This window comes from Lonchura striata, chromosome 6, assembly GCF_046129695.1.
Source record: "Lonchura striata isolate bLonStr1 chromosome 6, bLonStr1.mat, whole genome shotgun sequence".
In the NCBI taxonomy this organism is placed as follows: domain Eukaryota; kingdom Metazoa; phylum Chordata; class Aves; order Passeriformes; family Estrildidae; genus Lonchura; species Lonchura striata.
In genome coordinates, this window is record NC_134608.1 from 15238009 (window position 1) to 15358336 (window position 120328).

Below are 120328 nucleotides of genomic sequence, written 5' to 3' on the forward strand. Positions count from 1 at the left end.
ATAAAAGAGTGCTTGGCTTCCCCCTCTGGGTGGAGCATCTCACAGTGGGATGGTGTAACGTTACCAGGCCTGCAGTGAGTCAGTCAATGTCCCATTAACAAACGATTACCTCTTCGGAGCAAACCATCGTTCTTGGAAGAGGTAATAAACCTACCCAACCTCCAACAAATAGAATACAAGCTTATCTTACAAAGCAGGACACTATTTCATAGCTATCCAGTTAAGAACAGGCATCAAGCTACAGCAAAGGTCACCAGGTAATTTTCCTTTGCCACACATGCTTCTCATTCCATTAAACCACGTCAAAGTAATGCAGTGAATATTACACTGGCTTGCCAAACTGCATTAACCACAGTGGTTTCTCTCCAAGACTTTAAGGTGACGTCTCTTGGAATAATAGCTGCATGAGGCTTTTGGGAAATATGACCAAGTGTTTGCATCTTTGCAAAAGTTTGAATCCTTCAGCCATCCTGAAGCAGGAAATATGAACAATATTCATACACACCCTAATATTAACATTAAATCATATTAGATATTCAAAAGGTACAAGAACAGGTTATTAAGTGAAATTCAGTATCTCACCACTAACAAGTAAGATTGAGGTTTCCTAAAAATGAAAAAAAAAAAAAAAAAATCAACATTTTGAGTATGATCTCAGACAGTCCTGGGTTTATAATCATTGCAAGGATCTGTCTCATCTATCTTTTAATTTTACATAGTGCAATGTTGTAAGGAGTAGAAACAACTCACTCTGACATTCCTGTGTAAACAACACTGGGCATTATGGGAAGACCAGAAAAGTGTGGCAGTCTCTTTCAGAGCCCCAAGAAGAAAGGCCCATTTCAGTTTATATGGAATTTCAAGGAAGCCAGCGTATTTTATGACAAGCCATGTCCTAGTTACAAATTTCTCAGTTATTTTCACTATTTGGAGCAGGGGAATTATCGCATCTTCCATTCTTTCATTTGATTTCAGCCGAATCCCTGGAAAGGTGTGTGTCACACTATCTACATTTTATGTTGACATCCTCCTGTGAAAAATGTCAGGTGTGATGGGCAGATTTTGCTGGCTTGCACAAATCTTCTTTTTATATGTAATGGAAGTTTTTCTTGATTCCTATCTGCACTGCTCTTATGTGGCGAGTTTAGAACCCTCGGGCTATTCTAGTCAAAATCTAGGAGCTCTATATCCCAGTAACAGACTCTGTACCAATACTACCATATTGTCCTGCTAAAACACCTCAATTTCAGGTGGGAAAAGAATTCAAGTGTTCACTTGGGCCAGTTGTTGAAACTTCAAGCAGTCTCCTGTTTGCTTACTGTCAATAGCAGCATCTATTGCATTGGCAGCAGCATTAAAACTGCAGTATCTTCTGCATCAACTCATTTCAGATAACCTGTGAGAGTGATGACCATCATCTCCAAGTCAAGCTGCATCTGAACCTCAGCCTGACTCTCAACATTTCTGCAGCCTGTGACCCCAGTCCCATATTCATCAACCACTGAAAGAATCAAGCAGGACCAAGCAGTAAAATCACAGCCTAACTTCAGTGAAATCTGCAGAAGGAAATATTTTTTCTTTCTGTTTCTAGAAACGAGACACATGGAACCAGCATTTTCTTAATTACAATGAAGAACTTGTGAACTTCAGTAGTTTTGCAGCTGGAATTTTTGTCCCACAAAAATCACAATACTGAGTATCTGGTAATGATAGTGGAAAAAAAAAAAAAGGCTCCAACAAGAAATTAAGTTATATGGAAAGATCTGGGCTTTTTTAATTAAACAAAAAAAAAAAAAAAAAAAAAAAGGCATTTGCAAGTAACTAGTCCAGCTTAGTCCAGCTTCTAAAGCAGATTGATTTAATTTTAAAAATATGGGTGGAGGATTGCTTTTAAAATTGACACCTGTACATGCCAGTATAATTTTCTTTTTGTTCATGTCATTTTTAAAACATGTTCTCATTATACCATTTTCCTGCTTTATATCACACTGGTATTACTGAACCTTGAAATGTAAATCTTTGGGGGCCCTTAGCAGTGATATGCTGGTTCTTTTTATATATTACATTATTACTGTTATTTATTTTCACAAATGACACAAAGAACTCTTCATTCATGTCATGATGACTCCATTCTCTGGAAGAAAATAATACCTGACACAAGTCATCATCACAGCTCCTGGCAGTTTCTTAGTTGTGACTTATTAAGGACTATTCTGTCAAAAAGCCAAGTTTCTTTTCTTTGAAAGAAAGCCCAAAATTACAGAATAAAGTAGCTTGGAGGAGCTAACAAGCATAGTACAGTAAATAAAATCAGTCTTGCTTAAATATAGTAAATAGCAGTGACTGAAAATCGTATTTTAGAATACACTTATTATAAGAAACTACTCAGATAATGAAAGTAAAACTAAAAATCTAATAATATAATTTTCATCATTTATGCAGTTTGTTTGTTTTTTACATTTAATTCTGCTTGGAATATGAAACCAGTTGGCTCTTTTTCCTTGGCTGTCATACTTCTGATTGTCAGACACTTGCCAAGGATGCAGTGACTGGGTTTTGGACACCTCTGGGGAAATGGTGAAATCCTGTTTTTTCAGCAAAGGGGTGAGCGGAGGAATTCTAGAGAACATGTGTGGAATTTGGTCAGATCAGAGCCTGCCCACACGAGTGACAGGCAGCAAAGAGCACATACCAGGTTATGCTACAGAGGTCTGGGTCACACAGTGAATCTTCAAAAGCAATTATTTTCCTGGAGCTAAAATGGAGATAAAATGAAATTGAGGCTTTGTGATGGCTGTTTATCTGAAGGCATCATCCAAAAGACTCAGCTTGTGTATGTTTGTGTGCTTAGGAAGGAAGAGGTTTTCCTTCAGATATCTTTTTGGAGTGATTTTCCAGGGTTGTGACAGCACTAATGACTAGAGCCTGTCAAAAAAGCAAATATAGCGATACCACGCTGCAATATCATTTCCTCCCTTGTCCCTCCATGGGCATCTCTGACGAAGTTCCTCAGCTCTGATCTGGGCAACACACTGGAGGTAAAGCTACCAAAGCAAAGATCATAAGGACCAAGTGCTTTAGGAACTTGTCATTTACTGCTGCTTCTCCTGTCTTTTAAGTACATTCCACAGTGGAGTCCCTGCAGCTGCAGAATTCAACATCTGCAGCAACATTCACACCTTGCATGCAGAGTTCATGGTCACCACAATAGGGAAGGCTTAGAAGAATAGTATGGTTCAGTTCTGGTGCTGCAAGGTCTTAATTATATCTTTCTAGGTAGGATTTATACTCACAGCTCCTGCCTCCCACAGGAATACCCCAATGACATGGCTGTCATCTACTTTGAGGTAGATGCTTTACCAGACAAACTCTTAGATAAGGGCTGTGCCTCCAAGGAAAAATTTCCAATTTTAGGCCAGTTTGTCACCCTCCAGGTCTGATGCAATGAAGTATGAATTATTTGAAGTGCCTTGAGTAATTCCAACAGGAAAATTGAGGAATGCTTCTGCTTTGCAATAGACTAGTTTTGTAGGTGGTGCTTTGGGTTTGAATATATCTGCCTGAGGAAATAATTTAACTTTTGGATTCCTTGACAGAGATAACCACTACTGCAGGGAGAACCACTACTGCAGAGACAACATGCAACTGCTTACTCTTTCTGTAGATGCATTTCATAGAAAACAGCAGCAGCTGCTATTGAACACACATAGCTGGTCCCTTAGTATAGGTCTCAGGTCACTTGCTAGGTTTTATCAGGACAGAACCAAGGGCTGGCTCCTGCATTTGGGCCACAAGAACCCCCTGCAGCTCCAGGCCAGTCCTTCTTTCCTGCAGGGCTCTGTGTGAGGGCTCCAGCTCCCTCCTGTGCCAGGGCCACTTGCTCCAGCTGGCGCTGCCACCAAGGCTTCACTGAGCACCACTGCCGTCTCTGGGCCTGCAGGGTGCTCCGACTGCCAAGATGGCAGAGACATCAAAGATTAAGAAGAAGCAGCCCCTTGGGATGGCCAGAAGGTTGAGCAGCAATCATGGGCCAAGCCTCTTCTCCTGCCTAGAGGCAATTTCTCATGAGGCGGTGCCTGAGCATTCTCAGAGATGGGAAGGACATGAGAGAGCAAATGCCAGCAAAGACTTTGAGCAGGGACGTGGGACGTGTGGGTTGGACAGTCGGAAGAACTTTTGCCCAGAGAGGGGCAAAATAAGATGGGAACAGGCTGCCTGGGGCAGTGGTGGGGTCCCCATTGGGGGAGGGGCTCAAGGAAAGAGCAGGCGTGGCCCTCAGGGCTCTGCTGGGGTTGCCATGTTGGGGATGGATCCTCCCAGGGCACTTGATTCCACAGTTCTGTGACATCACAGCCTCTGGGGCTGGCAGGGTGGCGTGGAACTGTCCCCAGCCTGTCGCTGCGGTGCCCAGAGAACGCCCAGTAGCCAGTGTGGAGACACAGCCAGAGTGGTGCTGAGGTGACGGCTCCCGCCACAGCAGCACCATGGCTGGTGACGGCCCCTGGTTGCCTCTGAGCATCTGCATGCTGTTCATACTGGCCCTGCCCCTCAACCCTTCCAGCTACCCTGAGGGGGACAAGGGCACCGTGGCCTCGCTCCCTGAGGAAAGGGAGCAGCCAGCCACCAGCCGTGAGACGACCCCCTGGTGGGTCCCGGTGGTGGCAGAGGCCGTGGTGGCCACCGTCGTGCAGCTGCTGCTGACGGCGATTGTGGACCGCCTCGGCAGCAGGCTGAAGAGCTGGTGGGGAGAGGTGAGGGAAGGGTGTCAGGCAGCTGGGATGGGGGCAGGGGTAAGCATGAAAGAAGGCCTTGAATCAAGCCTGCGTCGGGTGAGGCCTGAGAGCCGCCATGGAGGGGAAAAGCTGGTCAGATCCCAAGGGTCCTGGCCCTCTTGGCAGTACTTTGCCCAAGGCCCCAAGGCAGAGGGGGACTTGCAGCCCAGGGAGGGAATCAGGGCTGGGGGCTGAGCCCCAGGGACACCAAGCTGAGCTGCTCAGAGCTCTTCTCCCTGCAGCCTCAGCCCTGGGCAGCCTGGCCAGGCCAGAGTGTCTCCTGGGGCGTCCCAAGTGATGGCCAGATGGCTCATCGCCACACTCTCCCCGTTCTGTGTCTTGCAGGAGAAGAGCCAGAGCCCCCCGGTCTGCGCAGGGCAGCGCTGCTGCCAGGGACGCGGCTGCAGCAAGGAGCTGCTGCAGCTGCTGAGGCAGCACGATGCCCTGCTGCGGCTGTGCCTGCGCCTCAGCTCTCCAGAGAGGCGCCGGCAGAAGACCACAGCCAAATGGGGACTGCGGAAGAAGAGGCGGCTGCACTTCTCCCCCCAGCTCTGAGGTCCCCAGCTCTAGCTCGCCTCTCGGCTGGCAGAGCAGAGCTGGGGCATGTATGTTTTTAGGTGTAGGTTTTAGTTAGGATCCCCTTTGTTAGCTATAGCTCCCCTTAGGATAGCCATAAGTTCCCCAAAACCTTTTTCCCAAGATGAAGTTTTTCTTAGCTTTCTAGTTCTAAGATATTATCAAGTTCGTTTAGGTCTTAGGTTGTCCCCATGTAGATTTCCCACCCCATAGTTTTAGATTTTTGGAGTATTAAATTTGAATAAAGTTCATCTGTTTTTTCACTTTGTTGTTTTATTTTCTGGATATTCCATCCCCGTAGGGGCAGATTGACTGATGATCATACCCGGTAGCTCCAGCCAAGCTGGAATGGGAAGCGTGAGTGTCCCAGCAGGGATTGAGGGCATGTGGAAAGAAAAGGGGGTGGGCAGTATCCACCTGCCTACATCTCTCATGGAAGCTTTGCTTGGATCCCTGCGTGCCTTATGCTGGGGGCCCCAAAAGAGTGCCCTGGGCTAAGAAAAGAATCCCTGTTTGTAAAACAGGGATTGTACCATGTGTTTGTGATCTTCTGTACCCAGGTTCTGAAGCTTCTGAGTACTGAAGCACTTGTGTGCATCAGCAGAGGTAGGAACTAGGTACCTTTGAGATGCCGTGCATAGGGTGGAGCAGCACACTTTGGGCTCCTGGCATTCCACTGGCAGCACTGCAAGGAGAAAAGAGGCAAAGTGATTGTTGGATGCAAATGTACACAGGATGACAGGGCATGACCCAGCTGCATTTAAAGAGCAACTGAATAAAGGTTTTGAATCACAGAATGGTTGAAGTTTGGAGCAGCCTCTTGATATCATCTAGTCCAACCCCTCTGCTCAAGCAAGGTCATTTGGAACCAATTGCCCAGCACAGTGTCCAGCTGGGTTTCAAAGATCTCCATAAATGGAGTTTCATGACCTCTCTGGGCAACCTTTGCCACTGTTTGACCACCCTTACAATTAAAAAAAAAAAAAAATCCTGTTTTCCGTTTGAATTCGATGTGGCTTAACTTGTGCCCATGTTCCCCTTTTACTGAGCACTACCGAGAAGAGTCTGACTCCCTTGCCTTCATTCCTTTGCATCAGGTGTTTAGATGCACTGGTAAGATCACAGAATCACAGAAAGGGTCAGGTTGAAGGGATCACAGTGGGTCATCTGCTCCCTGCTCAAGCAAGGTTTTCCTGGAGCACATGGCACAGGATTGTTTCCAAATGGATTCCCCCTGAGCCTCTCTTTTAACAGTTCTAGCTGTCCCAGCCTTCCTTCATATGGAGGGTGCTCTAATCCCTGAATCATCTTTGTGGCCCTTGGCTTGGCTCACGGTAAGTCCATGTCTGTTGTGTACACAGAAGCCCAAAACTGGGCACAATTCTGAATGCACCATGCAGGCAAATCTAGCTCCTCTCCAGATCTGAACCTTCACACTTATTTTCTTTTTCAGTCCTCAGTCCCTTGGTACAGCTTCCAGCAAGTGTGCAAAGTGCAGCGTTTGCACACCTTTCCATCAGAAGTATGAGTGAAGCTATCAGGTTCATGATGCCAACAAGAATTCACAAGCTGATTCCTGCAACTCAAATCAATCTCATGTTCTGTGAAAGGAGCTTTGTTACCAACCTCACTTCCTTCTGAAAGCTGCCAAATGCTCCCTATTTGATTGATAATCCGTGTAAATTTCCTGTGTACTTCATGGGGAAAAAACCCATATTAATTTCTTGCTGGAGCTACTGTGTTCTTATAACAGTATTGATCAGTCATTTACACTGATTCAAATAAGCCCAGTTAATATTTTTACTAATAATTTGATTGCTATAACCAGACACAGCAAGAGCAGGTTAACTGGAGCTTAAAACTGGAGTCAGAGATGGAAGATTTGTTCACTCCTTCTTACCTGAATTCCTGTCCTGAAGGAGTGAATCAAGGTCAGTACATGGACACATTCCAGAGTTAGTGAAATCTACAAAAGAGATACTTGTACCATTTTTACAATTTCTTCTGCAAGAGTCCTGTAGAGAAATAGTCGATTTATTAAAAAAAAACCAAAAAAACAAAAAAACCAAAAAACCCGAAAAACAAAACCAAAAACAAGCAAACAAACAAACAAAAAGGTGGGGGGGGATTTTTGTGGTAATTGGGAGTGGGGCTGCAGCCAAGCCTCCTACCCAATGGGTACAGCTGTGAGAAGCAGGTGAACAGCACTGAAAGCCAAGAGCCATGGAGTGCCTCCATTGGGGGGTATGGTAGGAGGAAGGCTCGACAGAGTTCTGTTGTGTGTTTGCAATAATACTGTAGCAAATGAAAACACTAAAGCAAGCTTCTTTTGTTTTGGGGTTTATTTTTTTTTTTTTTTCTTAATAGACAAACTGATAGGAAATGAGTTTCCTATGGGACAGAGCCAGGAGGAATGGACTTCATATAAGATTTTCCACACTATTTGTCTTGGTTTGACAAGACAGGAGTCTGTGAAGGAGGGCAAAAGCCTCCTGTGCAATGGAGAAGGTAAACTCCCTCCCTCCGAATTACCAGGATTTTTAAATGAAAAGGCTCTCAGGCAAAGATATGGGAATGGGAGTAACAATTCTTTACTAGGAGAAACTAAATAACAATTTAAAAAGGCAAATGCAATTGGTACAAACAGAACTAGTGATAAAGTCCACAACCTGACACCCTGAGGAGTCGGGCTGTTGGTAGCAGTCCAGTTGAAATGACAGCTGCTCGTCTTGCAGTGGCTGATGAATTGCAGCTGAAGTGGTGATCTTTAGAAGGGTATAGTTTTCTCTGAAGATCTGGTGGCAGTTGGGCCGGTCTTCCTCTGGGAATCCAGCAAAGGGGCCACTTCACTGGGAATCCCGCCAAAGGAGCTGCTTCTCTGGGCATCCCGCAAAGAGAGAGAGAGCTGCCCTGTCTCCCCAGAAGGTACCACTTTATATCATAAAAGAGTGCTTGGCTTCCCCCTCTGGGTGGAGCATCTCACAATGGGATGGTGTAACATTACCAGGCCTGCAGTGAGTCAGTCAATGTCCCATTAACAAACGATTACCTCTTCGGAGCAAACCATCGTTCTTGGAAGAGGTAATAAACCTACCCAACCTCCAACAGATGGCAAATAGAATACAAGCTTATCCTACAAACCAGAACAGATAGTCAAAGACTTTTTGATTTCTTCAAACCCCTCTTTTCAGTACCATGTATAAACAATCTTAATCTTTTGAATATTAAATATCAATATTGAGTGTCTTAGTTTCCAGCAGTGACCATGTGTGTCAGCATCCTGGTGAGAGGAGGAAAAGGCTTGTTTGCCACTATCATTGCAAATAACCGCTGATTTTGCTGAGCACAAAAGACAGGGTCTGTGTCCATCAGGTTTTCCTTGTATTTTCTTTTGGGCCACAACCACAGCACCACAGTTTTCAGAAGAGATTCAGAGCCACACCACAGTAATGCAGCTTTGTTCAACCATATTAGATGCAAATTTCTGCCACGCAATGAGAGGATACTTGAATTTCAAATCAAACTGAATTAACCAGAAATACATATAGACTAGGAAGCAGGAAAAAAAAAGTGTCCAGTCACATGGATAGAGAACAGAAGTTCTGAAGTCACTGGGGCACCCACAGTAGATCTTTTTCATGTTTAGGGACTAGACTGCCTGACATTACAGGGCCTTCAGTTTGTAAACCCATCTTATTTTCCCATATTCTGTAATACAATGCCTACACTGGGGGTCTATTATGACCAGGATTGCTTCTAAAAGGAAAAATATTTTAAATTAATTTAAACAAACTAGAATTTAAGAAGCTAGAGTCTGTGACCCCTCTGTTGAACTCCTTAAGAGCACAAACCCCACAACTGCCCTCCAGTATGGTATCCTTGCAACAAGGATACAAATCTGGTATCCTTGATACCACACAACAGAGGGGCTGCATGCAGTTCTTAAGCCCTTCCTAGTGAAATCTTACAACTTGTAAGCAAACACTCTTATAGAAGCAATACTCATCAGCAACAAAAAGCCTTTTTTAAACTGAGTCCTGGATGCCCTAATTCTTTATGGGCTTTCAAAAATATCTACTACATCCACTTAGCCTGCATATAACATTTATTTTTTCAGTTCAGTGGAAAATTAGAGACTAGTACCCTTATCTCACATTTGAAAGCCACATTATTTTTATTTTACAATCCAAATCAAAATTAAATGTTCTATTTCATTTGGGAGTATTTTTGAAAAAAATTAGGAACACAAAGGGAAGATAGGGAATTCCATGTGTATGCTTTATCTGGAATTAGGCCAATGATCAAAACAGTGAAGCGTTTAGACCATCCCACTCTAGAGAAATTGTTGAATGAACTATTTGTCTTAAAGAATGTGCCCTGCCCAAATAATGAGGCTCAAGACACAAATCCGTTCAAGCAAGACCAACTGAAAATTCAAATTTATTAATGCCTCCCATAGCTCTGTATAACTTTTGTAGGGATATCAGCTTGGCCCACTCTGTATTTTATGGGAGAAATCCCTCAGTGGTTATCAGGCAGTTGATGTTGGCAGACTGATTTATCACCGAATACCTGGCACATTCTTCAAAGTAGGAGTGGAGCCGTGGCCTCTCCTCTCAACATGTGGCCAAATTGCAGGGCAAGGGTGTTGGTAACACCCCTACAAATGTTCTGTACCTTCTCCCTCTCTCCCTCCCTCATGCCTTGGTGAATATTGACATATTCTTTTATGTAAGGGGATAATTTAAGCAGGATTGGATACGTCTTCCACCACTGAGTAACTCAGAGCCTGCCTGAAAAATAATTCTCATGGGCTATTGGATGTGGGGGCCACATCCTGATAGGCTGCTGAAGGGCTAAATGCAAAGAATTTGTTGTTCTCTTGTTTCTCGTGAAAGACAGAACATATTTACTGGAATATAACCCTCCCTTATTATGCCATTTATAGGAAACACATATTCAGTGTTTATAAAACAGTTAATTTATAACAGACAAAACCAGATTATCAGTCTTTGGAAGAGCAAATATTTGTTCAAAAACTTCTAAATGGGACAGACATCTTAATCTCATTTTTAAACATAACTGATTGAGAAACATAACAGAAGAGCTATCTAATAGGTAAGATAAGATTTATATGAAGTATTTAGATTGTAAAGAAAATATCATAATATATTTTATATATATAATGCAATTTTATATATTTATCAATGATTCTCTAGATGTGATGTTTTAAATGGTTGTAGATCTTAATCTGTTTCTAATGGATTTTTGTCTTGCTCTAATGCTTTCAAAAGAAAAAGGCATTTGCACAAGAAGCGTCTTTCTTTGATATTGATAGAAATAAATATTTCTTAAAATGGAAATAATGTTCACTTTGCTCTGACACACATTTATTAATGAGCTCTCTGCTCTACAAATAAAGTAAGTTGTCTAAAATTAGCAATAAGCTTCACTCAGGTCTAAATACAAGTCTATACTGTACATAAATTCTACTTTATTGTTCCCAGAACTGTTTTTCCTAGTTCTAGAGGACATGCTCTGTTTCTAACTAGTAAAGGTGAATGATACAGCTGCTTTAATGTAAACTTTAAATGTTTGCAATCTCAGATTTGCAGTGATTACTTAGTGCAACTGCAAGGTTCTTATTTCCATGTTCACTGCACCCAAATCAGTAGCACATGTGTATGCGTTTGCCTGAGGATTCAGGAATCTTTCCTTGAGTGTTGAATAATTTGGGATAAACCTGTAAACAAGAGCTTCTGCATTTGTCCTGCCCTTCCCATCCAAAACCAGTCTGTGTGGGGTAGGCAGAGCCCTCTGGAAGGCAGCTCAGCACTTTGCCCAGCCAGTCCCTTCACATCTCCTGGGGATGCTGGCGGCCACTTGAGCCACGTCCTGTCCCAGAGCCCCCAGAGAGAGAGGCAGCAGTGACATCTGCCAAAGGCAACGCTGTGTGCAGGAATTGCATCGAGAAGATAACAGAAAAGATGAGGAAGGCCTTGTGCTCTGCAATACCTGGTGAGCAGTTAGGCCTGATGCTCTTTCAGAGCAAGAAACTGCTGCTGCAGGAAATCCTTTCCCTCTCATTGAATATGATCAAAAGCAAAATTTTCCAATCCCTGCCTCTTCACTAGAGCTGACTCTGCAGTGTCCAAGGATGCTTCTTCAAAGTAGGGATGACTCCCAGAGGAAAGAACCTCCTTCTTTGCTGCCAGGGCAGGTGCAGCATTGCGGCAGGAACAGGACCTCTGTGCCTGTGTTACTTCCTACAGAAGTGGGTCACTACAGCAGAAGGAATGTTCAGCAGTTCCTGCACTAACTCTGAGCTGGCTGCTTCAGCCTGCCAGGGGACAGTGAGTATCCCAGCACTCCAGATGTCCCATGCACTGCTTGGCTAGCAAGGCATGAGCTGAAGTCAAGTCATCCCCTTCCTTACTCCAGTCCTGAAAACCCAGACACTGAGAATCCCATGAAAAATAAATCAAGGGTTAATGGGAAAGAAAAATAAATTTAAAAATATTCACAACATATTTGCTGCATATTTTTCTCCGTTCTCTGTCATGCACTCAAGAGCAGGCATAACATTCATCGATTTCACTGCCTCCTGATTAAGTCATGACAGCCCATCTGTGTTGCAGCAAGTACAGAACATGACCTATTATCTCACAAGAAAATAGCACACCACCTGACTGCCAAAAGCACCTCGTGACTTGGCACCCAAATGTCTCAGTACTCACATCAACATACCTTTCCAGGACTAACTCCCACAGCCTGAATCAGCCAACTGTGAAATTCAGCTGAACTCTGAATAAACCGGATAAAACCAGCTTCCCCATATGCCAAATCACAAATTATACAATGACCATAATTTGCTGCTACAGATCCTTAGCTTAAAAGGAGTAGTTAACAATTGCCACGTGATTCTAGACTGTTGAATCACTTACTACTTTAATGACAGGCCATTAAATCCATCTTTTAATCTCATTTACCCCTTTGCCCACTGCTATACAAAAGGAATCTGTGCAGGTTTGGTGGTCTTAAACACCCCATGTAATTTACAATGGGAAAATGCATCTCCAAAGATTGTAGCCATTCAAAATTTTTCCGTAAGGTGCAATTCAACACTACTTTATGGGAGAGAATTCATATATTGCTACATGGAAAGATGGATAATAATCATATTTGCACTTTATGCTTGCAAAGTGCATTTCATTTGCAAATTTACACAATGTCTGATGCTAAGGTTTGCCTGAGGTGTCCTGCAAGATCTGCCTGGTCTTGTCTGAACATTTTGTTGGCCAGGTTTCAGTATATACCCTGAAGATGCAGAAAGACCTCTGCATCTTTGACCTTTTGCATTCTGAATTGAACAAACTAAAAGTCATTTTGTCGCCTTTATTTCTAGGAAAAACTCTAAAGAGCTCATTACTGGATGTCAACATGAAAACAGGAATCTACATACTTCTCTTAAGTGAAATATGTTTTGAATTTATCCAGGCTGATATCAAACCTAAATTTCCAAAGGAGGAAAAAGAGAGTAATTTCTTGGAAAGAAGTAACATCAGTATTTCCAAAGAGTGGTATCACCACAAAAACATCTCTAAGCCTTTTGAACACCAAGGTTTTGAAGACCAAGGTTTTGAAGACCTCACTCTTCACAACTTCACTGAAAAGACTGCAAATTTTGGATTTAACCTCTACAGAAAAATTGCAATGACACACGATAACAATGTAATCATCTCTCCCCTTTCTGTGTCAGCTCTCATGAGTGTCTATATGATGGCAGCCAAAGGAGAAACACACAGACAAATTGTAAAAGGTCTAAATCTCCATGATGTGAAGGACAGAGTGGATCACCAACATTTACCAGCTTTGTTTAAACAACTGATAGGTAACATCACAATGAATGAAGAATTTCTCCTCGTGCAAGGTATTCTTTCTTTTATTCAAAAGGACTTCAAACTCAAGGAGTCTTTCCTGAATTTATCTAAGCAGTACTTTGATATGGACTTCCTGAAAGTGGACTTTGAAAATTTAACACAGGCAAAACATTTCATCAATCAAAACATTAACAAAATGACCAAAGGAAAAATCCCAGTGTTTTTTGAAGAGCTGGACCGCCATAATAAACTGGTGCTTGTGGACTACATTTTCTTTAAAGGTAATTGCTGTTTTTATTTTGCAGAATAATTATTTATTAGGAGAATCAAGACTCTAACTTAAGCTACATTAGGGGGAGTTTAAATGAATTTATATGTCCTGTTTTCTCTATGTCTTTATCTAAGTTTATTTTTTTTTTCTATTATGCTTATTTAATAGGAAATTATTTTTCATGGCAGGGAACCATAATTCGTCTATGCTGTCTTCCATACAATAGACTCTCAAAGGGAACAAAAAGCCCTGTATCAAACTATCTCAGTCCGTCTCCAAATTATCCCTCTTTATGACAGGAAACATTGTTTTATTTTCATTCACCCATTAAAATGAAAAAGTCTCAATCACAATAGTCTTAAATGCTGAATACTGGGCATAAAATCATGGACTGCTTTAGCATAGTACACAAAATCATTCAAACAAAAATGATTTCTCTATTTCAATCAAGAATCATCTGCCCTAGAGGAACTCAAGTACCCCATTATATTGCCTTACAGGGTGAGGGAAAGAAATGGGCAGAAACCATTCCGTGGAGAAGCCAGTGAATCCCCATCCAAAATATTGTATAATTAAATTAAATACAGGACACTGAACTGCTAGTAGAGAATTTCAGAGGTTACATGTTAGGAAAGGTCAGATGCTCAACAGGTATCAACAAAACAAAGGTAACATAAATTCTGAACTTGAGTGGCAACTAACCAACCTTAGAAAAATATCTCCCTTCTTTCTGTGCAAATGAAGCAGTTTATTTTGTGGATTACTTTGGGGTTTTTTTCCTGTAAAAATATTTATATACAATAAACATAAAATATACTGAAATTGTCATCCACCAATCCCAGACACAACTTATAGCCACTTCAAATAGATTCAGACTGTATCTTTTAAACTTTTTAGAACACTTTTCTGAACAAATCTAAACACACATAATTATTTAATTTCTTTCTTTCCTCAGGCAAGTGGGTCTATCCATTTAATTCCAAATTCACAGAAATTGAGACTTTCCACATAAACAAATACAGAAGTGTACGGGTACCTATGATGTTCAAGTCAGATAAAATTAATTCAACTTTTGATGAGAACTTAAGATGCACTGTGATAAAGATACCTTACAAAGGGAATGCCCACATGCTGATTGTTATCCCAGAAAAAGAGGGAGACTACATTTCAATTGAAGACCATTTGACTACAGAGCTTGTGGAATCCTGGCTTGGAAACATGAAAACCAGGTATTGCTTTGACACCCATGGGTCCTAATGTCTTTGATGTCTACTCCAGCAAAGCAACAAAGCCCGGGAAAGATTAGCTGGTCATCCTAAGCCTTTTCCCCTGGTAGCATCTCTGTGGCAAGAGGTATCTACAGAGTAGAGGTCCTTTAATGGCCTATCCATAGCCCAAGTGGCATGTGAAGTTTTGACTCCAAGGGGACAAAACTTCAGCTCATCTCAGTTAAAAATGTCTCTCTCTGTGAGGGCATGAGTCTTTCTATATTCTCCCTTAGGTCTCTCTCCTTAAATTAGTACTGCTGAGCAAAATCCACAAAAAATCTAGACATTTATTAAACATTTCTTACCAGAGGAAACCCAGAGGAATTGATAAATTTAAATATAAAAATGTAAACCCAAATGATTCCTGTGAAATGTAGTTCCTGAAGTGAAAATTCTTTCACCAGTCAATGAAGTAGTGTGTTGCCGTGGTATCAGGACACTGTAACTGCTGATGGAAGTATTTATACAGAAAAGGAAATTATTTCTAGTATCGCTGGCAGCCAACAGGTTAGAAATTATTTTCTGCCAACCTAAATGCTAGACTCTCCAGGTTTTGTCCCTTCTTTTTCTGTGTAAAGGTTAATTCCTGAGTAGTGTGCATTTCAGCAGTCAAGTGACTGTTTGCATTTAATTTTATTTTTTTTTAACAGAAAAGTGGATATTTCATTTCCAAAGTTTAAACTAGAGCAAAAATACAAAATGAAGAAACTGCTTCAAGGTCTTGGAATTAAAAAACTCTTTACACATTCAGCAGATCTTAGTCATCTGACAGATCACAAATATGTAGCAGTTTCACAGGTAAGCCCACTAAAATTATTTGCTGTTTGGATTATAATAGTATATAAAGAGCCAGCCAAGATGGTCACATGAATGTGTAGGGACACTAATAGCAAAATACCTCATCTGCCAGGTATGTGCAATCTACACACCTTAATCAGAACCGATCCCACTTCAAGTATGAGGTGTGTAGAGGTAAGGAGAAGTGACATCTCACAGATGCTCAACACCTCCCAAATCACAGGAGAGGATTCAATCTGCCTCAAGAGAAATATGGCTGGCAGGTTATGAGCACAATTTTACAAAAACTGTGGACAAGAAAGACAATATAAATGACAGTCAAATGGCAAAAGCCAGGGCAAGGAAGGAAATTCAAGGAAAGAACTCCTCATACACAGTCCAGAGACAGGTACACTTCTCAAAATATAAAGAACCTTAGAAAGTTTAAATAATAAAGTGTCAAAAAGTTAGCAGTGAGGGAAGAGAAGTCAAAGCACTCCTACTTTTTCTTCTATATACTACAGAAGAGAGAAAACAGAATCTCACAGGAAAGAATTGGCATAATACAGTTGCACTTCAACCCATATACATCTTCCACTTTGTATGCTGAAACTTTCAAAGAACCTTTAAACATGTAAAGGCAAGGGCAGTGAACAGCCCAGAAGACAGAAACACAGCCCCACGCAGAAAGAGGAGTAGAAAGTGATATTTTGTATTGCTGCTTAAGGGAGAGCACAGGTGAATTTGAGAAGACTGATGGAAAACACAGACAGAATGAGAAGCAGCAAAGAATGGAAGACAAAGGACTTGCCAATCACATCAATATCAAGAAGGAATGTCTATGTGACCAGAGATGTCTTATGAAAAAGAAACAGCTAGTCTATAAAAAGGACAATTTGCTGATAATAGAAAATTAAAATGCATGGTCAAAGAAAGGAGATGAAAGACAAAACACACAGAGATACTTGTACCCACAAGTATCTTCCTTATAGAAGCCTTTGTGATTAGCCAATTAACAGGGTGGGATAATAAATACTTCTATACAAGTTTCAAAAACTCTCATGCTTGACCTACAGGTTTTCAAAATTGTAGTGGCTTAACAAAACAACCTTTCTGGGAAGATCTAACATCCTAAGAATAAACTGATTAAAGGGATAAAACTGCAGTGATTTTCAGTTTGGTATGAACTATTTCACTGTTGGGAAATTTAATGGCGATCTGCGACTCTTTTCTCCCTTCCTCTTGATCACATAACTTTCATGCTGATTCTCAGCTGTAGAGTTGTGTTTGCAGCAGTTAACTCTATTGTGTTATGAAAAAATCACACTTTAACAGGAGCTGCTAACTGATATTAGAAGCAATATGTGCATCAGCTACGAAGTGCCAGAAGAGCATCCTGTCCCTGGGAATTGTGAAAGACAAAAATATTATTTAAGAATATGTAGCACAAACCTCAACACTGGTGAAGCCCTTCAACTGTTTTCACCTAAGTAATTCCTAGAATTATGAGTTTAAGAGCTGTAAATCCACAAGATCACCAGGCAGTTCACCAGTACAGATACTAATACAGCAGAAGCACACACAGATATAAGCAGGCTGAAAGAACAAAATGGAAAAGATGGAAAAATGAAAAATCAGATTCTGCCAGGCTGCAATTTCAGTGGGTGTGGAAAATATTCAAACCAACCCAGGACTGTGCCTTATTGCTCTACATATTTAGTCTGTGCTACCAAATGTACAAATTAGAAATATACGGGGGAAAAAATAAAGATTGGTGCATTTCCCTCAGCTCTCACAAAGTCAGCTGTGAATGACATATCTGGCCAGTCAGTGTTTGTGACTGGTGAAAACACATTTCCTACAATTGAGAAACATCTTTGCACAGTTAGGTGTCAAATAGGAGCACTCTGCACAAATGCAATGGCTGTTTCATGCAAAACCCCTGATCTTTAAGTGAGGTCTGTGCTCAGGAATGTGAAAACGTGCAATGACTCCTGAACTGGCATCCACACTGTGAGCATTGTGGGCATAGTGGCTGTGCTGACTCCTCCACCAGTCTAACAGAGGTAGATTGCACTGAACTGTTCATTTTAATGCATAACAGAAGCTTTCTTCACCTGGAAGAATAATCTTCATGTTAGTATTTACTTCTGTCACATACTTATTTCTACCTTGCACTTCAGGTTGTCCAAAATGCAGTTATTGAAGTGGATGAAGAAGGAACTGAGGCTGCAGCAGCAAGTGCCTCAGAAATAACTGCATTCACAGTGCCTCCTGTCATCAAAGTGGACCGACCATTCCTTTTCATGATTTTTGAAGAAACTTTTAAAACATTACTGTTCATTGGCAGGGTGATTGATCCAACAGAAATGTGAATAAAGGTAATAGTTTCTATTTTTTGGTATGTAAGAGGCTTTATTTTTATTAATTTATTTTATAATAAAAAGACACTGAAATGTGAAATGTGAAAACCCGTTTTGTCTCTCCTAGTTAGATCATGCTAGCAATATTTTATTAATGCCACACAACAAGCTAACTTCATTAAGGCTCAAAGCAACAAAAATGTGACTTGTAAAATCTACCTTTGGTAAAAGAAAACCCAACAACCACAGAAGTGAAATTTAAAAAAATCAGTATTTTCGTGAAAAATCTGAATAAAAAGCCCCAGACATTCAAATGCCATAATATTCAGGAAGCTCATTCCCAAACACTGCAGATTCCTCAATGTTAGCTTCTTTACAAAGAGACTGAAGAGCCCAGTGACCTGAGTGTTAGCAGAATTTTGCCAGTTATGAAAACAGAATGAGTATCAAATCCTAAAAGTGAATTCTTAACCTTTGTCTAGAGATCTTTATTTCATAGAAAATAAGTCTATCATGAAGTCTGCCTTGTGAGTGTGACCTCTTTCAAAGCATTTATCCAGACTACCAAATCACCTCATTTTCTCAGAGTACATGATGTGCCTTAAAAATATTCTTTGCATTAAAAACAAAATAGTCCTGAAAAATAACTTAGGCATTCTGAGTTTGGAAAAACTGGCCTGTACTATTTCATAGCACAAAGCTAGCCCTCTCTTAAACCCAGACTTTCTACCTGTAATATCATCTAGACACCAAGGTGAACTATGTAACAGGGCTCTATAACTGAAATAAGGCACACTTTGGTAGGAAAAAACATACCTCTATTAAAGTACAACAAATTTATTCACAGAGCTGATCCTAAAATCCAAAAGGTAATGCCATGATGTTTCAGAAAAATATTTCAGAAATATTTTCAGAAAAATATTTCCATGATCTAACCACAATTTCCTTTATTCAAGTAGAGCAGTGCATCCAACAAAATGACTAAATCATAACATTTAATAGATTTTAATTAGCAGAGTCCTATGTATAAAGTATGAAACAATGAAAAAGCTGCTTCTAGGTTTATGTAATTAACAGATGTCAGCGTTATTCTGCTTGATCATATAACCCTCACAAAATAATTGCCCAAAAAGGAGCAGAAGCCTTTTCAAAATCATTTGACAAGGAACTTCACAGGTGTCTATCAGTAAACATAAGATACCTCTGCTAGAGAAGATAGAAAAGATACATTATAGGGTAAAGCTGGTAAATCTCTAAAAATCACCTCAGTTACCATTGCCCACGACAGCCCAGACACTGATGTACCTCACTGAAAAAAGGACTTAGGAGGCAGGCTCTGCTATTTGACTAGACTATGAATGTGCATCTAACCTAACTCCAGACTGCATTACAAATATACCCAGAAAGAGAATCACTCCTTCCTGCCACTGGTCTATAAGAAAACCAACAAATGCCACTGCACAGTTGACCTTCAGCTGTTATTCCAGAGCTACAGCTGACCAGCAGGTACAAACAGTGCCCCGAAGGGTTCAAATGCACTGGTGCTGTTTAGCAGAACTAACCCAGAAGTAAGTGGCATCTAAAAAGACTGCTTGGAAGTAGGTCTGTAGTGCAAAGGACTGATGAAAGTATGCACAAGACACCAGAGGTATTGCACAAGGAAAATGTCCAATCCACAAAATGTCTAAACAGAGCATTTAATGATTACATTGAAGGAATTTTAGGTTATTGAGTAGAGTATGTGTTATCAGCATTAAATAAATCAATAAAAGACAGACTGTTTAGAGAACTCATTACCTGCTTATTAAGGGGAGAAAGAGCTTCAATTCTCTGAACTTACTGGTTGCTCTGCAAGGCATTGAAAGGGCAAACACAGTCTTGAGTCCTGTTCTACAGCTGGCTACTGATGATCTGAGTTTGGTCCCTGCCAAAGGTCAGATTAAGAACAGCCTGAGCAGTCTCCTGTGACCCAGGTGAGCAGCTGTAGCTGGCACTTGAGTCAGCTGTGCCTGGAAAACCAGGAGTATCTGCCTGCATTAATGAACCAAAAGCAGAACCCAGGAGGAGCCAGCCAAGGTCACCTGTACACCTGTACCAATACTGAATGTTAAACATCATAAAACTCAAAAAGCTTTTAAAGAAATATGTGATTTACAAAATCCTATGCCAGGCTGCAGAACAAACTGAAAAATTAAGTATTTCCACAGAACCCAAACAATGCCTGTGACTTAAGACAAAGAATGTTGCTAAATCTACCTGAGGCGTAGGAAGCTTAAGCATTGAGACAGTGCTTAATCCAAAGAAACATTTTGTACTTCACACAAGACAGCATACATCCAGCATTATTTCTATTTTAAATAAATACCCTCCATAGGTAAGTGCTTTTATTTATTTTAATTATAAAAGATGCCCTGAGAATTATTTTTTCAAGAACATGCATGTATAGCATTGTCCTAGGCTTTATTTTGAGTAAATCATCATTCATGTTTTTACATTATAAAAAGTAACCACACACACATATGCATACACAGACCAAATCATCTTTATCATAAACCAATAGATTTAAAAAACCATATATTTCTCATATCAATATATTTATGCTGCCTCCATTTTGAAAGAGAAGCTGACAATAGCTTCATAATCCCTCTCTCAAGTATTGGCATAAATAGAACTTTTCCAAATATGATTGCATGTTTTTCCACATAAATTTTGACAGAAACATTAATGTTATTACAAACAAATGCAGATGACATCACTGAACTATGACAGCTTACAATAGCAGCTGATTAAAAACTAGATTCATTATTATAAATTATTACAGTGAAAATACAATTTGAAATACTAAAATTAAAACAAGTATTTATACAACAAAACATATTAAATAAAACTTTTTTTTTTTACATAATCCAGAAACATTTACTTTTAGATTGCTTTGAAACTTACACAGAATTTTTTATTAACTTAGTACTTGTAAAAACATTAATTCCAAATTCACAGCACAATGCTTCAAAAGTCTATGGTTTTTAATAGACTGATCAATGGTTCTGGACTTTGGTCTTAAATTAGGTGTGCAGATCTTTAAAATGTGGGATTCCTTTTCCATATTCATAACAATTCCTTCAATTTCTTCCTTAAGATATGAAAGCTAAGGGTTGCTAAGATTGTAAATAAGTCAATTAAATAATGGATATGTTCATTCTAAATCCAAGACTTCAAACTACAAAGGCATAACTGAAGAAAACAAAATCTCCTTAGCTGCAGCAGTTAAGAGCACATAGCTGAAGTTATAGCTCATATCATTTCACTACGATGTTAGAATTCGGCAACCATTACACTGTTTATCAGAACATATTTTACAGCTTGGAACTTTATTAAAAAGATTTATTTTAATTTTTTAACATTGCAGGATGCATTTTATTTAGTCCAGACATTAGAGACTCCCATCTGCTGCTCCCACCTTATTCCACCAGAACGTTGCTTCCTCCAGTCTCTGCTTCCCTGATTTTTCTGTCAGATGAGCTAGGAATTTGATTTTCTGTTTTTTCTTATACAAAAGAAGAAACACACATAATATATTGTTACTATATTATTAAACTGCATAACATATTACACTGCTATTGTGCAGAACATTTTAACTTAATTCTTAGCTGCTGTACTTTACAAATTATGAGCCGCTCTATTTCACTGAAAAAGCCAAAGGGATATATTCTGAGGGCATTCTCAAGAAGGGTGAAGTTCTCCATTCAGGTGTCTACAGAAGTTCTTGTAGAGATCCATCTGAGTGAGATGATTAAGGTGGCACAAACAGTCTACTCACGGCTACAAAAAGTGCCAAAAGTCTGGCACATTATAATTTCTACATATTCTGTTGGGTAATTTCTGGATTTTTCACGCCTGAAATTTTTAATCTTTAGAGACACTGTTTTTCAGTTTCAGAGTTGTAGCTGTTAATTAACAACTATTTGTATCAGACAGAAATATTCCTAAGAGGGGGCATAACTTTTAGAACTCTTGGAAATATTAATTTGTATCAATATTTTATAGTATCATTTACAAGTAACATGATATAGTGTTCTTTTTTACTGTTTTAAAATTGCTGAATATTTAAAAACTGCATATATTATATGATGATGTATCAGTGTCAGGATACCTACTAGCTTCCTAATAGAAATGAGACACAAAACAGAAGCCAGTCCCACTGGAAATTAGAACTTCTAGCACCTTAAATGTCATGATGAAAACATGATTAAAAGCAGTAAGAAGCCAACTGAAAGTGTAGTATATCAGTAGCAGAACTATTCCATCTTCTGCTTAACTTTCTAAGAAATTATATGACTGGATGAAAGACATTACTTGAAGATACTCATCTTAAACATACAACTGTTACATCATGGTTATGCACCAAATTGCATATCTTATAGATCAGTTGTGAACATCTTATAAAATACTGATATTTATTTATATTTATTATTGCATAAAAATTAACTTTCTAATAATAAATTGGAAATTTCTAATAATAAATTAGAAAATTAATTTTTATCCAACAATAAATATACTCCCACTTTTTGCAAAATAGAAAACCTGTACCACACATCCTTAAAGAAAGTTTTGATTCCAAGTAAAATAAAATCAGCTAATATCTGTATGGCTACAGGCAAGATGCAAAATACTTGAATGCTATCTATGAAGTGGACATATTCATTGAAGAATCTATAAAGTTTATAAACAGTTTTAAACAATTGCATGTTGAACATCTGCAGTCACACTACAGCAATATAAACTCAAGCAAAACATCTTATATCTAACAATCTCATAAAGCTGAAAACATTCAAAAGAATATAATAAAGCTACATAGCTTAATGATACAAGATCAGACTGCTTGATAGAACACAGTGTTCATGATTTATGTCAATGTCTGCACTAGGATGAATCATGATCTAACTGGCAACTCTTCAACATGAAGTCAGAAAAACTCTGCTCTGCTTATTAAGTAAGATATCTTGTGGGACAAAGTACTCAACCAGATTCTCTCAACCTTATTCCATCAGGTACTTGAAGCAGGTAGGTAGTCATCTCTTTTGTGATTCCCTCATTAAGTTATATGGGTGCTGCTTTAGCACAATTTTGGCATTTTTTTATGGCCTAAGTATTACCCAAGACCTAGCAACTGATATCTACACTAAAACAATACTTCCTTGTCACCTGCTTGTGAGCACTGGATCATGACTTACTACTTTTTTCTTGCATCTATGTTATTATCAAAAAGAGATAAAACTATAATTGGCACATACTTACGAGTTAGTTCAAACAATGTTTGAGTTCATGAGTGTGGTAAGAAAATTCTTAAGTTCTCCACCAAAGTAACTTTGAGTTTTGAAAGATTCTTGGAGCACTATCATATATGAAATCAGAAATTCCTTATCCCTGCAAACTGCACTATATTGTTGAAAGTGAACATTTGCCAATATTCTGTACAGCAATTTTATGGAAAATATTAGGCTTAAGCAATTAAACAATATTTTATCCAAACATATATCACTTCAAACTAAGAATTATTAATTTTATCTGCTTATACTTTAATTATTGTGTTAGTGCCCACAGATTTACTTAGAAAAATAAACATATTAGAAGTTACTCTACTCAAGTTGCAAAGCCAGAAAACTAAAAGTTAGGTTTTGCCAGAATTGAGATGGTCAGTGCAAATTATAACCAGCACATACATAAATCTGCATGATGATACAGTGTAAAAAAATATCCAATTATTATTTTCTCACCTTAGTGAGTTTTCTGCCTTAGTCAGGCCACCAAAGGTGATGCTCATTGATGAGCATCTATTCAATTGTACCTCTCACTGTACAATTGTCAAATTCTTCTCACAGAATGATTTTTGTCATCTGCTTATATATTTGGATATCAAATTCTTCCATCATTAAACTTAGAAAATAATGCTTCCTTGAAACTGACATTTTTGTTCTTTTATTGTTCTTTTCTTTTTAATTTAAATGTGCATATATTTAGCACCTGGCCTGACTTCCTGAGTAAAAGAAAGATAAAAAAGTAGAGCTTAACGTGTCTGTGATTGAATGCATTTAGCACCAAAAATTCCTGTATCTGTATCTCTTAATATCTCCTTATAGAGCTGCTTCAATTTCTTTTGAAAACAGTTAAGCATTGGGTCAGTTTACAAACAAAAAGTTGAACCTACAGCACAGCAGACATTAGACCAGCTTGAGAGATGTCTTTTTCCACAAGAACACAGAACACTTAAACTCTTATTCAGAACTAAATGTAGGACATGCTAAGCTTCCTCTTCTTTTCCCAGAAATGTTTTACATCCTCTCTAGCTTCTGACCCTATGTAGTTCAGGGACTTTCTGAACCAGACAAAGCATCCAGATCACTCTGTTTGATCAGATACCTACTTTCAAATATCTTCCTCTTAGGGTTTGGGAATGGTACACAGAGACAAAGCTGTGTTCCTTACTTTCCACTCTCCTGCCTGAAGACAAAAGTGCAAACTGCTCTGTGTGAGCCTTTTCCTGTCCCCTCTGTATTTCAGTTTTATTTTAAATGAAAGATAGAAAAACCTGTGAAATTCGGAAACTTTTTATGCAATTTAAAAAATAAGTCTAACTAACCTTTGCACCTCACTGCTTCATGAATATTAATCCATTCATTTTCCCCAAATCCTTGTGGGACAGCAAGTAATTGGAATTTGTACAGATTGCTAAAAATATTTACAACATTTGAACTAATTTTCTGTTTTTAAAACGAGGAAAAGAGGCATACCATCATCAGGGTGAAAGAAAACCGAGGTTTTGAGCACACCTGATTTTTTAAACTATGTAGCACTCCATTACATTTTATTTTCTCAAGATAAATGCCCCATTTACTTTATAGATAGCTGAAAATGTCAGCATGTCTAACTGCTGACTTTGAAATGGTGCACTTTGAAATAAATGATCTCCTAATGATCACCTATTAAAAGTCTGAAGTACTGTGGGTAGTATTAAGGGAAATTATTAGACACTGCAAAGACAGGGACAGAGGGCAAAGTGATTTGGCACCTCAAAGTACTATTCCTGTGAAAGCACTTACTCAACACAGTCCATCTGCATTCACAACTCACCTCCCAACCTTCTCTACAAAATAAAAGCAGTTTTAAAAACTATAGGTCACTGTGCAAGCTTGAGTTCATTCTAGAAAACAATTTATCTTGTACAGTGAAGATGGCAGAATTCCAGCAGGAAAAAAAGATCAAGTATATAAGGAGCTAAATGAGTATTATCCTGAGAATTTCTTTTTTGTTTGTTAAACTTTTGAGTGCTTTATTTTACAATTTAGTAATTTTATTAACCTAAAATCCTGACTAAAGCTGGGGAGATATTTTGGGTTGTTTTTTAAAGTAAACTGAACATGGAGGAGTTGAAAAATATGTTCATACAGATATTTAATTCACCAAAACAGACCATCACTATTGTTGCCTCTTCATACCTAGCAAACTAGTATAAGATGTTCTCTCTTTCTTATCTTAGCTCCCAGCTGTAGTTCCTGTTACATTGAAGTCTACCTTCCCAGACTCCCTTTCTCGCTGTAGCTGGCTCCTTCCCTTTCTCCATTCTGCCTTGGCTAAGAATGCAAATCTCTGCTAGCAAAGAAAAGTCTCAGTTTGAGCCCACAAAATTACAGCTAGTCCAATGACAGTAATTTAGTTATAGTGTAAAAGGAATCTGCAGGGAATTTGCTGCTAGAGTCGACAGAGATTTGAGTGAGTGTATGTCACAGTGATTTTCTATTACTTACAGTTTCAGCACAGGAGCAAAAAATACATCTTTGATTTTATTCTTGCAAAATGCTGAACAGCATTGGCTGATGTTTAAAGGAAAGCAGCCTGAGGGAGATGCCTAGTATTGAATTTTTGGTTTTTTGGTAAATGGCTTTGGTAAGACAAAGAAGGCAGCATTATTAACAAATACAAATAATAATAAAAAATACCAGTACCAGTTCATTGTAAGTCTCAAGATTCATGATGGAATTGTTACATAATGATACATAAATATATGTAAGTCCAGAAAAAAAGAAGGAATATTAGAAACTATGTAGTCTAAAAATACTTCTATTCTATTTCTCCAACTACATGCAGCTAAATCACTGTGACTGTAGTTATTACATATCAAAGGCACTAACCTTCACTTTTTCCCATTCCACCCTCTCAATTATATACCAGCTGAATGCAAATATGTGCAGGAGAAATAATGTGAAAGACAAATTAGAAGGTAATGCCATCTTAGAAACAATTACATACACCACATTTCTACCCTGCTATTTTAGTATTTCAAAATCTGTGTGCAGAAGTATAATAAATACAGGCCTAATTTTACATGGCTCTTTTGAGCTCCCTTTGAAAATGTTACCCCCTAGGCTCAGTTTAACATCTTGTCAACAACTCACATGCTCATCTTTCGGGACTGACTCTCCTTATTTCCATTGTTCTTTTGGTCAGCTGAGTTAAGTAAGTTGCGAGAAGAGCTAGAAGGGAAGGCAGCATTCCCACTATTGCCAGCAGAATGAGTCCGGAATGAATCATCTGCAACACACAGGGGGCAGCTTAGACAAAGAATTTTGATTGAAAACACTTCACAGTGTTTTCAAAAGTAAACAGAATAAGCTGTTTTTTCCTGTGACATTAGTGGCATATTTCCTATGGCACTAATCCAAAATTTTAATGGAATGGTTTCTACTTAACATTCCTTCAAATATTTTTATTAAAAAGTCCCACTAAATAACTGGAACACACATTTTCAACAAAAATATTCATACATTTAACATATGTAAAGAGTTTGATCTCTTGGGCCAATCTTTAGCTGCTTAAAATTTAGCTATTTAATGTAGTTTAATTGTCTAGTGCTTATTGGTAATGAATGAAAAGATAGTTTTCTCTAGGAAGCCATTAATCTCAATCTTATCTTTAATCATTCAAACTCTTTAAAATTTAGTGGACAGAACTGCAAACAATAGTTTCTCTCTCTTAATTCAATAGAAGTTTTACATAATATTAATTCTCCTCATGTAAAATAGGTGGGGAAAAATTCCAAACCCAATCTTTTTATGATATCTGACATTCCAACCAGAACATGACAACCTCAGTTTATTTTTTACTATTTTTAAATGTAAATTAAAACAAATGTGTAGGAAAAAAAAAAGAATCTGTAAAATCACTTCCCAGACTAGCACTTAAATGCCCAAACATACTGGATATCTATTATTCTGCTTTCTTTAGGAGAATGACATATTAGAGTATGCCTGCATAATTGGGCCCATATATTCAACACCGACACAAAAAAAAGTGAAGTAAAACACGTAAGAGTAACCTACTTACCACTAAAGGATAACATACAACTCTTTCCCATTCCTGGTACTGAAGATGTATATCCTGTAGCAGAACTTTTACTTTAAAAAAAACCCAAACAAAACAAAACCAAGTTGGTTATTTCTGAAAGTGTTCCTCTCAGTTATATCATCCTGCTCTTTAATAACATTGGAGGTTATTTCTGAGTTATTTTTTCTATTAAAAAATTAAATGCGAAAGTTGTGCTAAAATATCTTTAAAAAATGTATGAAATTAGGTTTAGCAATTCATATTGAAAATTACTTTTAATATATGATAAAATGTGACATTTATGAACTTTAAAGGAATCCATAACCATTTCTAGGCTTCAGCATGCCTTAGATGTTTCTTCCCTCAGTTAATCAATTAAACAGAGAGCTGAAAATATGTCACAATTCAGTGAGCACATCACTACGTTCAGAGATCCATGAGCATTAATTTCATAGGATCTGTCTCTTAGCAAACATCTGCCTATGAGGTAAGCAATGAAGATTATAAAGATACTTAGGACACTTGTCTATGTTGCTGTATTTTGGATGCAGTACTTGAGTACTGAAAGATTGGCTTCGAACCAGCTTGGATTTTTTTTCTTCTTTGCCTAAAATGATAGAAAACATTTTTAATATGAATATTGCATTTCCTCAATCATTAAGAACACTTTAAAATATATTTTTCTGTCAATCTATGGTAAATGAAGGAACAAGATTATTTAAATACTTCAATTTAAAAAAATAAACCTTAGGTCATTATTTATAGACTACAGAGTTAAACAAAACTAAAAACCATAGGAAATACATTCAGTTCTAGGAGAAGTATTTTTCCTCTGTGCAGTAGGTGAAACTTGGGTCCACAGATGTCAACAGGAGCTTTGCTGGGGTTTAACCTGATGATGTGAGATCAAAGTGTTCCAGGTGAGTTTTTAACAGCTCTTACCTGCTAATGTACCAGAAGAGCTTCCAGAAATAGAGAGATTGACACTTTTTGACAACACTGATGATGTTTTACTGTCTCTACCTACAAAAAAAAAAAAAAAAAAAAAAAAAAGTCCAATAAAATCCCTTCCCTCTTAAAACTTAAATTTTTATAGAAGAGAGGACATAACATATCACAGTCCTGGAGCAAAGAGTAGTAATATGTAATCCACTGCTACTACCACTTCAGAAGTACCTCACAAAAGTACTTACACTATATCCCAAAATAAAAAATAACAGAGAACTAAAATGAATGTATTTTATTAAAAAAAGCCAAAATAAAACGTATGTATACATTATATAAAATGAGGCAATTTTTCAAACCTCAGAAATATATAGAAACAATTTTAATATCCAATTTCTAGATCTCTGTTTAGTCTATAAAGTGTGTCTTTCCTGCTTCTTTCTCTACTGCCTTTGTAGAAGAGTAAAGCATGCAGAAACATGTCCAAAAATAAACAAACTTACGTTTCTTTTCAAATATTTTATCATTAATATTTGTAGATCTTCCTTCATTTTTCTGCTTCTCTTTTTCTAATTGTTCCTAAAAGAATGAATAGATTTCTTAGATATTACTCAGGTAAAAGTAAATAAATTGTGTTTCCAAATAACAGTTCATTTCTACTCTCCTGCTAGAGTAGAAGTACAATCCCTGATGAATATCCAGAGAAGCAATTAAGTAATACTGAAAGAAATCAGGGTACATATCTCACTTTAAAGCCACAGTCTGAAGAAAGCTCAGAGTTGAAGTTCACATCTAGAAATTATAATTAAAATTATGCCTGGCTTTTGGGGTTTTGTAAATTCAAAAAGATACAGACACTGGCACCTGGCAATGTAAAAATCTTCTCTAACACAGATACTCTGAAAACAGAACTTTTATTTCATACAATTCAATGAAAATGTTTTTCTTAAATTTTAAGGTGTATCACATATATTTAGACTTTATAAAGATATAAAATTAACATCTACAGTTGATAAATCTTTATGAAAAAATCAACTATGTAAAATTGTTTAGGTTCATGGAATTTATTTGCCCTTCAGTAATACTATCCTGTTTAAAAGTGTGTTCAATTTGGTGAGTAGATATTGCTCCAGCTTCAAAAAATTATACAACATTAGCTTATTTTCTATACCATTTTCACAATAAAAATCGTTAAGTAAACCACAATTGCTCTAATTTATAGTTTTCATGTAGCTCTAATTACTACTAAATCAAGAAAAGAAAGAGGTAATTAATTCAGGTCAGGGTTGCTGGAAAATAGTTTCTACAAAGTCAGCTACTAAAATTAAGGAAACTTACTGACATATTCAGTATTAAAATTTTAGCAGTCAGATACATTTAAGTGGGCTGAATGGCTCTTCATCTGTTTGGGACTGCAACATGTCCCAATTCACTGTGTCCCTCTCAGGTTCCCCAAAAGCATGCCTCTCACAGACAGTGCTAATGAAGCCTTTGTGATACAGAAGGGTGGCCCAGATCAGTGACCTATATCATAAAAATTCATGTGCTTTTCTAAAGTATAGCTGTGGGAACAGGGTAAAAATTGCTGCCATCATACAACACACAGTAGCACTGGAGGCTGTTTTGCACCATACAAACACTTTCAGTATAAAAGCATTAACAGCATCTAGCTCAAGAGTGCTGGAGCTGAGTTCAGGACTTTGAGTGTGTATGCAGGTCCTGAGAGCCCAGCTGGCTCGGGACATGGCAAGTGGCAGAAGAAATATACCTGTGGCTCAGGTATATTTGCTCACACTGACCTGCAATACCCACTGACATCAAAGTGGACCACAAAGGTAAGAAACAAGGACATTTTTGGGACACTCCTGAATCTCTCCTTGCTTACTACAAAGAAGTTTATTTACTACAAGTCACAGAAACCAACAATTTTAGGATCTTCTGAATCCTGTCAGCTGCTCAGCTTCTCCTACCTCAGGCTGGAGGGGAGGCAGCAGATGGGAGGACTGCAGTGGTCTAATCTAGGCTTTGTGGAAATGTGGTGAAGATATAAGCTGTTTGCTAAAGTGCCCACTGCACCTTTTGCATTTCTCTTTCCTGGCTAATTGGAAAGCCTGTAACACAGAGCATTCTTTGGCTTCCTTGGTACAAGAGAAGTTATGGGATTCATTTCTTTGCCTAGGGAAGCTGTATATCAATTCTGAGGTGTTTCATTGACCAGTTGTACATGGTATTTCTCAAGAAACTCAGGTTTGCCTTTCTAATTGATACAGCAAAATTTAGGCAGTAAAGAAAAAAATGTTACATGTTACTTTGAAGGATTTAACCCTATTATAGAATAAAATGAAACCACACACAGATTTTGAACCTATCAGGTCTCTCCAAAATATGCATTTCTCATACCTTAAAATTATTTTCGCATTAAGATGTAGCTACAAACTATTTAAAAATAATGACAGTGTACTGACAAAATATACAATTTCCAAAAGGAGATGTTATTTTCTCTCCTTTTCTTGATCTAATAAATCATTTTTGTAAAATCTTTTCTGAAACTTCAAAATAAAATTAATAAAAATGAAAAATCTCTGCATGAAAATGGAAACTAAGAGTAGTTGATAAGTATTACAGTTAGTAAGTACTTACAGCATCTACAGAGATCTCCATTCTGTCCAATTCTAACACCGTCTATAAAGCAAATTGAGACATTACTTGTTATTACTCAATGGCATGTCACACTATGATGTAAAAACTTGTCTTTTCTTCCTAAATATTTGAAGCCTATGCTTTAATTTTTGTGGTACAAATGCATTTTAAAAGTGTCAGAGAGTATTCTCAGAGCCCTGTTGAGACTCACAATGAACAGATTCACAGAATATCTATATGGAAATCAAAATACACTCAAGGAAGCACCACAGCAAGAATAGCTGTAGCAGAGGTAAAGGAACCAGGACTGAAAAAAGCAACTCAGGAACCTGTGTCTAACTCAGAAGGTTCCACACAGGTGTTCACCCAGTCTCTCTCCTGCAGACTGGCCCTGTAAGGAAGCCACCTTCTTGAGCAATTTCACTTCATGGTTTCTAAATTTGAGACTAAGCATGAATATTCCTCAAAGAGGTGCTTTTTTGAACATTCACATTAAAAACTCATTTGTAACATTTCAAAATCCTGCAAATGTTTTGTCCATATATCATAAAATATGCAGACTAACAAGATATCTCTGTCTCACAGACCTGATGAGTTTCACTAGAATCAAGACTTGATCTTTCTCTAGTATTTTTTTTCATAAATGGTCATTGAACCAAAATCCTGAATTTGAATCACTGCAAAATAACTGTAATATAAGTAACCAAGGAAACATCAACACTCCTAAATTTCACAGAACATACTATACTACATCATCTTTTAATTGTTCAAAATTACATAATAGAGAATGGAATTTTTTAATCTCCCGTTCTTACATTGAGAAAATCCACAAAAAGCATATCTTTAGTCGTCTTAACTTTCAGTAATAAACCCAAAAATAAATGCTGCTTAAAAAGAAAAATGCTTACTCTTTTCACAATAGTCAAGACATCTTTGTCTTTCTCTTGACACAGAAGTTTCCTTATACATAATTCCAACTGCTGAAGTAAATGTTTATCAGTGGGAATCTTCAGAGTAGATTTGACTTTTGGCAACAAACAGCACAGCTTCATTCTACCAAAAAAACCCAAATATTCACCTTTTGATGCACAATGTCTATTTAAACAGTTTCACTTAATAATAAACAGTATGTGGCAAAGCTGAGTGCACACATACATGTGCAAATTATGCTTACCTAAATCTCTGTGCAGCATTAATATTAGACATTCATATATGTTAATGATGACAACATGAATGACACACATCAGAAACAAGATTAAAAGCATAAAATCACATAAAATGTGTGACCAAAAATAAATTCTACTTTCCTAATGGTAATAACTGCCTGGTCCCTATCTGTTTAGAAAATAAAGAAAAAACAGTTACTACAAAAATAACAGGAAAAACACCTTATAAAAATGAATAATAGACCAAGTTCCCTAACATTATTGTACTGTTTTTCAATTTTCCTTAACAATGAAGCAGACACCCTTTTCCATAACATAAAACCTGCTCTAAGTTGTTTAGTTCAGACCACTTAAATAATTGCTTGAATGTTTTACTTCATATATAGTGACAGTGAAATGGATGGGAATTAATGGAGGTTGAAGCTGTGTTCTCTCCTCTACACCCATGAGACAGCATATAACTTTTTTCCCATCTATTGTTGGCTCTCCTCTCCTCGTTGTTCCCTTCAATCCCAAACCCTGGTGCTTAGAATTGATCTGCTTCTGGGATTTCCTAGCACCCTCCCCACACTCCCCTGCATCTTTAATACTGATTCTGAAGGCTCTTTATATTTTTACTCAAGTTCAAATATTTAAGCAAAACATAAAACTTATAACAGTATATCTTAATATATTATTTAAAACTTTTTTCCTGTACACTGCTTCATATTCTACATACCTGACATTTGCCACTGGGTCATGTGTAAGTTCAAGCACAGGTAAAAAGAAGTATTTACAGAAGAATGATTTTGAAAACAGTTCCATAATGAATTCACAAGTATCTAAAAAACGAAGTCTGTTCCAGTAACTTTTTCCTTGGCCAAGTTCTGAAAAATGAAAAATTGCAAATATTATCTGTGAAGTTTTCAATGTCAGACAGAAAACATTTGACAGGTTGATCTTTGACTTAAAAGATGATAATCACAGACATCAAAAGACATATTCTCAGCCTATATCAATTCTTTCTTTTAGTAAAAAATTAACATTCTGAATTCCATTAATTCTGTCAGTGAGCACTCCAAAGAGCAAAAGAGCAAGTAAACTAGCTACAGTGCTAAAGAAACTCCTGTATGTCTTTCAAACCATGTCACAGGAGTATCAAAATAACTGTGTAAACATCAAGGAATGTTAATGAGAACTGTTAAAACGTCTAAGCTATCTTCAAAACACATAGCATACACCAAAATATCAACTTTAGGTGGCTGGTTAATAAATTAATTTCTGAGATTTATTCAGCACTTCTTATGCTGAAGCCTCTAGAGAATTTTACTTCTAGAGAGGAACTCTGTTTTTTATTTTGCTGCACCCACAGCCTAGTAATTTTGGCTAAAAGAAGTAGGGTTGGAGGGGTCTTGGCATATAGTTTCTGCACTGCCTCTTCCCCAATCCCTTTATATAAACTCCAGATATATTCTTCACATATGCACAGTACATTTTGAAGATATGAGCAACTGAATGTCTTCCAAGTGTAGTCCCTCCAATGATAAAGGAAATTACACTGAATAAATGTAACTGTAAATAGATCTTCAGCCAAAACTAACTTTCATTTCTCAGTAATCGAGGAAAGATCATCTTACGTTCAATCAGTTTCTGAATAACCTCGTGTCTCTGCTCTTGTTTGCGATTGTAGCGCAAATAAACGCACAGAGTCCGAGCAGCTGCTTTTTGGACTGGCAGAACATTCTTGAAAAAAATAAAGGGAACACAGTTAAACATATCTGAAGGAGTATGGCTAAAAACATATATAGAATTTAAAAAAAAAATAGCTAAAAAGTAGACAAGTAGCCTAACTTTATAAATTTTTAAATAAATGTCATTATGGAAGAGAGAATTAGGAAGTTTGGCCAATTCATGAGACACCTGCTTCTTTATTCCTTCTGCTCAACTTGTAGATTTAAGTATTTCATAAGCACCTTAAAATATTCCATGTTTGCAAGGCACCTTCAGTATTGCAGGTGGTAGAAATAAAATTTACAGCATCTTCTCTTACAACAGTTTTATTCTTGGATTAACTCAGTAAAATTTCAGACTAGTAGCTCTAAATGATAATTTATTTTAGAAATGCAGAGTTCTTTCATAAAGAACAAAAACAATGTAATGTATGGAATCAGGAAAAAGAAGGCATATTTCAGAGGAAAAAGTTTTGATTTAACTAGAAACAAACTGATGGTGAGCACAAGGAAAATAAGAAGTCTTGGATAGGAGGAAAACCGTCAATCCAAATTTTGCTCCTCAAATGGGGAAAAGTTTTCAGTGAAAATTCTCATAGGAAAAATTACAGGACTTGATATACCATATGAAAGGGTTAGGACTTTAAGATCAATATAACACAGGAAGTACTACACATAGCAAATATCCAGTGGTCTAACTTGTGTTAACAAATAAAACCAAATCAGAAAGAGACAAGTGAGCTCACATTTGTCAAAATGATTGTCAACATCCTGTGAAGAAAACGGTAATAGATCTGATCGCTCGGTATGATATGAGGGAGACATGCGTATTTTTGTAGTAACTTCTCATGCGTTCTCCATTTTAAAGAAGTTGCTGCTCTCTGTTCTGCTGTTGTTAATGCAGGAATCAAGTCAGGAATAGAGAGCAACTAGAAACAGAAAGATAAACAATAATTTTACATTTTCAAGCTGTGTGTCTTGTCACTATGCTTAAAAAGCAAATCACAACAATATAAGAAGGGGCAACTAATCCAAAAGCTATTTCAGTACCTAGTTAAATACACTTTCATCTCCAATCCCTTCTCCTGACAAAGGAGAACTAAACACTGTTCTCTTTGTAACACCCTTTTACAGATATTAAAACCATTATGCCAACTCTCCTTAGTATTCTCTTTCTCAAACCAAATGAATCCCATTTCTCTTTTATCCTCTTAATCTTTGCAGTTATTGTTCTCAATCCCCTAATTAGTTTTAGTAGAAATTAATTTTAGTAGGAACTGTACACCTTTTCTCAGTAGAAGGCAAAGAATTTTTAGTAGCCAAGCTAAATCCCTTTTAATATTAAGAAAAATGAAACAGACTGCTACATCTGATGTTGCATTTGCTCTATTTGATATATATTTACAGCTGTAAACAACTGAAAAATTCATATTTTTAAATTACACTGTCAACTTCTTCACATACAAGAAAATAAATTTCTTCAGTTCTTAAACTGCTGCAATATCTCAATTTATCATACATTTATGAAGTATGCTCAAAAGCAGCATCCTTTCTGTTCCATCTTAGAAGTAAGGAGTCATGGAATAAACCATCATCCAGAGCTACATACAATTAAATTAGAAAAGGTGGGAGCTGAGTACAGATCTCTTAATTCACTGTCTTTACTTCAGAAAATAGATTTCAGAAATAGATTTCCTTCTAGCAGAAGCCTGAAAATGGCACCCATGAGCAATTGATACATCAATATGAAAAAAATTTAAAATAGGTATTAGCTATCAATCCCTTAACAAAAAACAAGTTTTGTTTTCACTTAAGTGTGGTTAATTAGAAAAAGAACACTCATACACTGTTCATTTTCGTATTAACTCTAGTATTTCAAAAATTTTTAATATTAAGTCTTATAACGTCAACAATCAAATTAAAAAAACAAACAGAAACTTCATATCTCTCCAAAGCAGAAACTAATCATGAAAGCCTTTTCCTACAAAATTTGTCTGAAATTTCTTACTACCTTCATTTAGAAAGAAAATATTAAAAACCTCATGAGAATACCCACCTTGCTTTCTGATCCATTGTTTTCTCCTCCATTAGTCATTAGTTCAAGGATTTCAGGAAGGTGACCTACTAGGGCATCTAACACCTATTTAAAGAAAGGCTGCATGAAAGAGATCTGTAAATTAACTTAACTCCATGTTTAACTCTCACCAACATATCCCTGCTGACACCTTTCAAGTTACTGCTCTCTCATACAGAAAAAAATGGAGATTAGTTCCATTGATTAGTTCCATTGACGGCTGATATTTAAATGCAGTAAGTAATATAAGTATTACAGGTATCAGTTCTCATTTATGTGATCAGACAAGCTTTCTAACTAGAGTAGTCTAACTTACTACTGGAGAAACCACATCAGAGGAAATGGTGATTTTTTTTCTTGAATATAAAGACGTCTCTTCTTTCCATCCTAAAAAATCTCACTGTGTTAACTGCAATATAACTGATTCATGTCCTATGCACCTTGGACAAAAACTCTTTCTGTAAATTTTCATCTTTGAACCGTACACAGCTTCTTTATTTCCTCTTCAATTGGACAATAAAAGTAAAACAAAGCAAAAGACCTTGAATCTTATCAACTATTATTTTAATAGAGTACCAAACCCAAAGCTGTTTAGAGTTTGTAAGGTAATAAATAATACAGTAATTAAAACTATTTAGAAATAGCATTTTTAAAAACTAATTCAAACACCTTCCTATTTTCCTCCTTTTTATTCACAGAAGGCTGGCATCTTTATGCAGAGTCTGTGCAACAGAAGTAAAAGCTGTTAATCATTTCAAATTGTTACTCTACTGTGTTAGTGAAGAGTTATTAAACATGAAGATAATCTGCCTCAATGTAGCAAGCAAAAAAAGATCCAATAAAAGTGTATTACCTCCAGTGACTCATCCTGTAATAGCGTAACCAGTTCTTTATGTATTGTATACACATCAGAATTTAAAAGCTTAGCAACCTAAAAAATGACAGAAAGTTAGCAGGGTGAAACATTCTTTAGTTCTATGGCACAACACTGCTTTCTTACTTTACAGCAAGCATGAAGAGACACAGAAAACAAGTGTGTAATATCAGCTTCCTAAAGTTGTGTACTTTCGCACTGATCAGATTAAAAATCTGCTTATATAAAAAACATGAGACAAGAAACAGGTCTAACTATCAAACATGCTTATAGAATTAACTCTATTTCACATTTAACAAGAAATTTTTAGGCTGCACTGCAAGGCTAGAAATTTCCTTGCAGAATATTCAAATGTTGTAAATTAGGAGAGTTAAGAGTCAGCCTGCTGTATAATTTACAGAAGATGAAACACAAAATTTTCTTATCCTGTGCTGGATTCTAAGTTTCCCCAACCTTCCACCTGAAGTCTTCACTCCTTACTCCTTTTGGGTTTTGACTGTGACTCATGTGATTCATAAGTCTCATGTAAATTTTTAAAAAACACGAGCAATCCATCTTCATGCTGTTAAAAAGGTTTTACAGCAAGCATAACATGAACTTGAGGAATGAGATTCTTTTGCCACAAGAAATATTTAGATGATGTTTTTTAGTGTTTCTTTAAGCTAAGTGAAAATAAGAGCTTACTTCCAATCAAGATGAAACTTTAAGAAAATGGCTACAAGGATTTTTTTTTTTTTTTGGGGAAGTAATACAGATAGCAGGGAATGCCATAAATTACTCATTTTTGTCTGTCACATGGTTGTCTAGTTAAGCTGTTAAAATTACATCAATGAGAACTAAATGTACATTTAGACCAACATATAATTTTACTGGATATTTTTTTAAATGAGCTAGAATACTTCCCTTATATCTAGGCAGTACCATAATAGTGCTATACAGCTAAAAAAATATTATGTAGAATTAGATGCTAATTTTACAGTTTCAACAATTATGTTGGACTATCATTCATTAAGACAAGACATCAATAGGTAATGACAACTGGAAATCCATACATCTTTCTTACAATGGTGGAAAAAAAAAACATTTTTCTCTCTACTATTCATTTAAAAGTTTTCAGCAAACTGCTTAATTTACCAATTTTCCCAGCAACAAAATGGGATCAACGCTAAGCTCAAAGACTGAAACACAAGAGTGTTATGAAACACATTTTAATTCCTGGAATTCATTCCATATAGTTAATATTACCTATTCATTTGTACATTTTTTTTTAATTTTATGAAACAACAGAGTAGAATTTTTATAAGTTGAATGGAAATATAAGAATACATATGCTGTTATAGCTGCATAAATTTCCAAGTAGCTTCATATTAAATTGAGCATTTCATTTAGATTTGTTCCACAAAAATATTCCTCACATATAACAGCAAACTACAGTTCTAAAGACTCTCAGGCACAAAAGGGGGAAGTTCCTTTCTGTTTTCTAATACTATTGAAAAACTTCAAATATTATAGTTACTACATTTGTTTATGTTTGTGGCACTAGATGTCCAAAAGTTTTTCTAGCTTTTTCTCCTTCCAATCTGATCTAGCAGTAATCTCTTGTAGAAAAATGTCACACAACTTAAATAAAATACTGTGTGTATATGGGCTATATACAGAGGCCAAACAGAACTGAACACCCTTGACAAACTAAATAATTTCAATACATTTTCTCATGTCTTTTTATTTTGGTTGAACAGCCACAAATGTAAGCCTAAAGACAAAAACAAAATAAAACCATGTGAGCAGTAAGAAAGAACCATTGCAGACTTACTTCAAAGAAACTGATGGCCATGGTATATCTGACAGGAACTTCGGGGTCATGACAAAGGCAGAAGAATATAGAATAAAGTTCTAAATGGAAGTTCTTTGGATCCACAAAAACAATCATGGCCTGTGGAAGGAAAAAAGTTATTTTTTTAACTATACAGCTAAAGGATGACACTAGCAGAGATTATCAGATGAGTTTGAGAGGTAACAGGTTGTTATTTTAGGAAGAAGTGTGAAGGTTTTGCTGGCCTTGTAAAATACAGGCACCAAGATAAAATCCAGAGTTGAGACCTAAACAGAATTTATTTATCTTCCAGACATGCTGCAGGCTGTTTTTCTGAAGATAAGGACTAAAACTATGAGATATAAAACTTCAGATTTATAAATACTGTTAATGTTTCTGTACTCTAGCAAAAACTGCAAATGGACACTTCAAAAACAAACATTTTAGCAAGCAACAAAGCAAGAAGCTGAATTTCAATATGATTGTGTTTGTATATACCTTGGTTTTGCTCAAATAAACCAACAGATGTCTACCCACATACAGTGTGTTTGCCTTTAAAAGGCAGAAAACAGCTGCCTAGGCTCTTGGTGCAAACACATTTTCATTGAATACAAATGCAGAATGTCAAAATACAAAGTAGATTTACAAAAATATGACTGGTGTATTTAAAGACCTCACATAAAATTGAAAAGACTTTCTGTACTCAGGCAGAAACATGACTAAAACATCAACCTGAGCATTCAGTTTCAATCTCTAACTCCCAAGAATGATGTGACACACAATGAATATGAAAGTGTAGATTCAAGTGGTTTGAAAATGGGGACTCTGTTTCACAGACCTTTTCCCAAACCCTTTGTGCTAAGCATTTGGAGAAAATGTGCAGGAAAGAATAAAGCCAGTACCATTTCCTCAGTCCAAATGTGCCAATAATTTTCTGAGGCTCTGCAAAGAGTAGTATTTCATGCTTACTCTTTTGCACAATCTCACTAACTGAAACTTTGCAGGAAAGAGCTAAAATCTAGCTAATAATAAACAATTTTGGAATAACTCATCTATCACTTATACAGTCCTATTCAGAGATCTGCATGCACAACACAAATTAAGATTAAACCTTAAATGAATATTACTTACTGGAAAATTGTAAGCACAATTCTTCCTCACTGAAATATACTTCTTCTCCTGTTCCAGAGTTTGCAGATGTAGTTGATTATCATTATGCCCATTTTCCTGCTGTAACCCCAGCGTGGAAAGCTTCTTATAAAATTCCAAGAACCGCAAGTGCTGTTCAGGAGTAAAAATGCCTCAAAAAAAAAAAAAACAAAAACAAAAAACCAAACAAAACAACAAACTTTCCTCATTACAAATGTTATTAATAATGTACCCAAACAAATCTTATTTTAAAATATCAAATACCTAGATTTTATTCCTCCTCTTCCTTCTACCTCCCTTGAATCTAGCAGAGTATAATCACTACAGACAAGTACTCAGAACAAACTGGAATGTAACTAGCAAGAAGAATTTAAAAACTACAAGTACTTTAGGTAATAAGAGAATAACCAAGAAAAGGCTCAATTTTCTATTCCAGAGGGCAAGGCAAAGCTATCATTGATTGGTATCAAGAACGCTGAAATGCTTAATATTTTTTTTAAATTCCACTAATATCACCAGGCTGAGTACAACTAGTAACTCTGACAAAAATTCAACCTTTAAGTAGAGAAACAACACGTCAGTGAATATTAAGAGGTTTTCAAAACACGCAGTCAGATATGCTTCATTCCAGTACTCAAAGTACTAGTTGCTGAAATCTTAAATAACAGAATAGAAAATGGCTGAAGTGGTACTTATATTTAATAGCTGGAGAGGGACAGGACAAGCCATATAATTACATAAGTCAGGTTACTTTCACGTGTTTGATAAAACTGAAACAAACAAACAAAAAAATCTACTACTAAAAACCAACACATCCACATATATCCCCTCCAAAAAATAGCAGTACTCAACATGGCAAAAGGAAAACTTGTCAAACTGATTCAATTTCCTTCTAGCATAACAGGACCTGTGAAACCAAAGAGGCAATAAGGGTCATGACTTTCACAAGAAGGGAACAGGAATGATAGATTGAAAACTATAAAAGTGCTCCAAAACTACTTGGAAAAAGAACTAAGAGAAAACTACCCATATACCAATGAGAAGATAGGCAATTGTATAAAGTAACTTTATCCCAATTGTGGTACTAGTCAGTATTTTCATTGATCTTCTGAATGCTAGACAAAAGGCTTTGCTTATTCAGCATTCTGAAAGCACCAACCAAAGATAGAGAATGTTTATTCTTCAGAAAGACAGTTTAAAATGATCTTCAGTAACTGGACATATGGTCTTAAAACTTTAGACTATTATTCCATTAGAACAGCAGTAAGATACCATGTTTAGCCTGATCTGCATCACCTGAACAAGGCCAGAAAAGAGAAAGACTAACCAGCTGCCAGACTTTTTTAAAAAGGCAATTTTTCATACTGAAAAATGTGACCAGCAATATATTTGGCAAGACATATGAAGTAACCCTTTCACTTCATTCAACTGTCCTAAGGCATAACACTTCCAAGAAAAATATGAACTTGTCAGATGGAGTTCAGAGGTGAAGAAAGAGCAGGAGTTAGTCATTCAATCTAGAGAAAAGAAGACTAGAAAAACATGATAAACACAGGATGGACTGTCCTAGCTCTCTGTTTCTGAAAATAACATTTTGACATTGTGGAACAGCCATTTCAAGTAATCTGTAGTGATGCAATGGTCACTTTGATCGTCTCTAACATAATCATGAAGGTTCATTTTAAAACACTGTAGGAAAGATCAAAGGTTTTAAGAGTCTAGGGGGAAATTAAAATGTAAAGCCATGATTCTGTGCTGATCCTCCACAGGTACTATATGGTAGGCAGATCTATCAAGGAAAATTGTGCTGCACTCAAATTAAAATTCAAGCACAGATTATGGATGTAAAGATTATGAATACAGATTTGGCTGCAGCTGGGGAATCCACATGGCATTACATCTCCTTTCTCCCCAGAAGTTCCTTATGGCCCACACTCTGCATTGTGCCTTAAAAAGGAGATCAAGCACAGAAAAGAACAAAGTTAACATCATAACGTTTTCAAACATTTCTAGTTTCAAAAATTCAAAAATTCAATCACAAGCTCCAGAATACTCAAAAATATCAGTCAAACCAATAAAGATGAAGCACCATGTTTCCATCTTTGACCCTGTCTAAACAAAAACAACAAAAAACAATAAGCAGATGGTCACTGTAAGAGGAAATTTCCAAACTATCATTTCGTTTTTCCCCCCATTACAAGGGGTTCAAATTCTCCAATCTTCCCTCATATTTAAGATTTTCTAAAAGAAATTAAATCATACCATATAATCCATTACACAGTTTCCCTAAATGGAAAGATAAAGAAACTAGGATAGATTCATCTGTTTTGAAGGATTTTTCACAGAACGATTTCACTAATGGGAGAACAGTTTGACTCCGATCATCTGGAAAACAAAAGAAATTTTTAGAGTTAGCCATTTGTCAACATTTTAAAAAGAGCACAGAGACGGACCTTCTGTAGTAAATTGAGAAAAATTTCATTTAACATTCTCAGGATTACATCTGCAGGTACTCACAGAAGGTACAAAACAGGTAGAGAGAATGATCCTAAATTTAGTACTTTTCCTTTTATATTCAGTTTTGTTTGTTCTTAGTGAAAAGGCACCCCCCAGTAAAGGATGAGGCAGAGAATAAATAAACAGTGATTACCTTCTCCATCCACCAAGAATATAGAGAATGAATACTGCATTACTCCTACAAGATTTCCTACAATAGTAGGAATAGAGGGAGATCAAGACTGAACATAATTGTGACAGTAAATAGAAAACTCAGGATATTCTGCAAGCTAATTTTTTAAACTTAATGAGAAGTGCTACAAAATCTTTTGGTATACAGTAAATTCACAGAGAAACAAAATAATTAAAGACACAGGAAAGAAATTAAATAATTTAAAAATTAAAGCCAAATCCAAACACTCTGTGTCCTTATAAAATAAACAAGCAAATGTTTGAAGAAATTTATATCTTCAGACTTATTTTAAATAAAATAATTGTATTAAAATGTTTTTTAAAGGGATAATGATTTTTTAATGGTAGATCAACAACAAAATTCAGCAAATAATTGTGATTGAACAAAGTTAAATTGGTCTTGGAGAAATATTTTGATGTTGTGGGAGAGAAACTCTAGAATGTAATTTTGGGTCATCTACCTTCAAAAGTGTTCATTTTCTTGTTCAGCCATGAAAGCAAAACCCACGCAACCCCCATTTCTAGAAAAATTCCTTAAAAACCTGCAAATAACCCCTGATTGCTTTCTCTAAGCTTCTTACAGTAACTCAAAGCATTAGTTACAGCAGGGGGTGGGGGAGGAGGAGTGAAGACTGAGAGGTGCAAAGAGACGCACAAACTTGATAGCATCAATACAGAGGCTCAAGAATTAGAAAATTAACTTACTACCATACTTACTGATATAAACACTCACTGCTAAAAAGTCATTTACAGTATTCTCCCCAAAACGATACTATTTTTTTCTTTTCCTTATCCACTCCTCTATATGGCTTAAATACAACCATATATTGCAGTAATTCATCACCAAGTTCCTGTACAGTACATTTTTGTTGAGCTAACACTTTGTATTCTGTGTACTGATAGCACTAAATTAATTAGTTAAATACTAGCAACACAACATTTCCATAATTTATGCAGTAATTTTACTCATTCTATTAAGACAGATTAAATTAAAAACTTGGAATATGTTAATTGATTTCATGGACAACTAGCTCACCTCCCTTAAAACTTTCTGCATATAAAGCACTTCAAGACATGAAATATAAGGAAATATAAAGGACAAAGCAATGAACAAAATGAAATCAGAAATGTCTGAATAATGCACTTGGAACTAGTGCATTATTAGTAAGCCTAAATTAGATTCTTACCTGCATCAAACATATCAAGCAGATTCACCAAGGTCTCAAAAGCTGCCAGGCATACACTGCTGCCCTCATCTCTTGCCAGCCCCACTAACTCAGGAAGCACCACAGTTTTTGTTAGTTCTGTCCTGCAACGTGAAGCAAGCAGTCAAAAGAAAGCTTACAATGAAACAATGCTGCCACTGCAAAACAGAATTCTGCCTTGCAATACTCATTTAGATATTTTTTGGGTAGTTAAGAAGAAAAAACAAAGTTCTAAGGAAATAAAAGTCAAATAAAAAACCTCCAGTCAATCTCAGGACTTTTCTTCTTTGTCAACCAAGGAAACATACAAACTTTAAATGCAGAACTTCATAATTAAAAAAGCATTCAAATTAGCTCAAAATAAATTACAGAAAATGTAGTCTGAAAAAAAAATCAAAGGACTACAGCTATTTTACTGTATTACTAAGAAAATTCTTATGATCAAATATGCTCAATATGATGGTCCAAAGTGAAAATTTCATAAGTATGAGCCATGTTGGACTGAAGCAACTGGAAATTTTATACATCAAAGATGAACCTTCTTTACAGAGAACTGCTCAGAGAAAATTTGATTTCCCAACTAGTCTAAACACTGACTTTTGGCCTTGGTTTAAAGTAGGAAAGAAAGGTTTCTGCTTGTCCTTTTTTGCCTTGGTACATACCAACCTACTAACATACTGCTGATACTTAACTCAGGACACTGAAATAAAAAAAATGCTTAAAATATCCCTTCCAATCAGACTAAAGCAATAACAGCTGCCCCTTTTGTAAGTCAATATAAACAATAATCCTTTCAAATGTTTATAATAAGCATCAAAGTGATTTGCACCTTACAGAGTTTATTATACCTACCAGCAAATCAAGAGGTGTTAACAGTATTCTTCCAAGCAAATGATTAAACACTCAAATAAAATTACAAGAAAATGTTAGATTATTTACTGGCAATAACACTAACTGGTAAAAATAAGTATTTGGACTGTTGTCACATTATACCTTCAATATTTACCTGAAAATTTGCTCATGTCTATTTAGTTACTTTTTTATTTACTTACTACCTATTCATCCTGAACATGACACACTGGAATAGCTTCCATATTGAAAGCACTGAATGTTCACCATTTCTCATGAGATTAAATCATCTAAAGCATTAAAAAGAAACTAAGCTAAAACTTGAGATATAGAACAGTCTATACAAATACATTAATGCTAAAAATAAAAGTTGGTGAGGAGAGAATCAAAGAAAAATACACAGGACAGATCACTAATTAATAAAAAAATATTTAGCCCCACCAAACCTACTATTCTAAGGTGGGGTAAATTGCCAGTGATGCTGTCATTTGCCACTGCATAATACCTATGATTTTTTTAAACTTACAATTCCCAGACAGAATAAATGAAATTTAGTTCATTTTAAAGACACTAAACAAAATTAAGAAAATTTCCTTTCCAGTATGGTTACTTACTAGTATAAGATCTAATCTGTCTCTGCTGTCTAGCACTGGGTAAGGAATGTTACCTTTTTTAATCTGTAAAAGAAGTTACTGCTTTTTTTCATTCCTGACAAAATAGCAGGTAGAGAGACCTCAAATTTTACAATATTTGTTCACTCAGAGACCAATCCTGTATGTAGTTAACATTTTCTTTTATTAAAGTTACATACGTTTTCAATCCTATCTGTGAATACTGAAGGCCTTCAAGCTTTGAGTAAAAGTTGATACTGAACTGAAATTTGCTTACAAAAGCCATTTAGCATTCTTTCTCAAAACACTGCACAATAATTATTAAAACTACTAATACTTGTCAGAATTTTTAAATAAGACAAATACCACCAATGCATAATTGAGACCATTTCAATATGAAGTCATTATTTAAAAAATCTGCTGGATTTATGGTTCAGCAATTTTACTATAAAAGAGAGAAAAATCTAAAAGTGGAAAAGAGACAACTGCCAACAGCCCGTTACTAAGAACACATCTGTACATTCCAGATTCATAACTGAGTATGCATAAATTGAGCTATTTTAAAAGGTGTTTTTAGGTTTACATTTTGGAGAAATATTTTGCATTTAAGATCAGTCAGGCAAATTGCACTCACCCTATTCCTCGAGCTACATGTTCCAGTTGCCGACACATGCAAGTTCTAACTTCATATTCCACATCCTGGCACAGTGATTTTACCAATGGAAGAACCTCTCTTTTAACACTAAAAATGTGAACATTTTTTATTAATATATAGAACAAGAATATATAAAATCTATTGAGTAGTTCTGAACTTTACTCACATATTATTTGTTTATCCCATATATTGCTAAATTGTCACACTCAATAAAGTATTTTCTGATAATCAGCAATTAGAAAAGAATATTGTATATTGGGTGCATATATGTGTTGCAAAGAAATAGGAAAAGGAATATTTACTGCCATTATAATTTGCTCATATTCATCTCTTATTTCTTATAAACTACAAAAATAGTAGGTAGGCTACTTTAGTAGGATGCTGTCCTCATTTAATATCTTCTAATCTTTAGTACAATTTCTGAACTGAACGAATAAAAAGATTATATAAATGGAAATGCAAATCCCAATTAAATGTCTGTAATACCTCATCTTTGATATGCAGGTATCTCCCAAGACATAATTAGGAAGAAAGGAGAAAAATAATTTAAGATTAAAAGCTTGAATATTGCAATGTTTTCAGGCAAGTAGAAAAAGTATTCATGTAAATCAATGGCAGATACAAAATAAAATTTTTGATTCCTATTTCAGTAAAAACACATATCACAACTTGGAAGAATCAGCCATTGTGTTTCCTTTCACTGCCCAAGGTTCTGTCATAAGTATTCATAAAATATCTCTATAAAAATCCTTATGTTATTGCAAAACTCAAGATAAATAATATGTAGACACTGACAAGCAAATTTTCAAGCCAGCTTGTACAGCCTCTCTTCATTTCAGTGAAAATTCATTAACTTCTTACAGAAAAAATTTAGCCTCAAGTTTCAAAAATTGTACCCTTGGAAGTTCAGCATTTTAGAATACACTAAATTAGGGGCTATGTAAAAAGAAAAAAAGACTTTTTAACTTGGAACATTGGAGGGTAGAAAAACTAATGTTCCATGACAAGGACAGGATACAAAAAACCTAGGAATAACATCAAATACAAAGTTTTTAATTATTGCATAAATTTTATTAGGAAAAACTGTGCCGCTCTGTAGAAGAAAATGAAGATATGCTTATATACTGCCTACTCCTGAGGATAGATATGTCTTCTGGGCCTGTACCAAGAGCCCTTCTGAAATGGGAATGAGATCGTGTCCTGAATTTTACTCAGTCTGCCACATTCTACACCTGAGGACCCAGCTCCCTTTTCAGGCCTCTGAACTGCATTCAAGAGCTCTCTACCAGAAGAATAAGATATCCCAGAAAATTCTGAGTTATCTTCCTAAAAAGTAGAGGCTGTGCAGAAAAGGTGCTAAGACCTGTTTACTGAAATGTGAGGATTCCTGCTTCTGAAGAGCAAGGAATCAATTTGAAGAAACACCACAAAAGATATTATTATTTTGGCTACTAATTAACACTGCTATATTTCACATAAGATTCCAAGTAATCCGTAAAGTCACTTATTTCCATGAGAATGTAACATCAAAGAAATAAATGCAAACTGCTATTCTGACAGAGTCCTAAAGATCTGGAACATTAAGATTTGGTAACATTTTCAAAAAATACCACTCTATCATTTTCATTAACTTTTGAATGTCCAACAGGTATAGTCTAAACAGCAAATGAAAATTTAGATAGTTTGCTTTTGGGTGCTTCTAGCTCTTTTTTATTGAAGAAAAAAAACATAATCTAAAGAAATTTATTCTTAAATGTCTTGTCATATTGTCCTGTTGTTCTTCTTTTCTGATATGCTGAATTCTTACATTTTGGGGCAGATCAAAATCATTATTAGAGTGGGTTTCCTCAACTAGACAGCTTCTGGGCCTTTAGTGGCCCACAGTGGTTTTCTATTGTAATTCAAAGTTATGTTGTGCCAGGTTGCCTGGATAGCAAACACATTTGGTGAAGTGGTCATGCTATCGAAAGCCTGGGTGAACTGACCAACGAATGTACCACACCAACAGCTTTGGGCAGATGAGTGACTCCGATTTACTTTCATCATTGCACCCTTTTCTGTCCAGACTCACAGACACTGACTCTAAGGTCTGGATAATATCAGGGAACGGCAGTAGCTCCTCATATATCTTCATTTTAATTAGGGATATTAAAAAAACAGATCTACATGCTAGATTTGGTTACATAATAAAAAGTTAGGAATGGAATTCTTCCTATGAGAAGAAACTCAAAGGAGATGAAGTTATGTTTTCTGCCTGTAAGTTTGGAGAGAAATCCACTGTGTGGCTTATTTTTGAGTAAGAAAAACAATATGGAAGAATGGCCTGAAAATGCTATCCATTCAAATCTGTGAAAGAGCATAGAAACTCAAGTCAAGTTATAAAGTGATGAACATCAGCAATTCTAAACATGCCAGTTAAATAATGAAAAGGATCTGTGAATAAAAATATTTAATTTTTGCAATAAAGTACTTTTCTTGTAGTAATTTTTGTCCACTAAAACAAAGAAATATTGGTTTACACTGTGGAATGAAAATATATTGACAGTATACTTACATATGAGCTTCAAATTTGTTAGCTACTTTTCCCATGATTTTACAACTAACTAAGCGGGACTGAAGTGTTTGAGAAAGCTGTGCTTTGGAAACAAGAGGATTCAGGATCTACATGGGAATAAAAAGAAGAAATATGAGTGGAAACATTGTGAGCATCAAATAAAGTATTTTATTTATCTTCTTTTAAAAAAAACATATCCCAAATGTCATTAACCTTTTCACTGAATTAATCAGTACTAACAATAATGGTGCCTATGCACATCAACAGTCAAATTTTTTTTAAATGACATCTTTAAAATTACATTGCAATTAAATTTTGGAGGTGACTGGAATAAATTATCTGTGTTTCTTCCAACCTTGGTTTTTACCCTTTGTAAGCTTAATTTTTAGACAGTTCTGGATTTTACTCTTATTTCAATAAGAATTTTTATACTACACAATCATATATTTAAATCTCCATATTGCTTTAAATTATAAACACAGTCAATATGTCCGTTGCAAAGCTTTTAAATGTAACAAAATATAAACATTTAAAAGTGACTAAATTATCTGACTAAAGGAGACTGGCATTATTACTTCGTGACAGATTTTCTTCTTCTATCTTGAGCTACACAGCGAAAAACTAAGAGTGTTTGCAGTGCATTAGTTTTGGTACACCAAGAACTACTGAAATACACTAAGGAATGGATCTCCAGCATTTGGTTCCATTTAGCAGATATTGGAATTTTAGTCCAATAGTAAACAACATGTAGTTTCTTCAGGAAGACATAGAGCGAAATACTACCCTGTAAACCAAAACAGGATGCAGGAAAACATGATACTGAGAATACAAAGTGCAGTGGAAATGTTACAGTGGAATGCAAATAAGTGTTGACTTTATTTGCCGAAGAACACCACTTTTTTTAAGGTGACCTTCTTGTCTCACATTTTCGCCCACTCGTCTCTTACAGTGTGTTCATTTTCACAGGTATGGAAGTGCCACAAATCTGACTGAAGTGAATAAAACTTTCAGGGAAATACAATCTTACAATCTTAATATTTTTTTTGTTAGCATCTGAGATTAGTATTACCTCATGTCTGACAGTTTCTTTCGGTAAAGCTTCTATTACAGCAAGAAGAGTTTCTAACCATGCATTGCTGACACCTGTTTAAAAGATACGAGTTATATGTGATGTCTTCTGTTGTACATACAACTAAACCAAAAAACATACCAGTTTTACAAAATTTCCTCTAACCTTTTACACACATCCTCAAGGAGCTATGAAAGCCACTACATTAATATTCAAGGCTTCAGAGTACAAAGCAGGATAGGTAAGCGGCAAGGTTTGCCCCCATTTCTTTTCCCTTTCCAATTCCTATATAAAATAAATAACTACTCTGATTGCTTTATAAAGCTAATTTCCCTTATTTAGAAGCATATTCTTTTTTACACCCACTGAAACTTTCTAGCTGCACAACAGGCCTTTTCTTTCCTTTGTATTCTAAAATTAATGTCAAAGAGATTAAGAAAAAATAATCAACACAGAAGAAATGTCAACCATCCACCCTCTATTTTCTCAGCTGCAAAATATTGGTACTTCAGGAGAAGCTCAGACTCAGAAACAACTTTGGGATTTAATCCTTCAGACAAAGTGAGAGGGGTTTTTTTTGCTTAAATCAGAATTACATTTAAATATCAGTATGAATATCAGCGGTCATCATGCCAAACTCTTTTGATTCATGCAAGTCTAGATACAAAGTCACAGTCATTGCACTCACTGTTGACACAGTATTGTAGGGTCACTAAGGAAACAAAACATGTAGATATCATCAGCCATCAAGCAGCTGTAGAGCCCTGACCTGCATCTCTGTGTTCCAGGTTGTGGAGAATGATGTGTAGGAAGGAGTGGGAGTAGGTATGAATGGACACCAACTCCTCTTGCAGAACAGTCAGAAAAGAAACAGCAGCTGTTAACTGCATTTCTACTCCTGCAACATGCAGAACCTCCTGTATAATTACAAATTATAACAATTTAGAGAGTGAGGCAGAAATGTACTGAAAGAACATCCAAATTTTTACATTCACTTTTAGAATTAATATGCAACAACCTGGGTAAACTACAAAATTTACTGTAAATTATTTTCTCTTAACAAGAATTTATTGTAGACATTAAACTTTCTTACGATATATAATGAATCTTCTAAGAAAAATAAAGTTACTTGTAATATCTTTTGTGACTTTAAGTTTCATCAATGCAATGCATGGATTTTTCTACTTTACAAAAAAAAGAGATAGAAACAGCCAACAATTGCACTTCTACTGCTTATGCATATGAATTAAAAATAAGTATTTCATTCATTCATTCAGTAAAAGATAGAAAAATAGCAGAAGGCAATTTAAATTTCATCCTTTGACTAACATGGAATGCATATGGAAAGTACATATATACAGTCTTAAGAATAAAGCAAGACACACTAGAATATTTATCTAGCTAACTACACATTTCTGTTTCTGAGCTCTGACACACAAGAATGTCATTAATTATGTTGTCTTTAAAATCATCCACTCAAAAGTTAAACAAAGTTAATATGTTGAAGTGAAATGAAATATTACTATTTTTTTTAATTTAAAACCAGGTAATTTAAATTTTAAATTTCAGATTTATGCACAGACCTTGCAGGACACAGCATTCATTGCAAGTATTAGTAATTGTAAATATCAATCAACTAAGTGAACAATCTATTTGCTTACTTTCCTAAGTGCATCTATTCCCTGAGAAAATAAAAAGTTAATTATTCTACTACTAAAGCATTACTCTCATTTTACAAATTACTCCAAATTTAGTAGGAGTCTAAAGCCCATACTTCCTACTTAGCACTTTATATATGTGGTTTTGTTTCTTTTTAAAACTGCCTGATACGAACAGTATTTTCTCAGATCACTCACCCAAAATCAAAAATAAGCTGGACTTTTGATTGAAAATAAAAATAAGCCTGGATCCGATTTTTTTAAAAAAAATATTCATTCTGCACCTAAGTGCATAGTTGCTTATTGATTGAACTCTTCACTGTGTCACCAACTGGCTGCATGGCAAGATCCTGAGCATTGGTGAATGGAATTACATCCAGCTGGCAGCCAGCCACAAGTGGGGATCCCCAGGGCTCAGCGCTGGGGCCAGTCCTGTTTAATGTCTTAATTAATATCAAGGCCAATGGTCTGAGGTTCAACAAAGGCAAGCACTGGGTCACACAAACCCCTGCAGTGCTGCAGGCTGGGGACTGCTGCGTGTCCCCAGTGGCTGGAGCGTGGCTTTCCTCACTGAAAGGGCAGTCAGGCACTGGAACTGGCTGCCAGGGACGTGGTGGAAGCACCATTCCTGGAAGTGTTCAAAAGTGGATATGGAACTCAGGGACATGGTGAAAATGGTGCCGCTGGGTAAACAACTGGACATGATAACCTTAGGGTTTTTCCAAATTTAACGACTGTACGGCTCTAAGCATTGCATATCAGAGGAATTTTGCTGAGAAAATAGTTTGTAAAGAACATCTGAGAAATTACTATTTGACTTGGTAAAAAACAAGTTTTCATTCTACAAATGTGAAACTATTTGTATACACAAATGTACAATTATTAGCTTATTTCAAGGAGAACAATAACTTATCTCTCAAGATAAGTTTCTTTTGGCAAAGCTTCTATTACCTGTCAAAGTTTACAACTATGTTTCTTTCTAAAAGGATTCTAAAAGGATTCTCCCACAAATGAAAAAGGAAACAGTATTGTGCTGTTTTCCAACAAACTATTTGCATTCAACACCCATGAAAACCGCCTTCTTCTTATTTCCAGACTCTGTCCGTGTTCCACCAGTGCTCTTACAGCCACAGCCAAGAAAGAATAATACCTGCCAATTTTGTATTTTTAATAACTTTTGGGATCAGAATACCTGTCCATACTTTTCTGGGATTCTGGCTTAACACTTGTTCAAAAAAACATCACCAAGAGAACCAAGAGAACAATCCACACACTGTAGATGCTAACACAGCAGATGCAGACCAGAAAATCATGGAGCAATGCCAGTTAACAGTTGGACTCCATGAACTTAAAGGTCTTTTCCAATCTAAATCATTCTGTGATTCTATGAATTCAGTTTTCTGTACATATTTACCTTCTATGCAATATAAACAAGGTTACTTACCAAAAAACAAAGTTTCCAAATAGTCTCCTCCACTGATCCACATAACTCTGGATAGTCATGTGTAAGAACACATTCTCTGGATGTGCCTCCTCATGGACCTCGGGAGACATTGAAATATAAATTTCTAGACTGCTTACACACCTGCCTGCACTGATGTTTACACTCAGAACAGTTCCACATTTGGAAATGTATGGGTCTCCTCTTTACAGTTTCATACAACCCAAGCTGAGTAACTTAAATTTACTTAATATAAATTTATTTATTTAGAAAATAATGTATTTTTCTATACATGGATACTCCACAAATTTTCACTCCAGACTAAAAAAGCTCTCCCTGTTTATCTTATTCAGACAAGCATATTTAATGGAATTTAAGGGCATTAACATGTTCTTAACTATTCTAATGTCTACAAGTTAAATTCAGGCCCCAAAACATAAAATTTAGAAAGCGTAGTTTTTTTCCATTAATTGGAAAAATGAAAAATAATCTCTAGTTTAAATGCACATTTTTTTCTGCAACAACAGAATTCTCTTGAAAGAATGCTGCAAGCAGAGACATAGTCAAATAATTTCAGTATTGCATTGGTACGATAGAAATTTTAGACTAAAAGACTAAAATACACAGAAATAATGGAGACTACAGAAGCTGAAAGATATAATGAGAATAGACCTTAAAATTAATGTTCAGTATAAGGAAGGATAAAATCATCCCACCTTTTCCTTAACTATAAAATCAGCTACAGAAAAGCTTTCAAGAGGAGGTTGATATATTAAGAAAATAAGTAACTCTGAAAATGAATTTGGAACAAATCAGAAAACACTGAATAAAGCTTGATGCATACACAACAATAAGAATAAGCATAGTTTGCTGCAATTACAGCATTTGGAAAAATGTCTTATTAGTCATTCAGATAGACACCTGCAATCTCCCTCCATCACTTTCAGTTGCAGAACTCAAAGATGGAAAGCAGGAAAAATACTATTAACATAATTTGAAAAGAGCCATTTTGTGCACAAAGAGAAATGCTTGTAAGAATGTCTAAACTTTCCCTAAATCTGCATTTCAATGACTTCCAAGGTTCATGAGGAGGTGCATGCAGAAATCCAGAGTGGGCTTCTCTATGCAGAAGAACACATACAAGGATGCAACTTCATTTTAACAGCAGAATTTTAAAAGAAAACTTCCTAATCTCTTTCCTACATTACCATCTAAATTATATACTGTATGTTTGCTTAAATAGCATAACCAAAATACTGACACTTAATTCAATAATTACTTACACATGTATGTCACCCTTATTGATGTATTGATTTTACTTAGATCTAAAATACTTATATTAAACATATAGTACTGTTGACACAATTTTAATTTAATTAGATTTCATAGACTGATAAGCAATTTGCATACAATCATTTCTATATTTCTAGAAGTAATCAGATTTATCATTTTTTCACAAATGAAATACACATTTGCAATGTAATCAGACTGGATGTTCCTTGCATTTATTTCTTTCTTCATCTGCTTTCATCTGCTTTACCCTCAGTTTTAATAAAAACATTAGTTTTGCTTTGGGTGTCTGCAAGTATGCTAAATAAGTACACTGGTTTCCTTATGCAATTATATGGTAACAATACTTCCAAAGAAACAGCCCTCTGAAACTACTACATAATTCATTTTTCATATGCCAATTCGATTTCGCAAATGATTACTCCCAAGCTAAGGAAGCAGAACCAAGGGCAGTAATTTAAATCCATTTATTTCGCTCCAATGGCAGATTACATTTGCAAGACTCTTATCACAGTTGAGTTCAATTATGCCTTTACAGAATATAAAAGTTTCTATTTAATGGTCAGGATGATTCCTTCAAGAAAAAACAAGGTTAAGAAAAAAAAATAAGTCAAGTTAATTATGTCAAATACTGTATTGGAGTTAAAAGTGCCATGCACATGGTTACAACTTCACTTCTATTATAGATAAATAATATTAGATAACAGAACACCATTGAAGAACTGGCTTTATAAGAGCATTGCCACAGAAAGGAACTCATATACATTCCACAAAGTTTCAGTTTATAAATCTTAAACTTTAAGGGAACTCTTGGATTTAGACTGACCTCATTATATTTTACTTTTTTACCTCTGTCTGGAGCCCATTAACTTAGGTTTCATTTAATTTATCATCTAGGAAGGCATCTAGTTTGGTGTCAATGATACTGTAAGATGAAAACCACACTACTTTTCTCAGTAATTTGCTCAAAGATTGGTTGCATTTATTATTAAAGCTGTCTGCTTCATTTCAAATATTTCTATCTTCAATTTCTGATATTTCTTTCTTCGTATACTGTTTTCAGTTGAATGTCTTTAATATTATACAGGAAGATACTTTTACAAAGTAACTAATACAGCCTGATCAAAGATCACACTGAGATCCAACTCCCACTGCAGAAATAATTTTCTATTTATGCAAATTATCATACTTACAAATATTATCTTAATCCCTATATTAAAAAACATTAAAACTAGAATCAAAACTGCATTCCCATACTAGACTTTTTATTGAAGACAGGCCAAGACCAGTACTTCTCTACAGCCTGAAAAATAAGAGTAGAAAATCCCCAGTGTTTATTATTTCTCCTTAATTTTAGGAAGAATTCTACTCTCAAAGTAGAAAAAGAGGCAAAAATGGATTCAGTATGATTAGCATAAAAAATCCAAACAAACTTTTCTTGAAGCCAGTAGGTTGGTTTAGGAAGACTGCATTACATATGTTAGAATAATGTGATTGTAACTGCAGATATTTGGTGCAAATTGAAGGCTTACCAATTACTTTGCAACTTCAAGTCATTCTTCTCAAAGCACTTTTACACTCATAGATATTTAAGTAAAATTCCTATTGACCTCCATCTTATAGTGCAGAATGCAACCAGAAGCACTTTAATGTTTTCCAAACCATCTGTCAGTCTATACCTGTCCTTAGTCCTGAGAAGAGCTATTTATTGACCATTTCTTGACCACCTAAATAATCAGATAAAAGTTGGAACAGCTCCTCCTAAAAAACAGAAGTCTCCTGAGATCACAGACATTTCATAACATGAAGCTGAGAGGTGATGTCTGATACTTTCAGAATGATTGAAGGCTGGAAGGGTCTTTCTAGAGGGCATTTTGTTCAATGCCCCTGCTCAAGCCGGGCCAGTTACAGCTAAGACATGATTGCTTTTGAATACCTCCAAGGAGGAAGACAATAACTTCTCTAAGCAACTTGTGCCACTGCTCAGTCACCCTCACAGTGAAAAAGTGATCCCTGATGTTCAGAAGAAACCTCCTGTGTTTCTGTTTGTGCACATTGCAGCAACACTTGCAGTTCTGTCACTGGGTACCCCTGCGAAGAGCTTATCTCTGTCTTTGCTTTGTCAGGTATTTGTATACATTGATAAGGCTCTCTTCAACCCTCTTCTTCTGCAGGGGTCCTAGGGGGCATGAGCATTATTAAGTTTTGCGTTTGCATTTGTGATTTAGTTTGTTCTTATTTGGCCAAGACTGCTCTTAAAACCACACTTAAATGAATTTGTACCATTCTTCTGGGCAAGGGTACATATCTGGGACAGAGTGGAAATACAGAGACAGGTATCTTGTCCACAATCACATAATCATAGAATAGTTTGGGTTGGAAGGGACCTTAAAAATTCAGCTAGTTCACCCCCATAGAAATGAGCGGGGACACCTTCCACTAGACCAGGTTGTTTAGAGTCCCACCGAGTCTGATCTTGAACATTTCCAGGGATGGGGCATCCATAACTTCTCTGGGCAATCTGTTACAGTGTTTTACCATGCTCATGTCAAGGAATTTCCTCCTCATATCTATTCTGAATCTATCCTTCTTTAGTTTAACCCCATTGCCCCTTGTCATATCTCAAAAGACACTGCCAGTAAGTTTGTCCTCATCTTTTTGTAAGCCCCCTTTTAAAGAACTGAAAAGTCAAAATAAGGTGTACCCAGTGCTTTCCCTTCTCCAGGTTAAACAACCCAAATATCCTTTATAAAAACATATCTCTATATAAAATTACTATATAACATTGCATGGTCATCATACATGTATCACAACCAGCAGTGACTTACTGAAAATACGGAGGGCAGAATGTGAAATTGCTCAGACAGCTAAAACCAAAGTATACTCTTATGGACAGCACCCTGAAGATCTTAATGTTTGGATGAAAGGAGACTGAGAACATCAGAATCAAACATTATGACTGAATAGACTGCAAAAATAATTCTCAAAAAAGCTGTCAAAACATAGTAAACTTTTAGAACATTTAAGTAGTATTAATTCTGCTCTTTTTTCCTCCTTTTGTAATAATTTTTAAAAAACTATAATACCTGTAATACTTTGTAAGTTAGGCAAATTAATACAGAAGACCTACTGGACATACACCTCCTAGAGACTGAGCTTGCAATAGAAGCGGGATTTTTCTTTTCCTTTGTTAAAATAATTAAACTGGCAGAAAAGGTACATTCAAACCTCAACACACAAAACTTACTCTGATTTTTGGTAAAACCCGACGAAGTGTTTCTGCAGGATTCTGTCGCATAAGGACTGGAAGATTTGCCACCACACTTGTTCCTTGTATATCCTGACCAGAACTTACAAAAACATAAACATAAAATACATTACTCACTATGATGATTACAAGCTCATGGCTTTCCTTAGAAAACAAAACAAAACCAAGAATAATAAACTTACACTACTCAGGTTTTTCATGCAAGCAAAGAGGCTTTTTTGTTTATAATGTGTGGTAGAATACTACATTTAAAAATATCAACCTATCAAGCTATTATATATCATTTCCTACATGGAATGTTTTAATTTTTAGTGTAGTTTTGCATAAAAATATGAAACCTTTGAATGATCTTTTCAAGCCAGGTGATCAAGGCAGTGGTTTCATAGAATCTTTTGCCTTATGGCAACACAAGGGATAAACCATAGGAAGGGGGCAAAGAGAACATATACATGAAAATAACACACACTGTACAACATTTTAACAGAAACCTACCATTATTTCCTTTTTGTAGGGAAAGCAGTCAGATGTATAGTCATATGCACACAAACATGATTTAAAAAGAATGTAAAACACTTGGTTAAATTACAGATCTTGTACCTTTCTCCTCATTCTGTCTCTCTCAATGGTATCCCACAATTGAAAAAGGAAACAAAAACAAGAGAAAAAAAAAAAAAAAAAAAAAAAAAAAAAAAAAAAAGCAGGATGGGAAGGTTATGGTAGGCAGCAATGAAAAAAATTATGAGGTAAAAAAATTACTCAAGTGGATCAAATCCTAGAATAGAATCAGAAAGCAAGAGGGTCTGGATGCCAAAATTAAAATTAAAACTAAACATCAACACATCCTTTTCCTTTGGCAAGGCATGCATATCTTTGTGTTATCCAGTAGTAATGCAAAAAGCCAAGACAACTTGGAGAAGCTATTTAATTGAATTTTGTATCAAGATGGAAGAAACCCCAACTGCTAAATAATGCAAAGAAAATGCTACCTTTATCCATCAAAATGTAAAGAAAAGGGAAGCATTTCCCTTTAAACCAGAAATTCCTAGTATCTGGCCTACTGCCAATTAAGAAAGTGAAGCGGGAGGCATTTCAACACCTACACAGTCTGTAATTTTCCAACTGCAGAAGATTTTTCTTCTATTTCTACCAAATGAGCTGCGCCATAGATTTTCATTAAATATTGAAGACTCCAGAATTATAGTGAATTATTGCTAAATGCTCAGATGTACACATTTTTGTACTAATAAACAAATGAAAAATAAATGCTAAATCTTTTGTTCAGAGTCACAATAAGCTCAGTGTTTTGAAGGCACTATTCCTTTATTAACAGTGCTAACTATAGGAGAACACAACAGAGCCCTATACTTAGAAGCAATTTAGCTCAGCATCTTTTGTGCTAGCAAAATCCACATACCATTTAAATATAAAAAACTTCAGTACTCATTTTCTGAGTTCATCCCACAGGAGATCCCAGTGACTTAGCAATGATGAGAATCCTCATGCAGGGAGGGAAATTGGGGAAGGCCCCAATACTCCTGTCCAAATACTTCCTTCCTCTGCAACAGCAGCTACTTGCTGCTGGCCAGTGGTACCAGACACAGCCAAACTGTAAGACCCATTGTAAAGCACTTTTCAAACACTTCTCAAGCACCAGCACAGCACTAAGCCTTCTCCTTCTAGCCCCTGCATTTTCTTTTACTTGTTTCTTTTACTATATAAAATGAAGCCCACATAATTATTGTGATGTCTTGAGACTGAAGCAAATCCTCCTAGAAACCATTTACAATCACATGAAGAACAGAAACGTGCCTCTGAGTAGTCAGCCTGGATTTGTTAAGGGGAAATCAATCCTGACCAGCCAACTTGACAACAGTGATGACTGGCTGAGAGGGTGGAAGTTGTTTAACTTATTTAGCAAGGCTGTTGACATTGTCTCCCATCATACCCCCATAGATGAACCGATGAAGTACAAGTTGGACAAATGGAAAGTGATGTGGACTGAAAACTGAGTGAACTATTGAACCTAAAGGGCTGTGACTACTGGCAAGGAAGACAGCCACAGGTGGTTTACCTCATGGTGTACCTTACTGGGGGCAATAAAGTTTTCATTAATGACCTGGGGGATGGGACAGAGTGCACCCTCAGTATGCAGATAATACAAAACCAGGAGGAGGTGTTGACCAGAAGACTCTGGTAACTCAACAACTGGAGAAACAAACCAACAAGGATCTTACAGAGTCCAGAAGCAGAAAATGCAAATTCTATAGCTGTGGCAGAACAGCCCCATGCACCAGAAGAAGCTGGGGGCCAGCCAACTGGGAAACAGCTTGGCAGGAAAGGACCTGGAGGTACCAGTGGCCACAAAACTGACCTGGAGGGAAAGGTAGCTGATGGCATCCTGGGCTGCACTCAAGAGCATCACCAGCAGCTCAAGGAACATGATCTTTCTTCTCTATTCAACACATAAATCTCACAGACAGGTGGCAGTGAGCTCATCACAATATTTGTGCAGAAACTTCGACAAAAGGGATTTTTAATCTTGAGAATAGAAACCTTGGGGGCTTTATTTGACATGTATAAACTCTCATGTGAGACAGTAAAGAAGACAGAGGCAGATTCTTCCCAGTGGTACCCAGTGATAGGATGCAAAACAATGTGATCAAATTCAATACAAAGGAAATTCCACTTAAACCTTTAAAAAACCAAAAATTCTTCTATGTCAGAGTATTCAAATATTGGAAAGAGTTGCCCACAACAGTGGTGCAGTCTCCATCCACATGATTCAAAATCCTGTGTTCAGGACAAGACTGAATATATTTCTCTAATTGATACTACTTTGAGCAGGAAGATGATTTCCAGACATCCCTTCCCACAACTGTACTATGATTTTATTCAGGGTATGTGTTGCCAATTTTGCAAACTTTCACAAAACTCAAGAAAGACAATAAGATTTCTTATACTAATTTTTAAAGCATTTTTAAAAAACAGATTCTACAAGATAAGAACAAAGAAATTTTAAAAGTCCCTGGATACTCAATTAGAAACATTTCTATCTGGAAATGGATGGAAGGACTACAACTCCTTCTGCAGCATGAAGAATGAACATTAGTCACTGAATGTACTGCAAGACAATATTACCACAAAGGATTTTGAAAAAGAAAAGACAGATTTACATTTTTCTCTCCTTCATTCACACTAGCCTATAAAACACGAGGGCAGGAGCAGAACACAGTATTGTAAAGAAGACTGAGGTACAATGTTTACCCAAGCTCTAACTGAAACTCAGTTTGTGTAGAGGCTTTTCTTTCACATTGTGGCACCAGTTTGGCAAAAATGATTTGTTAAGTAGCCATTGTTGAATGAACCACTCAAGTCTGTGCCCTGTGTAAATAGAACGTCTGCTGAGTGTCTGCAGGGAATTACAGCGTTAACATCCTTAAGTGACATTATTTTCAGTGCAAGATTCTATAATGTTCTATGTTGGGCCAAATCTGAATCTGTTGAAGACAGAAGTAAAAATTTAGCAACTTCAATGAGTGAGGGATTAGAACACCACAATTTAAAAAAAATTATTAAAGTATTCAGTAACTGGGAATTAGGAGAATGAAATTCATCAACACTTGAACTTGAAAAACGGTGTCCACAGTTGTGGGAAAATTTGGACACTTTCATAACTCATCTGGACAATGTATTAAGCAATGTGATCTAATATCAAATGGCATCAGACTTGGAAGTTGGCTCTGCTTTAACCAGGGCATTGGACCAAATGACTTCCAGACACCTAAACTAAACTGTTCTGTGACTGGGATTCATAAATCCTAGAGTTAATTTCCTATTTGTATAAAAGCTCAGTATCTGACAGAATTTAGCCTTTTCAGAATTATTCAGTTTCAATTCTCCCTCCAGGATTTCTGTTTTCCTGTACAATCTACAGTTGCCAAGGCAAACTAGAAATCCAGATAAATATTTCTGCCAATACCATAAAAGCATGTGGCTCATAAGACTTCCTTTGAGAATCACCTTTAGTTTATTGTGAAAAATCTACATGGTCTACATATTAAATAAGAAGAAACTAATCTGATTTTAGTACATATCTGAACTTACACCACTACATATGAAACTTCTACTGTAATTAAAGTAAGAACCAAAACCCAAGATTTAGCTGCATAGTAGTTCTGTATTCATAGCAACCTTATTTACCAGGATAGGCTTGGTCAACTGAAGTCTCTTATTTTTGTTTCCTTGCTGAATTTATGTCAAAGAGAGAAAGGAGAATTTCGAACTCATACATATACCTCTTTCTGTTTCTGAGCCAAAACAAATACATTACCATAACACAATAATTTCTTTCTTCCTAATATCATCAGATCTATGAGTTTATACATTAATTATTATGAGTAAACACAGCTTTTCTTCCTTGAATTTTAAGAAAAGCTTCAAGAATGTAAATGCCTCAAAGGAACACATTTTTCCTCTCAAATAGTACCTCAATATCAACATTACAATCTCCTAGAAGATAAATGTTTCTTCTTCCTTAGAGGGCTTATAACACATTGCATTTTGTATGGTTTCTAAGTAGAATTCATTTTGAGTCTGAATGTGAAAAGTAAAGCAAGTCTTTTTACTTCAAGATCGAGATAATGCCATTTCCCATTCCTAGTTGATATGGCAAAAATGAGCTACGAGCTGACATTATCTTTCATTCTGCCACTCTTCATTCACTGATCCAGAACTTATAATTTTCACATTCAACAGATTTGTCACATTCACAGCATGCATTATGTGCTATAAGAAGTCTTCTGAAAAAGTACAAGGCCTGTAATTTTTCTAAACTGAAAGTAAAAAAAAAAAAAAAATTACAGATGCTAACTGAATTCTAGAAGGGTAAATTACTTCTGTTGACCTAAATTTCTCTTATAGTCTAATTTAGACACAGGATATATTTTTATTTTCCTGTCTTATTTTTTCTACCAGTATACTTCATGCACACATGAGAGGAAAACTTTAAATGACCTAATAAGCATTAAAATTTACTTACAGTCTTCTTCAGTTTGTGGGTCTTGTGTAGAGCATTATAAACAACAGATCCCAAAGCTTCCACTTTATTACTGTGTGTATTTCTATCAGCCTATAGCTTATTCCATCTTGAATCAATTCCATGCTTCTTTTTCATAGCAACTCTAATTTAATAGTCCTAGAAGCTGATGAGAATTTCTAAAAAAAATAAATCTGTAGCTGTACATTTAAACCTCTCCTTTCTAAACTGACTCACAGGTCCAAAAAAATTGTTTATTTTTTCAAGATTTATTGACAGCTCTAACAGAAGCTGCCACTTCACCCTCAACCCTTACTATGAGTCTCTTCAATCATTTAAAAACAAATTATGCTATGCTAAATCCACTTTCAATTCCTCTGCATACTATTAAGAAAAGCATATTAAAGTTAGGAAAGCAACTGTTAACTGTTGTCTGCCTATATCTGCTTGGCTTCATAAAAAAGATCTTCCTGTATATGCAAGAGCTGAAGACCATGGTAAAATCCTGAATAACCCCAGCCTTTCAGAGTTAAAGTAGAACTTCTTACCAATCTTTCAAAAAAATTCAAACATTTTAGAATAGCCTTATAATCCCCATAACAAAATCCTACTAACAGTAGAACACAGACAAATGCTAAACAAAACATACTTTGCATGTGAGTTCAGCCCTTTTCAAAATCACAGAGACTGGACCAAAAGAAAATGCAAATGTAAAAGAACCACAGAGACACTAAAAAAATGCTGAGTACAGAATCAAAGTACAGGGTATTAGTACAATGACTGAATGAAAAGCTACAATAAAGTAAAAATAAAAAAGGGTAAAGAGAGGGTTTGAAGCTTTTGATCATAGCATTTCTCACATATGCAAGAAAACCATAACTAGGTATCTTATTTTATATAGGTATCTATATACTGTAAGTAGAGAGGCATCATATTTAATAATACAAGCCAAGCTTATGTTCCAAATTGAAAAATATAGGAGTCAAATTGTCAGCACTGAAAAATATATCTAAAATTTTAGAAACAATTTGAAGTTTTAGCTGCAGAAGCAGCTTTATTCCCAGACAAGGAAATCTAACTATGGGTTCAGAATGACTTTCAACAGTTCATATTAAATTTCTATCAAATTACTGCTGTTATACTCAAAGGGCCTGATGACTCAAAAGAAAAAATTAATTAGGAAGTGAACGTGAAACAGTGAACTTACTCCATATAAGAGCTAGATTTTAGACAAGTTAGAAGTGGAAAGCTTTGCTGGTTCACATTCTGTTCATTATTCAATGAGTATACATAGCTTCAATACTCATACTTTCAAGTAATTTGGATTAGTATTTTCAAGTACACTCATATTTTCAAGTATACTGGACAGCTACTTCAGACTGATGCAGTTCCATGAATCAGCAATACAACCTCGAACAGCTGACTCTAGTGCTGCTCTTTCATATATCAAAAGTAACCATAGATTGAAGGCAGCTTTCTGAGGCAAATACACAAATAACTAAAAACTGCTTCAATTTCAAGCTCTTCCTGATTCATGTTCTGTCAACCAAAAAAGTGTTTTACTTGATTTATGTTCACTTTGTAAAGTAGGATAAAATTCAGCTACTTAATTAAATAGAAGAGTTAGACTCATGTCTCTCAAACAAACGTAACATTTGCTTCATGTTGGAGTGGACAATCAAACCAGGTAATAAAATTAACATAACAAATAAATTGAAGTGGTGACACAAATCTTTCAAATTTCCAGTTCTCTGACAGAATAATTTCAAACAGATAGATGAAAATGAGCATTACATATACAGATAATTAATCCATATCTGCATTCTTTTTAAAACCACGATCAGCACACCACCAGGATCCTCCTTGCCTACGTGTGCTGGTTTGGCCTGGGGTAGAATTAATTTTCTCTCCAGTGGCTGGTACAGGGCTGTTTTGGATTTGTGCTGAAGACAGGGTAGATAATAAAGAGATGTTTTTGTTATTGCTGAGGAGGGCTTACACAGAGCCAAGGCCTTTTCTGCTGCACGTTCGTGAGGAGACATGGGAGACTGGGGGAGACGCAGCCAGGAGAGGTGATCCAAACTGACTGAAGGGATATTCCAGACCACATGGCATCATGTTCAGTATATAAAGTGGAGGGGGAAAGGGGGAAGAGAGAACATTTAGAATGATGGTGTTTCACTTTCCAAGTCATCATTACACACAATGGGGTCATGCTGTCCTGCAGCTGACTGAAAACCTGCCTGCCTGTGGGAAGCAGTGAATTTGCTTTGCTTTGCTTGTGTGTATGGCTTTTATCTCAGCTCACAAGCTTTCACCCTTCTGATTCTCCCCCAGTGAGTGAGTGGCTGCGTGCGGCTTGGCAGCTGTCTGGGGTTAATCCAAGACACTACTCAATTATGTTTAGGAAACTGCAGTAGTCCTAGTAACATTCCTTATCTTCAAATCACTACAATCATCTTAAATAGCCTTTTGCTACACTATTTTTTCCTCACATAGTCATATTAACTTATTTCTAGTGGTACACTTATCCCAGAAAGAGTTTGACATTCTGCAATGGAAAGAATAAACAAAAATATTTACCAGTAATTCCACCCACATTTGCTAACATTAGTCCAGAATCATCTCTGAAGAAAAGAGTATCTCCTTCCTTTGAATGCAAATCAAATATGTTCAGCTGCATAGATCCTTCACAGCATATAGTCAGCATTAACCACCAGAATTCCTGGCTTATCTATTTACTATGTTGGTATCAATATCATTATATGGAAGAAAAAGTAACACAGAAAACGAAAAATTATGTTAAAAAGCATCCACTGATAGAATACTATTTGCATGCCATTCCCTGCCCTCCTCCCTATGGTTTGTTTGTTACTGAAGAAGAACTTTAACTGATCACTGAAAGGTTTGGGACAATAAATTTTTAGTCTAAGCTCACGGTGTAATATTAACACAATATATTATTTTCATGAACAATACTTTTATTAGCTATCTGAAGAGACATCCATGCAAACAGATATCGACTGGCAGAATCTAACATACACACAGCCCACAGTGCTTAAGCTATCAATGTTATTCTAGTGCATAAAGAACTCCAAAGTTCTATACAGCTTCCACTGGACCAACATAGTCTTTACAGATGTCACATAAACCATCTCAGTTGCTATTCACTGTGCTGTCCCATGAAAATAATGAGCTTAAGGCAAACAGTCACAGCAATGAGGGCAAAGAAAATGAAATTAAGAAAGGGGAAGGAATAATATTTGGGGGAAAATACTCATATCCTTTACCAAAAAGCAGGTAAAGTGAGTCACGGACATCTCAAATGACCTATCAAGTACTAAACTCTAGTTAGACTCTTTTTCAGCTTACGGGTTTTACAGATGTGGGACATTATCCCAAATAGATCCAAAAGCTGCCATGTTCCAATTGTTCATTTAAAAAGACCAAAACCAACTTCTTCATTTAATAAGGAAGATGAGACACTGAAGAAGGTTTTACTTAAGGCCCCCAGAATTTGCAATAAATAAGTAAAATACAAAGATCTGTGTATTAATTTTATTGATCTATCTACCCTCTATCACATCATGATCAAATAGGTGGGATAGTTTAAGTGATCAAAACACAAGTCTATTTATCCACAATAAGAGTTGATTTTTTACATCCCAGTATGCATCCAATGATTTATTACAAACTCATGGTGCAAGTATTTTCTTGCAATACAACAAGCATGCAGGGTTCAAAAGATTTTACAAGTAACTCTTAAAATACACCTAAGCTTGCTTTACATGGTGATAAAAATAGAAAAAAATAGACATACTCTTGGGTTAAAACCTGTATTAATGAAGCAGGTTAATTTTAAGTAGCTATCATTCTTTTTTCCATTGATTTAGTGACTATCAATTGCTGCAGTTGGAAAAACACAAAACCAAAATTTAATCTTGCCCTGAATCTAACTAACTATAGTCTAACTAACTTCTAGTTCACAAAATGACAGAGAAATAGGTGTCCTAATCCTGAACTTTGAAATGAAATTACATAAAAGAGATTAACTGTTTGTAACAGAAGAATCTTGGTGTGAGAAGCAATCAGGCAATGACTCATGTTTTGCTATTTAATATGGACATAAATCCTCCCCCTCAAAAAGCTCAGTTACAATTTCAGCAGGGAAAATGGCATCTTTTGTGTTTCTCCATTTAAAAACAGGATCTTTATCTCCAAGCCTGCCCAACAATGTAAACAATATTATCATGCAAAAAAGTGTATTAAAGCAGATGACTTTTACATTTCTCTTTTACATATGTCTATTCTGCCAGAAACAATACAATCAACTCCTATTTACAACAAAAACACAATTAGCATATTTAAAGCATTTTCCTTCTGCCCCTAGTTGAGCTTACTCAATATACTCTTGGTAACAAAAGTTACCAAGCAATTTCACTAAGGAGGAGGGAAAAAAAAGACGGTATATGCACTTCAGAAAATCTGACCACAGCCTGGTCAGCTGTGCTTCTCATGCAGCACAAAGAGCAAATCATCCCATTTTCTAGGCATAAACTACTGCAAGCAAAATGCAATGTTTTTATTGAGTGCAATATCACTTTTGCTGTGCACCTCTTAATATAAATTGTGTTATCAAATTCTTTGATCCACCTTGAATCCAACTTTCCTAGTCTACTCCAAATGGTAAAGAGAAATGTTTTGGAATTAAACAAGCAGCTTTGAATAACTTTTATTTAATAGTTGCATAAACTGGTGGCTCCAATGCTTAATGTTGTTCTTTGTTGTTCAACGATAGCCATGGGGAAGCAGCGGGGGTGGGGAAAGGGAGAAGCTAATCGATATCTACATAAACTAATTTACTGGTTTTACTTTAAAAAATGTTGAATTCTTATGAGAGGCATAATTGACAATCTGGACACAAAACTACTCAGATAAACAAAAGTCCTCCAAGATTTTCTATTTATACCTTTTCCTTGGACTATTACATAAAACCCTGTGGAAATTTATTCAATTTTATTTAAAGTTGCATTGCTTTGCCATTAGAAATTTTTTTTTTTTTTTAATTATATCATTCTGATTTAAGATAGACTGGGGAAAGAAGAAAATTCTTTTCTTTTTTTTTTTCCAACAATCAAATTGGAGATTTAACTGTAAAAACTTATGAGAAAAATGCCCTAGGGAAAAATGCTGTATTGGTTTATTTCCAAAGTTAAAAGTATTTTCTTAAACTGGATGATTCTTGAAAAATTGATAAAGACAAGAAGAATGTATAAATTACTTTTTTCCTTATTAGAAAGAATGTAAGACTATGCTCTTTGAGACTGCAGCCTTTCTTCACCACTACACATTATATTGACTTAGCAATGTGGGGTCACCTTCATTTATAGTATCTTACAAACATTGTCAGTTTAAAAAAATATCTGAAGTCTTATAACAAACCTGTTTTACTATACTCAGCTTGGATTCACATACATTTAAAATGCAATTCCATTCATGCCAGTTCATCTACCCCTGCGTACACACTGCCTAAATCTGACTTACAGTAAATTCAAGAACAAGTAGAAAAACATGAAAGTAGGCATTGTGTAGAAACACTGAGGCTAAATTCACACTGTAAGTAACACGTTTCTGTAAACAAAGGAACTGCAATTTTGGAATTATGCAATGATTAAGAAGGACTGTCTATGTGTAGTCTGCTAGGAAAGGTAATATAAGGAATACATGGGCAAAGCATTTCCATCCACAGTCAATGAGTTTAGTAAAGCAGAGCAATTACCCTTGGTCCTGCTCTGAATTGATATGACTGACAAGAAATGACTCAGCTACACTGTACCTGAGAGCTGCACACATTCTCAGCACCCATAGTCACATAACATGGAATAAACAAAACTGCTGCTGGAACAACTGCTACCAAGATACAGGGACATATCCCAAGCCTGACATTTTTATTTCTTAACATTAACCCCTCAGGGTAATGTTTTGCAATGAGAAACATGCAGAAACATTTATTTGAATGTAAAAGAAGCTAAATAGAATAATTTAAAGAGTATCTGCATCATCAAGAGTCCATTCAAATAATAACATGGATGTGAAACACCTGGTACCTTTTGCTTGTCTAAAAATATCAGGCAGCAGCAAAGAAGCCTCAGGCAGATGTATCCAGGAGATCTAGCAAAAGTTTTCAAGTGGTTCTTTGACCCTTTTGTCATTCTGTTCAATTATCGCTCTTAAACCAGAAAGACATTTTTCTTCCATATACAAGGATGGATAGGCCATAGGGAATTAGCATTCAAAGGCAAAGATTCCATCCTGTTAAAGTTTGGTTTTCAAAGCCTGCAAAGGATACTGTTACTACTCAGACTGCAAAGACATATCCACAACCTGCTCTAGGAAGGTAAAGATACACTGGGGGGAAAGAGAGGAGAATCAAGATGTAAGAATGCCAGTGAAACATTAATTCTCAAAGGGTGAATTTGAAAACTCAGTTATGAACAATTCCCATCAATGTGCTTCTGTATTACTGGTGGTTTTTTAAAAAATCTTTGCCTGAGGACATAGCTGTCTTTGGCTAGAGATGCCAGTTCTGGCCTCAGTTTCTGAATCTGAAGTGACCTTCTTATTCAGGTACAGAGTTCTATAATTTTGTATAATTAAAACAGTTCTTTAGCTGTAATATGGGTTTTGCCAGACTATGTCAACAGAAGTCTTTGCTATAGAAATTACTTCAATTTCCTTTTCTATTTGTCCTCAAGAACTAAAGAGAACTTCTGTTATACAAAAAACTGCCCCTAAAAAGATTAAATAAGATGCTCCTACCAACGTTGGAGAACTTTGCAATGAATAATGCAGACCCCTTTGAGTTGCTTAGTCTAAAAGTCTGTCTTAATTTCCATTCTGTTTTCACAGTGAAAAAATTTCTAAGTGAGTAAATGATCTGGTTTTGTTTCCTGTGACATAAAGCTTTGGGCTCCAAGGCTTGACAAAATCCAGGGTAACACAGTGCTGGTATTTGGAGTACCAGCTGGTGGAACAAGGAAAAAAACATTAATATTACTAAAGTTAACTCTAAAAATAGATAAATGAACTATTATACAAGTTTACCCCAGAGAGCAGGATTAATTTTAAATCTCAAAAAAGCTATTTCTTGTCTCGTTCCAAATTCTTCTGTCACAGCATTATCTGTAAAGGCACAGATACAGGCCCAAGACTGCAGTCCTAGTTCCTGAAATCCTAAAATTATAATCAGAATTTCACCTCAGTAAAACAACTTCACATAAAGTTTACAGTGTAGCAATATGAACCAATATATAATGGAGTTCCATCTACCTTGCTTTGTTGGAGATTCCAAAAAGATTTCAAACAGCCCTGAATGCCAAACTACAGGATGTATCAGCATATCAGCACTAAGAGTCACTCTTCTGAAGAGTCTCAGAGTACTCAAATTTTTTGGGACAGGTACATGGTACTAAACCGCTTTGAAGGAAAGAGTAACTGAATCAGTAACTGCTGTTTCTTCTTTGTGCTAGCAACATATGGAGTCAGTGCAGGGCCACAGAAGCATCACATCATGACATGTCTATGCCTACAACAAAGTAGTCCTCAAAACACCAGGAGGAATTTGCAAGAAAAACACATTCAGTAAATAAGGAATCAGTTGGATGTTCACATTTAGAGGAGAGTGGTCATTATCTCAGAGTCTCAATGGACATCAGTGATGAGTGATGTCCCTGAGAGGTCCAGTACTGGGAGCAGTGTCATTCAATATCTTCATTAATGGTCTAGACAAAAGGACTGAGTGCTGCCTCAACAAGTCTGCCACCAACACCAAGCTGAGCATTGCTAGAACATCATGAGGTTTAACAAGACCAACTGCAAGGTGCTACACCTGGGTCAGGGCAAACCCTGTTATCAATACAGGCCAGGGGATGAACAGATCAGAGCAGCTGGGAAAGATTTGGGTGTGTTTGTGGGAGAGAGGCAGGATGTGAGCTGGCTACATGCACTGTGCAATAGCCCAGAAAGCCAATTGTCTCCTGGGCTGCATCCAAAGCAGCGTGGCCAGCAAAGCAACATGACTCTGTCCCTCTACCTTGCTCTCATGAGACCCAATCTGGAGTGCTGGGTCAGATTTCCTCAGCAGAGAAAGGACATCAACGTGTTTGAAGAAGGAGAGTAACAAAGACCCTGTCCAAAGGAGGGTCTCAAAGACAACTAAAGACACAGAGGATCTCTCCTGTGAGGAAAGGCTGAGAGAATTGGGGTTGTTTAGCCCAGAGAACAGAGCAGCCTCACAGTACCTAAAGGGGTCCTAAGGAAAGCTGAGAAAAGACTTCTTACAAGAGCATGTAGTGATAGGACAAACAGAGATGGCTTCAAAGTGAGAGTAGGTTTAAATTGAGTATTAGGAAGAAAGTCTTTACTGTGAGGGTGGAGAGGCACTGGAAGAGGTTGCCCAGAGTTCCCAGCCATGGAAGCATCTATAGCCATGTTGGATGGGGCCTTGAGCAAAGGGGCCTAGCTGAAAGTGTCTCTGCCCATGGCAGGGGGCTGGTATCAGATGACCTTTGATCCCTTCTGACCCCAGTCATTCAAGGGTTCTATAAAAATTGACTAGAGATTTGTGTTTTGGTCACTAGCATACAACAGTCATTCTTTTACAGGGTACTATCACGTGAAAGCATATTCAGACTAGCCAAAAATGGACAGCTTGATCTACTCTTTGAAGAGTCTCTATCTTTGATGTATTCTAACACAAAATATTATATTTTCCCATCTACATCTTCATAGATGCATTTCCAGATCCTGACAAAAACTAGTACAGTATTATCATCTCTTGCCAAATCAGGCAAATGACAAATTTAAAATAGTAATATTGAGCAAGCATGAGGATAAAAGCTCCTTATGCACACAAAATGTTTTTATAAACACTTGGAACTTTCTAAGAAAGGTGATATAAAGAATTATTATATTTATACATTAATTATGTGACATTGAAAATGAACTGTGCAACTGTTAAACCTATTTATTGAATGCCAGTGCTCATCCAAACAAAAACAAAAGAAACTCACTCTCTGGCTGGGTAACATGCTATTTATGTATGGGACCCATCATGTAGAAAGAAGTATGGGAAATATTTTTCTCAATATTTCTATGTCAAACATGTCTAGGAGAGGATGATATGGTTTTCCTAGGACAACAGAATTATTTTTAGAATTTCAATTGTGTTTGATATTCAAAAATATATCTAATTTCTCCTTATTATGTCATGAGCAAAGATGCCTTGAAACACAAATAAAATTGACATCTCCAGAGAAGAATCTGACAACACATAAGGAAGAGCTACCTGGTCTCTCACACCACAGCTCAGGCAGACTTCCAAATCTCACACAGACCTGATCTGCTTTTTATGACCAGGTGAACCATGTAGGGGTGGTGTAGGGTGTGGCTATAGGCTACACTGCCTTCAGCAAAGCCTTTGACACTATTTCCCACATCTTTCTCCTGGGGCAGCTGACAGCTTACCACTCGCATGGATGTACTGTTCACTGCGTTGAAAACTGGCTGGAAGGCTGGATGCAGAGGGGTGGTGATGGTGCTGCATTCAGTTGGCAGATGGTCACTAGTGGTCTTTCCCAGGGCTCAGGGCTGGAGACAGCCCTGTTTGATAACTTCATCAATGATCTGGACAAAGGGATCAAGGGCACCCTTGGTCGGTTTGCAGATGACACCAAGTTCAGTGGGAATGTCACTATGCTGAAGGGTAGGAAGGTTCTGCAGGGATATCTGGACAAGCTGGATCCATGGGCTGAGGCTAGTGGCATGAGGTTCAACAAGTCCAAGTGTCAGGTTCTGCACTGGGGCCACAGCAACCCCACACAGCACTACAGGCTGAGGGCAGAATGGCTGGAAAGCTGCCTGGGGGAAAAGGACCTAAGACTGCAGGTTGACAGTGGCTGAACATGAGCCAGCCATGCCCAGGTGGCCAAAAAGGCCAATGGCAACCTGGCCTGTGTCAGTAATAGTGTGGCCAGCAGGACCTGGGCAGGGATTGTCCCCCTGTACTCAGCACTGGTGAGGTCACACCTCGAATTCTGTGTTCAGTTCTGGGCTCCTCATGACAAGAAAGAGATTGAGGGGCTGGAGCACTGAGGGCAACAGAGCTGGGGAAGGGTCCAGAACACAAGACTTGTGAGGAGCAGCTGAGGGAGATGGGGGTGTTTAGCCTGGAGAAGAAGAGGCTCAGGACTGACCTTATTACTTTCCACAGCCACCTGAAAGGGAGCCAGGTGGGGATCAGACTCTTCTCTCAAGCAACAACTGGCATGATGAGAGGAAATAGCTTCAAGCTGTGTTCAGGGGACATTCAAGTTGAAGATCAGGAATAATTTCTTAATAGAAGGGGTATTAAAGGGTGCCCAGAGCAGTGGTGGATTCTCCATCTCTGGAAGTGTTCAAAAAATTACTGGGTATTGCACTTAGTGCTATAGTTTATTTGATTGGTGGTGTTTATTGAAAGGTTGGACTCAATGACCTTAGAGGTCTTTTCCAACGGTAATGATTCTTTAGGCCCATTTGATGTCAAAGGTCTTGTTATACAAACAGCAGCTTTCCATCCTCTGGTCATTTCAACCAGGACTTCACTTCACAGATTCAAAATATACATTCAAAATTAGAGTAACCAGAACTAAATCTGGTTTGCTATTGACAGGAGAGTCATCCACCAGCTGTGACTTCTTGTTTATGTTCCCATTTATAGTAGCAGAAACAGCTGCATTTTGTTCCACATTTCACTGGAAGCAAGCATCTGAAAAATTTGTTAGAATTAGCATGTATTCCCTAATCTGACTGGGAGATTGTGTGGCCACAATAGCATCAGTGCTGGTACACAACACTTATCAGTAACATGCAGTTACATAATGAAAGGAGGTGAGCTCCTCTCTGATATCAGGAAAGCTTCTTTCAGCTTAACTTGATTGTGAAACTGGACATCAGGAAACCATAACTTCATAAATACCACAAGCCAGCCAAAGTTTCAGGCATTTCACTCTCTCCCAAGCATTTTTCCCATGCTGCTTTTCAATTCATTTGTGCTGGCACAGGTTTTTTTTTTTTTTTTTTTTAAGTATACAAAGTCCTGGACCACACAGTTGATAAATTTTAAAACTATCCATCATTTTCAGGCTTTGCCTCAGGTAAAGACCCCAATGTGCTGTGCAGGCAAAAGGGCAAATATAGTACAAACACTAGAATAGGGAGAGGACTGGCACTGCCATCTTCCTGCACTGTAGCCTGAGAAAGAAAACTGAAATTTTTCTCTCTCCTCTTTTTTTTAATGCTTCTCAATGCACTACATTAACTCTGCTCTGTATATTCACAGCCGGTTCCTCAGCTGTAGTTTCAACTCAGCAAATATGATTGACAGAAGTATTTGCACCAATCTAAATTTCAATAAAAGTATGTGACTTAGCAACACTTTAGGAGTCTACAGGTACACCTTTTACTTTAAGGTGAAAGAATTAATTTTATACTCATTAGTTTATTTGCATAACACATTTAAGGTCAAACAAATTGTTCATCTGTCCAACTAAGTGAATCAGAATGAAACTTTTATAAAATTTAAGTTGCAATTTCAAAAAATAAAATATGGGGAAAATTAATAAATAGCTTTTACATTGCTATTTACAGCTTGGCAGGACAAATGGAAGAACTATTTTTCACTATCCTGAGTGTTACAACTGGATCATTCAGTATACCATGTATTGTATGCATCAGAATCATAAACTGTATAACTGGAACTGAGTTGCCAGATTTCATTATTATGTAACACACACAAAAAATTGATACAATGCAGAAAATCAGCTCCTAAAGTTACATGAAAATAAAAGCTTTCATTTAAAATCAAATTATTTTAAAGTGATTTGTTTGCATCTACAGAAAAATGAAATTTTCCAAAATGAACACCCATCACTAAAAAGAGACAAAAAAAAATCTCACAAACTTTTAAATAGTAGTGGTTTTGACATTCATATTCAACAACATATAATGCATTAAAAGATGTGTAGAATTTGAGAATGTTTTAGCAAATCAAGGATAGCTTGTACAATAAAGTACAACTTTCCTTGTTGTTGCTGTGGCCTTTTTAAGTCATCATAACTTCAGAGGCATTGAATTCTTTCCAGTCTAGATAGACTATCTATTGTGTCTTCAAAAACTGTGTTAAAAGTTTTAGAAAGGGATTGTGTTGTTTTCTACACTGATAGATAGGATCTCTCAAAAAACAATGGTTTTGTTCCCAAAAGGGTGAATAATTCAATCTTCCACCTTGATAACTCATTATTACCATGTTATTTTGAGTATGACACAAATGTCAAGGTCTAGAAGCTTTAACACTAAGCAGGCACAAATGAAAAAAAAAAAAAAGTAGCTGAACACAAAATCATACACTACACACAACAATGTAAAAAGCCCTAGGGAAATCTATCAGAAAAGTCCTCAGAAAACAAACCACCCTGCAGTGCACATGCCAGTAAGCATCCAGAACCAGATTCTCATCAGGCAGATACCTGCTTTGGGCTGTATACCATAAAAGAGTGAGCTATGGTAAGACAAATTAATATAAGTAGTAAAATGAATCAAGCATCAGAAAACATGGAAACTCATTTCACAGGAGTTATAAAAATTATTGTCTCTGAGCTGCTTATTGCCACTGTCCTGGTCCAGGTCACAATGTTCTGAGGTAGAATGCAAACTATATAGTTGCTTCAATGTGTTCCAGCAGCTTATCTTAATCTGCTGGTTTTATGATAAGCCATCAATCTTGACACTGACTTGGCTAAGATGCACAACTACTTTGCTGTCTTCGTCCTTCTGTTGAGCCAGCATCATGCAAAGCACAGACAGAATACAACTCTTCAGTGACTCCTGTTAGAGGCTCCAGAAACCACCAAACACACAAGCTGAAGCTCTAAAACATAGATCTGAGACACTCAAATGCCTCTCCCTCCCTAAGTCCCTAAACCCATTTGATTTCAATGAAAAGTTCATAACATCCCTGGCAGTCTGGTCTAAGGAAGCCCAGTTTCTCTACCAGAATCAAGGTTAAATGAGATTAAAAAAATTACAGTCCACTTTGTTACCACGGTCTTATTAAATTAGAACTTGCTCAGTCTAATTGCAGAATGGTACCTAATTACAACCAAGTATTCTGGGCATCAGCAATTTAAAGCAGAAGTTCACTTACGCTCAAGTTGTATTAAAGTAACCCTAGCCACCAGGAGAGCTACTACATCCTCTCCTTTTGCTTGCCAAACTGTTTCTATATCCACATCATGTAGAAAATCAAAGTTGATTTATCTGAAAATTAATGCGACTAGAAATTATCAGCTTTAGCTAGATCTTCTTATCAATCTACCTCATTAAATAGTTATCTGAAAAATAGTACTAGGACAAAAGGGGAGACTGAAAGTAAAGACATTCACTAGAAATAATAATGAGAGAGATTAACTTTTCAGGATTATCAAAATTGCAATTATCACTTTAGAACATGAAACCAAACTATGAAAGGCGACAACAAAAAAACAATTACAATGAAATCACATATCTTGGAAGTGAGATCTCACACAAGATCAATGTATCAATGTACTTACCACGTGCTAAAAACATTTGTAGGTTTATAATTACATCATACTTAAGAGAACACAATGAACAGAAATTTACAAAATCTGTGACCAAACATCATGGCTAGACACAGACAAGACACTGTGGAAATACAAAATAATAATTAGATGGTTACAAATACATACCAGATGAGCAAAGCAATTAACTTTACAATATCAAGTGAAAGACCACACCAAAAACTATACGGTACTACTGGCAAATGAGAAGCAAAGAACACAAGAAATGAAAAGTGAAGAATAACTGATGAAACTCTGAGAGTTGGAAAATGGATACCTTCTCATATATACAGTAAGCAAAAATCAGTCACTAGGGGGGAAAAAAGAAAATCTATCCTCTCCAACTTGGATCTCAATGCACCTATTTTCAGACTACTATAGTAAAAGACTTCAGGAGCAGAAAAATTCTAAAAACAAGTATCTAGCAATCATACAGCTACTCTGCATATAAGCAAATCCAAGTTCAAGGGTGGGGAGATGTTTGGGACAGGTTTTAGAACAAAAAGATTTGAAAAGAGAAGAAAGTGATTGAGTTTTTTTGTTCAGAATGAAAGCCTTTAAAATGTGAAGACTCTTTCTGAACTTTCCCAGAAAATCACTAGTAAACATTAGCTTTGCTGTAGCATACAAAGGTTTTATCCATTATTAATCAGCTCTATTGCAGTGTACAAGCAACACTGAAGATACCTCAGTAAATTTAAAATCTTCAACTTGCAGATTAGGGTGCAATAACCAAATGACAATACAAAAGACATTGCGACAAAAATAGTATTTTGATGTTACCTGTAGATATTTAAAATGAGAGATCTGCTTTCTATTATTGTTCTTATATATTTTTAATGTATATGGAGATAACACCATCTATTCCAAATGGGATAAAAGCGAAGTGTCATTAACAATTTGTTTCAATCTCAGCAAAGCTATTTCTATGGACAGATTTTCAGAAAAAGCAGTGGCTTTCTGCATAAGATCAAGATTAGTCCCACATAAGGAACAACCTGAAGGACAGTGAATAATGCATCTGTGTGAGAAAATAAGGCACAGAAAGACTGGACTGACATTACTATCAAACAGCAACAGGCAGGTATATTGTATTAAAATAGATGAAAAAATCCTGTCAAGCCAAAAGAACATACTCTTGTACATTATATAAAAGGTACTACTAGGCTACAGGCAGCTTTTCAACTCTGCTTTTACTCCACTCAGTACAATGACAGCAACATACTATTCAACAGCAACAGCTTCCACTGGATTACTGTATTAACATACATGCACAATAAGACTATCTTACAAAAAGCCTTTCAAGTAGAGTTGAAGGTACCTTTCAGCAATGAGAACAATGCAGAAGGAAAAATGAATGCTTCATTAAAAGAAAAAGAATGTTATGTCTCAAACAGCTGCTCAAGTAGAGAAGATAAAGATGTCAGATGAAGGCCAGGTTGAAAAGCAATTCATAAGATGAAAGGCACGAAGTAGAACCTTTTGCCATTTAAAAAGGCAATTAGGACATATATGCTGCAAATGTCATCTTTAACTGGAAAAAGAGCAAAGAAATTTGCTACCACACTGGAAAATAAAAAAAAAAAAAAAATCACCTATGCTGGTTGAGGTAAAACCCAGAATGGACACACATCCTTTCAGGGATATGTACCACATGCACACTGTTTCCTCCAAATTTCCCTACAGTCAACAGACTGCTTTGTTTACAGCAACTAAGAGCAAAGCAAGATTTTAAATCCTCTATTTAATAAATTTCAGCATAAATAAAATACCCAAAGCATAAACAGAAGTCAGTATCATAAGCAGTATCAGCGGACAAAAATGATAACATACAAATAATGCCATGCACCCAAAGAAAACTGTATCACCAAGAATATCTATTCTAAATACTGAACACAAGCATAGACTAGAAAAGCACTTAAAATAGCAGAATAAGCAAACTGAGAGGGAGCTGCAGCTGGTCCTCCAATTACTAGGTATTGTTTAAAAATGCATATTCAACTCAAAATCCCTCAGAACATTTTTACTCTCAAAAATGACTTAGACTGTAGTTGAAAGATTCATACTTTAAACTACCAAATTTAAGTTATTCAAATAGCTGCAAATAAATACTTTCAACAAGAAGGAGATAAGATGATGAAAACCAGAACAGAGGGAAGTATTAACACAGTATTTTCTATAGTAATTTCTATAAACTACAGAACTAATCTCTCAAGTTTTCTCATCTGAAAAGTCCAAACACACAAAGGATGCTAGAACAGCTCTGTTACCAATCTGTGTTAACTGCCCATGTGTGAATATTTGCTTAGAGTATGAACTCCCTGAATTATTGGTATTAATAACATTGACACTGAGGGAATCTTGCAAAATCAACTGCAGGGGAAAAGATGATTAAGAACAACTGTGTGCTGGTGAGAAACATATTAAAAGCTCAGAAATTCTTATACATGTACACACACACACCCCATTACAGGGTGATTTTTTTGTATATATTTTTTGTATCTATTTTTGTATCTATTTTCATCTTGCCTGTATGCTTAACATAGTTGATGGTGAAAGAACTACTAATAGACAGAAAATTAAAGGAGTAAAGATTAAAACACTAAAAAAGCTTTATGCAAACATGATGGTCAGCAATGGTGCACAGCAACATTTTAGGAAATACCTGAGTAGATAAACAGCCCTTTCAATATCACTGAGTTCTTCATCAACTGTCAATTTTTCTATTTCTTCTGGCGTCTGTCAAGTGTGAAATAGAGATTATGAGTTTACAATGCCTGACTACTTCATTGTTTTAGTCTTAAAACAACCCCTTTCTCCCCACACACAGAGGGAGGGCTTCATGAGTAATTTGAATTTATTCATGAAACCTCTAGCCAACACTCCAAATTCAATCAAATAAATCTTTCACCAGGAAAAGATGGAATGTCAGAGAAGTACAGTTTCAAGTCAGACACTATCACTGTTAAACAAGTGGCATATAATTTCATCTAAAGACCCAAGCTAGTCTATTTGTTCCCATCTCAATCTTATATTGAAAACATCAAACCCCTGATATATAGAATTTGAAATTGTTTATTCTAAAATGACTGACGACAATGTTTCATATCCTAGTGCTGTTAAAAAAAAAAAAAAAAGGTCTATTCGCTTGTGCACAATTAAAACAGACACAATTTAAAATGGTTTTTAAAGCACCGTTCTTTTTCGAGGTTATACCTTCAGGCTCCTGCGTACTGGCCTCTCTATAATAGTTAGTTCCTGCAGGTCTTCTATGTATCCAAAAATACTGCTATGACTAAAATCCATTTCGGAGAAGATTACTGGGCGCATGTAACAACTAAAGCCTTCGGCAGCCGCCGCTGTCCCCGAGCCTCACATCGCCCCGAGGGCGGCAGGACCGAAGCCCCGGGCGCTCCCGCGGCCGGCAGCAGCCCCGGCCGGGCGCACACTGCGGCAGCGCCGGCCGCCGCCCCCGCCCGCCTCCGCCGCCAAACTTTCCGCTCCGCCCGGGCGGGCAGGCGGCGGGGCCGGCGCCCGCAGCCCCCAGAGCCCGCTGCGGCCGCCGGTCCTCGGCGGGCGGGAGTTTCCAGCCAAGTTTGGCCTCGGCGCTGGCCACCCCTGGCCGCGGCGAGGGCGCGGTACCGGGGTGCCGCCGGGCGCCAGAAGGGCCGGGCGGAGCGCTCGGCCGCGGGCTCGCTCCTCAGCGGCGGGCACGGCAGGGCGCGGAGCGGAGCAGCCCCGCCGCGGTGCCCGGTGCCGCCTCCCCGCCCGCCCCGGGAGGAGGGACGGTCGCTGCGGTGCAGTGACGCTCCCCGCCCCCGTCCCACGGCGCAGCCCCCTCGGCTCCTTCCCCGGGTGAGCGCCGCAGCCCCCGGCCGGGACAGCTCCAGCCCCGCCGAGCCGGTCTCCGGGGCAACGCGGCGCTCCCGCGGCCTCAGCGGGGCAGGGCGGCGGCGGGAGGCGCGGCCCCTCAGCGCCCGGCCCCGCGGCCGCGGGGCGGCCTCGCTCGCTCGGCGGCAGCGCCTCGGCCGCTGCTCCTCCGGCCCTCCCCTGGGGGGCGGGGGACCCCCACCCGTGTCACCCGCCTCACCGCTGTGCCACAGAGGACTACACCGGAGAAACTGAAACAAGTGCTGTTTTTAATGGAAAGTCCAAAACAGGTTTCCCCCCCAATGAACGCTTTTATATTAATGTTTAAAAAAAATTACTTATTTGGCAGTAAACTGTGAAATTCTGACGAAGACATCACTTACACTCTTCATAAATTCTCGTTCTTCACCTTCTGCATTCTAGACCCAGGTTACACACCCTCACACTCACAGCAGCAACAGATTTCCAATAGGAATAGTTTTCCTGATAGATGCAATTAGGCCTTGGATGCCTTTACCATTTTAGCTCACAAATGTGGATTGCCTTAGGGGCTTAAGGGAGAGTACTTTTTTTCAAAATAAAAGTATGCTAATTACCTCTGATTCATATTCAAATAAGCATGGATAATCTTCAAAAACTTAGTAAGAGAGCTTTTGGGGTGGGTTAGTGATGCAAAATGCACACAAGACAAGAATCATACAGAGTTAGACTCAGCATTTACTGACATAAGTAATTCGCCAGACCTCTAGACAGTGGCCTTTGCAATGTTTATCTAAACACAACAGCCACACTAAGACCAGAAATTTAAAAATCTGTTAATATTTCACAAGGGCTTATTTGAGGGGTGTAATGTTTTTTTATCCCTGGGAAATACCCACGTGACCAGGTAAGTTTTGTTTATAAATAAGATGAAAAGTAATTCCAGAAATCATAAAGATTATATGATACTATGTGGTATATTACCCAGAATCTTACTAAGTTTTATTCTGTGACTGGCAAGCACCTCAGCTTTTATTTAGCAAAAAAATAAACATTGTCCCCTACGTGTTACTTCTCTGTCTACCAGTTAGGCTAAATCCTATGCTCAGATAAACCAGTAAAACATTAAAAAATTAGAGGATCTCCAGTAATTTCAAATGTACAACAGAATTATTTGCAGAAAAATCTAATCCAATTTACATATAAATAATTAAAGTATTCTGTAATATAAAACAAAAACCATTTGGAATTTTTAAGGCCTGATGATGAATTAAAATGAAAAACACTCTTTTGAACATCTTTGCAAAATCTTTTTAACCAGGGACCATCATTAGACAGCAAATACAATTAATAGCTGTAACTGAACCTAACCTCTCAGAGTAGGCAAGGAACTAACTCTACAAGAGGAAATAAAAAAAGAGTTTTAGACAATGTTCCCTCCTCAAATACAGAGTCCTGGCATGCAGGCTTCTGACAATGATAAGTATCAGGAGAACATACTGAAATCCCAAACACAGTTAGTTAGGAAAATCCTTTTGCAAGTTCTTTCACAGCCAATCTGTGGTTATTTCACCTTGCAAGTAGTTCTCATGAATCACAGAGATCTTCTGAGATCAAAGGTACTTTCTTTTGAATGCCTTGAACTAAGAACTCAATGCAGTTTTTAAACAAGGAATCCAGAATTCAGTTTTAAAGACTGAAAAACACAGTTTAAATATGCAATTAGGCTGATTTCTCATGTTATATTTTACATAAACTTTATAAGCCACTAAGGAAGAGAGTTTTTGTAAATGTGTAAACATTTAGAAAAACATCTTTTCCTTAGAGCCTTTAAAAACCTGTCCTTCTAACTAAGTTCAGGAAACACAGAGCAGACATGATTCCCATTAACTTTAGAATCTATAGATATGTCAAAGATGTCTACAAATATCTCGGGAAATGTGAAAAGCAGAATATATATATTTTTTTAAATACAGTACTGGACTAGAAAAAAGAACACAGAAGGAATTAGATTAAATATAAACAGATCTCATTTTGACCCACACATTTGGCAGAAGAAAGAAAGCTTACATATATTGTTTCAAAACCGCATACATAAAAATTAATCCCCTCTGATAATAAACCTGCAGGCAAGTGGTCTCTCATTCTCATCTGTGATTAAAGTCACATATGGCTTCCCTTCCACTGCTGCTGCTTTCAGCTCCTCCCTTTTCCACTTGTCTCTTCTCTCAAATAAAACTCTACTCTCAGCTTCATTCCAACCTTGTCATAGCTATTGTATTCAGGAATCAAGAGCTATTTCATGCTGCTTTAGTGAAATCCAGGGTGAAATGGAACCTTCATTTTAACACAGGAGCTGTGTAACCTTGGAAAGACAGGACCAGGCTGATTTCAAATAAGCATTCCTTGAGGAAGACAGCTGCAGAGCACTGGGAAAGTGGCACCTATACCTAGTGGAAAAAGAGTGTTATTCATGCCTTCTAAAGCAATGAGCTCTAAATTCAATCCAGGGGAAGATTAAAAAAAAAAAAAAAAAAAAAAAAGACAACACAGATGGAAGGATTTTGTACCTGAAGGATCCCTCAGGTACTCTGACTCTACCTAAGGATTCTGGGTGACGTGATTTGTCAGATTGGACAGATGCACAGTTTTCCTTTGCTACCCAGCAGTGAGGAGTCTGCCTTCTGGAAACTGTTCTTACCGTACCTGTTTACCAAAATAATCTACCTGCAAATTAAACTATTCACAGAGAAACTGAAAACTTGTAAGGTCTCTGAATGTATCACAATGCCTGAATCAGCTGAAATATGAAGGAACTGGTTTGGGTGACACAGAAAGACATGCCAAGAAGTGCTTTCAGGCAAAACATGCGTGCTCCTGATTAAGAGCCAGAATTTCTCATGCAATAGCCAAACCAAAAAAAGAAGGAAAAATTCAGCAAAGTAAGTTTTAATTACGTTAAGGGGGAAAAAAAACCAAAAAAAAGAAATAATTCTTTATCTCCCATTTTCTCTCATTTAATAGTCCAAAGAAAAATAAATACCATTTCATAATGTACATGATGTCTGTTATGCACTGTGTAATTACAGTTCTGCTCAAGACTCGGCACCTGAAGTATGCAGAAGTTCAATTTACAATTTTGTCTCTTCACCACCACTGAGAGACAGCCAAGGCTGCAGCAGCTGTTGCTCACCATTTCCAAATGAGCGACCTCTGACTGGAATTGTTTTTTATAGTCCACCAGACTCTTAAATTGCAATTTTGATGTTCAATCTAATCCCTTAGCCTCACAAAACAAGGTTGTTTTAATTCCATTTGTACTTCAAGTGAAAACGTAACCATGAACAGTGGTTCTTCAGAAAATCTCTGTGTCAAGGCAAACCTGTAACAAGAATAATATAAAAGAAACATGCTCAAAAATATGAATCTACTTCAGAACAATGCTTGAATGTAGCACACACAAACCTCAGTAGGAAAAAGATATTATTTAGCGTATTTTCCAGTTTGTTGCTAAGAAACTGTTGCTTCATTTCACTATTGTCATTTGCAGAAAAATTTTGATTGTTCTTTTGCAATTCCAGTCATCTCATTGTAACAGCTATATAAATAAATGGGTTATAAAGGGAAAAGCACTGGATTGTGTTCCATGTGTTTTCATTTGTAGCCTAGTCTCCCATATTCTTTCCTGTAACTTAATTCCCTCCAGTAAGATCTAAAAAATCAAATAGAATATTTTACGAGAACACAGAAAAGATCCTCAAATTTATTTTTATATAATGTATAAAATCTGTAAGATTGCAGTAATTGTGCTCACCCTGTCTTTCTTTATGAACTAGTAATGTGCTCCTACAGTGTCTAATCTGCTGCCCTCTCTCCAAAAGTAGTTAAAAGCACATGCAAAAAGATAGAATAACAACAGAGAAAACAGAAAGTGTTGTTCTCCTTCAAATATTCTAGCTATTTATATTATTTTTTTTACCTGGCAGTAAGACCTAATACTCAACTACTTTACAAAGTTTAACTGAATGATTTTCTATTGTAAAAACTGGAACTTCCTCCATAAGAGGAAACTGATGAGTCCAGTTCCTTGCTATGACAAACGTGAACACTGTCATACTCATGTCAAATATTATTTTAAAACTAACAACTTTTTGTCTTCTTTACTCATTAGTTGCCATAGAAACTGAAGATTTCCTACATAAAATTACTGTTGGTGAGTTTACCAAGTTTCTTCTTGTGCTAGTGTCCTTTACCTTATTCTTCCTTTCCAGGTATTTAAAGACTGCAGTCATATCTGCTCCAATCCTGGATTAAAAAAAGCTAAACTCAGAATTTCATTTTCACTTCTAAAACAGGCTCTTCATTCTCCTGACCACCCTAGCAATTCCCATGGCATCTGCTGCACTTTGACTTCACCTCTCCTGAATTAAGGTGATCGGAATATAGTATTGAAAATAAAAAATATCTAGGAAATAATGCCTCTTGCAAAGAATGAATATCTGTACAGGAGTTAGTTTACCAAATATACAACATTGGCAGCTCACAGTTAATCTTATGGTCAATTACTACTGTCATCCACAGTGACCTAAAATTAATTAAGTCCCATCTTAATGATATACATTCTCAGTATTAGCTTTAGCTGAATAGTGCTGTACTTTGGATAATACAATTCATCCAATTATACTGGTCCTCAAGGTCTTTTCAATCGGCCTTGTATCATAATTCTCCTTTGTATTAATAACTGTGTCATCAGCAAATTTAATATTGTATCACAGTTATTCATTAAATAAGAGTAGTCCACAAGACTTCAAGAAACTCAAGCAAACTCCATACAGCTGATAGGTTAATCTATCAATATACACACCAATGTGCTCCCCCAAAAGAAACGTGCATTTCCCTTCCTCTTTAGCCAGCTTCTTTCCCCTTGAAGTTCCATGCTATTCCTTTTTCCCCTATGAAAAATATTTTGAGGTTGTCCAGACAGATTACATGTGCTTTATTTTTCTGCCCAGAAAACCAGTTACCCTCTTAAGGGACATGCCTTGATTTCCCATTTCCCCTTGGTTAACTGTTGTACTACAACACGAAATAACTCACACACTCAATTAGGATGTAAAAGAAGGAAAAGAAGAAGTTTTATTTTTGACTTTGTAATATATAGAATTTTAAAAGTGATAGTGGATTGGAGGAAGAAATTGTTACTTCTCTAACGACACTGGTCAAACTAACAGTCTATTAATTCTCTCATCTCACAAAGGAGAATGAAAAACAATTATTATTTAAATGAACAGTGTGTGAGAACTCTAGTAGAAATATGTAAACATCAGAAGGCATAGAAAACTTCTAAAATAACTTTAAAACTTTTAAAAGAACAGGGCAACAGTTAATCAATATGGACTTGTATTTAATTTCCTGTTATCTTCATAACTTCCTTCAGCATTATTCCCTTGAAGATACATTCTGAAGTATCTAGTGCATCTGACTGCATTTGCAACCATTCCAAATGTTTCTCTCATTAAATGGAGTTGTCTTTGCTATTCTTCAATCACACAGAAAAATCTTCACCTTGATAAATCTGTACTTGAAAAAGTCTTTGGTACTAAAACTAGAGTTAAACATGCCAGTACTCTTAAATTTCATACTTACAGAGTATCTTATTCTCCTGGCTTTATGAACACATTCGCTGAAGGAGCAGCATGCTGTCTGACAAAAGGCTTCATGCAAGTGAGTAAGAAATGCATTTGTGAAGCTGGAAGAACAGAGAGAAAGTAAAAAAAGGCAGCATAGGCAAAGGGGTATGTATTTTCAAATGAGGTTTGACAAATGGTGCTATGCCGTAAGATTTTGTCAGTCCTAGAATAGTATTCCAGAACTTCTGAAAGTGACAACAAAGAAACAAGGCTTTACCTTGCCACTTCAGGACCAGGACAAGCAGCCTCACCTGGCTACATAACGAAAAATAAAAAAGAACAAATTTTACAGTCTGCAAAGCACAGGAGGCATCAGGTCTCCCACTGGCCAGCAGCTGCATGTTCTTCAGGTGCACAGTGCACTGTGAGGATTAATATAAATCACAGTACAGTGACATTCTTTTGTCAGCAGAAATAGCTATCCAAATCAGTAATTAAGCACATACTGACATTCCTGCAAGACACACACAAAAAAAAAAAAAAAAAAAAAAAAAAAAAAGAAACCAAAGAATCTGATTACTAAGTGAAAGCCTACATCAGTTGCTGACACGCACATTTAACTGTTCCTCGTGCTGAATTCAGTTACACTAATCCCAAAATTAAAGAATTAAAGGTACTGGTCAAAACATTCTCTGCCTTAAGCATTCTTAGGAGAAGTCTTCACTATTTTATAAAAAAATCAAAATATTAATTGAAAAAACATATAGTATCTATTATGTAATACTGCACAGAAGGGACCAAACCACAATCCCTGGGCTACTGATCTGCAGGAATGTAAATTTACAGCTGGGAAGAACAGGATCTGTTACCAGGTAAAACTCTGTAATGAGGACATCAAACCCTTCAAGTTCTCTTGGGCTCTCAGGCATACTGGCTTAAATACCTTGGAAACTATTGATAAAGTAATAAAATATGCATGCACTGACATGAGTTATGCAAGCAAATGACATAATTCCTTAACTTATTAACACGGGTTATTATCTTCAATTTACAATTTCCTTGTATTTAAATAACTGTTGATCTAAAGACGCCCTAGGGGTGTAAAGCAGACCTGTTTCATTTGTCTGATTTGTAGTTTTACCAAGAGTTCACTCTGTACTGTCAATAATGGAATTGTATTTACCAGGAGTTTATCAGCTGACTCTGTTAGGACACGAAGCTGAACTCATTGACAAAGCCTTGTCACAACATACCAAAGCTGGGCCTCTTTCAGGTCACAAAGGCTCAGAAGGATTAATGTTACAAAGGCTTAGAAAGATTACTGCTACTGTAATACTGAGCAAATGTTTAGTTCCCTTGGTTATCCCATTTCAAAGCAACTCAACCAATGGCTCTTGTACAACGAGTTCACACTGTGGCAGTGAGAAAGTCACCACGTCTGTGTAGGCTGTTCTGAAGCTTGTTGCTTCAGGCACGTCCCTTCTTTCAAATTGAGTTGGAGGGCCTATAATTCTGTCCCTCAGTCTAGAATATAGAGCTCAGTACTGATCAAGAAGAAAATCAGCTGCAACCCTCACATGAATTCTTAGAAAAAAAATCAGAATACTCCTATCTCCCATAAAAACATGTCCACAGTTATATTAGAAAGCATAATTCAACATAATTTGGCAAATCATTTCCACATTAAATCTTTCATCAGGACAAAGCTGCAAAGTTCACAACTACAACAGGACACGTAATTATACCTAGGAGTAACAGCTAAGAACTTTTCTGCCCAAGTTTTTTTCATTATTTTTATTCAGTATCGGTGGCAAGTCAACCACACCAAAATTTCAGAGTAATCTGTTTCTTTTGCTTCTGCAAATTTACTTTTGCTTATAGGCAGTAAATAAGAAGAGAGAACATGAAAAATATTGTAAACAAGCTTTTTTGTCACTTGTTTTGAATCTAAGCAACCTGTAGGGAAGGGTACTTTTAATGAAGGAATTAATGAAGAGTGCTGAGACCTCTCCTTAAGGCTGGCATTAGCATGCAGCCCCAGTTCCCATCAGAGAGACAGTCCTGTTGGCCATCACTGCCTCCAGCTCAGTACTACATAAATCAGGTTTGATGGCTGTACTGTAAAAGGTATCAGGTAAAACACGTAAACATGCACACCAAGAAGGGGGAATCTGAACTCTGTAAGTGCCCCAGAGCTGAGGTGGGGTTTTTTGCCACGTGCCAAAGTCCCTGGCTCAGCTCACAGGGCAGCAATGCTCACTGTGAGGGCAGAAGTGACACTGCTCCCTCCTGACTGGCAGCCTGACCTTCCCCTCTCTGCCACAAATCCACTCACCAGGACAACTCCAGCAACGTGTCCTCTCTGCCACAGAAAGAGCTGTTTACTCACTGGGATCTGTTCTACACACAAAAACCAGCAGCACTATCTCCATCTCCAAAGGCACGTTGCCCTGGTATTTCTATGTGGGAAGAACAGTATTTTGCACATTTTTGGGGGAGATTTCTAAGTATTTGAGACATGTTTAATGTGCACAAGACATATTTACAAGCACATAAACTCAAGGGTATGTAAATATTTCTGTCCAGACAAGCCTAGGAAAAATTCTAACAAGACTGAGTAGTGCCAACAAACACACTTAATCCTGCTCTAATAATTAGATAATTAATAAACTACACTGATATATTTTACATTAACTATACCATAAATGAATTACAGGGGAGTTCCTGCTCTCTGAACTCACTTTCTGACTCACTGATTTAAACTCATCTTATACAGAACATCAGGACCAAGCATCAAAAGCTCTTTAGCCTTGCTCATGGAATATGAATTGGAATAAATTCCACATATTGTGCATTGGTAAGTCATTAATTGTTGCTGTGGAGGCAGGATGGGAATGAAAATGACTCTAACATCAGAAGGTAAAGAGTGAAAACCCTTATTAACAACTAGTGTTCTTCTTTTATAACCAAGGTCGCTAAGGTGAAATATGATTGGTCTCAGGTGAAAACTTTTCACACCATTGGTGCACTATGAATAGCACACGGTAGCAGAACATATCTATAAGCAACATGAACAGAAAGAGGTAACAAGTAGTTTACATTCCTCTCGGACTTTTTCCCAGGCTTAGCCTGGCAGAAATCTCTCCTTTTCTCTCTGACTGAACTGAGAGCATCCATAATTAATGACTACCTGGAACTGAAAAAAAAAAAAAAAAAAAAAAAAAAAAAAGGTAGAGAAAACAACCATCTGTTTTCCCATCTTCTCGCAAAGCCGGGAAAGACCTGCAAATACCAAGTAGAAGAAATAATTGTAAGTGTTGCTGTAATTGTACTCGAACATACTGTCGCAGTCCCTATCACCCACAAAGCTCGTGGTTTTTAACTCTCTCCCCGCCTCACAGCAAGACGCTCTTCTGAACATCAGCCAGCCCTTTATAAGAAATAAGAACCATCCATTACAACTTATTTCGCTGTCTTTCTACGGCACGATACGGCTGGGAAGCGCATGGATCACACAAGAGGTACAAAGAGCCTTGCCGCGACCTCGGTGGCGCTCGCTCCTTCCCTGCAGCTATTTGCAACACGTAACTCCACCCGCAAAAGGCATTAACACAAGAGCACACCAGCGAGCGCGAAGAACAAGCCTCGGTCACTGCCGGGGCAGTGCCGCTGAGGCGCAGCCGAGGGCGCGGGTCCAGACCCGGCTCCGGGCCGCCATTCCCGCGGCCGCTCCCTCAGGATCGCTCCCGGCCGGCGCCGCGCCTGACGCCGCGCGCCCGTGACGTCGCTCGCCAGTGACGTCGCTCGCCAGTGACGTCACGCAGCAATGGCGGCGCCCAGGGGCGCACGCGGAGGGTGGCGGCGGTAGCGGCAGCCGGGCCGGGGATCCCGCTCCGCTCCCCTCTCCGCTCCCCTCTCGGCTCCTCTCGGCCCCTCTCCGCCCCGGGGCTCCTGAGCGCGGTAAGCGCCGCGCGGGCCGCAAGGAGCAAGTGCCCGGAGCTCCCGCGTGTGGCGGCGGAGGCCGTGCTGGGCCCGCCGCGGCTCCGGTGGTTCCCGGGGCGGGAGCGCTGCGCGGCCTGCTGCGGGGATTTATCCAGCGGCTCTGCTTGTATCTCTGGAGGTGTTCCAGGAGGGACGCAGGAGGCCTGGCCTGCCTGTTGTATTTAGTTATGTTATAGTTATATTTAGTTATATTACAGTTATATTATTATAGTTATAGTTATGTTTAGTTAGTTATATTATTGTATTATAGTTGTTTAGTTAGTTATATTATATTATTGTATTATAGTTGTTTAGTTGTTATAGTTGTTATAGTATATATTATAGCTGTTATAGTATTATATATTAATAGTTGTTACAGTTATATTTAGTTATTTAGCTATATTATAGTTTGTTATACTTTAGCTATATATATGCTAGCTCGAAGTAATATATAAGTAATGATACTGATATAATTAAAGAAGAAATAAGAATACTATATTATATCTTGAGAAATATATTTTAAGAAGAAACAATTATTCCCTGGGCTCCCGTTTGCTTGAATATCAAGGTGGTCTCCAGTCCTTGTATTTGAAGACTCTTTTTTTTTTTTTGCCTCCCTTGGTTTCTTTTTTTAGATAAAAAATGAAGGCCAGAAAAGGAGGAAGATTTAGGTCTTCCTTTAAATTGAAGCGAAAAGGCATTGAAGTAGTAGGAGAATGGAAAACCGTGCAGATTGACCCCAATCTATTTGCTGAGGAGGAGTTTCGAGATATAGTGTGCTTGGAGGAACTCACAGACTATAAGTTAGTAAGTTCTTCCAAAGTGGGGAAAGTAAAAGAGAAGAGAAAGGCTGAGACTGCTTCTGAAGAAGGCAATGAGGAGGTGGAAGAACCTGTTGTCCCTCCAAAAAGGAAAAAGAAAAACAAAGATTTGAGAAGCCAAACAGATAAAGACAATACTCATAATGCAGCAGAAATGGATGTGCTGGTTGCTAAAGAGGCAAGGTGTAATGAAATAATTGAAGAAGCTAATTGTGAAGACCATGGACCAGTGACTGAGAGCATGTCAAGCAGAAGAGACACTACAAAGAAGAAGAAAAAGAAGGTACCTAAAAACAAGGCTTTTCAAGCACAGGAAGCCCTTCCATCAGTAGCTACTTCTAAAAAAGTCAAAAACTGGACAACAGAAGTTTTATCTGCCTCAACTGATCAAAAAGCTGATGTGTCTGCATGGAAAGACCTGTTTGTACCTGAGCCAGTGTTGCAGGCGTTGAGCTACCTGGGGTTTAGTGCTCCAACTCCCATTCAAGCCTTAGCCTTGCCTTCTGCCATTCGGGATAATATGGATGTTCTTGGTGCTGCAGAAACAGGTACAAGTCTGTTTAGCTGATGGTGTATGCTGGGAGCATCCAGTTTCTTTTCTTAAAACGTAGCCTATGGTTGCAAGTTTTTATATGCAGAAGAAGCAGTTTTTCAGTATTGTAAGAGAAGAGCTTTTGTCTTTTGCATTTACAGTGTATTAGAGTTTTCAATCTTTGAAACTTACATGTTTGTAAACATTGGGATTTAGAGGTTCATAAACTTACATGGTTAAACTTACATGTTTGTAAACAATGGGGACTCCCATCTTTACAAAGCATGCAAAGCTTTGCAGTCTCAACGAGTTTCTGTGCTTTTGGCAGAAGTCTCTTTTCCTGTTTCTCAGACTGTTTCCTGTTTTGGGAATGGTAAGGTGATATTCTGCAAAAGGCAGAATTAATGAAGCAAACAGGGTCGTTTCTGCAGCAGCCAAGCACGTGCTCCCAGGTTCCCGTGGAGATAATTCATGCTGGTGTGGAGCAGTAATAAGCACTGGGCACAATGTTAAGTGTGAATATGACCCAGGTCCTACTCAGAGCAAAACGGGCCCACCCTGTGCTCTGCCCCCAGGCTTTACCTTTATGTTGTCACCAGCCCTTCTCCCTGCTTGTGCTTAAAGTGAGTTCTTACATTAATGATTTGAGGGGTAGAGTCATGTCCATCGTGTGCTCAGCTTATGCTTCAAGTATTCCTAGCCTTCATGAAATTTATTATAGCTACTTGTTTACTTAATGCTATGAAGTCTCTGAAAATTATGTTCCCTCAAACTTTGTTGGTGGTTCATAGCGTTGAACTTTTGTCTTTAGCAACATTTTTTTCCCCAAAACACCTAGAAATAGGAAGCACAATTAGAAGCTACCTTGGTTAAAAAGCTTCCCTTACACTGTTTTAATCTGTTCCAGTTGCTTTATCTCAGTGCTTCTATGTAAAGTCATTTACTGCTCTACAGCAAGAAGGTAACTAAGATATGCAGTCATTTGCATTTTTATTTTAATTAGAAGCTGTGTTGATACTATTAGCTTTAGTAAGATTAGAAAGCCCCCGCAGGGAGTGTTTTTAAAAATGGAACTGAAAATTTAAATGATGTTTTTGTACTGCAAAAAACTGCCATTTTGGCAGCACTGGTAAGCAAATTCCTCTCTAGCTGCAGAATGGAAAGCAGGGTTGTTGGCAGGCTGTGTTGTTGCTTTATAATTTTGTATAACCCTGAGGTAGTAGGAATGTGTTTTGCTCATTTATCTTTCATGAGTGAAATCCAGATTCTCTCCAGAGAGTCCATGGGATCATTGTATTTCTGTAGAAACTTAGGAGATGTGGACAGCTGCCTTCAGGAAGTGCTGCAGTTGGGAGAGGTTGAAACTCTCTAGTTCTTTTTTCTGCATCCTGCAGCACCTCTTAGCATTGGGCCTGAGGGAGGAATATGCAAAGTTAAAAAACTAATAATATTTTCTAGTAGCAACATTGGGAAGACTGGGAGGATTTTGATAAGGCAGTAGATCTATATGCAGATCAGACAAAGGGAATGTCAAGGCTTGTTTTTGCAGTGGGTCTAACCTTTGCTGTTCATTTCTGTGTAGAACTAGTAAAGTTTCTGGTTAAGGAGTTAAATCTGTGTGAAATCATACAATATGAAACTGTTTAAAAGAGCACAAATTGGCTTGAACTGTAGTACCAAGATATTCCTTCCTCCTGGTTTTGCACGCCTGTCTGTGCTATGTGGTTTGTGTGTTATAAAGATAACATGCCCTGTGAGGTGATAATTTGTTTAATTTGTGAGTGAATCTAGTGCCTGTGGAATAATCCTGATTAGCACAACCATAATCTGTCTGGGTGCAGTACTGACATTGGCACCAGCAAACTGCATTATGTTTAATTCAAAATCAGTGGTGGTCTTCACCTTAAAAAGAGATATTCTGTATTTCCAGAACTTTATTGTGTAAGTGTTCTAAATGCAGGTTATAAACATTTTCTGCTTCAAGTGCAGGTAGAAGTTATAAAATACCTCCCAGCCATGCAGAAAGGTGGATAAGTAGATACAAGACTTTGCAGCAGCGGTGGCCAGGATGTTGACACTAGTCTGTACTAACTCATACTAAGGTTCTTCCCTTAAACAGGCAAAAATCTGTGTTGCTAGGCAAACCTTTACAGCTTTTTGATATGGAAGGAACTGAGATGAGGTTTGCAGAGGACTGCTTTCCAGCAGTGGCCTGTTACAGACATGGTGTAATAGTGTCTTGTACTCTGGATGCTGCTTTTATGATTAGTGAACTGCTACATCTGAAAAGCTTAGCTGGAGTGGATGTGCTACCATGCTTTTCCCAATGTCTTTATTACTGGACAGGTAGCTCAGAAGGGAATATGTGGCAGGGATGTAACTTGCAGTTAGTACAGTGAACCCTTTTGACAAGCCTTGTCTTTCCAAAGTGGATTCTCTCTTTTAAATTAGATGTATATATTCTGATGGTAAAAATATGACCCAGAGCTAGATCAGGAAATTAGACAGCGGAATATTTCAAAATACAGTATCTTGGAAAGTTGTAAATACAGGACTATAAATTGAAGATGAAAGCTAATCCTTCAAGTGCATTCCAGTTTGTCCTTGGCCTCATTTGCTATTCCTTTATTTGGAGAATGTTCATTAGAACTTTCAGTTAGGGCATGGTATTTTCCTTATGGGCATACAGTTCTTTAAAAATATCTTGACTGCAACTGCAGCTTTTTAAAAACACTTTTAGAAAAAATAAATATGCCTGACTTGCTAGAGATTGGAAAAATACCTGTTCCCCAGGAACAGGGAAATGGAGATGTATAAAAGGGAGCAGGAGAAAAGATGCTACTGCTGCAAGTTTCTGGTCTTCTAAAGATCATGAGTCTGCAACTGTTACTGTGTGTTTTAAGAACAGTGTGTGATTGGTTGTTTCTTTTCTCATCTTTTCAAATAAATGACTTGTCAGTCTGTGTTATTATTCTTGTTTGTTTTTTTTTTTTAGGAAGTGGCAAAACACTTGCATTTGCAATTCCGATGATTCACTCTGTGCTGCAGTGGCAAAAATCAAATAACTCAACAACCAGAAATGACAGTGTTTCTAAAGAGTCCCATCAGCATCATGATGAACCAAGATGGGAAGATGAGGATGAAGCAGAAAAACTAACCCATCAGCAGGCTGAAGATAGTGGAGATGAAGATGATGCATCTTTCACAACAGGCTGTGTGAAGGTGCTGGAAAATGTTGAATTTGATTGTAATGATGAGACACATACTGGTGACTCCAATAAAAAAAGACCTCTTTTAGGACTGGTCCTTACTCCTACAAGAGAATTGGCTGTACAAGTAAAGCACCACATAGATGCAGTTGCGAAGTTTACAGGTATGTAAATCCCACAGGCCATGTTCCACAGCCAGATTAGACTGTTTTTTGATCATGGCATTGGTGTTGAGCCAGAACGTGTGCCACACTTGCTTCCACAAAAATCATAAAATTTGTATGGCTTTTTTGCCATAAATATTTAGGGTAGAGGTCTGACTTAACTCCAGCAGGAGTCAAGCCACAGAAATGTTACTGAGTAACATGCCTGAGAAAAGCAATTCTCCCCTCTTCCTTTCCTTCCAAACCAGAAGTCAGTACATCTGTTAAGTGAGTGAGTGAGGACATGAAACTGTTGAAGACAGAATTTGCCCCAATTCTCTCCACTTCTTCAGTACCAGTAATTGTTTATTTATTAAAGAGGATATGTAGTGCAACACACTACTTTTAAGCCCATCTTCCTTTGGTGTCTGTATGTCCTGCTGTGCTCATCAGTCTGCATCTGATTACAAGGCTTATTTTAACTGCTAGGCTGAAATAATCAATTTATGTCAAACAGTTCTGATAGGAGCAGTGCTATTTATGTATAAAAATCTGCTGCCCAAGTGATAATATAGTTACTGCAGCAGGAGAGGCGATATTTTGATGTGGACTTTTTATTGCCTCAAGCTCACTTTGGGAAAAAAAAAGTGCTTTAGTGTTTCACAAGTAATCCAGAAGAGAGATCAGTGGAAGCTTGGATATTGGAAGGGTCTTGCACAGTAGCATTGAGTTTAGCATGGGCCAGTGTATTCTTGGAAGAAATAGGGTGAAATAAGCCATGTGTGGAGTCTGCTTCCAAAGATAAACTCCTTTTAGTACCTCTGCAAACTACTTAAAGCTAGCGTGGTCTGTGCTACTGTGCAAGAATCCATAATCAGGTAGGAGCATACTTGGAAGGATTATTCCATAGCAAATAAGCAGCTTTTTAGCAAGACAAGCATTTCTCAGTCTTAATTCTTGAAAGGATCTTCTGGTTATTCTTAACAGGAATATGTTTGTTCATGCAAATATAATTGACAAAACACGAGACACTAAAATACGTGGAAACAAAACTAACACCTATGAATGTGATTCTTCATGCTGTTTAAGACCTGTGCACTAATTCTTGGCATCTAACTATAATGAGGATTTTTCTGTAAAATTGAGTGCATTTCTGTATTCTCAGTGTTACATAAAATCCCTGAAGTTCCTGGCCAAAATGCTTGTTGAAAGTTGCAGTGTAGACTGTTTGAAGCACATGAAGTAGATATATATATATATAAACATTCACTGGTTAATTAGTGAAATAAAATCTGTTATCTCTATGTTCTAGGTATTAAGACTGCAATCCTAGTAGGAGGCATGGCTGCGCAGAAGCAAGAACGTGTACTGAATCGAAAGCCAGAAATTGTAATTGCAACCCCAGGCCGTCTGTGGGAGTTAGTTAAAGAGAGACACCCACATCTTTCAAATCTTCGTCAGCTCAGGTAAAGGTGCCTTTTCAGATAACTGCTGGATACTGAACTGGGCAGCCCTGCATACTGATTAGGTTTACTAACAGATTAAATAATTCAGACTACAGAAGATCACCTATTTCTGTGTCAGTGTTTTATTGAAATACAGATTGGTTATTTTGATGGAGGGAAATGGCAGCTAAAAACAGTAGTAAAAACCTGATTTTTCAAAAGGAAATGCAGAAGGCTACTGTTGCTGCCCCAGCATACCTGGTGTTACTTATGGTTTTATATGCATAACATCCTTTATGTGTTTGGCAGGAAAAGTTGTTCTTAAATGTATCAGGTTTGTATTTAGCTGCACAAGTGTATTTTTACTGTGTGTTTTCTGTTTGACAGGTGCCTTGTGATTGATGAAGCAGACCGAATGGTTGAGAAAGGTCACTTCTTAGAGCTGTCTCAGTTGCTGGAAATCTTAAATGATTCACAGTATAATCCTCGACGACAGACTTTTGTTTTTTCTGCCACTTTGACTTTAGTCCATCAGACTCCCACAAGAGTTTTACAAAAAAAGAATGCTAAAAAGATGGACAAGAAGACCAAACTAGAATTGTTAATGGAAAAAGTAGGAATAAGGGGCAAACCCAAAGTAATAGACTTAACAAGGAAAGAGGCTACTGTTGAGACACTGACAGAAACCAGAATCCACTGTAACACAAATGAGAAGGATTATTATCTCTATTACTTTCTTCTCCAGTATCCAGGAAGAACCATGGTCTTTGCAAACAGCATAGACTGTGTAAAACGCCTCAGTTCTCTCCTCACAATCTTAAATTGTGATCCTCTTCCTTTGCATGCCAACATGCACCAAAAGCAAAGGCTGAAAAACCTGGAAAGGTTTGCTGAGCGAGAGAGGTGAGTTGATTTTCAACTTCCTAGTAGAGAAAAAAAAGAAATTGCATAAAGGGTGATGGTGAGGGGAAACAGCTCTGTTAGAATAGGAGCAGGTTGGGGAAGTTCACTGAGGGTGAGAGTCCCCTGTTCATGAGCCCAAGATATTAATGATTAAGGATAAGATTTCACAGTTAAGGTGATGAACTGGAGCAAGTTCGGTGGAAGGCATCAAGATACTCAAGAAGCACTGGCTCTGCAGGAGAAGAGGCTGAAGGGACTGGGTGTTTTTATTACCTGGGAAAAGTATTTTTTAGGGAGCTAATGGCAGCCCTCTAACACCATAAAAGAAGGTTATCCAGAAGAAGAAGCCAGTGCTGCTTGATGAGAGGATGAGAGGTAATGGGTGCAAGTTGAAATGAGATTCAGGCTAGATATGAGAAAGTTTTTTGTCTGTGAGGACAGTTGAGCATGGGAACAGGCTGCTTGTCTTGGAGGCTTTTTGAGGCTCAGTTGGATAAAAGCCCTGAGCAACCTGATCCAGTCTTGCAGCTCATCCTGCTTTGAGGAGGAGATGTTACTAGAGACCTCCTGAGGTCCACCAGAAACTGAAATAGCCTGTGGTCCAGGAGCTTGTTGCTGCTGAAGGAGCTGTCACTCACCTGGTTTTCAGACATTTTTTAGAGCTGTCCTGCACAGCTCTGCCCAAGTCTTGGCTCTGCAGCTCGTTTGAGCCTCTGTAAGTTATTGAATCTCCCTAAACCATCAGAAAACTAACCACTTATTACTCATTTGCAGGTTTAATTATATCAATTAGTATCTCAAGAGTTGAAGTATCTTTGAGCAGTGCAGAAGAAAGGACAGTTGTGCCTTTCAGCAGTACTGAGCAGTCAGGGCTTACCCAAGCAGACCTGTTCTGCCATTGTAGGAAATGTTGTTTTGGGTTGTCTTTGGCATGGCCTTTGGGAGGAGAGTTTTAGTGTCATTACTTCCATAGTCCAGAAGCTTCACAGTTTAGTCCTGCTGTGAACTGCTGCATGCTGTCTGGGAGTTTGTACCTTGTTAATAGATCCAGGCATGGAGAAGAGAGGTTGAATTGCTGTGATGGAGCTGCAGCATCTCTTGGCAAATGTATTGATAGCATTTGCATAGGTCAGGTGAAGTGTTTCAGAGACTGCAGATTTTCAAGGCAGGAAAGAAATCTATGAGACCATCTCCCATGGCATTCTGCAGATTACAAGCTGTAGAATTTTCTGTTGTTATTTCTGCTTTGAACCTTTTAGCAGTAGAATATGCAGTCAGATGCCATAAAATCTTAACAAATTTCCATTACCTAAAATTTACTAATTTCAGTTGCTGGGAGATGTTTTTAAAACAAACTGTTCCATATCCTGGGGAGACATTTGTCTCTGTAGAGACTGCTTGTATAAAAGAACATTTTTGTTTATCTTGTCTAGGGATAAGGAGAAATAGTAATTGTTAGAACAGAACTCCCCCTTTATTTCTAGGTTTTACTATACTGAAAGTGTATTTGAGTGCACATTGGTAGAAGATACTTCACCCCAAAAACTGTTACTTAAATAGATAATGTTAATTATGCGATTTTTCTTAACTGGTAAAACTTCTAATAACATGTCTGTACTGCCAGAGGATCAACTGTGTTGTTAATGGTGTGGACAAAGTAAGCTAAAGAAATTCTTTAAAACCTGGACAGTGCACTGAAAAGTGTAAAGCAGGGGCACATACTGCCCCTTCCTGATTGAATAGCAAATTTTTCTAGCATTCTTGTGAACTGAAAAATATAGGAAAATAGGATCCAGCAAGGTAGTGCATTTATTTATTGAAAACAGAATAGACCTGCTGAAGGCAACACTTGCGTTTTAAATTTTACTTAGAGTAAATTATTGTTTCAAGACCGCCCTTGAGGTACGGTGGGTATTGTTTCTGTAGGGGCAAACAGAATACATATGTCCTACAGATTATACAGTATAAACCTGTTTCTTAAACTTCTGTGGTGGAATTCTAGGTTGCTGTATTTTATGTTCCTTGGCAAATTATTTGCTCTTCAATTTTATGTTCACTAAATTCTGTCACTTTCTCAGCTGTGTCCTCCTGACAACAGATGTTGCAGCTCGTGGTCTTGATATTCCTAATGTCCAGCATGTCATCCACTACCAGGTTAAGCATTTTTAATGTTTTTCTTTTTCCTGTTTTGATTTTATATGAGTTTTTGCTGACCCAAATCCTGAACACCGTAAAGCTGTAATTCTTGGTCCCATATACAGTATAGTCCCAAGTATAGAGATTAAATCATTTAACTGTCCTTAGTGCTTTGTAAAGATCTCATTTCTGCAGTGACTGACTGCAATGGGTAGCACTTTATGAATGTGTGATTACATGTCAGAAATGACATAATAGATATGATCCTCCTTGCTTTTTGCTTACCTTTTATATCCAAAGGAAATTACTCAGCCTTATAACTCTTCTCTGAGGACACATAAAATGTTTTCCTGCTTTGCAAGTGAAATGACAGAGGGTCAGAAGTTAGGAGAGACTCACAAAAAATTACGCAAGGAAAAATTCTGGATCAGAGAACACAAAGTGTGTCCTGACATCATCTTTTACGTTATTTTCATCTGTGTTATGTGCGATGTACTGTGTGTAAAACCCAAAATTCTTTGGCAGCCTCTTGTGCAAGGCACGGCAGGCTGCTGGCAGCTGGCCTGGCCTGGCATGGCTCTGGTTTTGCAGGTCCCTCGCACCTCGGAGCTGTACGTGCACAGAAGTGGCCGAACGGCCCGAGCCGCCAATGAAGGCCTCAGCCTGCTGCTGATCGGCCCCGAGGACCTGATCAATTTTCGGAAAATCTATAAAACATTGGAGAAGAGTGAAGAGCTGCCATTTTTCCCAGTTGATGCCAAGTGCATGACTTCTATTAAGGTAAAAAAATAACTTTTTGCAGCCCAAGTAGTTGCTTGCTTATTTATATTACTGATATGATATTGCCTGTCATGTTCATTCCAGGTTTCAGATGAAATTTACTCTTGAGGATTATAAAATTAGGTTAATTGCACTTTATATTTTTTTAAGCAATATCTATTATTTCTTGTCAATAACTGGCCCAAGAAATTCATTCAAATATAAGCATCACTTGTGTTTTTCCAGAAACAGTATAGGGAAGTGGCTATGTTTTGTAGGTGTGTAGCTGGGATGGCTCTGCTATGTACATTGTTTAAAGCTTCTTATGTTAGGAACAGACTAGAGAACAGTATCAGGTTCAGGGATATTCAGTGCTCTTCACCCACCTCTTCCCATCTGAAGTTGTGAGTTGTCTGATTTTGTAAAAGTTCTTGTACTGTGAGGCCACAACTGCCACTGAACCCTGTCAAACTGAGTGTGTTTCTCTTTCCTAGGTTATTGCCCATTTCAAAGAGGATTCAGTCATTCTCTAACTCACAAGATAGGCAATGGTTAGAATTTACAAAACTGCTTTAGAAAGCATCTAGTCACTGCAGATTTTCTACTTCTTTAATAGGAGACTATTTCATGTCAGCATTCTCTTAGCAGTTTGGATGGTCAGTAATACACAAATGGGACATATTTAAGTACTAGATTTTAAAGAAATCCAGCTGGGGTAGAAATTTCTGACTGTTGCACAGTCACTGAGAACAGGGAAGAGTGCAAGCAGTCAGATAATGCAGCAGGTATCTTCCTCGTGGTATTTTGATTTAGGCTTACCTACTTGGATTGGACTGAGCCCAGGGTCTACCCCAGTGGCAACAGCAGTATCTTCACTTTGGGAATAATGACAGAAGTTTCAAAAGCCAGCAAATATTGCTGCAAATAGGGTATTTCTTTCAGAAAATTCAGCTTTCTGAAAGAGGAGAGAAAATCAAATAAATACTTTGATGGATTGATTTTCTTCTTGGTAGTAATGAAGAGAATCTGATTTCCACCCCATCTCCCTCACTAACCCCTTCTACCTACTAAATGTTTCTAGTTACTGAGAGAAATCTGTTATTTTGAAGAGTGTTGCTTCACAGGTTCATTCTGTGTTTCTTGATGAGTAGTTGTTGGCTCTTATGCTCTATCAATTCATGGGCAAATAAATATTATTTCTATGCTTCCCTTTTCCTGTCACCATCTCAGAATGATCTCTCCTATCTGTAATAGTGCTCCTCTTCCCAGAAGAGATCTTTGTAATTGTAGTTGCAGGACTCCAGCCTCATAAACCCTTGCAACAGTGCTATCTTATTTACACTTTGTCCTGGGTTTAATTACAAAGTCATTGTAGTTGGGCCTAATAGTGCTGCTGGTGCTTTACGTCTGTCCTGCTGGCACACTTCTTCCCTCCTTTTGCATGCCTTCATTCAAGTTCAGAAAAGTCTGAGGAATAGAATTGTTGAATCAGGAGAGTTTCAAAGAGGACTTAAATTTTACAGAGATGGAAAAGCTTACTTTAAATTTCTTGTAATGATCGAACAAGTGATTGACTTAGTAGTCCACTGCAAGTGTTACTACTTCTCTCTCTCTCTGTAGTAATTATGTTGGTAGTCCTGGCTGCTGCTGTTACTGTGCAGCACCTGACTACACCTGGCTATTACAATTCCTTCATGATTTTGTTTTATGCAACTTCAGGCACATTCCAAATAGCAGAACTTGTTTCTGGTTGGTTCATAATTACTGCAAGTGCAGATTTTCTTTCCACAGTGAATTAGTTATTTGTTTGGGCCAGCTGGAAGCCTGCAGATCAGGTCAAGTTTGCTGGACATCTTTGTTCCACCTGTGTGTAGCTGGGAAGAAGGACAGGACATTCTGTCCTGTGCCTAAACAAAAACCAGGTGCATTCCTGAAAATATGATCTGTTCCTTCCATATGGCCTGCAGGAGTTTACTTTCTTCAGAGTGGAATGAAAGTAGTGGCTGTTCCTTACTGCTGCGACTAATAACTCTGAGCTCAAGCTGTACTATATAAGTATGTAACTTGGAAGTAATTGGTATCTGAATCATGGTTTGTTCTTGATGTCTCTCAAGTGTTTATAATGATTCATTCATAGAATGTTGAGTTAACATTCAGGTATGTAGTGAGGTATTTTAGAATTCTGTCGTGGATGTAAGGAAGGAAAACACTAGTGAATGATGATGTGTTTATTAGGTGGGACGTGAGTAGGGAACAAAAGTGTCTCTGTACCCCAGCTGCATTGCAGTGCATGCTCTCAAACACTTACTCTGCTAAAGTACCCCACATTTAAGGCTGATCATAATGTGTCAGTGTACTTCCATTGCAGGAACGGATGAATTTGGCAAGGCAGATTGAGAAGGCAGAATTTTTCAACAGTCGGGCAAAGCAACACAACTCCTGGCTCCAGCAAGCTGCAGAGGCTCTTGAGATGGATCTTGATGATGACATGTTGATGGGCAAGTAGAAGATGTTTCTTCCTGGGTATGCTCAGTAGGGCCCATAGCCCTGGTGTCCAGAAGAAGCCCCACAGTGGAAGAAAAGCTTCAAAAGCTGCAGAGCAGAGGTGGGGGGGAAGGAAAGCAGTGTTGTTGAGGTGTGGTGTTAGAATGATCATGCAGCTGGAGCTGAGGAGTGAGGTTTGACAGTACTGGCAAGTTGCAGGCAAGTCTACATGTTGTAGGACCAGAACTGTTGAGTTTCTGGCAAGCATTCCAGAGTAATCTAAGCAGCCCAGTATGTCCTGATTTGAGTCTTGTCCCCTCTTGTCACAGAGAAAGCTGTTTCCACACTTCTGCTTCTCTCTCCCACTCTCCTTTAGTCAGGCATCAGGACAGGAGCCTGACAGTTCTGTGTGGGAACAACCAGGAAGTGCTAGGGAACACCAAATATTATGTGAGCCTTAGTAGGTTGAGCTGTGTGGGCTAAATGGCCAATGCATATATTAAAGTTGATGAGGTTTTTGGTGCTTTGTTAGAAGTAAATAATTTCTTACATTTTTAAAATTAAATATTTTGTAGGCTGTAGCTAAGAGAATGTGTAGGGCTGTACAACTCCAAGTTTGTTATTACTTCAATGCCATGGAGTTTTGCAAAGCTGAGATGCACTGTAAAATGCCCCCTTGTGTGTTCATATTTTGGGAACTGAAGGTATGATTTCCTGACAGTTCCTTGAAGGCAGGCTGAATAGAGTTGCTGCAGAGGTCACTTCAGATTAGTCTGGCTCTAACCTGTTAGCTGCTAAATATGCCAATGCCTTAATTTTGAAACATGTTTAGATTAATGTCTTTCTTTATTCATGTCTGGACTAGCTGCTTCTCAACCACTTTGCAAGCAAACACTAACCATCTCTGTCTGAATTGTTCGGGAGTGCTTTCAGATAATTAGCACTCTGCTGTCTTGTTTTGACATAATCTGAGTGTGCTGTGCTTTGGAATGAGTTTCCAAATAACACATCCAGTCCAAGTAAGTTGAGACTCTCAAGTGAAATACTTTTTAATTGCCACCCAGAAACTTGACAGGTTTATGCTTTAAAGTCTACTCAGTCTCTAATTCTTGTGTGGCTTATAGGAGACCAATTAAACTCCCAGTCATTCATGCCATAAGTGCCTCTTACACAGTTACAAAAGATTCAGTAATGTGCTTTCAATTTTACCTTACAGCAAGCTTGATTTAATTTTTCTCCTCGGTTCAGGGTTAACTATGGTTACTCAGTAGTCAGGATTCCTCTTGATCTCATTACCTTGTGAACAGCCTGGGTGATCTGAAAATGTCACAGATGACTGGGAGTTGAGTGACCTTCTTAGAGAAAGCTGGGATCAGCATCTACTATCAGGTCTTACAAACACCTGCAATGCAAGCTTATTTCTTGTTGTAACATCCTGTATCTTTGATTTCTGTCCCAAGGAAGAAAAGCTAGTGAGCAAGAAGAAAGCCAGAAGCAAAAGATGCTGAAGGGGATGAAAAAACAACTGAAACATATGTTGTCCCAGCCACTGTTTAAAGTCCTTATGAAAACCAAGTACCCAACACAGTCTGGAAAACTACTCTTGCCTCAGACATCAGAAGGCATTTCAGCTCTAGGTGCCATGTCCAAAAAGCAAGCCAAGAAGAAGAAATCAATAAAATAAAATTAGAAAACAGCAAGGTCATTCAGTGCGAGAGAAGCAAGGACTATCCTCATCAAGGCTGTCAGTGCTTAGGGCGGAACCCAGCTAAAAGACAGATTGTGTAAGGATGTTGCCTGTGTATTGGTTGTGCAGGGCACAAAACAAAATGCTGATTTAAAGGGCTCAATTAACATCTGACTAGTTACTGTAGAATCTTGTCTTGGATCTTGTTTTTTTTAATGTTACTTTTTTCATAAATCTCAATTAATAGAAGTTTATTCGTTTTCACATCGTTCTGATAATTACTCCACTTTGTGAGATGGGTAAGAGTTACTGGGTGGAATTCACTGTGGGCATACTCTAATGATAAAACTTGATTTGAATTTTAATGTCTTTGAAGGACAGGGGAAGGTCAGCTATATACAGTGCAAGTACAGTCTGAGCTGGTGATAGTGGGAGGTTTGGCTTTTACTGCCTCTAGCTCAGTGTGAAAGGCAGAATATACAGATAATGATGCCAGTAAGTCTACAGTTCTGGTTTTGGAAATGTCCCAGTTTTCTTTCTCCTCTGATAATATTTCTCAGTTCTGTTCTCCACCAGGTTTAATTCTCTTAGTCCTGTGTTAATACATTTGAATGTGCAGAAAAAAGGGTGGCAATGGGCCAGGACTGACCTTGGGAGATGCTTAGATTTCTAAGGAGTAAGTGTTGCTCCTCAATGTTTTCTTGATTAATATTTGAAGTTAAGCCTGTATTTGAAAACATGTTAGAACCATGATCTTCACTGTAATAGATGATGCTTTGAAATGTCACTTTTGAACATTGCTCCATTATAATTGTGCTTTTAAATAATTCTAATCTAATCTGGGCAAATATTTTTTAAACTTTTTAAAAATATATTTTGATTTTTTGTTAAATTATATCTGACATAAACTTCAAAGCCTGTGTCTGTTTTCAGTTACTTGAAATTTCTAAATCCCTCATAGCTGATGCTGTTTACACTTAGCAGGCAAGAAAAGGAGAAAAGCATCCAAAACATAAGACAGTGGAATCTATTGGTGGGAGGACAGGTAACCTTCACCTGCTGGCTCTGGATGAGGCTTAGTTTGTGTGTCTCAAACTGTGGATTGAACCAGTGTCACTGCCATGACAAGATGCACCAGGTTACTCAGCTACTCAGGAACATCTGTCTGTGGGGTCGAGTGCCCCCTCTAACCACTTGCTAGTTTATTCTTTCATCTGTGTAAGTAAGTGAAGCCCTCTGTCTCTGGAGGGCTTTTCTTTTGTTTTCATGCATTACTGAAGAAGAGTTCTGACAATGTATAAGCATACAGAGCTTGTCAATGATAGATGAGATTTTCCTTGCAATGCACTGTTTGTTTCATGCCCTTGGGAGCAGAGGGGAAAGTTTTGAGGAACAGAGATGGGAAGGTTCTGTTTCCTCTCATGTGAGGAGATGCATCTTTGGAGTTAATGTGACATTTGAAAAATAAAAACAATTTTATGAGAGTTCCTTGTAAGGAAGGCTGAAAAAAGGAACTGAACAAAGGTAAGCATGCCCTCATTTCTTTCCTGTGCCATTTTAATCAGACTTATACATTATGAAAAGGAAACTTGTGTTGGTTTTGCATCCTGAAGGGTATGAGCACCAGATAGGCTTGTTTTCTGCATTTATGATGCATTTCTGTTTCCATTTCATTAACAAAATCAAGGCTGGATCCTGACAACAGAGCTCAGCATCTCCCTGTCCGAATCTGCATGAATTTCAGCAATTTCTGATTCCATGAGATCATGAGGAGAACTCAACTGGGGGACATTGAGATTATTGTTATTTAATTTCTAGCATTGTTATGAAGTTTTTCAGCTGCTTCTGTTTCCCTGTGTTTAACAACCCAGTTCTCATACTGCCAGCCCACTGTCCTGCCAAGTCTCCCCAGGAGCATGACACTTGTGCCCTTCTTCATAGAATGATAAAACCTAATGCCACCATGCCCATATAGCAAAGTGCCACATCCACTTGTTTTTTGAACACTCCAGGGGTGCTGACTCCACCACTTCCCTGGAGAGCCTGTTTTAATGCTTAATGGTTCATGTTTGCCTGTGGGACATGCTCTCAGGCTGGTTTTCTTCTGCAGCCTCATGTGCTCTGCATGAACTCTCAATGCTTAAATCTACTGATGCTGCACCCCCACAGGAGCTAAAGCAGAGCTTGGACCCTAAAAATATCTCAGTGTCTTTAAAAGAGCACTTGTCTAGAGCTCTGAAAGCTGTCTTGTGGCTGCCTGTTTTGCCTTGTCATTATCTTACCAGGATACCCTGAGTCTTCTAGCCAGAAGAAAAACCTTATATTTGCTTTAGGTAATTTTAAAAAATTGTTAAACCAATAACTGAACGATATTAGCATTTTGCTGCCCCACTCCTATTGAATGAAGTTACTGCAGAAAGAGGACAGTAAAGTGGAATGTTTTCTCTATCTCTGATTTGTATGTGTACTACTGGTGCAAATTAGATATGAAGAATTTTACATCAAGTCCATATGGCCAGTGTAATCTTAGTGCTTATCAAATACGTAGTATCAAATGTTTTCTCTAATGCTGTGCTGGCACAGCAGTTATACTGAGGCCTCTAACCAGTAATCTTGTGTTTTGTGGTAGCTTAATGTCTGCTGAAATACGCATAATTAAAGGACTTATTAAGTCTATTTAAGCTGTCAAAGCAACTTCCAAGTAGTTTAATAAAAGCATTACTTCAGCAGAGTGGTGGTAGGCTTCAAGCTGATATAGAGCAACCACTACTACCTAACAAAAGTGAAACAATAGCTTCTGAACCATCTTTTTTATTTTCTGAATGCATGGAGCCAGTTGATCTCATCCCTGCCAGAGTTCTTGCTCTGTCATATTCTATAAAGGAAGAGTCCCTGCAGTTTAAGGCATCTGCTGAGGAGATAGTTTGGACAGGATCTCACATATCAGACAAGAGAGTTTCCTGACACTCCCCGTGCCTTTTCTGTCCTCCCTGTATGTTAATAAAACAGCAAATTAGCAGAGCAGAGGCTGGAGTGGTGCCTTGTCCTATACCAGCAGCCCAGGCACAGGGCTGGCCATGTGGCACAGGGGAGGTAATTCTCACCTTCCTGAGAGAGGGCTGGATATCCCACACTTTCTGCAATTAGTCTGTATCAGCTCCCTGAGGGGAGAGGAGATAGGAAAGAGACTTTTTGACAGCCTCACCTTACACAGCCTGACACAAGCAGGAAAATGTGGTAAGAAACGCTGTGCTTTCCTGGGGTGTTGAAATGCTCCCTGCTATGTCCTGTGCTAGCAGGATGGGGTTTGGGTGCCTGAGTTATTCCAGACTTTCTGATGAATGGCTTGGTGAAAGAAGGAGCTCAGAAGACATGAAATGAATGACTGATCATATAACAAGCAACAATCTGTAAGTAATACCCAACAGTATGAAAAGTATGTCAGTGGTCATAGGTTTGGGAATTAGAAGAGAGGCACAAGATAGAGGGGCTCTTTTTAGGCAAATTATCCTGGTTCTGTAACTCTCTATAGATCCCCTTTATCTAGCCCCCTTCTGACTCTCAGGAAGATGTCTGATACTGTTCTGGCCTGTGATAGATTTTCTATTTCAGCTTCTTTCTGTGAAAAGTATTGAAAGCCTTCAGTGTTAAGTCACTCATAAGCTCCTCCTTGGGTTGGCCTCCCAGAGTGAGTAAGAAAGAGGAAAATAATCTGTCACTCCTGTGACAAGTTTATTGGCCTGGGGAAGCAAGTGAATAAGAGCTGCTGTGCTTCTTTGCCTTGGAGTTCAGCAGCTCTTGCTGTGCAACTGGAAGAAATTGAAGCCAGTTTCCAGAGCAACCAACTTTAGATGGTACAAATTGCCAAATTTCTGTAGGTGAGAGCTGCACATACACAACATAATACAAAACCTGACTTGGAAAAGCAGAACAGGCAATACGAAGTACATATGGGCTTTAGTATCACTGGGCTAATTAAAGATCTGATTATTTTTTATTATTGATGTGACTATATCAGTCTAATCACTAATGTGGATGGTTTTTTAGAAGTAAAGTTTCTTTTTCTTTACTCATGGCAATATCTATAGCAGTATAAACTGGCAGGTGTTATGGATTTACTCACACTGGCCATCTTAACAGGGTCCAGCCCTAGGATCTCACTGATTAATGTCAAGTCCAAGTAAAGGTTCCCAGTTCCTCTTTTGTTAGTTCTCAGGTTACAGCTGTGTGCCTCTGGAGAGGGACCCCTTCCCCAGACCATGCCCCTGAGTTGTACCCATACCACCCATCCCCCAGTCCACACATCACTTAATTCTGCTCAGTGGTCTCTCGATTTCATTCAAATGCAAACAGAAGCTGGCTGCCTTCTGCTGCAGGAATGGTAAAACCTAGCAGACCCTGGAGGAACCCCTACCCCAGAACAAGCCCCTTAGTTATACCTGTACCATCCACTACTCAATCCATACACCCAGTCATTTAATTCTGGTCAGTGGTCTCTTGATTTCATAGTTTTCACTCTTGCTCTTGCTGGGTTGGCCTTCTTCTGAAGTTAACTCATTCTCTTGGAATTGTCTCCTTCCTTCTTGTCCTTAACTTCTTCATTTCACTCACATCTGCTGGATTCTGCTAGTTCTGTGTTAGCAGCACTTGTTTTCTCAAAAAATTTGCTCTTGGTCAGCCCTTGAAGCATAGAGCTTCAAGTGCTTTAGTTACTCATGCTAAACAATTAAAGTTAAATGAGTCTATTCAGAAAGAATAGTTAAATGTCTTCTATATAACACACAAATAAGGTATAAGATGCAGTCACTCCTCTTTCTTACCAAGTTACTTCTAAGCTGGCTCAAGTGAGGCCATTTCTGTTGCAGTTCCAAGATGACATCACAGTGTGGTTTTCTTGGAAAGTTAGAAAAACTGTGAGAAATAATTTGCTGAAATATTACTTACTAATTGTCTTTCTTTTGCTAGGTCTCAAAATCTCCTAAGTTCCAGCTGGGAAAAAAGTTTATTCTTGCACATATATGCAGCATGTGTAAACATGATTGGAAATAATGTCCCTTTCATCATGATAGTTTTCAAAGGTCTATTTTCAAGTACATCATTCAACTATATATGTGTGTATATATATGCACATGGTGTGACTTCTTAGCTAATTAAACTACATATTTTTATATAAGAAAAAGTGTTACCATTATCTCCATTCCCCCAGGAATTGTTTGTTTCATTCATTTAAAAAATGATATATATGTTTACCAAATGATAAATAAAAGTGAACTGGGATAAGTGTTGCCATCACAGATTTCAGAACAAACAAGAAAATTGCAATGTTCTATCTCTACTAAATCCAAGCCAAAAAAACACATCTTCCTTTAAGCCTTGAAACAAGATTCTTGTTATTGTCTTACCTTTTTTCTTCCTATTTTCCATACAAGGACATTAAAAATTATGTTGATATATTGGCAAAATAACCCTAGGAATGAAGACCTGATGTTTGGGGTATAAAAACCCCAGGACAGGTTTATTAAGTTGAAATTTAATGTTGTCTTCTTCTTTTTGAAATATGAGCATTGTGTGCACAAAAACAAACACTGAATAAATTTATCAGGAACTGTTTAATTGGAAAAAGGTACCACCCTTTCTGTACACAAAAGCACTTTTCTGTACCCAGAAGTCTTGGTGTTACCCATAATTAGGGACAATTTCCTCCTTTGAATAAAGAAAATGTTGCAGCTTTCATTACATGACATTCACATTTTACTGCAATGCCTTGTTATTTAAAAACAAAACAAAATCAAATAACAAACCAAAACCCTAGACTGGGAAAGGTTTATCTGTTGTATATAATTGGAAGCTGTCTGTTATTCCTGTATTTTAATTAAACTGTTCCTTACACAGATGGTGAAACCAGAACCCAGTTCATGATGAATTATTGCCTCCCTGAGCTGAGTTATGGTGCAAGAGCAAACAGCCAGACACTGATTCCACTGCTGGGCAATCAACGCCATAAATTCACGTTTCTGCTCCTTGGTGTACTTACATTTATGACCATTTTATATGCTCTGAAAAGCAAGTCTGGCACTTGTATATATGGTCCTGTTTCCCCAGCAGAGGACTAGTGGACAGGGCACAGGTACACTTAGGGCTGGTAAATGTCCCTTGCTCTACACAACAGCCAAAGCAGAGGAGTTAGCAAGGAAGCTGTTCAAGAAAAAAATTCTGTGACCTTGCAGTTACTGGAACTTCATGTTCTTTTTCTCTGCTTTATTTTTAAACTATTAGCATAACTTTTCAGATGAATTAAAGTGAAAAGTAAACACTCATATAGAAAAATGTATTAAATATTTTAAGGGTGTGTGGAGGGAAGTAGATTTGAGTGACAGCTTTGTAAGTGGTGCTTGCTAATTCCTGACAGCTCTCATTAGTTACTGATGCAGTACTATTAATACAGCCAGAACCACCAGCTGCAGACCAGGCTCCTGTGTGCTTAAGAAGCACTGATCAAAAGGCTGTTCACACCCCCTAAGTCAGAACCTGCTTGGGTGCCAAATCATTTGTCACTTTATACCCCTGTTTGTTCAGCAGGCTGCATGGTGTCTAGGGGATAGACAGGGGTCTTCCTCTGTTAATATCTGGTGACTGGTGGATATCAGGCATTGTGTCTGTGTGCCCTTTGCAGAAAAACTCCATAACCTTTCAAATCTTTTCACAAGTTTTGAAGGAAACCATCAAATTCAAAAGGCTGCTCCTGTATGTAGTAAACAGGTCTTCTCTCTGCTTTAGCTACTGTTTTTTTTCCATCCTGGCAAACCTGATAGTATATTTTTCCCTACCAAGCATGGAATTTAAAGTAAACAAATTCCATTTTGTGTTGGATTGTAAAGTGCATAGCACATTGCAGCAGTGGATACATTGTGATGTGAAGCTGGTACAGTGATTAACTCCTGTACTAATTTCACACAAAGGTCTTTTGTGGACATATTGTTTTGTCCCATGTACAAAGCTTAACCAGAGTGATGCTGCTGCACAAGCAGTGGTTATCCTCTGTGTGGAATCCTCCCTCCTCCTTGCAAGAGGGAAATGAAATCCATTAAGATGAAAGGAAGAGCCTTGCTCTCTAAGTTCTGCTTCAGCATCTTGTATATCAAAGTCCCTCACCACTGCCTGTACTTACCACCCACCTTTCTGCCTTTCTTCCTTGGGTGTTATCACTATAGAAATCCTTCTCCTTTTATATTTTTAGCCTTCCTTATATTTATTTGTTCAGTTATTGCACTAAAACCAAATCTTGCCAAGTGTTGTTGCATTGCAGTGATGGAGAATACAAGGAGAGATCCTGAAAGATGATAAGTATTCATAGAAAAAACATCTGTTATCTCTTGTTAATATTATTTAAACCAAAAATTGCAATAGGACAGTGTTGTTTAAATTTAAGCAACTACAGCCAGGGAATTCCTACTGCAGGTGATGTATTTTCCTTCAGTGTCTCTCTCTTTCAAGCTCTGTACCTGTCTGTCAGCTCATCTCTGAAAAGAGCCTCTTCCATAGCCCTTTTCCCAGTATGCGGGAGCATGCTAAAAGAGGGATTAAGTTTGGCCTTTGTCCTGTTAATCCAGCATTTAGGCAATAGCTATTTATATCTCCAGAACCTCCCACATTTTATCTCCTGGCCAGCTGGCACACCTTGAAGCGCTGACTGCTGTCCCCATCATCCTCCCAGCGGCAATGGCTGTGTTTGTGCTGGTGGCTGCTGCCCTCTGCCAGCACACACATGTGCCTCCCACAGCAGAGAGAACCAAAACGGGGCAGGACTTGGGACACACCAAAGCATTGGCAGAAAAAGAGAAAGGAGAGATTTTCACAGGACAGTTGAGTTTGGTTCAGATCTTCAGCATGGCTCCACCAGCCACAGCTGTAATACAGAGTTTCCTGGAGTGTCGCTGATTTCTTGAAGTGCCTTTGCTCACGTTCTGTCTCATTTTCTGTTCATTGTTCCTTGTCTCCAGCAGGAGATCCTCCGGGCAGTTTGGAAGGCAGAGCTGCAGCCTGGTCTGGAGCTGCAGCTGCAGCAGTGCTCAGCTTAGCACATTACTCACCGTGGAAGGATGAAATCAGCTGCTCTGCCCATATAAACACTGCAGTCTGCCTGGGCTGTCTGGTGCTTTTTTTCCTGAGAGCATCACTTGGCAATAAAGGTGTCTCACGCTGCTGCACGTACCAGCTTTGGCATGCTCTTCAGGTTCCCATCAAAACATCAGCATTGTTTGCAGTTTTACTTGGTAGGTGACTCTGTTTCTGCTCATCGATGGCTTCTCTGGCCAGGTCGCAGGCCCGCCTGGGCCACTCTCCTGTCTCCTGCAGGAGGCAGCAGATTCCATATTTCAGAGTGTACTGATCCTCTGCAAGCCTCAAAGGACTGTTCTGTAATCCTTAAGCTTTTTTGTGTGTTCTGAACCCATACAGATGTGATGTCAGATAAAATGCTCTATTCTACTGGATTGGAAAAATAATTCAGAACTCTGATGTCTTGTTTAAACAGTAAAATTCAGGTTAAATGACATTCATGGATTGGAGGTGGTGAATTATTCAGGGCTGTTTTTTGGTTTTGTTTGTTTTCTTCCCTGTGTTGTGGAGTATGATTACCTTTTAGGTGAAAATGTAGGATCAAAAAACTGCTGGGGTTGGAAGGAACCTTAAACATCATCTAGTTCCTGCCCTCCTGCTATGGGCAGGGACACTTTCCACTAGACCAGACCTAAAGGGCCCTACAAGAAACTTTAGATTATCTATTAGGAAGAAATTCTTTCCAGTGGGGGTGGTGAGGCATAGGCACAGGTTGCCCAGAGAAATTGTGGATGCCTGCATTTTACACTGGACAGGTTAAAAAAAAGGTACAAAGAGGAGGAATGAGAAATTTCTGAGTTTTGTTCATATAATTGTCAGAGCTCCTGGTTTCCACCAGAGGAATTATGTCATGGTAGAATGGGCATGGGCACCATTGTGTTTTTGCAGGTCTGTCCCAGAAAGAAAGACCACAGCAGCTCCAAAAATTTGGCTTTCTTATAGGAAAAGAACTTAGAGTGGCCTAAATTAAAAAAAAAAAAAAAAAAAAAAAAAAACCAAACAAAAAAACTTATGCGACAGTTTACAGTTTTAATTTAAATCTTTCCAAGCAGTTTGGTAGAAGACAGAAAGTCAGGGAAAATGTTGCTGAAATAGAATGTTTCATTCAGTGGAAAATTCTGATTTAATTTCTGAAAACATGAAAGACTGCAGTCAAAACAGGAGCTGTCATGCCGCTGAAAAGTCACATTTTACATTTGCATCTGTCATTCTTGTCTGAAGGCTGAGATCCTGAGGGGACCCCTGACCTTCCTTTCCTGGGAGGTGCTGGCCTTGCTACTTGCCAGAGCCAGGGTGATCCTGCCTCTAGGAGAGCTGAAGGATACAGAGAGCAAAGTGCAGCTCTAGTCTACAGACACTGTGACTTTCATTTTGCAGGTATTTACATAGCTGTGGTAGTATCTCGGGGTCAGTTTCATTTTCTCAAACCCCACAGTTTCAGAAAGTCCTGTTTACATTCAGAAGCAGTTTCAGCATTAGCAGTGCCTAATGCTAACTCATTAACAGTTAATGAGTTAATGAGATTCACTCCAGGACAGGACTAGCACACAAACAGCCTTTTCCATGTGCCTGATGCTTTGTCCACTCTTCTGCACAATGATAAACATGAGAGACCTCACAAATCAGTTTGGGGTGAGGACACTTCAAGTAAAGAGAAGGACAGAGGCAGCCAGGCAGTGTGGGAAGCATGCAGTCCATTTTAAGTCTTATTTTTTAAGTCCTAATTAAGCTGATCACATAAGACGTGGTGCCCACCCTCATAAATGAAATCTTGCAGAACACCATGGCACTACTTGTCCCTTCCCAACAAATCACGCTGTCCCTCAGCTGACTGAACTGGACAGAGTCACTGGGGTCAGGTTTCATGTTCTTCAATCATTTGTCTTAACACATCAGCAACAGGAACACCTGCCTTCCTCCGGTCTTTAAATACATTCCTATTTTCTTCTTTATTTTACTGTACAACTTAATTTGCAGCTGGTTGATCTCCTGACTTGGTCCTGGTTGGTTGTACAGACATTTGTTATATAGGGGATGTCTTTTAAAGGTTTCTAAGCTGTCAACTGAGCTTGATAATTCCTAATTATCTAATAATATCAGTTTCCAAATACTATTGAATTGAGCCTTCGACACCAAAGGAAAATCCACATCCTTCTCCAAAGGAGCACAGGTGATGTGGTTTCAGTGATTTTGTTTGGGTTTTTCTTTCCATCAGTGCAAACCATAGCAGTTCTGGTTCATTCTGGTCTCTGGCCATAGAGCAGCACTACATGTAGTAACTATGGTATCATAAAATCCTTCAAAAATCTGCAGTGTGGAACTTAACAGAATCTGGGGGGACTGAGTTGGGTTGAGGGAGGTGACTCCCTCTCTTCTCCATTCTCTTGAGAACCTACCTGGAGTACTGCAACCAGCTCTGGGGCCCCCAACATCAGCAGGACAGAGACCTGTGGGAGCAAGTCCAGAGAGGAACACAGAGCTGATCAAGGGGGCTGGAGCACCTCTCCTATGAAGACAGGCTGAGAGAGCTCAGGCTGAGGGTTTTTCAGCCTGGAGAAGAATCTGGGGAGACCTTACAGCACCTTCCAGTACCTAAAGCAGCTCAAGAAAGCTGGAGGGGAGCTTTTTACAAGGACATGTAGGGATAGGACAATGGCTTTAAACTGAAAGATGTCAGAATTTGATTAGATATAGAGCAGAAATTCAACCCTGTGAGGCTCTGAAACAGGTTGCTCAGAGAAGCTGTGGATGCCCCATTCCTGGAAGTGTTCAAGGCCAGGTTGGATGGGACTTTGAGCAACCTGGTGAAGTGGAAGGTGTCCCTGCCTATGGCACAGGGAGTTAAAACTAGATGATGTTTAAGGTCCCTTACAATTCATTCCATTTCATTCCATTTAATTCTATGAATTAACTGCTACATTACACTTTTTTGAAAGAAGCAATTGTTATTCATTTGCCAGGGGATTGACTGGACATGAGGCTGTGGTACAATTGGAGAAAAGGTGATATTTTCATCCTCTGTGTGATCAGAAGGAATTTCATTCCATATCATTCAGTGCAGCCCAGTGGGCAGCCCAGGTTCACCCAGCCCACTATCCCAGGCTTTGGATGAAGAGCCATCTTTACCACACCCTGCTGGAGATCATGGAGGGACCAGAGCCAAGCCTCTCACCACAAGTGCCTGCCCAGTCTCTGTCATCAGTCTGAGAGGCCAAATGACATCTCATGGTACTGCCTGAGCAAGGTGGAGGCAGTCACAAACTCTGCTGCTGCAGCTACCCAGGGAGCAGCTGGGGATTCATGAGATGAGAGGGGAGCAGGATCTGCAGCACAGTGGTGGGACATTTTGGAGAGTGTGTGAATCTGCACTCTGCTCTGGACACAGATCCACACCTGCCAGCTCAGGCACCTGTTCAAGCTCTTACCACCACTTGTCTACCTGTCCTAAAAGTTGGTATCCTTGGCATCAGTACCACTCTTTGTTGAGTTTGGCAATAAGAATGGAGCACAAACTGCTCTCAGCTGCTGTCCCACAGGGCTTTTACTAGCTGGGGATAATTTTTTGTGACTCAAGGAGGGCTGGTCTTGACAAGTGGTTTGATGCCAGAGTTATTAAAGCTGATGCTGCCTTTGGACTGAGACAAAAGACAAGGGGTTTGATGCTAGATCTGAAAGAACTCTGCTGCCTGAGTGCCTCCAGCTTCATCTGCTGGTGAGTCACTTAGGAGTGTCTAATTCCATGACTCTTTGGAAACAAAACTTCACCAGTCAGCTCTTCTGTTTAGAATGGTGTGAGAGAGAACTCAAGGGCTTGGTTCCCTGAAGCCTGGTATAAAGCAGTGTCAGATGCTTCCTTTCCAATTTGGTAGGGTTTTCTAGCAAGCTTGCCCTAGTGTAGAGATCTGGCAGCTTGCAGAAAAACTGCAGGAACATGCTGTTATGCTGCTGGTAAGGTGTTCAGCAGGCATAAGTCAGTAGAACCCCTGTGTTTCATAGGGAGTGAATAATTTTTCATACAGAGTGATGGATGCTGTGATAACACAATGCAGCATGTGTTACTGGCCAGTACCAAGGTACTCTCATGAGACCAGTGATTCTGGGTTTGCATCTTTCCCTTTCTTGTTCCTCTGTTGTTGTTCACATCTTCTGGCCCTGAAGAGCCTCTGGTCCTGCTGCCTTCTTCTCTCTTTCCCCGCTGAGCTGAGGAGGCCCCCCAGAGTGGGAGTGTCATCAAGCAGGGAGTGTAGGAAGGAGGATGAGCAAAAGAGGATTGCACCCCACTCTCCTTTTGTGGCTTCTGGTGCTCTTGGCTCTACTGGCTTGTCAGCCTTTGAATAATGGGCTGGGAAGGGCACTGTGTGCACTGGGAGAGAGGGGTGAGGGCTGGTTTCAGCACAGCCTTGCTCAACTCCAGGTTCAGTGGAAGTTTCAAGGGAATAGTGTAAATCCAGTGGGCAAAGTGAGCTAGTGAGGAGCTAGTGTGGGGAAACAAAGAGGCCAAAAACTTCTGAACACCACTGGCCTCAGCCTGAAAAGATTCTGAAGTACCATGATATGGTATTGACACTGTGAGAGATTCCAGTAACACCTTATTTTTTCCAGAGAAGAAATTAAAATTAGGGGTCCTGCACTAATTTCAAAGTGGATGCCCTGAATCAGAGTGCATTAGTCCCATTGATTCTCATCATTATCAGTGTAATGTCAATATTTTCTATTACTTGTGTGTTTCCATCCTGCTGCAGTTAAATCTACTTTTACCAAGTTGGATATGCAGGGAAAAGAAATGAAAAGACCATTAGAATAACGAATTAAGAAAATCAGCCTAATGCTGATGTTCTCAATTTTAAAAGCAGCAGTTCATTAATCTAAAATAGTGCCATGTGGATGCTTTTGACTTTTTCTCACCACATTGTATTATTCCATCACTACTCCCTGGTAACTTGTTTTGTGCCTTCTTTGGAGCATCTTGCACAGAGTCTGGCCTCCAACGCCAAATGGCAATGTTCTGGATTCATCTGTCTGTGTCACTAAGTGTATGATATGAACTTTATCAGAAGTAAATTCGAGTGATGAATAGGAGAGGAATACTCTGCAGGACATCATTAATTTCTCTAATTACCCTCCTAATCTACAGGATTGGAGTTACAGTTCTGCTCTCCTCAACCTGTGCCTTCACCATCCTATTGTCATGGGGCTGTGCTGTCCCTTGCAGGCACATGCTGTACCCCAGAATGCAGGCAGAGTTGATCACAGTAAGTGAAGGAGTCTCTTTATGTACACTATTAACTACTCCTGGCCAGTACTGGGACTATTTATTGTTATTAGCATATCCTACCTTTAGGATTTATTGCCCTTGCTATGAAATGCATGTACACAGAGACTAAGTCCATAATCTGAGATTTGAGACTATAAAGCTGAATTGATTTCCTCCTTCCTCTTTATTTTTGCTAGGTAAAATAATTGGTCTTGTCTGAATAGGGCCAGTATTTCCACTGAAGATTGAGAGACCTGATGCAAAGTTCAGAGTAAGACCCAAAGGGGTAACATCTTGGGAACTGTCTGGATGCTATTCTTTGCCCTTTCCTCTGACCAAGCACATCTCCATGTCTCTGTTATCTCTCTGTTAAGACAGGATTATTCTGCTAAACCCTTTTAATACAGGGCTTTGGAAAAGGCTGGAGAAAACCCTTGAAATACTGATGGAAAAATCATGGTACTTCTCACTTTCTAGAAATGTCCATATATAGCTAAACTTAGGCACTCTCCAAGTGGATTTATTTATTCTAGCAGATTGCATGCTCTGTGGTTTTCTCTAACACTACTCTGCTCCCCAGGTTTAGATTCCCAGGGGCTGAATCCTGAAAAATCACTTTTGAATAACATACTGTGACACATCTCAGCCAAAAAGTACAAGCCTCCCTGTCCTGGCTTTATGACCTGTCAGTTGTCAAATCACTTAAAAGGAGCTGAATCCACCAGCATTGTTAGTGTTGCAGACTGGCAGCAAGATGAGACTTGTAATGTGCTTTGTGCAATGTGCACACCACACATGCACAGGTGCATGTGCTGATGGTGATATGTAGCCCTTTTTAGCACATTTCCCCCAGTATTTTTGTTGTCTAATGTATCTATTAATTTTCAGAGGAAAAGTGAGAGCTGGAGAAATACTGCTCTTTATGAGGAAATTGAAGCATGGCATTATGTCACCTTTTCCCAGTCTCTTCGTAGCTTGCTGGTAGAGCAGAGAGACACTTTGGAGCCCCTTGTTCCTGGCTGTTTGTATCCTGCTGTCATCAGCATGCTGCTAATCTGGGGGTTGCTGCAGTTGCCAGAGTGCTTTGGTGGGCAGGGCAGTTCCCCAGAGGTTTAGCTGACATGGGAGTTGTGTGTAGTCCTCGTGAAGGAGTGCCACAGACATGCCATATTCCAAGACTGTTACTTACCTGCCTGATGTTGAGGCTTGATGGAAATCCCACCTCCTTGCCAGGGCTGCTCATGGTGGGTGTCTGACAGCAGCCTGTCTTTCTCCTGTTCTGCCCAGCACAGAAGCCCTGTGTGAATTTCTGCCCCCTGCAGAGAGTTGAGGATTGCCAAATTCCCAGAAAAGGCCATTCTTCCCATGCTGACAGACAGGGCTTCAGCCCAGTACAGATCCCCTTGGGAGATCCTCCCTTTCTTCTGGCAGCTGGCCAACACCACTTCTGCTTTTGTCCCCGTCCCATTTCCTCCCTGTGATTCTGGCTGGCCGTGTGCAACCTGCTGACCTGCTGCCATAAAGACCTTTCTCCTGGCTGGAGTGTATTGACACTGTGAGTGATTCCAGTTTTTTCCCACAAGATGCTGCTCTTCTGGAGTGGGAAAAGTCACTCCTCAGCACCTGGGTGAAGAGAGCAGTGAGCTGCCACTCAGCCATTCTTGTGCCTCTCACTTGCAGAGCAGCTGCTGGCTGTGGCAGCTTGCAGCTCCTGAATGGTTTTCTCAGTGACTCCAAGAGTCTTTGCAAATTTGCCAATCCTGCTCTGGGGCTGGGCAGGGACAAGCAGAGGCTGGGCTGCTCCACAAGCACCAGGGCTCTGCACGGGGTTGCAGCTCTGTCCTTCTGGCAGGACCAGCTCCTTCTCTCACTGTCAATACCAAAAGGAACCTCGAGCAGCTCTGGCATCAGCACTCAGCCATGCTGAGCAGAAAGGTCAGTGATGAGATTAGTGCCACCCAAACACAGCCCGTGCCCAGTGGGCACCACTGGAGCCTCCCTGGGACCTGGCCTAGAGTACTGATCAGATCCAGGGTGATAATATGAGGAGATGGGCTTTTTGGGACTGCCTTCTCTCCCAGCAAGCACATAGTTTCTCAATTTATCCCAAATCAAATAATAAATAAGGATGTTTGATTGAACAAAAAATATAATGACTATTATTTTAATCATAGAAATCAGCCTCAGTAGCAACATTTTGTAAACATATGTTCAAAATAGGCTTCAGTCACCATGTTTGTGTATCACCCTGGCCTGGATTGCACTTGGCCTCCTTCCAGAAGCCCACTTGATATCCAACAGGGACAGTATCCAGACTGTGCAGTGGCCACTGACACCACTCATTTGACAAAAGGGTTTTTTTATTCCCTGTTCAAATGAGGGAGATATATTTTATATTTATGATTAGCAATAGCTGAAGAAATGTTTCCTTGTTTAGATGTTACATATAAGTCTAAAGAGTTCTTGTAAGAAGATGAAATTCAGCGCCACGAAGCATTTGATTTTTAGGTGGTGTGACTTGACCTAAATACCACCTTATAAACCATAAATAACCTGCTTAATAACATTACAAATTTTGTGGTATCATGTTCCCATGGCATGGCTTCAGGGTCATGCTATTTTTGTGCTCATGGTATTTTTGTGATCATCTGACAGGATGACTAAATTCTTTGTCAAGATCTGGTTTGTAGGTGAGTCTTGTGTTTCCTGAAGGTTCCCAAATGTTCCAAATAATCAGTAAAGGATAGAGAGAAATGAAACACAAAGTGGATAAAGGTGTTGCCTACCATCTGTCACATACACATTATGGCCCTTTCATGGCATGGTAGGAGCCAAATCCTGCTGATATACAGATTTCTTCCTGTAGGATTCTCATGGACCTCTTAGGAAGTGACTGCACTTTACAAAGTCCACAAAGGACCGGGACATAACAACCTAATCTCACTTGGGGAGTGCATCTAGGAGTGGGAAGCAATTCAGGATGGCTGATCAGGAGCACATATGTCTCAGCTCTCAGTTTGCTCCCCTCTACCGCATCTGAAGGTCATCTCAGAACAGTGAAGAATTCCAAAAATGGAAATTGGGAGTGATTTGTGATTGCAAGTTTCTAAATGTGGGATTTTCACATTTTCAGGTGCAACTGCAGGTTTCCCTGCAACTTTGCAGAGACTTGAGATAGACTCCTGAGGAAAAAAAAAAAAAATACTGTTTTCTTTCCCACCCCCACCTGAACATGGGGAGTGCTGCTCAACCTGCTAGTCCAAAACATGAGCTGGATTGAGAGGTGAGAAAATTATGTAAAGTGCCTATGCTGGTGAAAGTCTGGCAAAAGGAAACAACCCTGTTCTACTCATAGGATGTGAAAGGTAAGAAAACAAGGCAGGTGAAGTGATTTCATGTCAAAGTCTTGTCAGGGAAATGAGTGGGATTTCACACCTCTCTCTACTGAGGGATTTAAACTTCTAATCTCGGGGAATTTAATTTCTGTAAAATGTGGTGATAATGACAGAAAGAAGGAAAACTCTCCCCAAAATAAAATGTTGTTCTGTCAATAGAGAATGAATACAGTGGGACTCAGTAGTGATCTAACAAGAAAATCAATCCATTGTGAGACTTCACACTAATGAGTGAAATGAGTTTTTAAGAAAAGCTGTTTGGTTTGGATTTGGGCTTGGTTTTTGTAGGTTGGGGGTTTTGTTGTTTTGGGGTTTTTTAATATCTGCA

At 38.0% G+C, this 120328-nt stretch overlaps 3 protein-coding genes and 1 long non-coding RNA gene across 10 annotated transcripts; 2 read left to right on the forward strand and 2 right to left on the reverse strand.

Annotated features, from left to right (window-relative positions):
- The first annotated feature begins 10400 nt into the window (after nt 1-10400).
- Nucleotides 10401-46797, forward strand: SERPINA10 (serpin family A member 10). Of its 3 annotated transcripts, XR_013340144.1 has the most exons (6): nt 12789-13509; nt 14455-14728; nt 15418-15565; nt 17728-17925; nt 22832-22968; nt 46741-46797. XR_013340144.1 is itself a non-coding variant. In XM_021541298.2 (5 exons), exons 2-5 carry the CDS (start codon nt 12789-12791, stop codon nt 17917-17919), a joined length of 1335 nt encoding a protein of 444 aa, XP_021396973.1. In that variant the 5' UTR covers nt 10401-10466; nt 12754-12788; the 3' UTR covers nt 17920-18007. The 3 variants fall into 3 exon arrangements, 2 of the variants coding, with proteins under 2 accessions (XP_021396973.1, XP_021396974.1); XM_021541298.2 differs by lacking the exons at nt 22832-22968; nt 46741-46797 and adding an exon at nt 10401-10466 and having other exon boundaries at nt 12754-13509; nt 17728-18007; XM_021541299.3 differs by lacking the exon at nt 46741-46797 and having other exon boundaries at nt 22832-23155.
- On the reverse strand, nt 20287-79117 carry PPP4R4 (protein phosphatase 4 regulatory subunit 4). 4 transcript variants are annotated; one of them, XM_021541293.3, is made up of 24 exons: nt 78871-79117; nt 78320-78393; nt 56923-57025; nt 50056-50203; nt 49287-49360; nt 48218-48324; nt 45643-45750; nt 43531-43652; nt 41918-42040; nt 39638-39807; nt 38507-38626; nt 36673-36750; nt 35802-35885; nt 34492-34674; nt 33653-33758; nt 32755-32902; nt 31779-31923; nt 30871-30912; nt 28734-28809; nt 28228-28308; nt 27799-27892; nt 27286-27356; nt 26358-26493; nt 20287-21451 (listed from the first exon to the last, which is right to left on the reverse strand). In XM_021541293.3, the coding sequence occupies exons 1-24, from the start codon at nt 78982-78984 to the stop codon at nt 21427-21429; spliced, it is 2532 nt and encodes an 843-aa protein (XP_021396968.2). In that variant the 5' UTR covers nt 78985-79117; the 3' UTR covers nt 20287-21426. The 4 variants fall into 4 exon arrangements, 3 of the variants coding, with proteins under 3 accessions (XP_021396968.2, XP_021396971.1, XP_021396972.2); XR_013340143.1 differs by lacking the exon at nt 20287-21451 and having other exon boundaries at nt 27840-27892; XM_021541296.3 differs by lacking the exons at nt 56923-57025; nt 78320-78393; nt 78871-79117 and adding an exon at nt 52389-52486.
- A 3321-nt stretch (nt 79118-82438) lies between these two features.
- Nucleotides 82439-88968, reverse strand: LOC110476406 (uncharacterized). Of its 2 annotated transcripts, XR_002466405.3 has the most exons (4): nt 88757-88968; nt 85150-85252; nt 83757-83808; nt 82439-82885 (listed from the first exon to the last, which is right to left on the reverse strand). It is a non-coding gene; the product is annotated as an uncharacterized LOC110476406 (long non-coding RNA). The 2 variants fall into 2 exon arrangements; XR_002466404.3 differs by lacking the exon at nt 88757-88968 and having other exon boundaries at nt 85150-85792.
- DDX24 (DEAD-box helicase 24) lies at nt 88838-104148 on the forward strand. Its single transcript, XM_077783977.1, has 9 exons — nt 88838-89093; nt 89750-90483; nt 93463-93840; nt 95132-95285; nt 95652-96167; nt 98246-98321; nt 98895-99083; nt 101431-101564; nt 103011-104148. The coding sequence occupies exons 2-9, from the start codon at nt 89757-89759 to the stop codon at nt 103228-103230; spliced, it is 2394 nt and encodes a 797-aa protein (XP_077640103.1). The 5' UTR covers nt 88838-89093; nt 89750-89756; the 3' UTR covers nt 103231-104148.
- Nucleotides 104149-120328: the final 16180 nt, after the last annotated feature.

Bases quoted from the DNA above. Each gene is read 5' to 3' on its own strand.
- SERPINA10 (XM_021541298.2), top strand. From the start codon at position 12,789: ATGAAAACAGGAATCTACATACTTCTCTTAAGTGAAATATGTTTTGAA. The intron at 14,729-15,417 runs GTATTGCTTTGA...TTTTTTTAACAG, and splicing joins CTTGGAAACATGAAAACCAG to AAAAGTGGATATTTCATTTC. The intron at 15,566-17,727 runs GTAAGCCCACTA...CTTGCACTTCAG, and splicing joins AATATGTAGCAGTTTCACAG to GTTGTCCAAAATGCAGTTAT.
- PPP4R4 (XM_021541293.3), bottom strand. From the start codon at position 78,984: ATGCGCCCAGTAATCTTCTCCGAAATGGATTTTAGTCATAGCAGTATT. The intron at 43,653-45,642 runs GTGAGTGCAATT...TTCACGTTGCAG, and splicing joins CATGTAGCTCGAGGAATAGG to GACAGAACTAACAAAAACTG. The intron at 31,924-32,754 runs GTATGTAGAATA...TTTTTTTGGTAG, and splicing joins GACCCAGTGGCAAATGTCAG to AATGAAGCTGTGCTGTTTGT.
- DDX24 (XM_077783977.1), top strand. From the start codon at position 89,757: ATGAAGGCCAGAAAAGGAGGAAGATTTAGGTCTTCCTTTAAATTGAAG. The intron at 93,841-95,131 runs GTATGTAAATCC...TCTATGTTCTAG, and splicing joins TGCAGTTGCGAAGTTTACAG to GTATTAAGACTGCAATCCTA. The intron at 99,084-101,430 runs GTAAAAAAATAA...CTTCCATTGCAG, and splicing joins AGTGCATGACTTCTATTAAG to GAACGGATGAATTTGGCAAG.